A 144179-nucleotide genomic window follows, 5' to 3' on the forward strand; every position below is an offset into this window, starting at 1 on the left:
GTGTGCAGCTTCCTCCAGCTCCAACCCTGCACATAGTAGGTATGTTCCAGAAATTTCAGGAACCCCAGATGCAGGCAGGAAAATTAGGGGCAGTGACAAAGGTTTCTATCAGCGGTCACTCTGAGCAAGGATATTGAGGCCAACCTTGAAGTGCCCTCTGCTTCAAGAGGGGCAGCGAGTCACTCTGGAAAGTCAGTCCCATCACTACTCTAGCTGGCGCCCAAAATGCAGTCTTTGTTGCCTGCACCAGCCTGTGTGTTGTAGACAGCTTTGATTGAAAAGTTAATCAGCAGGCTTGAGTTTCTATCAATAAAGAGGAACGAGATTGATTTAAATACTTGATGAAAAAAAAATTTTTTTAAGCCCTAAACCCCAAACACCTTAAAATGTAGAGTTATCGAATTAAGAGATAGTGAAAGATGGGTTGTGGCAGGTTTTCATCAGAACAATAAAGTTTTCAAGAAGAAAGTGGTCTTGGGAGCGGGGATGCAGGCTTGATGGGGAACTCGAGCAGGAAGATGCGTGAGGGAAGGACGAGGGGTTGCAGACTGGCGGGGTGTTTGTGGGTCCAGGGTGGACCCGGGAAGGCTAGAGGCTTCCTCACACCCCACGCTTACCCCCACCTCCACCCCCAAGACAACCTGAGGGGCCGGCGGATGGAGACCAGCTGCCTTGTCTCCCACCACCTCACAAAAGAGTAAACAGCCCAAGGTGAACAACAGTTGGGCCATCAGTGGAAGGGTCGAGCTTTATGGGTTGAAGCTGTCCATCGAGGTGTCCTGGAAGAGGGTCATCTGAGCACGACATCAAAAAAAATGGGCATTTTGGAACTCAAGTACCATTCAGTCCATCAGGCCATCATCACCCTTTGGCTGATGATTTGGGAAAAGAATGAACATGCCAGGTGGTAGAAGGCAAACCCTGAAATGGAGTGGTTTTCCTCAGTCTCAGGATGCTTAGAGTGGCCTTCAGTGAACCAGGGGTAGAGTCCTAATGATCATTAGTATTTATGAAGTATTTAGCATGACCAGACCCCATCCTAACTACTTCGCCGGTCGTTTTTCATTTCCTCTTCCCGGCCACTTCGTGAAGACACTGATTCAACTGCATTTCATTTTCTAGATGAGAAAACTGGGCTTCCGGAGAAGAGGGTACCCCTCCTAGGGTCACAAAGCTAGCCAAGTGTGCCGCCGGCATGTAAAGCTCAGGCATTCACGCAAGGCACTGCATGAAAAATGTATCAGTATATTATAAATCTCCTCTGCTCAGAGGCAGAGCAGCAAAACAGAAGTCTCTAGCAGATAACAGGGCTGATTTACCTAGTGATGTAAATTCATGTCAAAGTCCCCAACACATCCTAACAGAGATATGTTTTTATTAATAAAGTGGCTACTGTAGAGTCTAGAAAAAATGGGTATTCAATCAATGGCGGCAGTTATTCTAATGACTGATACTATCAATGCGGGAGTGTTATCCCCCGTTGCCTTCTTCTGGAGAATCAATAGCCTTGCCGCCCTCCTCAATTTCCCTCCCATCCCTCGTGCCCAGTGTATCTTTGGCATTCTGTGCCTTGCGATCCCAGCTGCCTTAGCCAGGGATGCCATGTCTTCCTTTTTTGCCCATTGAAAAACCTGTTATTCTGCGATGTTCGGCTCAGGAATGGCTCCTACACGGTGTTTGTCCTGACCCCCATTTTACTTCCTCACCTGCCCCTGTAATCAGAATGCCTCATCCTCAGGGAAGGCTCCAAACTTTGATCACAACTCAGCCAGCCTTTACGAATTGTTCCTGCATCATTCTGAGGTAGAAATAGGGTTATGTCCCCCCACTCGACTCAGAGCTCTCTAAAATCCAGATGGTACTTGCTAATATTTATACCCTCTCTTTCATCCCTGTTCACTATGCTCAATCTCTAGACCTGTTCTTGGCATCCAGGAGGCCCTCAGCGATCAACATGAATTGTGGATGGTTTTTTTGGGGGGGTGGGAATCCCATTTTACAGTCTGCATGTTTTCTGTAGCGAGGTTGCTCAATCAACTGTTGTTGGGTATTGAGTCTTTACGAGGAGGATACTGATCAGAGAACTTGGTCTGCTTTTTGGAGGACAGAACCTTGGTGGCACGGGGTAGGGGTATGTCTTGCACAGGAATGATTGGCAGAAAGAGAAGGACAAGGGAAAGGCGTGCAGGTGGGGGACTGAGAGCGATGCTGTGGGTATCAAGACAGGATTGTTGGGATATTGGTTCCCCAGCAACATTCACCATAGAAAATAGAGTCTACCCAGCTTGCTGGATGGTTTTCCTGGGTAGGTTGGGGTCAGGGCACCTGTTTGGCATCCCCTGGGAACATCCCAAGGTAGATGCATCAAATCCCACTCCCCACCTCCCCAGGGAGCTGTCAGTGTCACACATTCCATCAGGCACTTCAGCAACCCCCAAATCACTGCATCACAAAAGCATCTTTTGATTGATTCATCAACTACCAAACAGGAAAGGCTGTCACAGCTCCTGGAGTAGCAATTAGCAATGGGAGGAAACTCAGAGGTTGGGAGTTTTGAAAGGGAGGATAAAGCCAAAAAAGAGCTCTTCATCCAAACACCCCAAACATCCTGGCCCACAACGTGGCTCACAGTTAAGAATGAGAGAGAGTGTGAGAAAAAAAATCTATTAGAATAGGAATATTAATACTGTAATTAACAGATATTTACTGAGCACTAATTAGCATTAGGTGTTGTGCCTATACCTAGAGTCCAGTTTAATTGGATTTGATTTGATCTTTTAAACTGCCCATGAATGAGAAATATTATTTCCATCTTCAGATGAGGAAATGGAGTGTTGGCCAAGGTAAGCATCTTGCTCAACGCCCAATAGCAAGGAAGAGGAGAAGCAGGGTTTTGAAAACAGGTCCTTCTGACCCCAGTGTGTGAGCCTCTGAACATTGAGATTTGCTCCGTGGGCAGAGCCACAGTCCGGAATCCGTGAAGATAGATGAAAATTGACCTAGTGAATCCTTGCTTTCAAAATACAATCTCTGCCTTTTTTCCCTTCACAGACCAAGTACCTGCTTCTCTTCCCTATAGTTAAGCACGGAAATGACCATCTGTATAACATTCTGTTTCAAACTGTTAGGCGCTAGGTAATTATAGTTTACCCACTGGCCATATTTAATGTTTCCAATGTGTTTTTATTTATTTCTCCCTTTCTGGGACCTCTCTGGGAGTATTTTTTTTCCAAAATAGGAAAATTCTTAGTCATTAATCTAGCACTGAAGTATTTAATTATTATTATAAAAATTATTTTTTTACCCAGAAAGAAGTTTTAGCAGCATCAAAGATTTTGGATAAAAAGGGAACAGGCCACTTACTCAACCACTCTAATATAATTCTACTCTATTCATTTCTTGCATTTTATCTTGGACAGTTTGACCAAAGAGGTTGATTTTTCATACAGGCATTATGTACGTAAATACTTTTTATGGTATGTTCCACAGATTTATGTAATTCTAATTTTTTAATGTCAAAAAGGAATATCATCACATTGACTTTTCCAATTTTCCAAATGACTCTTCATTTCTTTGGATGTTTAGGTTGGGTCTACTTTTCAGATATTGGAACTAACACAGTGATAAACATCGTTCACAAAACTCCTCGTTCAAATTCCTAAAGCAGTCATTTATTTCGCCAGATTACTTTGATGTATCCTTCCCACCTAATTTTATTTTATTTTATGTGTTTATTTTTTAAAGTAATCTCTACACTCAGTGGGGAGCTTGAACTCACAATCAAGAGTCCCATGCTCTACCAACTGAGCCAGCCAGGTGCCCCCACCCCACCTAATTTCAAAGAGTTGGCAAAGCTCACATTAATTAACTGACCAACTATTTACACCCATTCTTTGTTTCTTTTTACTAAGCCAGTTATCATTGGGTACCGAGATGGCATGAATCTCAAGACACCATTCCTTGGGGTGCCTGGGCGGCTCCATGGGTTAAAGCCTCTGCCTTTGGCTCGGGTCGTGATCCCAGGGTCCTGGGATCGAGCCCCGCATCGGGCTCTCTGCTCAGTGGGGAGCCTGCTTCTTTCTCTCTCTCTGCCTGCCTTTCTGCCTACTTGTGTTCTCTATCTGTCAAATAAATAAATAAAATCTTAAAAAAAAAAAAGACACCATTCCTCTATCAAGTGGTAACAAGGAAATACAAAAGCCAGGACTCCCTGATTGGAACCCAGCTCGACATAAGAGGGTCAGCACTGTGGCTGGTGCCAAGTTCTCCATGCCAGGCACCATGCCAAGTGGCTCACATGCATTAGTGTTAGTACAGGGTTCCACACACAGTAGGCCACGGTCAATATTTGTTGAAAGGTTGTGTGATCTCCTTTCTTTTTCAGAAGACCTTCCTGGTTTGTCCCAATGATTCGTCCCATTTGAAATCTTTTTTTAAAAGTTTTTTTTATTTATTTCAGGTAGGGGGAGGAGAGAGAGAGAGAGAGTAGCCGGAGGAACAGAGAGGGAAGGACAAGCAGACTCCATGCTGAGTGTGGAGCCCGATGTGGGGCTCAATCCCATGACCCTGAGATCATGAATTGAGCCAAAATCAAGAGTCAGATGCTCAACTGACTGAGCCACCCAGGTGCCCCAGTCCCATTTTAAAGATGAAAACACTAAGACTTGGAGCAGTTGAATAACTTACTAAAGTCACCTGGTTAGGAAGTAATGCTACTCTGTATCCAGTTCTGCCTGACTCCAGAGTCCATCATTTTTCCCCTTTTTCTTACAAAATCGAAGTACAAAAGCCAGCCGTCTCCACCATGCTGCTAGGCTGCTCATGGGCGGGAGTTCATCAGTATATTTTCTTCTCTTCTATCTCATCTCATTTCTGGGAATCCTTATGAGGTTCCAAACTCATGGTTTTATTCTATTTTTGTCTAAGTCTTTAAAAAGGGACAGAAGGACCAGAGGACAGGTATATTGCGTTGCCTGGTAAATCTCACTGATATCTACAAGGCAAGCCTGGCATAACTCTACTCATAGAACAAATATCATAGAAATGGAATCTGGACCAGGCGTGGGGCTAGGTATCAGGAGAACCTCTCCTCCCCAGACCTCCAAGGAAGGCAGAGCAGAATCAAACAAACCGTAAGTGAACAATAATTACTGAGCACAGAGGGTATTCCAAAGAAAAGAGAGGGTGGTGAGATACGAGGGACAGGATGGGGTGGGAAGGGTCCTAACCTTGGTAGGTTGATCAGTTACTACTTGCAGGGCTGAAATCCCCATAGAAACTTACTCCAATTTTGACATGGTTGAAGGGGGCAACTCTCTTTTGCTTTTCTAGTTTAAAAGCAGAAGTGACAAGTAACCCCCCCCAAGTGCTTAGAGAACCCCAAATGCTGTCCTTAACACCTGACAATTCAGTTTTTTGATGTCCTTACTTCTAGATCAGTTTTTCAATCTTAGCACTATTGAGATTTTTTGCATCAGATGATGCTTGCCAGGAAGGGGTCTTCTGTCTACTGTAGGGTGTTTAGCAACATCTGGTCTCTACACACTGTATGCCAGTAACCCCCTTCCCCCAAACAGGACAATCCAAACTCTCTCCCCACATTGCCAAGTCTCCCCTGGGGGTAGAGGCGAAATTGTCTCTGGCTGCGAACTGCTACTTTGGACGCTCGGATCCTTGTAATGCCTACATTGAGCTTCTCTTCCTGTAGCTCAAGGTCATCATCTCCATCCTTGCCCCTTGTAGAAAGAGGAAACCACTGCTTATCCTTCTCAGAGTGTGGGCCTCAGATCCAACCCCTCCCTGTCTTCTTTTGCCTCCTCTCAGAAAATCCCTCTCAAGTCCTGCAAGGCATCGTTCCATAACGATGCTCCCTTCCCACCCACTCCCCACCTCCATGAACAATTGTCTACGTAATGCATATGCCATGTGATACAGTTATCAGAAAGTGGTGTTAGCGGAACATACACATACAAAACAATACGGGAAGATACTTCTTCTAAAAGAGCCGATAACCTTAAACATTCATAAGTGGGAAATTTGTGAAATCAAAGCATTTTTTTCTTTTTTATATAATAGCCTTTCATTCTTCTTATGATTTTGTCTTTGAAAGCTCTTTCTACAGATGACAGAGGATATTGTTCTTCTATCCTGCTTCAGACAGAATTAAGGGAGGAAGGGGGGAACAAAACTATTGTGGAGCCTCTCTGCTCTGCGGCACGATTTTTATAATTAATATATACAACCAAGCAGAGAAAGGTACGTTATAATGAAATGCAATTAAGAGGTGTTTGTTCTTTTCCCACACATGATGACTATAATTTCCTTGGCTGTTTAGAAGTCAACCATTATCATTACATTTTGCACATATCTTTTCTATTTTTTTTTTTGCTCCCGAATTTGTTTATTTTCAATAAAAAAAAACAAACATAGATTTAGAACATTTGATATTCAGATAACATCATCTTTTAATTATAGTCCTTGGTAATCATTAAATCCAACACCTTTTATGGTATTTCTTGCATTGGCCTGGCTTCCAATCTTTAATTAATGGACCTTTAAAAATAGCTCCAAATAAAACTGTAATTTCAATTTACAAAAAAGCTTGGGTTGGACGACAACATTATGTTTTCCTTCCATGTGGAAAGCAACCAATCTGATTTTATAGTTATCTGTCATCTTGGACTTTAATTATAACTCTCCTGTATAACCTGACATTTAGCTATGCACGCTGGGCTGCCCTCTCTTCGTTGTTCCCCATTTTCATTCTCTTTTGTCCCAGTCCTCCCCAAATGGAATGGAAAAATAAGGATTGGGAGGAGGCAATGGTCGGTTGTTGGGGGTGCTGGTGCACGATGGGCTGCAAACAGGCACTCATTGGGATCTAGCTTTGGATTCTCCCCGGCCATTCCATCGCTGCAAGTTGGTTGGTAAGTCAGCACCAGCCTAAGCACAGAACCCTTTTGGAATTGCTGAGCCAACTGCTGAGAAGCCCACCTTGGACTGGAGGACCCAGCAACAGCCAGAGCGGAGAACGACCCTCTCACAGAACAGATGCTTGATAAAAACATGTGGCCTCAACGAAGCCCGTTAGCTTTCCTGGGAAGAACAGAAATAAAGGCAATTACAGAGCAGGGCCTCTGACCCGACATGTTAGGGCATAATTTTTACTCGACATCTTCTAAGTGTTCCAGGATCTAAAATTAAAGGAGGTGGTGCCATTTGGTCCTGCGGACCTTATTTCCTTTTGGGGGGTTGTTTAAGTCGTGCGTGTGGGAGGATAGACATTGTCTCTCAAGAGCCACGTTTCATATTTCAGAAGCTGCCTGCTACTGGGGAAATGGTGTTGCTGGTTAGTTCATGAATATGGTGTTTTTCTTTTTCTTTTTTTTTTCTCCAGGCATGGATAATCAGGAGACATGGAAAGAGTATACAGTGAGCAAATGTTTCTTTTTTATTCTATATCCGTACAATGTTTTATTAAAGTGACAGTAACAGTCACTTTAAAATCTCAAACAACTCTTTTCAGCCTACAAGAAGTCAAAATATATAGAGAGCAGGATTTAAAAAAAAAAAAAGCAGGAAATCATTGGATCCCCAATAATCCCCTTCTCCCATGACCCAACCATTTCCGGTTCGACTTTTGAAGCCTTCTACGTGGCAGGTGAGGCACAGAAGGATACCAAGATGAGTAAAACAGTAACGCCTGCCATCGAGAAAGTTCTTTGACGGAAATATCCAAGGCAGATGAAAGTTCAGCAAAACGGTGAGGAAGATTTCACACGTCTGCCAAGACCCTGAGCCCACAGGCATGTTTTCTTCTGTCAGACCCGCCCGGTGGAGGCTCCTTCTAGCTCCTATGTTAATTCTGAGTTGGTTCCCACTTGGTTCTCATTCATTATTGATAAAACAGTTCCTTTCAAATCTTAAAAAAAAAAAAAAAAAGGTCAGGGGCACCTGGGTGGCTCAGTGGGTTAAGCGTCTGCCTTCGGCTCCAGTCATGATCCCAGAGTCCTGGGATCAAGCCCCGCATCAGGTTCCCAGATCAGTAGGAAGCCTGCTTCGCCCTCTCCCACTCCCTCTGCTTGTGTTCCTGCTCTCGCTGTCTCTCTCTCTCTGTCAAATAAATAAATAAAATCTTTTTTTTTTTTTTTGAAAGAAGGAAAGTCAAACTCTTACAAACAGAGAGTCAAAAAGTGGCTACAAGGGAGTGGAAGAATTAAGGTACAACTTTCAGTTATAAGATGAACTGTCTTGAGGAACTAATGTATAACCTGATGACTGTGACTGATACGCTGTATTGTCTAACTGAAAATTGCTAACAGAGGAGAACTTCGGTGTTCTCACCAAAATAGTTTTTTTAGAAGATTTTATTTATTTATTGGAGAGACAGAGAGAGCACACACGAGAAGGGGGAGGGGCAGAGGGAGAAGCAGACTCCCCACTGAGCGTGGAACCCCACACAGGACACGGGGCTCCATCCCGGGACCCTGGGATCATGACCCGAGCAGAAATCAGACCCTTAACCCACTGAGCCACCCAGGTGCCCCTCACTGAAACAGTTTTTAAAAAGGTAAGTATGTGAGGGGATGGATGGGATATTTTCACAGTTGTCCCATACCTTAAATACTTTCTAACTGTATTTGTCAACCAGACTGTAAGAAAGAGGAAAAAACCAAAACGGTTCTGAATCTCAGACTCTTTTCCCTTCTATTCCTTGTTCCCTGATCTTTCCAGTCGACCTTGAAAATGAAAAGACGGAAAACTGAGCCGCACCGTGTTCCCCGGCTTAGGCTTCCAACCCAGCGTAATTTCCTTCCCACAAGAAGCAAAGTTTTCTCTGCGACTTAGTTATGACTTAATTAAACTTTCCCTCTATGCTTTTCTGCTTTTTATGAAAAGTTAGCTTGAAATTACTTCTCTGCTCCGCTCTGAACTTTTACAGTCTGCCTGGCTGGGGTCCCTACCCCCCAGCACAACCCCTGCCCACCCCTGAATTCTGGCTGTTGCAAAGCATAGTTTGAACCTAAAGGATTTTACAGGTATTTGTACGGTGGTCTCTTTCCCCCTAGGCTTTGCAATTTGTTTCTCTTGGTCTCTCTGCCTAGCTCCCATCCTACCCTGCCAAGAGGGTGTGGGTCATGTGACACAGGGAGGTCCCTGCCAGCTCTAGGTCCTCCTGGTAGCTATAGGAATATTCCAGAGTGTTTGGTGGCCACACCCCTTTATCTCCTCTTTGTTCAGTGACGGAGCCCAGAGCTCAGATACTGACTGGCCCACTAATTTCCCAGGTGAATTTCAGAGTGATTCTCCGCCCCTGATTGTCACCTGACATCGGGAGAGGAAAGTGAGCCCACGCTTGTCATAGGAGGGAGTGTGGCCCAGGCGTGAAGCACCCAGATCCAAACTCACTAGCTGCTCGATCTTTGAGCCACACGTTTCATCCCACGAGGACTCAGCCCCCTCATCTTTAAAATACAGATAATACTGCTTCCTACTTTACAGCGTTGTTATGAAGATCAAGATTTTAGTAACGAATCTATGATCTAGTTTCTTCCTATGTCAGTAGTCAGTAAATGTGGGCAAGTCTTAGGTTTGTTCTGCGTGTGCACTCGTGTGTGTGTGTGTGTGTGTGTGTGCGTGCGCATGTGAAATCTGAAGCTGAATGAGGATCAGGGGATTTCTGTATTCAATGCCACGTATTAAATATTGAAACTCAGGAGGCAACATAGGCATTTTGAAGCATAACCATCGGGCTCTCAGAGCCCCCTGCCTCAATGGATTTTTTTTTTTTCTCTTCTTGATCAACATGTTTTTATTTAAAAGTCCATTTGGACTTTTCCTTACCAGTTTTTCCAGCAACAGCTGGAGTCTCTGCGGTTTGGATTAGGCCGTGCATTTCCTGAAGCTCCCGATGTCAGGGACCACGGGGCAGGGGTTGGCACCTGCTCTCAGAAGGGCCTTGTCCTTGACTGACCGCCCCGCTATTGCCCTCCTGAAATTCACAACCATTTCTGAACGAGGGCTCCCATGTTTTCACGTGGCCCTGAGCCCTGCCCATGACAGAGCTGGTCCCGATTTTGGTTCGGGTAAACTGGGCTTCGACTTTGCATGGCTGCTGGGCCCTTGAGGGAGACCTTCCTGTGGGGTGCTCTGTCTCTTCCCTGAGCCTCCTTAAAGCCTGCCCCTGGAGTACGTTGTTTCCTTTCCCCTCAAGTTAAGTTTAGAAAATTGACCATTGGTCATCTCCTTTCTGGACCTTGTGGGCAAATGTTTTGCTATTTTTCTCCTGGGAAAAAGGTTCACTGTCTATTTAAACCAGCATTCAGCCCATCTACCCTTCGCCGTAGCTGCCTGCCCTTCGCTGTCCGCTGTCTGGACCCACCGGTGGCAGGGACGACCGTAATGTCGGAGGGAATTAGATCCATGTTGCTTCTCATGGACACGTGAGCTGTAAGGACCTAATTCCCTCTTGGACATCTGGGATCACTTGCCCTGCAGTTAGAACGTCAGCCCTTGAGATGGTTCTCCCTGAGCATCCAGAAAGCATCACCCTTAGGTCCCCTTTGTTGATGTGCCCCATAGTGAGATGGTCCCTCGCAGACTCAGACATCCCTTCTCCCAGCTCCTTTGCACGAGCAGAACATTTGCCTCTTGCCAGTTGCACATATCTGTCCAGCATCATTGTGGTTTCTCCTTTTAATGTCAGGCTATGCCCAGTGATTGACAATTATAATTATTCCTCAGAGAGCCTCATATTAATAACAGCCATTGATCTAACTCAGAGGATTCCAAGCATCTTTATTTCCTAACCTCAAATGTGAGACATTAGCTCCTCCAAGCTTGAATTCTACAGCTTGCAAGAGAGAACGAAGACCAGGTTTCAAAATAATAGGTAACCTTCCTCTCCATATCAGTCCAAACCCAGAGCCCCCTCTCCTCAATAGGTTTTCTTTTTCCCTCTTCTTGATCAACATCTTATTATTTTAAAAAATCCATTTTGACTTTCCCTTGCCAGAAAAGGCACAGCAGGAAGCTCTTTTCGACTCACTCAGATTGGTGGGTGGAGGAGACCACAATTATACCCCATTTCAATGACATGTCTGGGGTTGCAGTGACTCCAGACAAAGGAGCTGAAATGTATGAAAGTTTCTGTGTCTTCAAGACAGAACCTAAAAATACCTGCCTGAGATGCAGGTTGGGAGCTATTTCCAACAACAGGGCTCCAAGGTTTTCCCGCTGGGAGCTCGAGAGTGTCTGAATTCTTTTCAGCAGGCTGTCTAAGATACCTGGTGATCAGGGGTGATGCACAAAGACCAGTGTTGAGGGGTAGAAGGCTCCCCAAGGGGCACCTTAGCCTCCTGTTCCCACCCTGCTGGGCCAGGTGACAGGCTTTGATGGGTCTGCTCCAAGCTCTTCCAAACAGCCAAGGACACAGCCCGTCAGAGAGCAGGCTCTTTGGGGACCGGCGTTCTTCATCTTTGGTTTTATTTCAAGGAGACTGTTCTCTGTTCTTGCGATTTGGAAGAAGAGAGAAATGTGCCTGCGCAGAAGGGAATCTCAACATTTTCCAGTTACCCCTCCTGTTGCTTCCATTATTTTCCAAAATAGTGTCTCACCCAATGTTTGAATGGCTTCCTTCTCCCTAATTCATTTGATAGGGCCCTCACTTCCTACAGAGGCATCACCCCATTCCATCTTTGGCCACTTCCCTTTAAAAACACTCATCCTTGCTCTTGACTCAGAATTGACCTCTCTAATGTCTAGAGGGCCACAGAGAATTCATCTAGCTCATATTCTATGTTTTGGTATCGTAGATACTCAGAAACAGTGCTCATGTGTTCCACCAAGCTGATCTTCTTTAGGTCAAAGCCTCTGTTTCCTTTGACCTCTCCTTTGGTGACCTTGAGTCTAACCCAGCTGGTCTTATTCCTCTGGGAAATCTGTCTCAGGAGTTTCTCAACTGTGGCACGGAGGCCATTCCTTCCTATGTAAGCATCTAAGATGACGTTCTGGGAACATTTTCACAGTGTGGGGTTTTCGTATGGAAGTCAGTGATCCAACCTTTCAGCTTGAATTCTTTGAGCCACCCAGACACTGGCTGAGCGAACTCAATCTGCTTTTGAAATGTCGCATTCAAAATCTGTGCCTGGACCATGCTCAGGAGCGTTTCTTAACTCGTAACATGCAAGGTCAACCTCTTGCTTCCAGAAACAGTCTGGCAGAGCTCTTCAGAAAGGTAAGGGAGAGAGTCTTTGAATTCATTGAGCTAATTGAGAGAAGGGAAACATTTATCAGGGGAGAGCAGAGCCAGTCCTTTGGATCCTTTTTTTATTTCATAAAAAAGAAATGAAATACTAGCATGAACCACAGGGTAAAGAAAGAGAGATAATTTTTATCAGAAAACCCCGGGCTAAGGAAAGCCATACTGTTTCTGCACATGGATGGTTTTGTCAATTTATTTTCTTTCTTTTTGGTGAACTTCTTTTCTTTTTTTATTTTTTAAAAATTTGTTGATTTTTAAAGGTCTTATTTATTTGAGAGAGAGAGAGAGAGAGAGAGAGAGAACACAAGCAGAGGGAAGGGCAAAGGGAGAAGCAGGCTCGCCACTAAGCAAGGAGCCCGATGTGGGACTTGATCCCATGACCCTGGGATTATGACCTGAGCTAAAGGCAGATGCTTAACCGATTGAGCCACCCAGGCATCCTGAACTTCTTTTTAATCAAAAAATAGTATTTTTTTTTAATTCAAAAGTTTTCAAATTCCCAAGAAAATTGAAAACACAGTAGAAATGAATGACCATATATCTTCATCTAGATTCAACTGTTACCGTCTTGCCACATTCATGGCCTCTCTTTCTTTCCCTCTCTACACACACACACACCAAAAGAGTGCAGACATCATGATACATCTCCTCTTGTCACATTACTTTGTCTGGCATCACCCTAGAATAAGGACATTCTCTCCTTCAACCAGAATACCATTATCACATCTAAGAAAATTATTAATTCAGTAACAATTACCCAACATGCAGTCCACACTCAAGTTTTCTGAATATTGAAAAAAAAAAAGTTCATTCGAGTTAAAAAAAATTAATCTAGAATTCAAATTCCTTCCATTTCATTGGCTCTTATGTGTTTTTATCTTTCCGAATTCAGACAATCCCACCACTTCCCTCTGTTCTTCATGTCACTGTCCTTTGAAGAGTCCCAAATAGGAAGAATTCTACAGAATGGCCCACATTCTGGATTCATCTGACCATTTTCTTATAATCATATTCAGGTTTCTTACAAAACACAGTTCCCTCCCTTAGCATCACATCAGGATTGATTTTGGTTTTGTTTCTTAGACCTCTCTTAATGCCTACTCTCTGTCCCCCCAGAAAAACAGTAACAGTGACCATGATAGCCACAGACAGCATTCACTTAGGATGAGAGGATGAAAGAACATGGCTAATCATGGACAATTGCAATAGAATTAAGAGGATTTAAGAAAGAGAGTATATGAAGGGTTTTTTTTTTTTTAAGGATTTTATTTATTTATTTGACAGACAGAGATCACAAGTAGGCAGAGAGGCAGACAGAGAGAGAGCGAAGCAGACTCCCTGCTGAGCAGAGAGCCTGATGCAGGGCTTGATCCCAGGACCCTGAGATCACGACCTGAGCTGAAGGCAGAGGCTTAACCCACTGAGCCACCCAGGCGCCCCATATGAAGTGATTTTAAAGCGGTTGCACTAAGGGGCACTGGGTGGCTCAGTCATTAAGATTCTGCCTGTGTTCAGGTCATGATCCCAGGGTCCTGGGATCTAGCCCCACACTGGGGTCCCTGCTTAGCAGGAGGCCTGCTTCTGCCTCTCCCACTCCCCCTGCTTGTGTTCCCTCTCTTGTTGTGTCTCTCTCTGTCAAATAAATAAGTAAAATCTTTTTTTTTTTTTTTTCTAAAGGAAGAGGGGTTTCCACAAAGCGTGTATTTATAGAGTAACTCCAAATTATCTGGTCTGATTTTAGTCATGCTCAAGGGTTAAAAAAAAGAAGATTGGATTGAGATATTTTACATGTGAAATCGAAATGTCTTCTAAGAATCTAATAAGTCTGAGAGATTGCAAGCAAAACTAAAATGTCCTTGTGATTGAGCAACTCTGCTCATGTAACTTTGACAACTGGTTGTCATTGGGCTAATTCAGCTTTCTTCAGTCTCTCCCCAGCTCTTCTGGGGACCCTCAGGGATGGCTGTGTTGACCACATGCTCCAGAATTAGTCGCTCACGGGCTTCCCCTCTGACCTCCTGGTCAAGCCTTGGCCACAGCTGCCCGTGAGGACACTGCTCTCCTGAGCTTCCTCCTCTCAGCCCTGTGCTCTGTCACCTGGATACAGAGTCACCAAGTCCATGTCTGGACCTCACGGAGTTGCTCAGGAAGACTGCTTCTGGTTTTAAGCCTCTCTACCTCGGGGTTCAAAACCAACCCTTTGGAGCATGTAGGTATTAGCAGTAGGGAGCAGTGGAGCTGGTGGTGGTCACCCCAGATGCCTTGCCATCGTTCTTTCACTTTCCTCCAAGGTTCTCCTCTTTATGCTAGCACATGATTTTCTCCCCAGCCAAAGCCTCCCACAGGCATCAGATTGTGCACATAGCTACTTCGAGAGCAGAGTCTCACTCACCAGTGACTCGAATCAATTCAATCAAGTCCAGCATTTTATCATGTATATTTCATTAAAGATGACTTTTCAGGGGGACAGCTATCTCTCTACAAATACAGACCTAGGTAAGATAGAGAGGTATCCTCAAATATATATTTAACATATAAATATGTGAGAATATATATATATCTGTGTGTATATATATATAAAATTTAACACATAAATATATGTTTTAAAATTCTATGGCCAAACATGTTTGGAAAGCATGCATCAAATGCAGTCGAATGAATTTTTGTTGTCGTGGGTCCTTTAACATAATAACGTGAATCTCCAAGAAAAAATTATTGTTGTAAAAATTCCCCGCTGACTGAAACAAGTCCACTGAGGTCTTGGAGGAGTTTGGGAAATCACTTTTCCCAAGTGGTAAGCCCCACTTGGATTTGTAGAGGACCCCACGAATGAGCCCTAACCGGGGTTATGTTTTAGTGTCTTGTGCCAACTGACTGGTGTATTTCTAAAGCTGAGAGAAGAATGAGCAGGAGAATGAATTGCCCTGTATTTAGAGCTCCAGGAGACCTCCAACAGTGTTTATCCAATAGGTTCTGCTCTGCTTCCAAGTCATTAGTAAAGGAAACTGTTTGTACTTCATAAGTGTGTTTTTATTTTGGGATCTTTCACCAAAATGCCAAGGGAGATATCATAGATATCAAAGATATGACCAAATCCCACTCTGTCTTGTTCCTGGATTCACCATGGCTCTATGGGCATCAACTGTGTAAGGGTTATGAAATCAAGTTCTATGGAGGCCACAAAGGGACCCAAAGCTTCCGCTTTTCCTGCAAGAGCAGAGGTTTAGGTTTCAACGTTATAACGGAAGCGTAAATAGAAGCATCATTTGAGAATCACTCCTTGTCCCTTCTCATCAGTCAATATTCTTTAAGCGTGCCACCAGGATAATTTCCAAAGTGCTAAGTCCTTCCCCTCGAGTCTCTCCCTGGCTGATATCTGGAAGGATTTTAGGGAGGACAGTAATACCCGAGTTGTGTGCAGAATTCCATCTCCAGGAAAACATGGAGACGGTGGCGGGGTATCGGTTGCGCACAGTCTAAACATTCCCTACAGTCTTAATTAACCACATTTGCTTTCCTCCTGGCTTCGGGCTGAGTCAGACCAGCCGTGACCGAGCGTGGTCATGTGATCTGTGACTACATCTTGGGCTCTGATAAACGATCATGTATCCTGCCTGACCCACAAGAGTTTGTGGCACTTCTTTCTTTTCTTTTTTTTTTTTTTTTAGTCTATATTGAGTCATTACTATTGCATCAAACCAAAATAAATGAGTGTCTACACTATTGGTATAATGAGAGAGAGAGGGGAAGATAGGAAGGAGGGAAGGAAAGAAGGGAGGGAGGGAAGGAGGAAGGAAGAAGGAAGGGAGAGAGAGAGAGAGAGAGAGAGAGAGAGATCGTCTGCATCATGTAAACTTTCCAACCTTCCAGGCAGGACAGACGGATGTGTGCTCTCACAGTGATCTCCATAGACCTCTGGGTGTTTGCCATATTACATCCGTCACTCTAGTAAGCAGCAGAGAGCATGCCTGGGTTTAAATCATGATTCAGCTCTAATCACTTGTGTGAATCTGGGCAAGCTGTTTAAATGTCGTAAGTCTCCTTTGGCTGACTCCTTACTTTGTGCAGGCCCGGCCCTAGTCACTCTCTACACATGTTAACTCATTGAGACTTTTCCAACATTTTAGAGGTAGGCCTTCATTAAGCCCATTTTCCAACCAAGACCAGGTAACTAACTTAGGTTAATATGCTCATCTCCTTGTGAGGGTGGGATGAGGTCATGAGCATAAAGCCCTCAGCACTGTACTTGGTCCACAGTAAGCACATCAAAGTTTCATTTTCATTTGTTATTTTTTAAGGTCAAGTTTATGTACTATTGCTATGGGGCACACATTATTCTGGTCGCTTTGTACATATACTGACTCAATCAATGCTGTGACATTGGTATAGTTTTCATGCCCATTTAATAGACAAGGGAAGTGAGGCCCAGAGAAACTATGATCTGCCTTCTGTCACGTGGCTATTTAGTGGTGACACCTGGATTTGAATCCAGACTGGCTCAGAGAGACCATAATCTTGATCTTTTTTTTTTTTTTTTTAAGATTTTGTTTATTTATTTGACAGACAGAGATCACAAGTAGGCAGAGAGGCAGGCAGAGAGAGAGAGAGAGAGGGAAGCAGGCTCTCTGCTAAGCAGAGAGCCCGATGTGGGGCTCGATCCCAGGACCCTGAGATCATGACCTGAGCCGAAGGCAGAGGCTTTAACCCACTGAGCCGCCCAGGCGCCCCCATAATCTTGATCTTTATACCAAACTGTCACTTGTCTTGTTGTGTGCTTAAGCGTCTCCTGGCACCGATTTGCCTATGAGTTTCTCAAGGACAGGGACTGGTTCATATATTGCTGGGGGTCTCCCCCTTCCCCACCATCACTACAACCACTTTCCAGAACTGGGAGGTTCTGGGCGAATTTGTTCTTGAATAAATGTACATGCTAACAGGTCATGTACGATTTGACGAAGAAGTCGTTAAAAAAAGACTTTGCAGGGGTGAAAGGTGACTGCACTTGAGATGTGAAAGCAAGTCAAGGAAGTACCATTAAGCACAATTTTAGTGAAATGGAAATACTTCTAGCTCTACTTTGAAGATGCTCTGCATATAGGAGTTCTTGGTCAAGAAAGTCGCATTCTTCTAGTGAATCTTGGATAGAATGTTTACCTCCAACGAGTAGGAAGAGCTACTGGGTAGTTCGGCTCCTTTATTACTTGACCTGTTTATGTACACCAGCAAACACTTATGGAGCTCTTACCATTAGCTGGTTAATAAGCCCCTTAGAAGTATTATCTAACTGATACTTTTTAACCAACCACAGGAAGGAGGTTCTACCAATAGCTCCACTTTACAGATGTGCAAACTGAGTTTTGGGGCCAATAGGCTCAAGGTCACATGGTAGTGAGGATTTGAATCCATACCTGTAGAACTAGAGCTCATTTTGGGAGAAATGCCCCTGTTTCCAAGGGAGTCCTCCAGAGCATCAGTGAAGTAAGGTCTGATTTGTGATGGCTTTGGAGGGCCCTCAAACTACTGCCTGCCCCTGTCCCTTGGCATTTCTTACATGTTATAGAAGTCCAAGTTTTTGGTCCAAAGAGTGCAGCCAAGAAAAGGAATATAGGAATGTAAGGTAAAGAGATAGTCTGTCGGCCAGGTATTATTTCTTCCTTACAGTTGTTTCTATATACTTGTTGGTATATTATATACTATAATACCTGTTGAATGCACAAAACAACCTTAATGTAAGTACTGACATTGGCCAAGAGAGTTGAATACTTACTCTATATTTCCAGCACCCATATCCACTGCCTGACTTTCTTCTAAAATCCTGCATATTATAGTATTTTTTGGTTTCTCCTTACTTTTTAATGCTGAAATATTTACCGTCGTGTTGAGATACTGGTGTAGACTGTGCCATAAAAATTGTCTTTGATGCCAACAGCACACGAATATTACTGGTTTTTGTTTTTTGTTTTTATTGGAGAGGAAAGGAAAATTGGCAACGGCTTGGAAATCACTGTATGTTCAGTATCAATGATTGAAGTTTCCTCTGGTTGGCTACTTCACAAATCCCCAAGCTCCATGAAACAGCATCAGAGATAATAAAAGAAAAAAGAAAAGCATAGAACAATAAAAAGGCATCCAGAGAGATTTTCATAAATGCAACAGTACTTAAAAAAAAAAAAAAAAAGAAAAGAAAAAAAAGAAAGCAATTTCGTGTCTACTCCAGGTAGACACATAAAATCTTGTGAACAAGTTCAAAGTCTCATTCATGAGGCTTGCATGAAGATTCTTTTAAAATTTCTAAAAGAAAGGAATCAGATAGGAGGAAAGGGAGAGAAAACGAATATTTGGGCCCCGTGAGTTTGGCAATCAGGAGAGGGATTCCTTATGCCTTCCCTTGCTGGAAGTGTCATGAGTCTTGAAGCCCCAGTCTTAGTGGAGTCTAGCCTTGTCACAGGGCTCATTAGTATTCATCATTAATTCATATTTTCAAAGCAACAAAGGAGAAAACAGCAGTAGGAAGAATAAGGAAATGTCAAATCCTGGGAGTAACATTTCAGCACAGTGTTGCAACTAAGGTTAGTGGAGGTTGTGCTGTTTTAAAAGCCAATCCAAACAGTGAAGAAGAGGAAAGCACACTCTTTTCTTGCCACTGAATGTCAAATTCCCTCTGCCACATCCCAGCCTATCTCTTCGTGTCTGGAAAGTTCCTTTCACCCAAGCCCTATCAACCCAGCCTCTAAAGTCCCCTTTGAGATGCGTCCTTTGAGAGTAACACAGTGTGTATGTTATGCTGTGTTTAGAAAACTACTGAGGATTAACTCATTTTACTTCAGGACACCCTCAGGAGGCCATGCCCACATTATCGGTATTCTACAGATGACCTAACTGAAGACAAAAAGGTTCAGTGACTTGCCCAAGGGCTTCCAGGCTCATCAACTTTGTGTCTGGGATGCAAACCCAGAGCCTGAGCTTTAAGGGACCATAAACAGGACCGCAGAGCCCCACCGGGCCCTGCCCTTCTCAAGCCTCTCTCACACCCACGTTCTCCCCTGGCTTGACAGGGAGTGGTTTGGATTTCTGGCAATCCAAGTATCAATCAATAAAAAAACAAAACAAAACAAAACCCCAAAACAAAACAAAAAAGCCCCCAAACCCAACAACAACAACACCCATACATTTAACATCAGGTTTCGCTGAGCCTCCTATCATCACTGAGGGGGGTGAAAAAGAAATAAGCCCAGGGATGGTATTTCCCCTATACAAACCATCATCCTGTGCTTCTCATTTATGAATGACCCTATGTAAGGCTCATGTATACGGAACTATATTTTTAGCAGCCTTATATAAGTATGAAGGGGATACATGTGTTCTCTGTGTTGCGACCCTTCCAAGCCTTTCCTCTTTTTCTCTCCTTCTCCATTCTCTTATTCTTCATGTAACCAGACACTCAACAAACCTCAGCTAGGTGCCCACAGCATGTCAGGCTCCAGGCTAAGGAACTGGGAGTCCAAAGATGAGCAGAGAAAGGTCCGGTACTCTGTGGGTGGGTGCAGTGGTGGGGGGAGGGTGTTCCCAGACTTGGAAATGGAATATTCTGATAGAAAATAAAAGCTAACGTTTACGGACACTATCTGCCACTCTAAGCACATTGCCCGTGTTTGCCCACTTAATCTTCTGTTAGTTGCTATTATTCCCATTTTACAGATGGGAAAACCAAGGCATAGAGAGGTTGAATGACTCGCCTGTAGACTCGCAGCTAGCAAGTGCACGACGAGGTTTGCCGGCTCAAGAGTCTTGCTAGGGCCTGGGCTCACACCCACTCTGCTTCCCAGCTCAAGCATACCAGCTCTACTTAGGGAGGAGAACAACGGACTCAGGCACAGATGAGGCTGATATTCAAACTGGGGCTTGAGGGGTAAGTGGAGGTTAGAACACAGCATACGCTGGGCATGGAATATAGTCTAGGCAAGGACACAGGGCCTGAGAAAATAGGACAGGTCAGTAATTTACAGAGGTTGAATAATAGGGTAGAAGAGGGTGTGGAGGCACAAGACAGCATGAGACCAAGACTGACAAAGCATCTTGTCTTTTTAACAGAGAAATTCCTGGATACCTATTTTTGTGGGTAATAGGGAGCTACTGAAGTTCTTACGCAGGGTTGTGCCCTCACAGAACACTGATTAGAGCATTAGCTCTACCGTCCAAAATGCTAATACATTTCAGGGCTATGAATCCTCTCAGATAATTCTTTTGGTTTTAGTTTTTAATTCTCTCGGTGTACTCTTCCTGAAATGTCCAAGTCTACCGAGAGCGAGGTATAGTTGAGAGAAACAAATCTGGTTTAGGTTGTCGGTTGTCTGTCTAAACGTTTGGCACTGTCCGGGCCTGGGGTGAGGTGAGTGCGGATAGAGTAGAGGTTAATTGTGACCTCATCACAGGAAACAGCCTAGAAGGTTATAGGTCCTGATAATTCCTCCACATGTCCCGCTTTTCTCCCCATGTATCTCCTTCTCCCACAGAGAGAGAGCAGCCAAAAGAAAAACAAACCTGCCCAGTCGAAGGGGCTGGTCAGTTAGGATGCACTTAATTGAGGCCACACTGGACAAAGTGAGAGGGAGGCCTTGATTTAATCCCCATGTGGATCTGTTAGTTTCAGCTAACAGGTTTCATGTGTTGAGCCAACTCTGATTGATGTGTAGCGTGAGTATTGAGAAGCCTTCTGAGGCTGCGATCCGGGTCCAGGAGGACTGCTTCTGTAATCCACTAGCAAGGCCTGCCAACGGCACAGACAGGGCTATAGTTGCACATTTGCTAAGTGGCTTCCAAGTTCCTGATCAAGAGGAACTCTGATGCAAGATAATGGATATTGGGTTGAGGAATTTAATGGTATGCCTCAAACTGGAGCTAGGGGAGAGGGAAAAGGATTTGAGGTCCCATGGTTGGTTCCCCAGCCAGGCCCTGGTACAGGAGGGAACCAAACCGAAGTCCACTCTCAACCCCTAATAGCACACTATAGCCACACTCAGATAATTGCACAACAGATATCAGTGTTGTGAGTTAATATATATAAATGACACAAATCTCTGTGTATCAATCCAGAGGGACATGCCTAAAACAATTTTAACTGCTAAGTGAGGTTTGCTGAACTAGCTTTTTTTTCTTTTTTATCCCCCTTAATCTAATTTTAAACAGACCTGTGATACATTCTGTTTGTTCTATGTGGCTTAAAGTTCTTAAAATTTGTTTGCATCTAATACCAGTGAGGTTGCTACAGGAAATTTCCTTATGTCTGTTACACACTCAGGATCCTACTGTATAGAGTTAGCATGGCTGGTTTCTGCATAGCGGAGTTGAAATTAAACATGGCATTACTATTATTATTGCATACTTAATGACGAAGGCAGACACTTAGACTACACTTGGGTGTTATGGGGAAAATGGATTTTTTTCTTCCTGGTTCGTTTTGTTAATTCCTGAGGTCACTTGAAACTTTAGGTCTGAGTGAATGGAGGACAAATTCTCCAAACATCCCATTTGCATGCATGCTTGCTGCGGTTATTATGATGATTTTTTTCCAGCTAGACGTTTTCCTCCTGAGAAGTTGTAATTTACACCTCTGCCTGAAGTGTATCTCACATGATCACTACTATCTCTTTTTCTTAGGATTTCCTTTTGGGGGTGATGATAAGGAAATCAAACCTACAGACAGACAGAATTCCCTTTGCCTCCTGAGACATTTCAGGCAAGGTCAGTGGAGAGGAGAGATTGGGGAAATGAACCTCGCAAAATACATTTTAGCATCGAACACTCCAATAGGTAAATATATCAATTAATACTCACTTGGAGCTTCATTAATGTGTATTTGTGAAAACCCTGCCCATGGCCAAATAAGAAAGAAAGAGACAAAGAGGCAGAGAGGCACAGAGATCGAAAGAAAAAGAAGATAGTAAGTTTAAATGGGAGACATCAGGTTGAAAGACAAGAAGCTGTCCATATGTAACCGATTTTGATATACAAAGGAGATAGTTCCACGTGGTTCAGCCCCAGAGCTCTGAGTGCCTGCAACAGGGAGATTCAGGGCACGTGCAGGGATCCATCAGTTTCAACTGGCACCAGGTCCAAACTCGGTGTGACATCCACACTTCCATAATGGAGTAAAGATTCTTGTCCGGAGCCCCTCTGAAAGCTGCTCCATCTCCCCAAGGGGCATCCTGGTGCCTGTGACCTCGAGAGCCAGAAAAACAAAAATCCCAGGCTGAGAAGTAGCTGTTTAAACATCCTTTGATTTTCCCTCGTCACTTAGTAAATGCATTAAATGAAGCTGCAGATGTTTTTCTGTCAACACAACGCTGTATTATGGTGTGTTATTTTCCTGATAGAAACATTTTCTATACTGTAAATAAACACAGTTCTGTTAATTAGTTAATGAATTATTTTTTAATGCTCCATTAGGCTTTAGAAAAAAACAGAGCACAAGCTATTGAAAGTTCTCATTTTTAATAAACAGACCTTGTAGTAAATACAGAATGCCTAGTATCGGCCGAAATGGCAGTTCTTGCAGGAGGAATTATGACTGTAGCCCTCCGTTTTGAGTTTTTATGTGCTGCTCAGAGGATTTTAGGCTTGGAGATGAAGGTTTGCTAGAAATGCCCTGGATTTGGGATGGAATATGGGAACATAACGTCTCAGAGGAAGGGACGGGTATTGGGACCTGCTCACTTATTTCCCATTTTATCTTTTCCTGCAGGAGGGAGGTCCTTTAAACAAGTCGCAAAGACGCAGAAAGAATTCTGCGCCTGGGGTCCAAGTCGACCTGAGAAAAGCCAGAACTTGAGCAACGAAACAAACCCGTAAGCCTCCTCCTTCATTCTTGAGTCACGCCGTTTTCCCCCAAACAAGGACGGAGGCCCTTTGCTTGTGGAGTGTCTCAGTCCAGCAGTAGATTGGAAAAATGTCCAAGCAGGGGACGCGAGTTCTCTCCCGGCTGAGTTCATTTCAATAGTCACTGTGTTTCATCGGATGCAGCTGGTTACATTTTTAATAGGCAGATGGCTAATTTTACAGTTCCAAGCCAATCTCTCATTGGACACCATCCAGAAAGCCCGTGGTGGGGTAATGCCCGGCAGAAAGTTCAACAGGACACTTGGGGGGAACATATGCTAATGTCAGCCCTTTTACTTAGACGTCTTTAAAAAGAATATTCAGTGCTAAACTCAGAGATTTTCACGGGCTCCAGCCTAACACCAGATGGGTGGTCAGCTACGAAGCCTTTAGGGCCTAAGCAAATGCTCTTAATCAGGCTTGGATGGTCAGAGAATCAAATAGTATCAAACCAGTAATCACTGAGTGATTTTTTTTTTTTTTTTAATGACAAAGGTGCATGCATTTGCAGAAATGACCTGGCTAACTACAGATGCGATTTTCTCTGAACTGAAGCCCCTGGCGTTATTGGGTTATATTAAAGCTCTGTCTTGCTGTGATTACCTCTGCATCCCGGCCTCCCTATTGGACACGCCTCCCTATCTGACTCTTCTAGAGTTAACTAGCCTCCGTTTACCTCCCCCCTAGGTGACAGCCGCCTACCCACCACGGTCCCCCCCCCAACCCCGGGTCGGGGAGAGGTCGGAGTATCTGTTGCAGTTCTAAATGTTGCCTTATTTTTAAACTGTTTGGAAATCTCTCTCTCCAAAGCAATGGCTATTTAGACATCTTAATTAAAAGGGAATTTGGGAATATCTCCCATTTTGCAGTGCATGTAATCAAGCATTTCTTATTCTCCGAAGAAGGACTTTGGTGTCATCACAAAAGGCTTTGAAATGTCCTAAAACAATCCCCCCCACAGCTCGGGGTGGAGGTAGGGGTGGGAGGGAGTGGAAAAAAAAAAAAAAAACCCCAAAGCAAAAAACAACAAACATTTTCTAGGAGGTGATAAAAGTCTTGGATGCAAAGTATCCTTATTTTATCCCTTGTGATGAGTTGCCATAGGGTGACTGAAAAACTATTTAAGAACCACAATGGCAAATGTCTTTGTTTAAATGAGGCAAATGTTGTTTACCTCTAAGCAAAATAAAAGATGAGGATCAGAAGAAAGAGGGGATCAAAAGAGCTTTCTCCAAACAGATTTATAAAAGAGAGTGATTTTTAAGTGATTTCAACTCCTACTTTATAAGAATATTTTATAAGGCACTTTTCCGAAAATAATATGGTTCTGAAGAGTTTTCCTCCCCAAATGCTTCCTGAAAACGGTGACATTACTTTTATCCAGTGCAAACTGGACTTTATTTAAAACAATGCAGAGAAATCCAACAAAGCCAGTAACTCTGCACAAGGAAACCGGGCTTTATTTTTTTTCTTTTTCTTCTTTTTTTTTTTTTTTCCTTCTTTTGGCCAGGAAAATAACCTTCAAACCTCAAATTGAATCTATAAATGCTTCTATCAAATTTTTCTTTCAAGAACCTGGAAAGCCGTTCGTTTTGTTTTACAGAACAGGTTTGAAAAGAGTTTTCTTGCAGAGTTTTTGTTTTATAATCAAAATAATTCAAGGGAAGTGACATGACTTCTCTTTTGAGATTTTTTTTTTTTTTTTCTGGACAAAGTCTAGTAGAGGGAGAGAGAAGCGAGAAGGGGGTGGGGGGCTGGCGGGGGTAGAAACTCTAACCAATTCCAAGACTGGCAGACAAAAGTTACACACAAAGGGAAAACCCTCAAAGATAGTTATAAATTATTCTGTCACTAAATTAAAGTATCGGTAGAAGAAAAGTCTTCAAAATGTAAAATGAGTACTAGTTGAATACCTTCGCAGTTAATGGAATTATGGAAACTTTCTCTCTGGTGTGAATAACCCCCTCTCCACTGCCACCAGTACATTTTCGCCTTTTTTTTTTTTTTAATGTAGTTTAAAGAAACTTTATGCCATTTACCAAATAAATAAATAAATAAATAAATAACTTTGAAAAGGAAAAAAAAAAAAGCCAAAGGAAAAGCAGAAATTAGGGCAGTTTTTAAAATACAAGCCAACTGTTTGCTCTACTGGGTTTTATTTATTAGTTCTTAAGGTATTTAAAACTTGAGCATTAGAACTGCAGAATAATTTGCAAATGAATGCCGTTGGAGTTGTGAAATATAACTCAGAGCTGAATGTGGGTTATTCAGACAAATGGCCGCTTTGTTCGAGGAGGGGAAGTAAAGTTCTGTGTTAATTTATTACAAACTGCAGCATTTCATCCCTGATGTCCAGGCAACAATGTTTTTTATTTCGAGTAATTTATAAGCACTTCCCAGAGCACTTAGCAGTGATGTCCTGGGCTATTTTGCTCCCAGAAACCGAGTGTATATGTATTTACTGTGGGAATTTGTTTTTAATAAAACTGTTGTGAAGCATTTTTATTCCTTTGCTTTGTTACATTAAAAACATTCGCTGCATAAGTAATGTATTTTATTCCAAGTTGAAAGGCAGCAGATCACAGCCGGCAACTGTATTGGGGGGGGAGGATAATGACGGGAGGGATGCTGAGAGCGAACCCTGCTATTTTCCCTGAAGCTCTAGGTGTCTCCTCTGCTAGGTGTCTTAACCAGGCAGCTGGTGGATCATGACCAAGGGCCCCCCATGTATCTGGGAGATCCCAGGACGCGAGCACCCCGGACTACAACTCACCCTGGAGAACCAAATGGAAGAAGGGAAGATAATGTGTACTGAACGTGTGTGTCTACTGGCTGTTTGTGTGTGTGCGTGCACATACACATGTGTGTTCAAAGCCACAAATACTGAAATTTGCATGTAGTTCTCTATTATCTCCTAGAATCTGTTCACAATCCCAGAGATTCCAAAATTGGCCTTTATTTTGATTTCTAAGGAAAACACACAGGGAATCTGGTTTCTACATACACAATTAAAACAAAAACAAAAACAAAAACAATCAGAATGACCGGGATGCCCTTTGCTGGGTTAAAATTGGGGCAAGGAACCTCAGAACCATATTCGGGTCCCGGTTTTCAGCTTTGGTGAGAGAACTGTGGAGAATTCTAAAAGTCACCAAAGTCTTGCCCCAAAGGTTAGAAGCAGCTGTCTTGCTGATGGCAAGAGCCTTTCTGGAGATTCTGGTCTCCCTGTGCATCTTTGCTTGGTGGCTTAGGCTTCTGCCTTTGACTCAGGTCATGATCCTAGAGTCCTGGGATTGAGTCCCGCATTGAGGGGCGGTGTGGGGGAGGGGTGTTCCGGCTTAGTGGGGCGCCAGCTCCTCCCTCTCCTGCTGCCTGCTGCTCCCCCTGCTTGTGCTCTCTTGCTCTCTCTCAAATAAATAAATAAAATCTTTTTAAAAAATCATTTCACTTTCTCAAGAAGGGATGAGTTAGTTGAAGTCACAGCTTGCCCATCTCTCTGTCTATCTAGGTATCTCTCTATGTGTCTATGTATCTATCATCTACCCATCATGGAGTATTGTCCTTGGTACCTTGACTTCGGGAAAATACTTTGTGATAGTCCTACCAGCTGCTACGGTAGGAAGGTGATAGGTAATTTCCATAGGTACGTACTCGTGACCACAAAATTGCTGTCTATTTAACATGCATGCATCACGTGGTACTTTACACGCGAACACAGTCAATGCAAACTTGGGCTTCAAAGGCAAGGATTACACCAGGCCTTGCAGCCTACAGAGGTAGAGGAGCTAGATAAAATGCAGCCTCATAATTATCTAGACACATTTGAGAAGTTCTTTATAATTTGAAAATTGCTTTGACTTTTAAAAAAGAAATTTGATGAGCAATTACTCTATAATAATAGATTTTAAAACTTATTATTAAAAAAAATAATGAGGGAAGTGTTTGAACAAATTACCTTTAAGAGAATCTAGGGTGTGTGTGTGTGTGTGTGTGTGTTTCTCCCTCTGGTCACTCACTTTTCCAGAAGTGAGGAATAAATGAAAATACAGATTGCTGTGTTAATTAGCTGTAACAGTCATATTCATTCTTGGTAAAGGAGCCATGGAAATAAGCACTGGCCTGTAGGCCAGGTGACTGAAAGGCACTAGGAGACCGGTCTAAGAAGAAGCAGACCTAGGTGCTTAGTGCAAACAGATTTCTCTTTGTATCCAGTTACTAGCTCTACCGGAGAAGAATTGAGCAATTCGTTCTTCTGTTCCTTCTGTTTCTTGATTAAAAATTAACTTAATTTTTTAAAGACCAGCTCCAGGAAGCTTTCCTGACCTTAACCTGCATTCATCTATTCCACCTTCTGGCTCTAAGTCCCCCGAGGCTGGGGCGTGTAAAGGGTATACACACATATACATTGTCAGAACATTACAGAAACTCCTTCCCTCTGGGTCTCCAGGGTCTCACCCAGACCCAGGCCGCCTGGGAGGCTGGGGTGGGGGGAGAACGAGTGCTGGAAGTTCCCTCAGAACACGGGTGTACAGTAGAGCCTGGTTCAGGGGCTGGAAGCAGATGGTCACCTCCTCAAGTTCTTGTCCCCAAACTCCTTCCTCTGGGGTTTCTAACACCTTGGGTCCTTTGGAGGTAAAAAGGGTGCTGTGTATTTTTTTTTGTTTTTTCTCCTTCATGAAGACATCAACGTAAGAGCTGGTCATATGAAAAGCATGTTCGGGGTTTTTTAAAGAAGTGAGAGAGAAAGAAAGAAAACAGCGAAAGGTAACAACACATCAATTCGTGATGTGGCAATGACAGCTGAGTCTATTTAGCTGACGTGGGAAACAATTATCTATCAATCAAATGATCCTCGATTTAAAATTTGTCCAAACAAATATTTACCGTATATGATGAATCTCAGTGTTTCAGGAGGGAATATTAGTCTCCTACGTGAACGGATCTCAAATATTACTTTATGCTGAGATGATTTTTTTAACCCCATTTTAAGCATGTCCTCCACCAGTCAACAGCCATGATAGCTACTCAGCATACCAGAGATTCCTTGAGAAGGGATATTCTAGTCCCCAGGAGCTGAGGAGACCAGCGCACTGCCTCCCGGTTGAGTGGCCAGTTCCCAGCACTGGGATGTCCACCGAATACCAGTCAGCTGGGGAAAAAAAAAAAAAAAATCATGTAACACAATTAAGGGAGCTTTCTCTCCCAGGACCAAAGCCCTGACTCTCAACCGTGTGGGTCCTCTGCAGAGGGTGTGAAGTCTTCCTGTGTAGAGGGGCAGATTCTGGGGGCCCAGCACCTCCGCTCCATCCCCAGACCTGCCCCCCACCAGTCCTGCGAGCGCGGGCTGCTAGCTTTAATGATGGTGTGTTTTAGTTCACTCATTTGTAAAACAGAGAAGCAAATAATAGTACCTACTTCGAAGAGATGTGGTAAGGATTATTTTATATTGTATTATATATGTATATTATATTATGTGGTATTTTCTGTGTGTCAACAGAGCATGGCGTATACGAAATGCCTTAGCATTGTGGTTATGTTATGGCAGTGTCCAAGTTCATTATATATCTCTTAAATTGACCAGCAACCATATTGAAACTTGACTCGTAGTTTTGCTCAGTAGTAGCACATTTCCCTGCCCACGTTCAGCCTTTTGTGATGTGTTTTCTTCACCAAGCCAGGCAGGGCAGCTCTTTCTTCCTTTCTGTGCCTCCGTGGGTCTCTGGCTTTTTCACCTTGTCCCTGAGTTTCCCTCTTCCTGAGACTGTCTCTGTCTCCTTGAGTTATCGCTAGACGTCTTTCTGACAGCTGGCTCTGCCTTATTGGTATTCATTAATTAGTATCCATTCTGCATGTCCCTCCCTTAACAAGTCTTGGAATGCAGACTACAGGGTGCTAGGGAGGTCTTGAGGGCAGGAGCTGGGTGGGAGGTCTTGGACGGGGTCTCCCTGCAAGGACGGAGGCGTTCAGTCTTCTTCTAGTCACTCTGGAGGACATACAGACTTTCAAGATCAGGGCATAAAAGCAGGCCCTGTTGGCTTCTCAAGTTCAGGGAACTCAGCACTGCCCTAAGGGATGCAAGAGAAGCTTTCATTTAAGGGTTCCATGCTTCTCTCCCTCCATCCAGCTGTGTGGGGTAACCTGTGCTGGGGTGGAGGGTAAGTATGGACCAGAATCACATCTTTGGGCACCTGAGTCTCTGAGGTTTGCTCTTTTTGGGTCTCTGCTCTTAGTTTCTCTGGGTCATATTACAGTTTTCTCTCTTCTCCACCATTATCTCGACTTGTCAAATTCATACTTGTCAACTCTGATTAAAAGAGCTAATCCAATTTAATGCAATATCTCCTTGCAGGATTTGGGTTTTAACAAGGTGTAAAAGACTGTTTCTAGATTGTAAGACGGAGTGACAAACTGGTGGAACACAGGTCATATCTGGCCCTTAGAAGTCTTGGTTCCATGGTGTAACATTAAAAAACAAATAGATGTTAACAGTTAATAGAATTTCCATAAATGTCTGGCCAGAGGGCCCCCCTTCAAGGATCTAGGCTTGCCTTCCTCCATCTTCTTTCTCACTGAATGTCTAGAAACTCAAAGTTCCTTTTCAACAAGTGTTCATTCTCGAATATCTGTCATCGAAGCCCCAAGTTCCTAAGGCCCTCCACCATCCTAGATACTGGGGATTTTTTTAAGAAGAGACGGTCTGGCCCACAATGACCCACAGGCTAGGGTATAAATATGCTTGGAATTTTTACTTTCTATTTCTTGTTTATTAGGAAATGCGTATTTGCGTTTACTGTTTAACATAAATATGTACACGGAAACACATCTATATCGGGACGCATGTTCAAACATTTTTGACTGATGGTGTACGTGGTCAAACAGGAAGACCCTTGTTGCTACACTCTGGTGTACTTGGGAATAGTTGTCAAAAGGCAAATGCATGCAAAACACATGTTAATTCATGAATAACAAATAAGCCAGATGGAGCTGTGCAAGGATGCTGGGAGATAGATGGCTCAAGGAAACAGGGATAAGCACCAGGAGAGGGAGAGCAAGGAGAAAGAAGGAAAAAAAAAAAGAAAAAAGATGGGTGCTGGTGGATATGAGCCTTCGTCACCCTCTCCATAACCTCCTATGTTTTGTAACTGATTCTGCTTACTATGGCAGAGGTCCCACATGGGATATCGAAAACTCCCTTCTTGTGTCACATACAGAACTCTTGATACGTGGGCAGGGGGCTTGGAGGAAGCTTAGACATCTATTCTTTTAGGTCACTATACCCAGCGGGGAAGTCAGTCTTTGAGCACTTAAGCAATTAGCCCAGACTTATCTTCAAGGTTTCGTTGTAGATGCACCTGGTCATTTCAGGTTTCCGGGAAGTGACTACTTATCACTGCATCTAGAAAAAGTTCTTTTTTTTTTTTAAATTTTATTTATTTATTAGAGAGAGAATGAAAGAGAGAGAGAGAGAGCATGGGGAGGGCAGAGGAAGAAGGAGATTTCAACCAGATTCCACACTGAGTGCGGAGCCCACTGTGGGGCTCGATCTCACGACCCTGAGATCATGACCTGAGTCGAAACCAAGAGTCGGATGCTCAGCCGACCGAGGCACCCAGGCGTCCCGAGGGTACAGTTCTTAAGGACCACCAATTAGAAATGCACCTTTTATTAGGAATCTATTCATACCATTTCTAGAAATACACGATGGAGTTCCTTACTCTTTTGCACAGCGAATCCGGGCCATCTGTTGTCTTGTCAACTGCCTTCAGGAAAAGACATACCGAACACGGTGAAACTCAAAGAAGGGCTTGTGACACAGTGGGCAAGACAGGGCTTTGGGGTCAAATCCCAGGGTGTGAACTCAGTTTAAGAGGTCAGTACTCCTACCTGTAAAATGGACCTAAGTACAGAACCTACCCCTACAGGCTCTTGGCAAGACTAAATGAGGCGCTCCGGGTGACATACATAGCACAGAGTCTAGCATAGAAAAGGGGCCCAGAGAACTGGTAGATATTATCTGATGCAAAATTCATCTCATAATGTCAGTGCTCAGCTGCTCGTGTGTGGCTCACATGCTGGGAGTTGGTGGCAGCAGGATCGTCCCCCAGGGTGGTGCCTCCTTCAGTTTTTCGTACGTTAGAGTCGCCTGTCTTCGTTGCCAGGAGCAATTTCCTGGGGGCACCCCAAGTCTTCTGCACGTGAGCAAAATGACAGTTTGACCAGACTGATAGTCGAGGCCCAGGAGGAGTCCCGTCCCCTCCAAACGAGACCGATGAGCTGGAATTAACCGAGAAGGACCCTGCCCAGGGAAGTACCTAAGCTGAACAGAGTCTGTAGACCTTGAACTATCTGTGAGTTTCATCAAGAAGGAAGTCTTGCTTTCTTTTGCGATGTTTTATGGGACAGGGTATGCTCTTAGCTCTGGCTGGAGCCGCTAGCCTTTGGTTTAGGAGAACTTTGGAGAAGGGGTGGGTGGGTTGACCAGGAATTTGCTTGAATTTGGGTGTAGAAAGACCTCTTGCATTCCTTTTTTTCTCTTCTGTCTCCCCCACCCCCCTACCATGTCCCTTCCCTCAGTCCCCCTAGGTGGTTTGCTGGGCCAGGCCAAAGACTCCGGTGTGCCCAACAAAAAGATTGGCCAGAACCCCGCCTTCAGCTCTGGAAACTCCTTCCTCTGTGGCTCTTGCTTTGGGGGCCAACACCGGCCTGTAAGGGGCAGATCCAGAAGTGATCCCCTGACTCGCCCCTGCAACCATTTTGACCAACAGTGGCATCTTCCCTCCCTCTAGGTCGAATCTGGAGACTCCAAAGTTGCCTTCTCTGCCCTTTCCATGAAGAGTCACCCCTGGGATTTTGCTGGGCCCCTGAGTCTGGCTTTCTGTGTCCTTGCGCTTTGCAAAGGAACCAACCCGAAAGCCAGTGGGGAGGGAGGTCTGCTGGGGGAGGGCACTTTATCTTCCAGATAAAATATCCAGGCAGAGAAGGGGTCAGTATTGGGGTCCTGACGGGCTGGAGGGGCACCCAGCTCAAAAAGGCAACACTAGGCTTGGCGCACCCCTGCAGATTGGTGCAACCCTGTGCTTTCCCAGACTCCAGGCATCCCTCCCGGTGCCGTTCCGGGAAGGGTGCTGGCTCCTTTTCCTCAGCGTGGCTCCCTTTATCAGTCTGGAATAGGAACTTCTAAAACCCCATTAACTAGTAATCACTCAGGGCTAGTGAGGGCGCCTCTACCACCCCAGGGATATCCAATTAGCAAATCATGATCCGGCCCTCCAGTGAAAGAAGTCAGACCCATTATCTGTGATGTCCCCAATTAGAGTGTTTATTCATGAAAGACTGCACTGAGCTGGCCAGCCCAGCGGCTCCTTCCTCCCCAAAACCAGGCCAGATTCAACATCTCTTCCCACCCCCACCCCAGCCCCGTCACCCCTGCAGGCCCCCTCCACAGTCTGCCCAAATCACGAGGAGTTCGGCTAGCAGCGGGATGGAAGAGTCAAATTCTTCAGTTTTGGTCATGCCTGACTTGAGTTCCCTGTTTTGTGTTTCTTGGGGGGCGGGGGGTGAAGGGATGAGATGAGATGGGGGGGTGGGAAATAAATGAGCGGAGGCCTGAATGCGGCTGTGATTTCGTTACTATTTAATCCATCCCACTGTGGCATTAGACCCTGGCATTTTTCAGACACGGAGAAGGCCCCAGAGCTGGGGTCTCCCTCCTTCCCCTTCCTGCTTCTGTTTTAACTGCCTAGAAAACGTGGATTAAAACTCTGTCTGCTTTTAGAGCAAACACCGTCCTTCGGCGACTGAGTGGGTCCAGCCCCCCTTTCATTCCATTTTACAAACGAGGAAACATGGTATTATTAGCTTTGGTTGGTGTAGAAAACCTCTCCCTCTGAGAGAGCCAAGAATAGTACCCCACTTTTAGAATGTCCAAGTAAATATAGTGACGACGAAGTAAAAATTAAAAAAAAAAAAAAAAGTATTTGCTGGAAAGATGATCCTACTAAAGGATCTTGGTTCTGGAAAAACTGAATAAAGGGTAAAAAAAAAAAGATCCGGAAGCATGTTACAAGAACAGTGATTTGCATTCTGCTTGCTGGTTAGCTGAGAGATAAACCCAGCTAGGAGAGCCTTTCGAGGCAGGCCATTTTGGCATCTGACATAGGATGAATTTCCTTGCAATATCAGGTCTCCGAAGTCCAATCCTTTCCCCGCTAGAAGGGAAATTATATTTCTTCCTAGCTTTCCTGCTCAGACAAGTTGCTTGGGGGAATTAGGGAGCATTGCTCCCAACCAAAACTCTGTCAGGCCGCTGTGAAAACACAATCTGTCTGTTTATGTTTCTAGAGCCAAACACGGTGTTTTCTATAATTCTGATTAGCATCTACTTGGCCCCTTCCTTGAAGTATCCTCTGTGGAAATGTTCCAGATAGGAATCTGTGAGCTCCTTCTGTCCCTTGTGTGCCCGAGCGCGCCCCTACCGGCCTGAGGGCTGAGGGTCAATACTGTAGGGATTTTGCAACCTGGTTTTTAAATGCAACTGCTACAAAAATTGCAATGATAATGAACTTACAATTAAAGGCATCACGCGAAAAGCAAAGGGGATGATGCTCAAAAATTGGCTCTTCTTCATTATTTTCCTCCTTTTCATTGGTTATATACCAAGTTTTACCTTTAAGTAAATTGTATATTGTATCTGTATGTATAGTGTAGTTTGGTGTGCTAGTAAGTATCTTTTCCCAGCTCCTCGCCTTGCAGGCAGCCTGTTGGGGGGGATAATTTCACCATGGAAGTCAGAAACTACAAATCAGGGTGTCCCCTTCCTGCCTATCCCCAGAGCTAGTTGTTAAACATTTACAGCCCATCACTGGATAAAATACCATCTATTTAGTTGAGACTGTGACCTTGAGGAAAGCCCCAAGTGTGAAGTTCACACAGTAACCCCTCACTCCCCTGGCATTGTTGGGCAAATGTCTGGTCTCTATAAGTAAATTTTATTCGCAGCTGAACGCAGTCATTCAGTATCAAACCCTTTACTATTACACTTCGCCTATTTTTCTAAATGGACATCACGTAATCTGCTGTCTTTGAAACAGAAATTCTGACATTATTTCAATATTCCCTTGAGAGAGGAGTGTGTGTACAGTCATCGAGTTGTGCTCCATGGTAATGATTTCATGGGTCGGGGGGTGGGGGAACAGGAAGGTGTATGTCCATCTCCCCTGCACCAAATGATCTAGACACCTATGAGGTTTTAGTTGCTCTTTCTGCTTTGATTGCGCTTCTCTACATCTTCTGGATTAGTGAAAAGATGTCTACTCTCACTCATGTTTTTAATTACACAAATAGTACATGAATACATGTTCATCGTAAATAATTCCAACGCTACCTTGGTTAAAAAAGAAAGTCCCCCTCAAACCATTTTTTTCTCTCTGTCCATTACATTTTGATGTTTCCCTCCATGTTTTAGTATAGATCAATACTTATGTAAATATTATTCTATATAATAATATGTTATATATACATGGCTTTTACATAAATGGGAATCACAATGATGTATGATTCCACAGGATTTTTTCACTTGTATCTTAAAATGTTTCCATGTTAATATATGTAAATCTTTATCATTCTTTGCAACACCTGCAGGATCGTAAAGCCCTTCCCTATGAATGGCCATGCAGGCTCATTCCATTTTTTTTGTTACGAAGGAAGCAACACTTTATCTCTGTTCATGTATCTTTGTACCTGTGCCTATGTGTTTACACAGGAAAATTTCCAAGAAATAGAATTTCATTTTTTAGTTTAGTTTTTGTTTTAATTCCAGTTAGGTAATACACACTGTTGTATCAGTTTCAGGTGTGAAATACAGGGTCAACACTTCCATCACGACAAGCGCCCTCCTTCATCCACATCGCCTATTTCACTCATCCCCCTACCCAAGAAGCAGAATTTCTGTCCTGGGATAGCTGTCTTTTCTCGCTCCTTTTATTTCTCCTGATACTCTCCTACGTCGATGAAATGGATTAGTATCGTGCCTAGGAGAAAAGAGGCTCCAGGTAAAGATTCCTCATAACATGGTGTAAGGACTTCTTCAGATAATCGAGGCTGCTCACGGTGTTTGTTCCCACCCTCAGGATCTTCCTCTTTCAGCATGTTCCAGCTGTCTTCAAAGTATCCTCTGTTCTCCTGGCCTGGGGCTTTTTCCAACACCTCGGAGGGCCATTTGATCCTGGAGGTAGTCCCAAAGTGCTGGGGAATGAACAGCCCCCAGAAGCAGCTCTGAAACAATGAGCCGGTTGGGAGTGTAATACCCCGCCTTCCTCACTTCCAAGGTGGGATCTTTCCGACGTGTGTGCTTTACGCCATTTCTTGGAGTTTCTCATGGGGCTGCACTCCATTTGCTTAAAATGAGTGCAGGCTCCCTGAGACACGCTCCAACAGCCACCTTCCCTTCCCGGGTCCCCTTCCCCACTCCTCCACTAGGATTTTGCACCTCCTTGATAAATTACCTGCAACTGATCGCTTGTGTCTGGGTTGTTCCTGGGGGGACCCCAAACTAAGATAGCTTGTCTTCTTAGGTTGGTGGTCATGACAGTCCTCACCCCAGAAATACGATGTGGCGAAGCAAAGATAACGCTTCACATCACTCATTGCGAGGAATGAGTACCCTGTTTATGAATGAATCAAGTTATATTTGGCTGCTTTTATACAGAGCTTGGGGACTCATGACTTGAGCAGCAGGGTGTGCTGATTGGGTTAAAACTGTGTTGCATATTAATAGACATTATCCCATCGAGAAAATATGAACAGCTCCACACTGTTTTTCTGCTCAGTGGACTGGACAGAGAAAGCCCACACACGCTCGAGAGCCCCAGGCCTTCATCTGGACCTGGGGGCTTGTATGAAACAGAATCAGCTCCGCAGAAGAACGTGACGTCTTGGGGCCTTGTTGACCAGGAAGCCAAAATCCAGGGAGTGTGGGCTTCCTCATAAGGCAATGTTCCCCCATCTGAGGCTGAGGCCTGGCACAGAGAAGCCCATCACATCATCCCTGGGCCAAGGTCAAAATACCCCAGAGCTGGCTGTTCAAGGGAGAGCTTGGGAGTTGTTTCGGGATCATCAGAGAAGCTTGGAGCTTCTCTGAGCCAAAAAAGTCTTTGGTTAAAGCTGTCCCTTTTCTCCTCCTGAGCTGGGGTCAGCTGGTGATGACCCCATCCTCAAACCAGGAACTCTTTTTCTCATGAACACCCACTTACTTCTCTTTCTTTGAAGAGCTCTAAAAGGTCCCTGAAAAATGGACCCCAACTTAATAATAACAATAATAGTCAACTGTTATTGAACGTAGCACCATGCATCACACTTGGTGATTCATGGGTTCTCAAAACAGTTCTCAGAGAAGAACAGTTCTCAGGTTCTCAGAGAAGAAGGACTGGAGGATAATTATCCCCACCCAGGTAAGGAAACCGAAGCCCAGGAAGGCTTAGTCACTGGCCGGAGGCCACAGGATAGACACATGGGATAGCTGGAATTTTTGTCCTAGCATGTCTAGCTTCAGAGCCCATGTTCTTAACCTAAGTGCATGACCTTGGGGATCAGACTATTCTTGTTTTAAAGACTTCTTTAGCGCTGACCTCAAGCAAGTCATTTAAACTTGACTTGACCTTGAGCTTGAATTTCTCCAATGAAGGGGATGAAACTTACATCATGAGAATTGTAAGGCTGGTGGAGTCAGTATATGCACAGCCGTGGCAGCCAGCTGAGCAGGTGCCCTACACAATGGAGTGGCTATTATTATTGTCCTTGTTGTTGTTGTTGTTATTGCTGTCTGATATTCAATCTGCTCCCATGCACATTATACTCCATTTATGTCCAACTGTTTGCTCCTCCCTGAGCACACGGGCTGTTTCTCAGTCTCCCATCTGTCTGCAATGTTCTTTTCTTTCCTCTCTTTCTGGTGATCTCCTGCTGATCCTTTGAGGCCCAGCATGAATGCCATGTTCTCTAAGGAAATGCTGTGAATTCCCCTTGAGTCCTTTTCCATTAGTGATTCCATTTGGCCAGGGGTGGAGGGTGGGGGGGTAGTTTGCTGGGTAAGAGCATAAGGTATGGAGACTGTCCAGCTTCAAGGAGTGACCCCACCTCTTCCCAGATAGGGCATGTGGCACAAGTTCCTCCATGGGTAAAATGAGAGAAGTTCTAGTACCTATCTCATAGGACCATGGTGGGGCTTAACATGAGAGTAAGCTTAGCATGGGGCTACAGAAATAGGAAGGGTCCAGCAAATCTTATTTATATTATTTGAGCATTATGAACATAACCGTCATATCATTTAATGCTTGGCATTATTATTAACATGTTCATGATAGAGTAGGGTCTTTTCCTGCATTAGACCACAAACTGCTTTGAGACAAGAACAGAGTCTATTCCGTCTTGTGGGTTCTGTACCAATGCTAATGCCTGGTATATAGTAGGTAATTTGATGTTATATGGAAAGATGGGTGAGTGGGTAGATAGGTAGGTGGATGGTTCAGTGGCGGGATTTATAATTGTTTCCTGACCAGGTGGAAGGATCAAGAGCCTGGGTCATCTCTGCTAACAGTCTACACTGATTATCTCATCAGGGGTAGAAGAATAGGAAGGGTCAAGCAGCAGGCTTCCAGATTCTAAATTATTTTATTTTTTTTTAAGTTTTTATTTATTTATTTGGCAGAGAGAGAGAGATCACAAGTAGGCAGAGCAGCACACAGAGAGAGGGGGAGGGGAAGCAGGCTCCTGCTGAGCAGAGAGCCCTATGTGGGGCTCGATCCCAGGACCCTGAGATCATGACCTGAGCCAGAGTCAGACGCTTAACCCACTGAGCCACCCAGGAGCCCCCAGATTCTAATTTAAATGAGGGATGACAAAGGAGAAAACAAAACAACACAAAACCGATAACCAAGAAGGTAGTGATTCCATTTTTATCCACATTGGATGAAGAGTTGACTTATTTGCCTCCAAGACCTCTTTTACTTCCAAACATTTATATTTACCTTTCCCTAACCCCAATACATAAAAATGCCTAAGTGTCATTCAGAGAGCCACTCACCCATCCCGAGCAACCTGATTTGTCATCTGTACATCAAGAATGTTGCAGGCAGATCTGGCTATCCTAGGACCTGCGTGTAGGTAAGGGAAAAGATAAAACTAGGGTCTAGGCTTGGGACTCTCTTGCTGATTCCTCTTAGTGGGGAGGCTCCAGGTTGAGGATCCAATGCTTTTATATACAAGGCAAAGTCTTGCTGTGGTGTGAAATCATTGGATCAGCAGGTTCTTAGTCTTGATCTTTCTCCTTGAGGGCTGTTTCTTAGTCATCAAAGTCTGCTCACCAGGCTATGTCTAAGCTCTCAGTGGAGCCTGGATCCCTGGACTTAGAGTCAGTGGGGAAAACTCTTCAGAATTCACTCAGGTGAGAATCACCTCCAACTGGACCTCATGTGTACGCTGTGCCATCAATAATCCTCTCGCCCTTTGCCAGCTGTTAAGAACCCCCACTTACAAATCGTCCCCATCCTGTAAGTTGCCAGCCCCCAAAGGCACTATCTTCCCTAGCTTTTACTAGAGTGACCATAGTGAGCATCAACTGTAGAAACTTGGCCACTGATCAATGAACCAACCATGTATTCCATTCTAACTGGTCTTACTGGTTGGGCCTTGGCTCTTGGGTGAGATGATTTTAAAAAGTGGGGCAGGACTTTGTGCTGACCCAAAATAGGCCCTCAGTTAACCCTTACAGAGAAAAGAGGGAAGAAGGAGGAGGAGGAAATTTCAAGGACAAGGAGGAGGAAAGAAGATTCTCATCCTCCGAGATCTTACTCTCTGACCTGGTTGGCAAGACCAATGGTCACAGAACGAACAAAGAACTGAAGAGAGTAATGTGGTTGCTCTATCGGGGGACTCAGAGGAGACTATGCATGTTCTGGAAAAGGAGATACCAGGATTAGCTAAAAGGTGGGAGAGGCTCCTTGGGAAGGAGAACGTCTTGCTTCCCAAGTCTCTCTTTTTATGGTACACAGAAATGGAGATGTCTAGCAACTCTCCCCAGGTCCTTCAGCCTGTTGAGGGAGAGCAGTGACTAGAGCCCGCTGCACACCTACACTCAGGGCAAGGCACCTTTCACAAGCCACTCATTTGCTTCCTCCCTTCCTCCCTTCCCTTCTACATTCCTTCCTTCTTCCCTTCCATTAGTTCTTCAACAAATATTCCAGTTAACAGAGTTACCATGTCCTTTCTGTACGAACCAACCCTCTATAAGGAATCAGTGAGATGTTGGAGGTGCTTAGTCGTTAAGAGGTCTGGCTCTGGAGACCATGGGCTTCATTTCAAATCCTTGTTCTACCAGCAATGCACTGTGTGTCCTGGCTTAGTTATCAGACCCTATTACTCTGAAGGATCCTCCTGCATACAATGGGACCATCCAAGTACTCACCTTGGAAGATTTTGTGAAAACCAAAATGAGGCAATTAATATCAATCACATAAAAGAAACCAGCATTCTATAAGCTCTCAGTAAATATTCACTGCTATTTTTTTCTTTTTCATCACAAAATACCCAACAAAAACAAAACGGGCCAAACACATATTGGCCTTTGCTATTTCAGAGTGTGCAGGAGGATCAGCCTGACAAACTTCACTTATCTCTGGTTTTAAGAAGTTCGGGGGTGGGGGGCACCTGGGTGGCTCAGTGGGTTAAAGCCTCTGCCTTTGGCTCCAGTCATGATCTCAGGATCCTGAGATCAAGCCCTGCATCAGGCTCTCTGCTCAGCGGGGAGCCTGCTTCCCTCTCTCTCTGCCTGCCTCTCTGCCTACTTGTGATATCTCTCTCTCTGTCAAATGAATAAATAAAATCTTAAAAAAAAAAAAAAGAAAGAAAGAAAGAAAGAAAGAAAGAAAGAAAGAAAGAAAGAAAGAAGTTCAGAGGAACCAGGAGATCAAAATTTCTTTCAGACAAAGTGAAAGGAAAAACACCCCACTCAATACCAAGCTTTCCCTTTGTACAAAAGCCTGAGTAGAAGGGAATGAAGGAACATCAAAGGTGGGGATGTCTCCAGGCTCCAGTGCCTGGGTGAGGCCAGACTGATTCCACGATCTGGGTGATGGCGGACCCCTAGGGTTCCGGGATGCTGAGATCTCAAGTGGTGATACTTGGAGGGGAAACCCCTGTCAGAATGCTGAGAGGAGGCTTGTCTCTGGACCCATTCCCTAGCATCACTAAATGCTTATCATCCTTCCATGCTCTAGAAAGTCCTTCTACATCAATATATACAGTGAGGAGCACCTAGTCACTTTGATGATGCTCAGACCTTGTCCTTTTCTGCCCTGACTACCTGTGGTCTCATTTTTAAACGAAGACAGGAGAATCTGGCACTTGACTCATGGTCCGGAACCATCTTTCCTCTCTTAACTGGCTTTTTCTTCCCCCCACGCACACAGGGCTGATCTCGCCTTGGACACTGGGAAAGACCAAGCTTCTTTCTTTGTTTCTTCCTTGGGTCAAACAGCATCCAGCCATCCACCTGTGCCCTCCCTGTGGTCCCTGAGGACTCAGAGTTAGAAGTCCTGTACCCTTGGCCTTCGGGAACAAAAGACACACTTTACTGAAACGTCATATGTTAGCTTGAGTCCTTCCATTCTCTTAAAACCCCTTCTTTTTTTTTTTTTCTCTCTCTCTCTCTCTCTTAAACATTATGAAGAAAAAGGCAGAAAAGAATTGAGGAGAACAGTCCACAAAAAAAAAAAAAAAAAAAAAAAAAAAAAAAAAAAAAAAAAAAAAGAAAAGAAAGAAAAAAAAAAAAGAAAAGAAAAAAGAAAAAAAACAAAAAACCCAGCAAACCCAAGCCCACTTTGGGGAGTTGAAACACCTGCACTTTCTCAGCAGTTTGAAAGGAAACAAAAAATTGCCAAGTGGTATAAAATTTGAAGAAAAATTACCCAAAGGAGGAATGGACGTTAACCACGCTTCAATTCCCCACTATGGGCTGACATTTGAAGTACTTTCTTCTCTCCTCATTCTTTCTGATTCACAGTGTGTCTGAAGAGGTGAATTGGGCACACAAAACCCAACCTCCTCTTGCCAGGGTGGCTATGAAATATGAAGGCCAGACGATTGTCTGGGCTCAGTGCATTGGAATAACATTGGTTAAATTATGGATAGTTTTTGAATAGTGTCACTTTTTTTTTCTCTGCAGATGGTTGTTCACACAAGGAGCCGGGTCTGCATAATTGTATCACTAATCAGCAGTAAGGCAATTAGTTGTGTAAGTGTGCTATAATCATTCTAACAGAAGAGATGACGAAAAGACAAAAAAAAAGGGGGGGGCACCAAAATGTCTTTTCTGAATCCATCAACTGACAGCCATAATTAGATATATATAATTGAAAATTCCACAGTAGGGGGGCCAGCTTATACAAATGAATTTTCTCTGCTGCCCTTACGCATTTTTGTCTTGGCTGAACATCCCCCCTAGGAAAAGGCAGAAAACTCGTCATTCCAAGAGTGCATACTGTACTGGGTATTCTTCCAGACCAATGATGTCAGAATAACAATTTTGGGGGGGTGTGGGGGGTACGGGCCGGGGGACTGGAGGTTAGTGTGCTGGAAAGACAAGCGCCTAGCGCGGGCTCATAGGAATTGCGGGGCCGAGAATGATGTTGTTGTCACTGTTAGCTTGAACCCGTTTTTCGCTGGTACCCCAATGTCCCTCTTTTGGTTCATACTGGGAAATTCTGGGAAGGGCTGACTTTGCCATGAGGCACTGGGTGGAGGGCCCACCACACTTTTAGGGACCCAAGAGAATGTTTTGAGTCTAACTGCTTTTTAAATGAAATGAAAATAAAATGAATATTATAATAAGAGCATGTAAAAATGAACCCAGCCTGGATTATTACCATCTTCCAAGCAATGCAGTGGCAAAATGTAATTTCTACAAGCTTTTTATGAAGGAAGGGGCACACGAAGGCACAGGGCCCTCTGAAGTCATGATGTGACACGGATCTTAGGCTTGGTGGACTCTCGTACGGAAGTGAGAAAAAGTGGGGTTTGAGGGATCTTCTTCACGACAGAATATCCCATCCTCACCTTTTATAAGAAAGAAGGGACTTTATTTAACTAAAGACTGATTATCAAAACCTATAATTACATTTGGGTTAAAAATTCTTAAGTGCCTATGAGTTTGTGGAAACTGTGCGGGAAAGCTTAGCATGGAATTAATCAGACTCCTGGTCTCCCATCAGACTAAAAATCTTTTCAAATTGGAAGCGCATCCCCCCCACCCCAACCAACCTCTCTCTCTCTCTCTCTCTTTGAATTCACCAACTCTCCTATCATTTAATTGGACAAATCTTAACTGTGATTTTTTTTCCCCTCCCAAAGAGGGGGCACATTGTGGCCAAAGCTTGTTAATTAAGTTCTTTAAATACCCCCAGCTGTGCAATAAGTGTTCAAAGCAACACAACTGAAATTTTTTTTTTTTTAACATTTGGTGGCTAGTTTTCAATCATGCATTATTCCCCCCTCCTTGTTTTGAGGATGGGAAAAACAGGAATAATCTCTGGGAGAATTCCCATGCATTGTGGAATCTTGGACAGACAGTCAAATTAGAGGTGCCATTAAGGGGAGTCTAATTGGAGCCTGTTTCGGGAGGGGAGTCACAAGGGACGATTCTTCAGGCTCACAGGGAGCTTGGGCATGCACATGGTGGTGAAGAAATGACTAAGGAAAGTACCCAGGGCTGTAAACTTCCCCAATAGGGGCGAAGGGTGGGGTTCTTCCTCTCCAGCAGATGGGGTTTTAAGGGAAATGGACTGAGCCAGGCAGGCAGAGAGGGCCTGTGGGCAGGATAGATGGTCACCGAGTGTGTTTCTGGTTTCCCTTTCTCCCCTGAGTGTAGCAGCCAATCTCCCCTTCTTGACCATCTCCACTAGCAGAGGTGGGGTTGGGAATGGAAGGAAAAATGGGGAAGCGAGTTCGCAGCGAGGTGCGCCATACAGCATCCATGCTTTCAAGTAACATTGATTTTGAAACAAATGATGTTCAACTTAGTAGGGTGAGGACCTTTGATCAACAGAACTTTGTTCATTCATATTCGAGTTCTTCCATAGTTTAATTCTCTTTGGGGACATCTCATCCCCCAGGCCCCTCCCACAACGGGATGTGGCCATAGGACTTACTTTGGCCAATGGCAAATAGGTGTGCATGGAAACGATGCAGGTCAAGTGGCAGCTTTAAGAGCCAAGCATGATGGGTCTGCCTCTGTCCTCCCTGCAGGAGTGTTGAAGTAGGGACTCCTCTGCCATGGGTCCCTCGATTTCCAAGATGGACGGAGCCCTCCACGGGCATTGACTCCTCACACCACCCCACCAACCCATGTTAGACACGTAGCCTGAAGAAGAAATAAAGTTCTCCAAGGCAGACCAGGGAGATTTGAGTGTTGTTGGCTCCTGCACGATATCGTAGCCCGACAGACACAATGTCTTAGAGTATGTAGTGAAATAGTGGCCTGGGGACCAGATCGGGTCTGCAGAAATGTTTTGTGTGGCCATGGTTTTTTATTTTTATTATTTTTTAAAAAGATTTTACTTATTTATTTAAGAGAGAGAGAGAGCATAAGCAAGGGGTAGGGGTAGAGGGAGAAGCCGACTCCCCACTGAGTAGGGAGCCTGATCAGGACTAGATCCCAGAACCCTGGGATCATGACTTGAGCTGAAGACAGAGGCTTAACCAACTGGGCCATCCAGGCACCTTGGCCATGTTTTCTAAAAAACTAGTTGCCACCATTAAATATCAAGAGGGCACACATACACATCTGGCAACACTAGACTTAGATGCTTCCTGTGTAGCCGCCTGGGGTAGCAGCCCCCAGCACTCCCCAGGGCCTGGCACCAGGGGAACGTTTATATCACTTGCTATTCCCCCATGGGCCAAGATCTTCCTACGCCTGGAGGATGGGAAGAGTCTTGGGGTTTTCCCTCCTCTTTGCTTTTATCTGTATGCCACCAGAAGGTTAATGAGCAGGCTTGTTCTGGTTTCGCTTCATAGAAGGGCAATTCAGGGGTCAGTGGAGCACTCCTTGTGGGTCTAAGTGAGTACAGCAGATCTGTGATCTGGGTTTCTTGCACACTGTGTGTACATCTATGGTCCCATGTGTACATCTTCGGTGGACCCAGTGGATGGGACACATCTTGGAGGGGCTCAGGTAGACTCAGTGGAATGGTTCCTTGCCAACTTCACAACTATCACACCGGGGGCCAGGCAAAGAAGAGGAGATACCATTGGCTCTCATAAGTGCGGGGCACATCTGATCCCCCTCCCCGTTTCTTCTCTACCCACCTCCTTCAGCTCCGCCCACCTTTGCCTTACTTTTTGCCCATGCAGATAAAATGGCTGGTAGCCATTTGCCCTTAAAGCTCACCTTCTCCTACAGCTCTTAGATCCTTGGCTCAAGATCTATTTGTTGCTTTTCTCTCACTGTCTTGGCTTCACAGAAAGGCACCTTCCTTGCTATTTCTAAGAACCTCCGATGGGATGTCAAATACAAGCCTGGACCTTCTTCCTTGCCCCACTGCGGTGTTCCAAAGCCTGCCTTCCTTTGTTCTTTCCTTCTCCCCACCCTGCCGCTGGCGGAGTTTGCTCAGTCTGGCGCTTCACTGTAGACAAATTGTGCCTGCATGTTACCTCTCCCATGGCTGTCGGCCTTTTCAATCCTCCTGGAAGGTTCCAACCTTATTAAAAGTTATCCATCATGGTACCAGACACAGACTTCTTTGCATGGCAGAGCTCCTTCCAGGAGAGGGGAGATGATGCCTGGTCAGTGGAGACTGGTCTCATCTTTGGAGAGCTGAGGCTTCCTTTTCTGGGATGCAAGCTGACTTCTATCTGGGACACCTCCCCCACTCGAACACGCCCGCTCCTAGGCTGTTGAACTCACTACGGTGTTGGTTCTGATTCTCTGTATTTTCCACTTGGCCCTATCCTTCTGAGCCACCTTGCCAATGCTCCCACTTAGAAATTCTAGGACTGTCCCCATAAGAGGGACCGCCTGGAGGAGTGATGAACAGCGCAGGCTCTGAGACCACCGTGCAGGATTTTATCCTGGCCCTCTGGCTTACTAGCTGTGTGACCTTGGGTAAGTGACTTCAGTCCCAGCTGCCTCTGCTTTTTTTAGTTGTAAAATGGGGGTAATAACAGATTTAGCCTCAGAAGGGAGTTATGTTGTCCTAAATGTGTTAGTGCATGTAAAACACTTCAAAGTTACCTGGTGTAGCAGGAGAGTTCAATAAAAGTTAGCTCTTTATCTAAACCCATTAAGATTGCATTAACCTATTAATTGCATTAATATCAAAGGGGTAAACTCAGTCCAAAGGAATAACCCCAACCCAAAGGGGTAAACTCAATGCAAAGAGTTTCTACTTCCTTCACCCCTTTCCTCAAGAGCCAAGTTCTTAGACTTCTCACAGAATCTTCCTCTGACTGCATCCTGTTGAACCTGGGGTCACCTCTCTGACTTGGGTTTTCCCAGAGCCACTGTCATCGTGCATTGCTTCTCACCATCCTTCTCACCCCCTAAGGGTAGAAATCTCTTCTCTTCATCTCTGCCTCCTCAACATGTCTTGCACATGACTGTACTGAGGGTAACTACTCAAGAAGATTGTCCCTTTCTGCTTATTAATGGTGGCTCTAACCCTTTCCTAGAACAATGGGGCCTTCTTAACCCCTTTTATGCCCAAGATTCTATTAGTACTGGCTCCTGCCTTCTCATATTTATTTGGATTTTCTTCATGTGGTCTCCCAACCAAATGGAAACAATGGGTGAGCCATTGTCTACCACCTTGCAAGGCCAGGTGAACTTTACTTCGGTTTGGAGAATGACCAGAATGAAGCCTGCTTCAGCCTTCGGAGGTGGGGGGCTGACATCTCCAAATTTTGAAATGTGTGTTGGTTCCTCCCCCAATCTCCAGGCTTTTCTAAGTCATGCTGGCTATTTGGCAAAGTCAACCGTGTGCTTCTTTGGATTATTTTTAGAGCTTTCGTTAAGCCACACGCATTCCCATTTCTGTAATCATCCGAGAACTATATGAGCGAGCCTGAGAAACACCACTGATGTGCTGTTTGGTACTTATTAGCTTTATAACTGATGACCAGGCCTCAGGATAATGACAGCGTGGCTGCTCCATGGTTCCTCTTTAATAGAACTGATTTCTCAAGAAGCAAGTGTGTCTGCTGGCTTGGTCTATATAAGTCAGGGTTATGGAGGCAAACATGGGCTGAACAGTGGGGTCAAAAGAACCCAATGAGTTTTGAATACCCCATCTTGGGCCTCTTTGGCCAAAGGTCAAAATTTTGATCCCAGCAGGCAGAATTTGGCCTGCACAATGTTTTTAGAAGAAACTAAATTTTAGCACTTATTTAGCAACTCAGATGTTGTGCTCTTTGCCATTAATTTGTACCATTCCCTTTTGTTTGGCATCTGGCTCACTTCCTTCTCTTGTGCTCATGGACTTGGTCCCAGAAGATGACTAAAACAACTGAGAGCTTCCTCTGTAAATATGACAATGACTCCTAGGGACACAGAACCGTACAACCAAGAGCTGGAAGGAGTTCAGTCCCTTTTTAGCTATCATCCCACATTTCCAAGGGGAGAGATCGGAACCCAACCCTGGCCCACAAGTCACCGGTAACCAAGTCTTAGATGTTCAAGGTCACAGAATGAGACACTTTCTCTGGAACTCTTTCGAGAAGAATAAAAGCTACAGAACTGGAATCAGGGTCGTGGTCGCATCACTTACTGGTTAAGGATGTCAGATCCTGAAATGCAGAGCCCATACGTGAGGCGTCATCTGTCGCGGCCTCTGCTCCATTCCTTGCTGGACCTGAAGACCTCCTCACTCGTCTGGAAAAGCCCGCTGCCACCAGAGCATCAGTGAGCATCTCATAGCTTACTGAAGAACTTGGGATGGAGGCAGCAGGAGGGGTTTTTGTCACTGTGTACCCAGTGTTTCTCTGAGAAGCCTTCCCAGGCACCTGGTTCCCTCCACCTTACTCCTCAGCCCACAGGGGCCCGGGTTTCTCTCCCACGCCCCTAAGTGACAGTGAGCCTTTGAAACCCCTGACTCCAGCCCCTCTTCTGAACTTATCCGTCTTCTTTCCTTATGCTGAATGACACACAGCTCTCCTGCCGTTACTATCTCCTTCTGTCACTTACTGCTATTTTCAAGGGAGGCTAGAAATTGTGTTTGAGACCAGCAAACAAAAGATTTCTTCAGTCCCCATGACCTGCCTCCATACATAACAGGAGGATTATAAGTAATATTGATAAAATATTTTTGTTTCTCTAAAGACATATGGTCTCTAATCCCACTACAACTCCACAGTGGTATAGGTATTATTCGCAAACCTCTCCCCACCCCCGCAAAAAAAAAAAATAAAAGCAGAGATCAGAGAGGTCAAGTCATTTGCCCTAGGTCACACAGTTTGCAAGTGATACAGACAGCATTCACTCAGTCCTTGCTTAAACTCCTTCTTCTTTACTGTTTGGGGACATTGGATGGCAGGTAGTAGGACGGAGATAATTGATCTTGCTGACATCAATTCTAGATGAATCTCCCTTTTAATCCTTACTGGGATCTAATAGCTCAGAGATGACAATTTTGGTTAAACACCCTCTTTTTTTTTAACACCCTCATTTTAAATAGAATTTATCTGTAGGATGCTTTTCCATACTTAGAAAGAAATCCCTAATGATGATACCTCCCTAACTTTTCTTTCTCTTCCTCATCTGAGCCTTATTGTAATTCAAGCCTATACATTGCAACTGACAGTGGTCTCTTTTCTTTACTTCTTTAATTAGTATTGTCATTTTTAATCCACTGGAAAGACGAGAGGGAGATGGAATGTCCCAACAACAGACATGTTATTCTGAGCCTCCAATTGTGACAAATTCACAAACTCATAAAAAGATTTTTTTTTTTCTTCTGCTGACCCATTAGCTCAGAGCAGAGAGAGTTAGGAGTCTTTCCCTCTTTTGGAGGGAAAGAGCCATTTTTGGTTATTCAGATCCATTTTTGGTTATTATGCACAAGATGGTTTTCAACTGAGTTGTCAGGTTGTTAAATGTCTTCACCATGGAGTGTTCTAGTAATTCAATCCCTCTGGATTGCCCGGAGTGTCTTAAATGTTTTGATTGCAAATACAAGAGGAAAACTGCTGTCCTGAACAGTCTGCCCTTAAATCTTCTTATGGATTAATTTGCTGTGTGGCCTGAAATAGGTCAAAAGGTTTTGGCTCAGGAGTAGAATTCTAGAAATAATCACCCTATAGACACTCTAAATCAATCATAATTAATGCACTTGCCTAGTCCTGTCAGCTGATTGCTGCTAGAGGGTGAAATAAAGAGACCCTCTCTAATACAATTTGAAAAGAGATCAAATCTGTCATTTCATCTAATAATTGAGCCAAATGAGAAAAGAGAGAGGTCAAAGTTCACTGGGTGACCTTATGTAAACCCAATAATGCATAATTCATGTCCTTTTTATGGAATTTATAAGCCGCTATAAATGGACAGGACAGAATCATCTACCCTCCGTGGCTTCTACCAAACTGTTCTTGCTTATCCTGAAATGCCTGCAGAGCTGTCCAAACTTTTCAGTAGCCTCTTCTGGCTGAATAATCCCCAAGCCTTCAGTACAGGGCCGGCTTTTAATTCATTCTCCCAAGCGTGCGAAGTTAATAACTGAATAAATCACTGGCAGCTCTCTCTGAATGATATAAAACCTGTAATTTATTTATTGAGTGTTACAAATACAGTTAAAACATGTTTTCACGCAAAAATGCTTTCCCTCTTTTTAATATTATCGAAAGGCGCATATGGGTTTCGAGTTCTGGAAATGGAGGCTGGAAGACGGTGCATCTGTGACTTGTCCATCCCCTCCTGGTGTAGCGATGCTGGGAAATGGGGCCTCTTCCTAGCCTTGACACCCTTTGGGATGAGGAGGAGTGGGGACAAGGGGAAGGTGTGTCTAGAAAACCCACCAGCCGTGGCTCAGGGCTTCCCCAACCCGTGTGCTTGTGCTCACCATGCTTCCAGACTGTGCTGGAACAAAACGTTTGTTCTAAATGCACACAGATTGTTCAGAGTTTTTGTCTCAAGCCTCTTTGGTAGCAGCAAGCCAGGTACCTCCTCCTCCTCCTCCTTCTTCTTCTTCTTCTTCTTCTTCTCATCAGATAGCACATGGTCCATCTCATCAGATGGCACATGGTCCATCTCATCAGATGGCACAAAGTAGCTGTTCATTTCATTTCCATGGGTGACCCATGCTTCTGTATAGGTGAGGTTAGCCTGAGATGTCTTCAGACCTTCTAGGAGCTCTTATGTGTCCCTTTGGCAGTTGCTCCATCTGAGAGTAGCCCTCTGGTCTGGATCAAGAGATGCTCTTTGGGGCACCTGGGGGGCTCAGTCAGCCAAGCATCTGACTTCAGCTCAGGTCGTGATCCCCTGGGTCTTGGGATGGAGTCCTGCAACGGGTTCTGCACTCAGCGAGGAGTCTGCTTGGGATTCTCTCTCACCCTCTCCCTCCGTCCATCCCCCCACTTATGTGTGCACACACACACTCTCTCAAATAAATAAATAAAATCTAACCAAAAAAGAGAGATGCTTTTGGATCCAGATACTCAACATGCATGTTATTTGGCTCTGACTATATCCACAAAACGTTTACATGTTTGTTATCAGAGGCACACACCTTCCAGAACACCATCTGACAGTACCAGGCACCAGTGAGTATATGAAGGAACAGGAACGCTTAAACACCGCCCATGGGAATTGTTGCACATTATGTAGCAAGTTGGCAATAGTCACTGAAGATGAGGATGAGTACATACTATAACCCAGCGGTTCCACAAGTTGGCACGTATCTTAAGGAGATTCGTACATATCCACAAGGACACAACTTGAATATTCACAGCCAAAGAAAGTAAAAGATGGAGAACAATTTAAATGCTTACTATCAACAGTGTCCTAGATATCTAGCTATTGTGTTTATACCATGGAGGCACAGGCTCTGATTCAAATTCAGACTCTGCTATTTAGAGGAGGAGGACTTTGGGGCTCTATGCCTTGCTTTTCTCCTCTGTAAAATGGGAACAACAAATGTATAGGGTATATCTTAATAAGGATCAGAGGGTTAAGTACAGAAAGCATGTAAATAGTGATACATATGATTTACTATTAGCATTACAGCATAATCGAAATAAAAATAAAAACCGGAGATCCTCATGCATTATCATGGTTATATATAAAAAATTTAGTGTAAGAGCAAAAAGCAATTTGTAAAATGATATGTGTTGCATGATTCAGTAGGAAAACATCTATGCCATCTTTGGAAAAGCACATGAAACAGTATTATTTGTTGCTATGGTAATATTTATAAAATAAATGTATCAGAATACACATGGATAATCTCAGTGCTGTGCTCAGTTCTGGAGGGAAATGGGCTAAATCTGCTTTAAGTTTAACTGTATTGTTTATTTCCTTTGAAAATAAGAGAGATCTGAAGCAAAAAATAATTATTAAGAATTATAAAATTGGGGTAGCAAATACACTGGAGTCTGTCATTTTCTTTTCCAAAAATTTTTTAAGTTATTTTTTTGTTTTGTTTTGCTCTGAAATGATTATGGACTCAAATTCAGTTGTAAGAAGGGCAGGGAAGCTCTGTGCCCCTTCCCGCAAACCTTGCTCTGTGTGTCTCTTCCATTTGGATGTCCATCTGTATCCTTTATTGTACCTTGTATGATAAACTAGTAAATGGAAGTGAACTGTTTTCCTGAGTTCTGTGAGCTGCTCTAGCAAGTTACTCAAACCTGAGGAGAGAGTTGTGGGAACCTCTGATTTGTAACCTTGGTCAGAAGCATGAGTAACAATCTGGACTTCCAGTTGGCATCAGAAGTGGGGACAGTCTTGATTTTCTTATTTCTTTGATACTATTTTAAAACATTTGTTTCAAATACGTTCATAACTGTTTGTTAAAACATTTTTATCTCATCTGCTTTAAAATCTTTGTCAGGTTGGGGTGCCTGGGTGGCTCAGTCAGCTAAGCATCCGACTCTTGGTTTTGGCTTAGGACATGATCGTGGGGTCCTGGGATGGAGCTCTGAGTCAGGCTCTGCATTCAGTCAGGTGTCTGCTTGGGATTCTCTCTCCCTCTCCCTCTGCTCCTCCTCCCACTTGCTTGTACTCTCTCTTTCTCTAAAAGAAAGTAATAAATTAAAAAAAAAAAAAAAAAAACTTGGTCAGGTTATCTTGGTGTTGTCATCTATCTCTTGATGGGCCTTTTTCATTTAGTTTGAGATCTTACTGCTCTTTGGTATGATGAGTCATTTTTTATTAGAACCTAGACATCTGGGGCGTTATATTAGAAGACTTTGGATGATACTGAAATCTTCTGTTTTAGCCAGTTCCCTCCGGCACTGCTCTGGCAGAAGGCAGGATTCTGGCTTGTTATCAGCAGGTGGGAGTAGAAGGGCAGGTTTTCTACTTGGCCTCCATGGACCTCCGAGTGCATGTATGGAAGGGGACTCCTCCTTTTTGTTGGGTGGGAGTGGGAATTACAGACCACCAGACCCCCACCAGGCTTCACAGATACCTCTATGCCTGGGAGGGTAGGAGTGTCTTGTTACTGTGTCCTACATACTTCCCCCTGACATCATAATAGAACAAGTTGGCTTTGTTATGGCTGTGCAGAGGTGACTTCTTGGATCTTGTCCCAGAGGGGAGCAGGAAGAATGCCTTATCACTGCTGAATAAGGATATGAGTGCAGGTTCTCTGTGTGGTCCACTTATGTGGTCCACTGATGTTGCTGTGGGGCCTGGGGTGGTCTGCTCTTTACCATCGGACGAAGGTGAAAGTTCTAGCTCCCTACCTGATTACTCCGGTGTCACCCTTGCAAGAGTGTTGGGGTGCTTCATTCCCATTACCTAAGTTCCCCAATTGACCTTGCTTGGTGTGGGTGGGGTGGGACGACTGTGTCTTCTGTGGTGTTTCATTGGAGCAGAGCAGTTACTGTCTCAAAGTTTTTTCTGTCTTATAGGCTACCCCTTTCCTGGTCCCTTGGCTAGAAAGAGCAAGTTCGTTTCATCTGTACCCATCAATGATTCCAGTTTGCCAATTTCTTCAGCTTCAAGCCTGGGATTTATGAGGAAACAAGAAAGCCCCACGGAACTCACCGCCATGTTGTTTATTGGGTCTCAAAGTCTCCAACCGGTCTGCCTTCCTCTCTCATCTTTTATACTCTGCTGACGTTGGTTTTACATATAATGCCTGAGGACTTTTTAGTTGTACTTAGCAGGAGGACTAGAGAAAAACATGTCTATGCCATCTTCTCTGAAGGAAAACATTTCCAAATGCTACAAAAATAGTTTTCAAATATTATAGAATGAAAATAAGCACTTAAGAAAAAATGAACAGGAATTTAGGGGAGTGAGGGCTACTGAGTAGGTGAGGGAAGAGCCAGGAGTTTGATGGAGGCAGAGAGGAAGGCCCAGGAAGAGAGCCAGTGACAGGAAACCACACAGCAGAGAGAACTGGTGAGACGTTTTTCAGTAATGGAAACTGACAAGGTAAGAACCCTTACAAGCACAGTTGGCTTTTGAGCACTTTGAGAACATATGAAGAATGTTCTTTTACCGATCACCTCCATAAGAGAAACACGGCGTCCCCTTGCCCTTCGGGGTCTACTTTAACCTCTCGTATCACCCTTTTGGAGTAACAAAAAATGACAGTAATAGTTGAATTCATCGTATTATTGCAGAGTGACCCCGTGACCCAGAGGTCAAGCCCTTGCTTGCCCGTCTGATTAGGACATTCCAAAATTTTTGAAGGAACTTATCTCCGGGTCCTTTCCATTAATTAGTCCAGCACTAGCAGGTCCTTGAAGAGGAAAAACCAGTGCGGAGGGGCTCTCAAATCCCTCTTTGGAGATTAGGAAGTAAGATAAGGAAGGGAAGCTTTTAACAACATGACGGTCACCCCACGAGCCCCAGAAAGGCAGCTATCTGCAATCTGAGAAGAGCCAAGCCACATGAGAAAAGCAAACAAACGCTGTGACCCTCGGGTTTTATAAAGCGCTAATATCTGGTGTTTAATCTGCCTGGCCGGGCCAGAGAGGACAGGGCTAAATTGCCTTCTCTTCTTGGGCCAACTTAATCTGTCATTGTTAAGTCCGCCTGCATGGGAGCCTTTGAAATCAGATACGGATGTACCACAAGGGTGTCCTGGCCCAGGCTTGGTCCAATGCAAGTGGTCTGAGGTTCAGTAGATCAACCCCAAGCTGGGTGAGTTTTAGAGAAACCGCGGGTTGCCACAGGATGGTACAGTGAGAAGACTATTCAAAATTTGTGGAGGGCAAGTAGGCAACCTGTCTCAGACCTGAGCCCCTTCTGCTTTCCATAGATTCGAGGGGATGGCATGGGACAAAAGTGAAGCACGTGACACTGGACGCCCTCAGCTTACACCCTTGATTGGCTGGGTGGCAATGGGGAGTGACTTCACCCCTCCAACTTCAAGTTCCTTTGTCCATACAACGGAAATAATAGTGGAAACTGTACCAGGTTTGTGGTAACGATGAAATGCAAGCACATTACAGGGGAAGTGTTCAGTGAACAGTATTTACATTATTTTTAGCACAACGGTCTAATGGAATATTCATAGAGAGAGCCGGAAAGAATCTTTTAGAACTGAGTCTAATCATCTCATTTTACAGAAGGCTAGCTGAGATCCAAAGATGTTGCCTATGACCCTCTCATGCTCATCGACTGGTTAGAAGCAGAGCCCCCAGGGGACCCTGTAGTCACTTCCTCGGGGTTCAATGTCCCCATCAAATCTAGGTTATAGTTTGACCCGATGAACATGTTATCTGACTTTTTAAGAATAATTTTTTTTTTAAATACATGTCTCAAGAAAGTTGCCCTAAATGAAAAAGAAAAAAGCCAAAATTGGTAGCCATGAATGAAAGTGACTGTTAAAGGAGATCCGGGGGCAAACACCTGCGGAGAGGGACATGTGTCCTGTCATAATCGTACTGTGTATAAGGCCAGAGTCGTTTCCGCCTCATGGGGTGAGTGATCCCAAGTGCATTTTAATGCATGTTTTATTTCTCCATTGATTTTAATTAAAAGGATATTGTCAAGGTTGCTAGGCATAAATATTGACTGATTTTGACACTACGGTGGTCCCAGAGGGTCAGGCTTGCTTTTTCAAGGTTCTCGTATCTGTTTTTGACTCCTCACACTTCCTTTTTGGTGTGTGGGAAATATCAGAAATAGAGCTATTCCAACATGTTTGAGATACGACGCAGATTGGGGAAAAAAATTAAAGATCTTTCTGATTGCAAATCATAGCTCACAAATGAAATCTTGGGCCTCGTCTATGCCAGAATTCCATAATTTTTATATGCCTGGTAAAATTTCCTAAGTAATCCTCTGATTCTTGCATCAGTTTGGCTAGCATATACACATGTTTCCATATCTCCAGACACCCATATGGACATTAGACATGCTTTGAATGGAGGGAACCAGTGTGCTCCTTCAAAAGATGATTTTACTGTAGGAGAGTCCTGTAGCCCATCAACCCTGACCCCCTTCCCCCAACCTCTACCCCAGACTGAGTTCTTTTGTGATTTTCTTTTAAGATTTTATTTGTTTATTTGACAGAGAGAGAGAGGGAGAGAAGGCACAAGCCGGCGGAGCGGCAGAGGGAAAGGGAGAAGCAGACCCTCCCCCTCAACTGAGCAGGGAGCTCCGATGCGGGGCTCGATCCCAGGACCCTGGGATCATGACCTGAGCAGAAGGCAGATGCTTAACCCACTGAGCCACCCAGGGGCCTCCCTTTGTGATTTTTAAATGATTACAACTCCCAAAGCGAGCAGTTTGTCTGGTCAGGTATATGATTCACTCTCGTTGCTGTCTAGGGCCCAGGAGGCCTCGAGATGGGGCCTGGCATTTCAGCATTAATTCTGGCAGAAGCCAAAGCAGCAGGGGGTTACAGAGGCCCAGCCCTATTATCAGGAGGAGGGGGACTTCGGGAATAAGCGGTGTGAAATGCGTTATGAACATTCTCGGCAAAGAGCAATTGTCTTTTTCTTGTTGATAGTAGAAAATCAACACGGTTGCTTTCTGTTCAGTTTTCAAGGGCACAAGTCGCTGCTCCTTCGGCCTGGAGAAGTTCATAGGGCGGTTAACAAAATGTCAGCCGTGATAGAACAGTGCAAGCAAAATTGACATCCCTCTGCTCTAAGTCTCCCCAAAAGGAACTGGGAGCCCCAGTGGGAGGCAGAGCATCCTGGGCTCTGGGGAGCAGGTGGAATGACCGCCAGGCGCCAGAGGGAACAGATGGACAGGGGAGACCCACGGTCCCGTCCATGGTTCAGGCACCTGGCGTCAGGAAGGGAGAGAGACTCTGATCAGCGGAGGGGCTGCCCAGAATCGGACAAACACCGTAGGACCCAGCGATGTTCCCCTTTGCTGCTCTGATTGTACTCTCGGGGCCCTGTCTGGCTTGTCCTATATATTATTTTGCCTTCTCCCTTCCAGATGACCCTCCTTTTCCCCACTTCTCCACGCACTTCTCTAGTGTCCTCTTCGAAGTAGCTGAAGATCAGGATTCAGCATCTCCTGGTGGTTAAGAGGCAGGATCTGGGATTCAAATCCAGGGTTTAAATCCTGGATTGGGCATTACTTGGGAAAGTTAACTTGAACTTCTCCCAAGCCTCGGTTTCTTCAACTGTAGAAGTGGGCAATAGTTGCACTGACCTCCTGAGAGTGTTGTATCATGAGATTACAAACGAGGACAGCCTCGTGGATCAAAAGCTCTCGGACCTCCTCTTTTGCTCATCTTGGGCCTCCCTGTTTCCATGAACAGCCCCCCGTCTGCAGGCACACGTCTCATCTGTAGGCCAAGGAGCAGATGTCTTAACTTGGAATGGTTGAGAATGTACCCTTCCCCAAGTACTCTTCTTACATCACAAAATGCTGTCAGCTCGTCATATCATGCAACTTCCTGTAAATCCCCAAGAGGAAGGCAAGGACAGAGCATGCTGGTCCTCTGAGGTGTTTTCCTAGCAACCTCTCTTTACGCCAAAGTGACAACTCTAATTACGGGGTCTTGGTGGGTGTGGCAGTCAACTTGGGGAGATGCCTGGGACACAAGAAGGATTTCTTAGACCCCTGAAATCACATTATGTAGAAATGTCTACACTGCCTACAATAAGTCAGGCTGATTCTCATGGGAAAAACCAGATTTCCCATGGTAAGCTATAGGTTTAGTCCATCGTCATATACAAGGCCAGTCTGGGTAGATTAAAAGCTACATACTGACCTATCCCCCAATACCTGTGGCTTAAGACATAATTGTAGGCATCTTGCTTATGTCACAGTCCCAGGAGGGTGGGGCTGGGGGCACGGCTCTCCCTTTCAGGGACCCGGATCCCTTCCCTCTCAAGGCTCCCCTCTTGCCTATAGACTTGGAGTCCTCTCCATATATGGAAGAAGGGGACAAGAATGAAAGAAAGGGTTCAGAAAGCAGTGTTATGGGCCAGAAATGGACGTGTGGCATATTCCCTTCTGCCCCCATTCCATTGGCCAGAGCTCAGTCACTAGGCTGCATCAAACTGCAAAGGAGGCTGGGAAAGCAATCTCTCTGGGTGCCTGGGTGGACAAAGGAAATAGTTTGATGATTAACTAGCCAGCATCCGCCATAAACAAGCAATGCAATTCCTGCTTTTCAGTGGAGGAGGGGCTGATCCTATCCTTTAAAGGAGGAGCTGGAAAAGGCCAAAGAGTCCTAGTTCACATGGAGGGATGGGGCTAGGGTGAAGGGAGTGAGGCACCAGGATACAAAATTTAAGGAGGCTCCCCCTCTCAGGTTCCTGCAAGTGCACAGTGGATACCTGTGAGGGGTGCTCCCTTAAACAGCACACCCCAGGCACCTCACTCTCCTTACACTCTCACGGGATCTGCTTTCCATAACATTTTCAGGTTAGTCTATTGGTCTTTTTTCTTTTTAACATTTTTTTTCACATTGAGTGATCCTGACCCTTCACTTGTATAAATTTTCACAATTTTGCCAAAATATCTTCCCCCAGACAGTCTTCTGACTCTTGTGGGATTAATCACTCCACAAGTTGTCCCCTCCGCTCGTGCAGCGGGACGACAAAAACCAATGTCTCTCACTCCCCATGCATCTCAGCAGTCAGCGCAAAACCGGCCATGCACGAGGTACCCACACAAGAGACTTGGGCTAAGAGAAGGAGCGACAAATCATCTTTACATCTCCGGATAGCTCCACAGTTATATCAGTCTTTTTCTGTGACTCTCATTCCCACCCATTTCTATAAGCAGCAGGGTCAACAGAATTTGCATGAGCAGCAGAAGAAAGTCCATCTGGAGTAACCCTGTGATGGGCTAGGGGTCCCAACACAGGATTTTCTTCCTCTCCATGCATGATGACTGGCTGTCCATTGGAAGGCAATGTTGTGGAGCCGTGTGTCTGCACGGGCATGTACACACACACGAACATCCTCAAGCCTGTGTTTTTACACAGCGGTATGGCTAGGATTCTGCACCTGTTGTATAACGAAGTGATGGCCAAGGTTTAATTCTGCATAGGCTCTGGGGTTTCTGAGTGCCCTCAAATCCAACAAGAAGAAGAGAAGTGCCCTCAAATCCAACAAGAGAAGAACATGGAAGGCCTCCAGAAATAAAATACAGTGAGAAGCAGAAGTTCAAAAATCACCCGGATGTAACAGTTTCTTCCTTCCTTAAAAATGTTCCTAGGCATGTGAATTTCTCCCTTACCCTCTGACTCTCTCCACCATAACATTCTGGAAAAGGAGAAACAGACTGAAGAGGCCAGCTTCAAATGAAAATGAGGACATCCTCTTAAAAAGGAACCTAAAGCAGAACCCCACAGCTAAAGCCCTTCTCCTGTCTCTTTTTCTTTATCAAGACATTGTAATTTGAGTCCGTTAGACAAACTGCTGAACCGTTGCCCTAACTTTTCTGTGGCTTGGAAGCATTTCCATTTTTTTTTTTTTCTTGTTGGGTGGGAGGAATGAGAGGGTATCCCTGTCTTTTCTGCAAACCCAGTTTTCTATGACTAAGGAAAGGGACATCAAAGGGCTCATTGAAACAGATAAAATGCCCCATCAAGTAGCTCTAATAAAACAGTATCTTGATGGTCCTTGAAAAGGTGGATCAGAAGCAGATGGACTCAATTTCCCTTGGAAAAATCAACTGAGAAAGAGAAAACCAAGTGGTGGGGGTAAAGTGTTTCAAGTATTTTATTCCGTTTCCAGTTCTGAAATATAACTCTAACTCTTTGTCCATTAAGAAAAGTCCAGTGGAGTTGATCCTAGCTCTGGATCCAGGTTAAATGTTGACTCCCAAGGAGTCCAGAAAAATTAATTGGGGAAACCCAAAGGGTGTTAGTTTAGCTAGAGTGTATCTTTAAATATAGCTCTCTGCCTTTTTATTGGCAAATGCAAGACCTTCATCTTGGGTGGGGGGAGGGGAAAAGGAAGGGGATAGGACTCAGATTCTCCAGTTTGTAACCTCTTGTTCCAGGCCTTCCATCTTCAAATGTCATCAGCTCTGAAATGAGCACCAAATCGTCACTATATCTCTTGCAATTGTCAAAGGCTCCTTTGTTTGGTGTCAATTAGATAGGAAAGAACTTTCGATAATTCAATAGTTCTGTATTAAAGGGCAGTTCAACTGCACATAACTTATCTCTACAGTTATCAATTGTTTTTATGGACCAGCCTAGTGAGGATCACTTGGCTATCTCACCAGTCATCCATCAGGGCTCAGATTCATCTGAGTAAATGTAGAGTTATGATTTAATTACTGAAAGGTTGGGTTCAAATACAAGGGAATGAGACTTGTTTATAGAACGATGGCTTGTTTTTCTCAGTTACTAATCATGAGCTTAATTTTTAATGGAAGAGCATTGCTAGCATAATTAACACCCAATTTACATGTGCATCCATAGAACCAATTAATTAAATTTTATTGATGTCTAGTTGCTCTTTAAAATGCTTTCCAAATGCCTCCAAATTGATTTTAAACTGTTGATAGTGGCAGTCAGTTTACACTTTTCTTGGGTTTATGAAATACTATCCTCTTCATTCATTAAAATATGCTTTATCTACTAGAGACAGGCCATCATTTGCTAAGGATATCTTGCATGGGGTACACAGTGTGATCTGATGGCTGTGTAAGTTCGAATAGTCTTAGAAAAAACGCTACAGTACCTGGGGGTGATGGTTAGGTGACCCCAAGGATCTGAAAAGGAAGAAAGGAAGAGTGCCTTCCAAAAACCAGAGCAGAGATAGGCAAAGTCAACTGAGAGAGACAAAAAGCCTCCAGAATAGCAGAATAAGATTGTGACCAGAAAGGGGATGTTAACACATCTAAAGAAACAGCGTTTCTGGTTGATCCCAGTTGAAGCTTGAAAAAACTTGTAATTTAATGCTGCAGAGACATAAACACACTGTGGGAAAGACTTTGGGCATTTTGACTTCTCAGTTCCTTTGGGATGACAAGCATTACTGCAAGTTGAAAATCTCTAGCTGATATCTTAATCTGATGCCAGTCAATCTTAACTTCATAAAAGCCCCCTTCTTCTACTCACTAAGAGGTCTTCTATCACATAGTTCCCCCCCACACACATATACATTAACACACACACGTTAAGAGGGAAGGAATGAGATGTTCATAAGTGTTCTTGATTTCCGTGATGGTAGCTTTGCATGGTACACCAGTCAAAACACATTTGGATCACATTAAGCTCAATGAGATGGAAAGAATGGCCAAAGATCCCGATAGCCTCTCTACCTTATGCACCCTCCAGAAACAGAGCTCTCTCAGATCTGGCCATTTTCCTCATCCCCTCGACCTTTATCAGATTGCCTTGATGTCTTGCCTGGGCTAGTGCAGTAGCATCCTTACAGTTGAATTCACCTCTGGGGCCTTCCAATCTGTTCTTTATACTCTGGGTGAAATGATACGATCATGTGAACTGTCAACACACCTCCCCACCTCCCTCAACACACACACACACACACACACACACACACACACCATGACCCTTTCTGAATGGCACACGGTCATTGTGACAGCCCTGTTTATGGGACTATTAGAGTCCTATCTTTCTCGCCATAAGCATATCAACTCCATGAAGGTAATGACAATGTCTCTTTTATTTTCTGTCGTGTCTCCCGTACCCAGTAGGGTGCCTGGCTTTGGGAGGCAGGTATTCAACATGTGTTAAATAAATGAAGAAACATGTCCCATTTCCATGGACCGAGTTAGCGTCCTGGTGCACACCTCAACTGCAGTCATGTGTTTTAGTATGAATCAGTTTCTCACTCACAGAACCCTGAAACACAAGTCAGTGTGATTCTATTGGAATGGAAGATCAGAAGCAAGACAAACTGGGAAAGAATCATGATATTCCCCCAATGATCCTCGTCCAATCCCAGCCATTGCCACTTAGGCTTACATGATGACTTTTCTCCTGGAAACTACTGATCGCCATAAATGGGTGAAGGCATGAGTGGGGCTGGGATCCTATCAAGGGACATTTTATAATATGATCACTGCTGACATCCAGTAAAAGGGGAGGAACACTCTGTATTAAGTTGTGACTACTGAGTATTGTCTAGAATATTAAGGGGTATTGGGAATAAAATAAAGACAGCACCTATGGATATGGAGACTTCTCTGAGTTGCTCACCAATAGGGGCAAGTTTGTGTGAGCTTTCTGGTCTCACCGAGTATAAAGCAAATGCTTCTTAAAAAGGTATTACTTCCCTTACAAGATTATTTGGCATTTAGCGTAAAGCTACAGGAATATAAATAGGTTTGCTTTGGCTCAGCACCGGATACAGATATGAACTTCATTTGTATTTGGAGACTAAAGAGTTTCATTTAAACTTCCTTTGGAGACGTCAAAAATCAATGAAAGATGGTAGGTGTATGGGATTTGCAGGTACAAAGCCTCCAAAGAAATTCTGCATCTTAAATAGTCCGCTTTTCCTGGAGGCTGGAGGCAGATGGCATTGTCTGAAGGGGAGAAACTGGGATACAGGTTCCAGATCCCCAAGCCCCTGAAAACTACCCTTGAGGAATGATTTCAGCTGCTTCCTTGAGTTGATGGTCAAACACCAAATAGGAAACTTACATGACTCAGTGATAGGCATTAACTCCAAAATGGGAGGCTAAAGTGAAAATACAATGGGCAAAGCATACAATTTGTAACACGGCAGATGCGGGTTTTATTCCCGCTTGTTACACTATTTGAACAAGATACTTCCATTCTGCGCTGTGGCTTTATTATTCATAAAATAGAGAGGACAGTACCATTGCTAACATTTATGGGGAAAATGTTGGTAAGACGCCTAGTCTTGGCGGATATTCACCGAGGTGGCAACTTTTTGTTAGGCTCTTATTCTATATTTAACCTTAATCTGCTACTTACTTGACTTGAAATGCAAAATAAATTGAAATATGAGATGAGAATCATAATTTGACAAGAAAACTAGGCCAGCGGGTCTCATGGATAGTATAATTGTGAGTTGAAATTTATTTATTTATGTTTTAGAGATTTTATTTATTTATTTTTCAGAGAGAGAGAGAGAGAGAGAGCGCGAGCACAAGCAGGGAGAGCAACATTCAGAGGGAGAGGCAGGCTCCCCACTGATCTAGGAGCTCGATGTAGGACTCGATCCCAGGGTCAGGGGTTCATGACCTAAGCCAAAAGCAGAGACTTAACTGACTGAGCCACTTTGGTGTTCCCAGAGTTGAAATTTAAACACAAGTTTTCAGACCATGCTTTTCCCCCTGTACCAGGCAGCTTCTGAAAAAAATATCAGTTCTCTTGTTTTCCCTCTGGCTTAAAGAGCAGTGTTTTCTGAGATTGCAGTTCTGGAGCTGGTAGGTTCACCAGCCAGAGTATCTGAAGCCTTCCCAGGGACCACTCTTGAAGAAGCTTTGCCCTAAGGTAATGCAGAACAATGAGGTGGGAGAAAACTGGACCCCTGAATAACTTCATGAAATAGAGTCGCCCATGATACACAGGTGGTCAGCTCTCCTGAGGACATTTTTAAAAAGAACCTTTTGGGGGGGGGGTCTTTTTTTTTTTTTTTTAACAAACTCTGTGCCTGGGGCTTGAACTCAGGACCCCAAGATTAAGACTTGTGTGCGCTACTGACTGAGCCAGCCAGGCACTCGCCAAAAAGAAGCTCTTAATAATATATTTTTATATTATATAAATATAATATGCTAGAGATCTATAATGTGCTAGAGATCTAGAGATTACATAAATATAAAATAAAAATGTAGACTATTTTATTGAAACATATATGAAGTTTGAATAATAAAATATTTGTTATTAATGAGATGTAAAATTTACATCCTTTTTAAATTTAAATTTTTTTTTTTTATTAAGTAAACTCTCTGCCCACCATGGGGCTCAAACTCATGACCCCAAGACCAAGAGTCATGTGCTTTACTAGCGAAACCAGCCAGGTGTCCCTACAACCTTTTTCTTATACTAAGCTTTCAAAATCTAGTTTTTTCTGCTAACAGCATCTCTCAATCGGGATGATAAATTTTCATTGGATATACTCCATCTGTGTTTACATTTCATAACATGTACAGCTGAAGATGAAGATTTTATATTTCCAAGTTTTTCAAAAGTTACTTCAGATTTTGTTTCTGCATTGACCCTACTTTATTACTTAAAATCAATTTTTTGACATATAAAAGACTATGCATAATTTATGTACACAACTTGATGAGTTTGGAGATAACTGTACACTCATGAAACCATTACCACAATTTCTGACATAAACTATCCATCACCTCCAAAAGTTTCCTCCAACCCTCTTCATTTATTATTTTTTATGATAGGAACACTTAACATAAGATCTACTCTCTTAATTATATTTAAATGTACGATACAGTGTCCTTAGCGATAGGCTCTACCCTGCATGGTAGATCTCTAACATTTATTCATCTTTCATAACTGAATCTTTGTACCCTCTAATTGCCATCTTTCTGCTTCCCCAGGTTCTGGCAGCTACCATGTAACTCTCCACTTCTGTGAGTTTGACGATTTGTATCAATTTGTATCGTGTAGTAGTTGTCCTTCCTTCATTGTCGGGTTTATTTCACTTAGCATGATGTCCTCCAGGTTTACCTATGCTCACACAAATGGAAGGATTTCCTTCTTCTTTAAGGTTGAATAATATTCCTCTGTATTTACATGGACCACATTTTCTGTGTCTACTCATCTGTCAATGAATATTTGATAGTTCCATGTCTTGGCCATTGTGAATTATGCTACGATGAACACAGGAAGGCAGATATCCCATGGAGACTCTGATTTCAGTTTCTTTGTTTCTTCAGTTTTCTTTCAACACCCAGAAGTGATGTTGCCGGATTATATGGTAGTTCTATTTTTAATTTTTTTAGAAAACTTCATATTGTTTTTCAGGGTAGCTGTGCCAATTCATATTCTATCAACTGTGTAGAAGTGTTCCTTTTTTTTAAAATCACATCCTCACCAATATGCTATTTTTTTCTGCCTTTTCTTTGTTTTAACTTTTTTTTTTTTTAAATAAAAGCCATCTTAACAAGTGTGAGATGACATCTCATTGTGGTTTTGATTTGCATTTCCCTGATGATGAGTGATGTGGAGCACCTTTGCTTGTGCTTTTTGGCCAGCTGTTAGTCTTTTCCAGAGAAATACTCCTTTGCCATCTAAGACAATTTTTTTGGTCTCTTTTTGCCATTGAGTTACAGAAGTTCCTTATATGTTTTGGGTATTAACCCGTTATCAGATACATGGTTTGAAAATATTCTCTCCCAGTCTGTAGGCTGCCTTTTTTTGTTTGTTTGTTTTCTTTGTTGTGTAGAAGCTTTTTAGTTTGATGTAATTCCGCTCGTTTATTTTTGCTTTTGTTACTTCTAGTGTCATAGCCAAGAAATCATTGCCAAGGCCAATGTCAAAAATAAAAAAAGATTTTTCCCTATGTTTTTTTCTAGAAGTTTTACAGTTTCAGTCTGACATTTAAGTCTTTAATCCATGTTGTGTTTATTTTTGTATGTGGTTTAAAACCTGTATTTCATTTTTTGCCCGGGATAGCCAGTTTTCTCTATGCCATTTATTACAGAGACTATCCTTTCTCCGTTGTAGATTCTTGGCATACTTGTCAAAGACCAGGTGATAATATGAGAGTGGGTTCATTTCCAGACCCTCTCTTCTGTTCTATTAGCCTATGAATGGGTTTTGATGACTGTAGCTTCATAACATATTTGGAAATCAGGAAGTATGATGCCTCTGGCGTTGTTCTTCTTGCTCAAAATTGCTTTGGCTGTTTGGGATCTTCTGTGGTTCTACATGAACTTTAGGATTTTTATCTATTTCTGTAAAAAACGTCAAGATGTTCATCAGGGTTGCATTGAATCTGTAGATAATGTGGGGCGGTATAGACTTTTAATGAAATTAATCACTAATTCATGAAGTTGGGATGCCTTTCCACTTATCTATGCCTGCTTTACTCTCTTTCTACTTTCTTTCATAGGTGTTATGTTTTCAGTGGGTACAATTTTTTTTTTTTTTTTTTTTTTTTACCTGCTTGGCTGTTTATTCATATGTACTTTTTTTTTGTTTTTTTTTGTTTTTTTTTTGGATAATATTGTAAGTAGGATTGTCTCCTTAATTTCCTGAATTTCAGACAATTCATTGTTCTGAAGGTTTTTACGTGAGAGAATGAATTACTGTCTTCTACTGAATCTGGGCTCTTGCTTGTGTTGTTCTTCCTGGTCTTTCATCCTCAATCGATCTCAGATTTAAGACCCAGATTAAGTGCCACCTTCCCCAGTTTGCTTTATCACACTGGGATTTTCTCTTTGTTGAATCCCAAGGGTGAAAAACGGTACTCAGAGTCTGTGTCAAAACTTACCACTTTGTTCTCCAACCTTTCTAAGAATCCCTTTCCCTAAATATCCTTTTCCTGGATCCTTGACTCTGTCCAGCACAATTCTGAGCATATGGTAGATGCCCAGGAAATACCTGTCAATTGATTATTTTGGCAAGCTGAGAGTTCCTATATACACTATAATCAATTCTCAAAATAAACAACAACAAAAAAGAAATTCATAAAACACGTGTACTAAAATTGCCTTGAATCATACTGTGAGCTTCCTTTAATGATCCAGAAGGCAATGAAAAAAAAAAAAAAAAAAAAAAAAAAAAAAAAAGAAATGAACTCAGAAGTCCTCCTTTGCATATTCTTGGATAAAGCATTCCCACCTTCCCATTTAAGCACAGATTAGTTAAGATTTGTGGTTGCTTGGCCCTCTCTCTATACTGTGGTGTAGGTGAATCTGATAGAAAGGGAGAGAAATAAAGTTGCATTATTATTATTTTACATGGCACCTAATTTCTTATGCATTGCACTTATAATCCATGGACTAATGATGAAAGCCTACCCAAAGTGTACATACAATATGCCAATGTGAGTATTCAGAAGATAAATTAGCTTGAAATAAACAAAGAAATCCAACTCTTATTAGTGTGGGCATACCTCTGCTAATATTTGCTGTACATGGTTAAATGCTAAAGCAGTCACACATAGATCTTCTATTCAACTACACTTAACTTCAAAGCATCAAATTGTTAAAAATGGAAAAGAAATATCAAGCTCTTATTTGAATTGTCCCCGATTTTAATCTAGAGAACATCCGCATTAACATAATGAGAGTCCCAGTTAGTAGAATACCCGTCCCTCCCTCTGGGAGAGTTATCCTTGGAGTCAGGTATCATTCCAAATATGAGGCTGGGACAAATCGCACATTACTTTTTATGGTACAAGATACAAATATCATTTCTTAATAAATTAAGAGTTTCTTAGGTTAGTTTACATTCTCTTAAATATGTCACAAACTATGAGATTGTCAAAAGCAAAAATAAGAGAAATTGTCCCCCTACTCAATTAGGCATTTGGTAATTGAAGAATTGAAAAAAGTTTGAAGTTTGTTTAATATTTAAGCTTTTTATTAGATCCTAAGTGAAATGAGGTAATTTCTTTGGGTAGGTATACAATAGCTTGTACCTAAGTACATTTATATTTCCTTATACCTTTTCTTTTTGTAGTGTAGATAGATAGGGTAAAATTATATTCAACAGGAGATTTGTATCCAGAATAAATAAACAACACACACATATCAATAAGAAGACAACTCAATAGAACATAAAATTTGTAAAATAACCAATAGTCATATTGGACATCAGAGAAATGCAGATTAAAACCATAATGAAATATGAACATATATCCACCAGAATGGCTGATTAAATAATAATAATAATAATAATACCAATCAACTGACATTGCTGATGATATGTGATATTGGGAGCCAAGGCAGCCAACCTGTGATACATGAGAACTAAAAGTTGATAGGCAAAAGATAAACTTTCAGAAGAACAGAAAAAACTGGTGTTCTGAGATCATTGTTGACAGTATTGTTGAGCCTCTATACCAACACAAGCCCTCACCTACCCTGAACCTCCTGTTATGGAAAAACAGATAGATGATGGATGTATAGATAGATAGATAGATAGATGGAAGATAGATGATAGATAGAAAGAAGATAGATAGATGACAGATGGAAAGAAGATAGATAAGTAGATAGATAGATAGATGATAGAAGACAGAAAGAAGATAGATGATAGGTAGATGGAAAGATAGATGATAGATGATATACACATACATAGACATATAACCTTCTGTTTAAGCCACTGTTGTGTCAGATTTTCCATTATATTCCTAGCTTCAGAAATGTTACTAACTGATAATGGAACTGCTGTATCCTGGAAAGCCAAATCAAAGTTTTGGCTTTAGATTCCTTCTACATGAAGCATCATTTCTTTTTTTTTTTTTTTATTTTTTTTTTTTTATTTATTTGACAGATCACGAGTAGGCAGAGAGGCAGGCAGAGAGAGAGGAGGAGGCAGGCTCCCTGCTGAGCAGAGAGCCCGATGCGGGACTCGATCCCAGGACCCTGAGATCATGACCTGAGCTGAAGGCAGAGGCTTTAACCACTGAGCCACCCAGGCGCCCCTGAAGCATCATTTCTTAACAGTTCCTTGGACAACTGTAGCTCTTTTCTGCCTCTTGGACTTAATGGCTATTTAAATTTAATGCACTTACCTCCCTTATTGCTTTACAGTTATTTGCAGATTTTCTGGACAACCTGTATTACCTTACAAACAAAATTGTGGGAAGGGTAGGAAACACGGACAAAAAAAAAAGAAAGAAAGAAAAGAAAAAAGAAAAAAAAGAAAAGAAAAAGAAAAAGACCTAAGACCTAAATTCCTATCACCCAGAGATAAAAGCTCTAACTTTGGGTTTTAGATGAACTTCCCCATCATTTCTCAATGTGTAAAAGTACCTGTGGAAGAGTGAGCACACACATTAAGTCATCACCATACTCTCAGTACCTGGTATTGCAAGATACGTTATGGGAATTGGTTGGGGGCAAGTACAGACTTGCCACTTGATTGCCAGGGTTTAGATCTTGTCTGTGTGATCCTGGACAAGTTATGGCCCCAGTTTGTTCATTTGATGGATATGAGGCAGCATAATAATCAGGCCTCCCTTGTGGAGTGGTTGAGAGAAATAAATGTGTTTATACATATAAAACTTTAAAAATAGTGCTTGGCACACATAAGTGTAACCTCGGAGTAAATTTACCCAGCAATCAATATTTGTTGAATGAAATATTCATCACCATCCTTTTCATAAGAAAGCAGAAATGAGTGGACAGAGAGAGTAAGGGAGAAAATTCTGTCATCAGAGTTTTTATGGATGGGCAGCTGAAACTCCTTCTTTAAGGAAAATCCTAGGATTACCTATATGTGTTCTATACATTTTTATATAGCTATGGTGGTGGATGAACCGGAAAGAACGAGAAGTGTACGTGTGTAAATAAATTAGACCCTAAAAATAATTGCCAAAATACCAAAGAAGGTCATTATTTTCTTAGACACATGGATGTGACCTGGGCAATGGTCAAAGCCTTGGAATAACCAGCTGGGTGAAAATAAGATTTGAGTGTCCTGAATGCCTTATGAGGCAAAGTGCTGATGAGAGGGCGTTGCTCCCCTGGCAGCCAACTTGCGAGCTGGCTTTTTCCTCAGGAGAACCTAAGGTGGGGAGCATATGGATGGTACAGGGAACGTATTGACCAATCAACCATGGGAAAAATATCAAGATTTATCATCTCTTGGAGTAAAAATTGACCCCAATTTAACCTCTATTAATATTTATTTCTCAGGTCAATAAATTTAGAATTTGTCTTAGTAAAAGTCAATATCAGTTGAATTCTGTCTACTCTTCTTAGGGGGCAAAGCAAAAAAGAGAACTGTAATTTAAATATGTTAAAAATACAATAATGAAGTCACACACAAAGTCCCCAGGGGGAAAAATAAAAACACTTCTGACTTCAAAACAAATGGGAATTCAACCCCAAACATAGACTGCCTTGATTCCTCAGTTAGGATCTCTGGTGGAATGGAAATTCACCAACTGGAAGGAACAGCATGGGACCATTTTTCCAGGCTCCAGGCGACCTTGAGCCCATCATTTCCCTCCACTGAGCCTGTGTTCTCTGATCTGGAAAAAAAATCCCTCCCTATTTCTATCTCTATTGTTTTATCTATTCTACCTTCTACCCAAGAATTTCAGCTCGGTTATAGTAGGTAGTTACCTTGCCTTCTTTGCATGCATCTTGCTGATCTTACTGAAAGGAGAAATTAAATGATATCATTATATTGTGTTTTAAGGAAAACATAAAATTTGATATTAAGGGCTGATTATGAAGCTAGCAAATCCTTCTCCCATTTTTTCTCAATGTTGCCTTGTACTCTCAGAAGGCCTCATGTGGGAGGAGCAGCTAGATGTCAAGAACCATGTGGTTGGGTCATTAGTTTTCAGACTTCTTGCCCAACCACAGAATCCTCCTCTATCTTCTATCCCTTACCTCATTCTGACTATTTTCCTTTTCTTGTGGAAAGTAAATTTCAGTCCCCTTGGGAACACTCTTCCATGCATTGCAGGGTCCTATGTTACCCCTGTTTTGCTATCTCATTTCTACCTTGCTGATGCCAACGAATGCTGGGAGGTTTCAGTGATGCTGTCATTAGAGAAACACACTGTAACATGTAAAGCATCAGATAATTATAAGGACTCCTACTGTTCTTAATTCTCTTGGGCTAATCTGTATATTTCAAACTGACATCAAGTAGGATGGTATAGAGCAGGCAGTAAAGTTTGATTTTCATGACTTGACTATATGCGTGATTCAGGTAGATGAATGGGGTTGGGGGGAATGGGCTTCCTGGACTACTTTTTCTAAAGTAGCTTTCTTCCCACTCCCATCATCGCATCATTCTTTATCAGAGCACTCACTCTCCTTCATAGTACTTATAACAACTTCCTATTGTTTTATTCATTTACTTGTCTGTGTGTTATCCTTTTTATGAAAATTCAAGTTCAATGAGGATAGGAATCTTGTCTGTCTTGCATTTTTGGATTCCCTGTGTCCAAGACATGACTGATGCTTAGTAAGTATTGATTGATTGAATAAACAAATAAAGACACATATTAATGGATATTAAAAAATAATAAATGTGGTAGATTAAATTAGTAGCTCCAATTCTTCCCCTTTCCCTCTCTACATGCCCTTTGCTGTGCAACTTTGAAGTTCCTTCCATGAAAGGGGAGAAGTACATTTCCTTGCCCTTGGCTTTTGCTTTAGTTATGGGACTTATTTTGGTCGATAAAATGAGACAGAAATGATGGTGTGTGAGGCCCAGGCCTTTTTGCTTGCCTCCTTTCACCTCTACCTATATCATGAGAAGGACATGTCAGGGACAGCCAGTTGGTCTCAGGAGAGGATGAGGGACTCATGGAGCAGAGCTGCCCATAGCCCAGTAGCTTAGATCAGCTGACAGTTTATATTGTCTTAAATCAGCTGTATGCGGGTAATAGGCTTGGCTGCTGGAATGGAGATGAAGCAGTTTTAGAATGGCCATTTTGGGGGGGTACCTGGGTGGCTCAAGTGGTTAAACATCCCACTCTTGATTTTGGTTCAGGTCATGATCTCAGGGTCCTGGAATAGAGCACACCCCCCTCCGCCATCAGGATCCACACAGGACATGGAACCTGCTTAAGAGTCTCCCTTTCCAGGCACCTGGGTGGCTCAGAAGGTTAAGCCTCTGCCTGTGGCTCAGGTCATGATCTCAGGGTCCTGGGATTGAGCCCCGCATCATCGGGCTCTCTGCTCCACAGGGGCCCTGCTTCCGCCTCTCTGCCTGCCTCTCTGTTGTGATCTTTGTCTGTCAAATAAATAAATAAAATCTTAAAAAAAAAAAAAAGTCTCTCTTTCCCTGTCCCTGTATCCCTCTCCCTGTTTGCTTTCTTTCAAATAATAATACATAATAATAATAAATACATTTTCAAAAAAAAAAAAAAAAAAGAATGGCAGTTTTTGGATACCGAACTTTCAGGGTCATGTCATGATGGCATGGAATTAGAAGGTGCCAAGGGCAAGTGTAAAGAGTTGTCCCCACTGCTTTTCTTCTTTTTCACCTTCTACTTCTTCTATAAAGGTATAGGGAACTCACATCTAAATGTCTTTTTTTTTTTTTTTTTAACATTTACTAATATATTCTAGAGAGAAAAAGTAAGCACAGGGATGGGGTTAGGGGAAGGGGAGAGGGAGGGAGAGTCTTAAGCCCTACCACGCTGAGATCATGACCTGAGTTGAAATCAAGAGTCAGAGGCTTAACCACTGAGCCACCCAGGCATTGCCGCATCTAGATGTCTTATGGATGAATACTATGTTAGCTGGATCCAGAGACTAAGATTTTTGATGAAAGCCTATATTACATATAGCAGAAACCAAACCCTTTCCCATCAAGTGACTGAAGGAAAATAAACTGTGCTTTGGTATTTGCATTTGTTCTTGCATTTCCCGCCATTTATGAGACCGAGCAAAGTTAATTTGACAGACATTTATTCATCTTCTGTAATGAAATTGTAAAGAAGGGTGTGAATTTCTTCCCGCAGGCCTTCAAGAATATCATCTTCTAAATGTGTTTTTTTTTAATCACCTAAAATGGTTATCTGCCCTGAGGTTTTGAGACCAAAGACTTGGCATTCCATAGCATCACACAGAAACCCATAATAAATTTACTATTAATTGGAAAGGCAGGGGAAGTAGATTATAGAAAAATAATCTTTTTATCAACCTTGTAAATTATATCTACTCATATTTCATATTATCCTACCTACCATATTTGTTTTTCAAGCACTAATAATATCAACAGTTATGCATTTGATTTACTTTTTGAAATTTCTTTTTTTCTTTGTTCTTAGTGAATTTGTAAAAATATCTCTGGCTTCCATTTAAACTGGTGACACTTTAAAATATTAGAACATGTTAAGTTAACTAATGTTGCTAGGATGATGGTGATGTTTTTGAACAAAATGATTTGTTTTTCCAGTTCAAGAGGCAAGACTTTCGGAATGGAATTAACTATGCAAGGATTGGGAATTAGGGCAAAGCCCAGGCTGGTAGTTATCAGCTGAAGCTTCTGTCAGGAAGTGATGTGTATGTAGATGAAGAGGTTGGCAAGACATGGAGAAACTGGGCAGAGCATGGTGAAAAAAACGTCCTTTCTGAGGTAACATATGAGGGAAATAGCTACCAAACTTGAACGTGCTATGCCCTGCACAGAGGTTTTTTCTGACACTAACAAAAAGTCCTTGGCTTGGCTTTTATAGGCTTGTCTAAGGTCACATGACCATTCTGGAACCAATCAGATTTGGCAAGAGGATGAGTTATTCCGATTGGCCAATCCTAGGGTCTTCTGTTCTTTCCTAGAGGCAGGATGAGATTAGCCTCCTCTGGATTAAGGAGAGAATGTGGGGAGGAGGAATTGGGGAGCTGGGCAGGGAAGAACTCCTGCTAATATATATGTATACATATAAATATATCTGTGTGTATATATACACACACACACGTATAAATTTCTGTGTATATATATAAATATCTGTATATCCATTTCTATGTATACATATGTAAATACCTGTATTTATACAAATTTATGAGTCTATAGAAAAAACTGTATAATGATTTGGATAATTCAGACCCTCTGTGACAGATTCGACTCTTCATCTCACTTCTTCCTTTCTCTGTTAACAGGTTAGTGTATCTAGGATCTTGCTTTGTCCTCATGATGGGTCTTTGCCCGTTGACCTTGGACTTGACCATGGGATTTACTTTGGCCAGTGGGACATTGGCAGGTGAGACACAGGGCAGAGGTTTGAATTGTGCCAGTGTGTGTGCATTTGCTCTTTTGCACTACTACCACGGCTATGATGACTGGGTAGCTATGACTGGGAAGCTGTTGCCCTAAGAGAGTAATAGACGTGGGTGTGTGTCTGATTGGCTCCCTGGAGCCAAACTAAACTAGGTTTAGACAAGATGAACTAAACTCTAATGCAGCCACAGACACAGCAAGAAATAAAGCTTATTGTTATATGCCATTGAGATTTTGTGGCTGTTACCTTTATAAAGATTTAGTTTAATTTATTTGAGAGAACAAGACAGGGGGAGAGAAAACATGACATGAGCAGGGGTAGGAGCAGAGGGAGAGGGACAAGCAGACTTCAGTGCTGAGCCTGGAACCTGACACAAGCTCCATCCCAGGACCCCGAGATCATGACCTGAGCTGAAACCAAGAGTCAGTCACTCAACCAACGGAGCTACCCAGGTGCTCCTGGGGCTGTTTCTTAAATAGCTGACAAAGACATCTTCTCTCTCATCTCTAGCTGTAAGGAAGAATAAGAATGGGAACAGATTATTTTTGACCACTGGTTGTGTTCACTGGAAAATTATTCATCTTCTTTCTTGCTTGTCAGTAGGTAAAAATGATTTCTACTTTGATCAAGTAAGTTCTTACAGTAATGTCCCCCATGTTAGAGTTTACTTCTACCGTTCTTTCTATAAACTTCTCCCACACTCTAAGAGTTTATAATTCGTGTCCTGAAATTTTCAACATTGCGCATGATGCTATAAATAATCCACTGCTCTGAGCATGTTCAGTAAAAATTATAATACTATTATTAGGACTCTACTTAGGCATTCCCAAACTTGCCTTCCAATGGAGATTTATTGAGGGTCTCAGCTGCTTAGTGATGGGACAGTATCAATGTCTTTATAAGAACAAGTGAGTTAATACAGTCTCTCTATATGCTTGGAGACTCTTAGACAATGTCAGTGTGGACAGTTGGTTTCCTGCATACGGTAACTTCTCTGTTATATGGAAGGGTTGGGGAGATGGACTGTTTTTGTGTTTCTTTTCCTTTTTTTTAAAAAAATATTATACAGGCCATGAGGTGGCAGGAAAATAATCATTAATATAGGCTCCCCATTTAGTGTGACTAAGTGTTCAAAGAAGGCACAAAAGAGGCAGAGGCATGGTCCCTAAAGAAACATGGTCTGGCCCCTGGTCTGACAAGGTGGTATTTGCTTTGGTGAATGCATGAGAGAAAGCAGCATAGTGGTTAGAGAGTGGACTTTGGAGTCAAACCCAAGCTGTAAGGGCTTGGGGGATTTAAATATTTTATTTACATGCTGGAGCCCCTGAGTGCTCAGTCGATTAGGCGTCTGACTCCTGATTTCCAGATCATGATTCTGGCCTCCTGGGATTGATCCCGCATTGGACTCTGGGCTCAGCACTGAGTCTGTCTCTCTTTCCCCCTAAGCACCTCCCCCATGTTCTTTCTCTCTAAGTAAATATTTTTTTAAAAATTTATTTACGTGCCTAATTAATTAATTAATACTTCCTTCATTGTTTTAGGTCAAGTTCCATAGAAGCAGAGCCTGAGACAGGGACAAAGATAGCCTTGATGTTCAGAGGGAGTGCTTTTAGGTGAAAACTGTAAGGCAGTGAGGGACAGACTTAGAAACAGGAAGATGGGGACCAGGGATGTCATCCTAGGTAAAATCTAAAGTTGGCCCGATCTGAGAGACACCCTGGAGCACACATTACACCACAGAGACATCCCAGTCCTTTTTTAAAGTGGTGGTAAAATACACATAACATGAAATTTATGGGTTTTCTTTTTTAAGGTTTTATTTATTTGAGAGTAGAGCATGAGTGGGGGGAGGGGCAGAGAGAAAGGAAGAAGCCCCACTGAGCACGGAGCCCATCACAGGACTCCATCCCAGGACCCAGAGATCATGACCTGAGCTGAAGGCAGACCCTTAACAGGCTGAGCCACCCAGGTGCCCCTAAAATTTACCGTTTTATCTATTTTAAAATGTACACACTTTAGTAGCATCAAGTACATTCACAATGTTGTACAATCTTTACCACTAACTAATTTCAAAATTTCTCTTCTTCTCCAAAGGAAATCCTGTACCTATAAGCAATCACTTTCAATTCTCCCTCCTGTCAGCCCCTAGACACCACTAATCTGTGTTCTGTCCCATGAATTTGCCTAGATGGGACATTTAATATAAATAGGCCCATACAATATATGAGGTTTTTTGTCTGCCTTCTTTCACTTAACATATGTTTTCGAGGTTCACCCGCATTGTAGCATGTCAGCACCTCAACCCTTTGTAAGGCTGAATGCTATTCTTCCATACAGATATACTCCATGTTGTTTATCCATTTATTGACCGACAGACATTTGGCTTTTAGACAGCCTTTTGGCTCTTGTGTTTCTGTGAATGTACATGTACAAGGTTTTTTTTTGTTTTTTTTTTTTTTTTTTAATTGTCTTCCCTCAAGTTCTATCATGGGAGTGGGATTGCTGGATCATTTGGTATTGCTAGTGGCTGACTTTTTGAGAAACTTCGCAAGAGTTTTGTACCCTGTTTGCCCCAATGTATATGCTCACCAGCAATGTCAGAGGGTCTCAGTTTCTCTCCATTCTTGCCAAAATTTGTTACTGTCTATGGTTTTTATTATAGGTATGCTAGAGGCTGTGAAGTGGAACCTCATTATGGGGTACCATCCTTTTTCACCCTCAAACCATTCAGCCTTTTGCTGCTGGCTGCCCTGGGGTGGTGTGGGTGGGGGGGCGGTTGATCTCCCAACTATCAGCCAAAGGCAATTCTTCAGGGAAGGGAAGGCAACAGTGAGCAGTTAGCACAGACTCCAGCCTCACAGAGCTAATAATGTTCTACTAGAGAATTCCAACAATGATCAAATTAACCCACAAAAGTAAAAATGTAACTCGGACAAATGTAGAGAAGAAGAGGGAAGTGGTGTTACAATCTGCACTAAGACTTGACCTAGATAGGATAGTCAGAGACTTCCATGAGGAATTAATGATTGAGTTGAGTTCTAGAGAGTAAGTAGGAGGGGAATGAATAACTAAAGAAGGATCAGGATAGCACTCCAGGATGAAGGAACAGTGTGGACAAAAGTCTTGTGTTGGGAAAGAACAAAATGTGTTCTGGAATCTGAAAGACTCTGTAGGCTTTCAGGCTATAGTGGGTGATGAAGGGGTCAGGGGCTCTTAAATGAAGATGGTGAGAGGTAGAGGCCACACCTGTAGGATTACCTAAAATGTGCATGTTTATTCAAGAGCAATTTCAGGAGATTATGCAGAGGTAGGAGTAGCTGAAATCTGATTTGTATGTTTTGATCACATCCCCCTGTCTATGATGTGAAGAATGGATTGGGATTATAGCAAAACATGAATCCTCAGAAGGAGGAGGACACATGCCATACTGAGGTTTTTCCATTGTCTCTGACATTAGGAGAATGAATTCTCCCATTTGTGGGCCAGGCTGACTCTCCCTCATGGTGACTTGTTTCCTCATCTGTGCGCAGTTCTGTACTGTGAAGTCTTTTCAGCAGGGGCTCTTATCCATGACCACGCTGAATGTCTTGGACTGTGGAAGTGTTCCTACAAGTACCAATGTGTAAGCATGAACCTTCTGCATCGGATAAGTAGGAGGTGAGAGGGGTATGACAAAGAGCACCCTCTTTCCTGCCTGAGCTCAGAACCAGTTGGCATAAGCAGAGATGCCCACGGATCAGTATTGACTTGATTGCAGATAAGGTTGAGATTGGACAGCATGGTGCAGATGTGTGGAAACGAGAGGCTCCCTAATAACTGCACCTAAAAATTAGCATTTCCCATCTAGTGCAAATCATGGTGGACAACCGCTGAATGTATTCCCAGGTCCTGGCCAGATCTTTACTGATAAGTTGACGGTGGGCCGGCACAGACAGTTCAGCTGTCAACAAGAAGAGACGAAGAGCATAAGAGATTTCACTGATGTACAGAATATCGTGGGACCAAAGGAGGGATTTACGAGGGTTTCTTGAAGGAAGGGAGACTTGGACTAAACCTTGATAGACACGTGCCTTACTTACTAATAAATAATGGTTGGGGCACCTGGGTGGCTCAATCAGTTGAGCATCTGCCTTTGTCTCAGGTCATGATCTCAGGGTCCTGGGATCAAGCTCCCTGCTCAGCAGGGGGTCTGCTTCTTCCTCTCCCTCTGCTCCCCCCCACCGCCCATGCTCTCTCTTTCTCTCTGAAATCAATAAATAACGTCTTTAAAAAAATAATGGTTGATTATCCGCTCTGTGGTAACTGCATTAGCTGTGATGACTAGAAACTGACAAAGGGGAATGATAGGGTAAGCAAAAAGGAAAGAGGCATTTCTGATGTGGATAGCAAAAGAAGTAGTAAGTAACTTACTTGCTATGCTCACCCATAACAGATACTGTTGGTGCCTCACCCATTTAACCTTGACACTCATAATCCCTGCAGAAGACTTCTTGCTGGTAGCATCTGAGACTCCTTACTAAAGTCTTCCTTTGGCAGTAGGAGGAGCTGGGCCAGAAGCCAGGCATATTGTTAGTGCCTACAGGAGCAGCCCTTAGCCAGAGATGAATGGGAGTTGGTAGATAACCCAGCTTCCTTGCCCCTTGGACAATTTTCCCATGCGGACATTGATTCCAGTCACCCACGGTGGAAACTGAGTCATCAATGCACTGGGTTGGCTCCTTTGCCACCCTTATTCCCCTCTTTTCTACTATGGTTCTTGAGATAACTCCTTAAATCAAATATACTCATATCTTTATCTCAAGATCTTCTGGACAAGTTAAGATATTTATCCTTACTTGAAGAAAAAGTCTGTATTTGTGCTGTTTAGATAACAACACATGAGTTAATTACGATGTACAAACACAATTATATATCAAGTTAAAAGGATCCCCAAAAGCATAGTCAATAGATCATTCATCCTGCAAATATCATTGAGCATTATTTTTGAGCAATGTAGGGCGTGATTTTAAGCAAAAATAAATAATATCAAATTTTGCACATAGAAAGTGCTCACTGACTATTACTTCAGTCTGAATAGCATTCCTATCAGTTGGCTGGAAGAAGCTCGAGTTTTCTGGTTTTTTTTTAAATAGGTTTATCTTGCTTCTCTTGCAACAGTTCTGATTGTTTGTAACAGCCAGATGCAATGTTGACACAGCTGTCCTTTAAATGACAAACACGTCCCCTGCGGCCATCACGGGACACTTACCTTGAGCCCAAACTGCAATGTTGACCCAGTTATGGAAACCCTATTGACTTGGTGTTGACCACCATTGTCATTGCGAGGTTAGGACTTGGGCAGTCGCCAAGACAATCTAATCACAGAGCAACCTGCTTTTGAGTAAAGGATGACTTGATACCGAAGGCAAAGTTCCCTCTGAAGGTACGATCGTTGTTTCCATAACCTATTATCCTTCGCCTGTGTGCACATGTGAGCAAGCCCTCACACATACACACAATCACAGCAACAACTATTAATCAGTATTTTTTAGAAGTCCAAACCCCCATACCCTAAATCATAAGCCATTTAAAATTTTTTCATAGTCCCTTCTAGCCTTGGGCCATAGACCGACTCGATTTTTACAATGTGATTATAATAAGATTTCTGTGTTTTGTTCATTTCTTCTAACATTATTTTGCCAGCATTTTCCCCCCCAGAGTGGTTTTTGCCCAATACATTTTATTTATTTATTTATTTATTTAATTTTTAAAAATGGACATATAATGCATTATTTGCGCCCAGTAAATTTTAGAAAGATGTCAAGGGTAGAACCCTTCCAGCTGGCATGAGTTGGTCCTGTCTACCCTGAAATCAGCAACGGTTTCTTAGGGGACTCAAAGAAAGAGCTACTTTTTTTTTTTTTTTAATTTATTTATTTGACAGACAGAGATCACAAGTAGGCAGAGAGGCAGAGAGAGAGAGAGGAGGAAGCGGGCTCCCCGCTGAGCAGAGAGCCCGATGCAGGACTCGATCCCGGGACCCTGAGATCATGACCTGAGCTGAAGGCAGAGGCTTTAACCACTGAGCCACCCAGGCGCCCCGAAAGAGCTACTTTTAATGACGTGTTTCCTACTCTAAGTAATGGCGTAGCCTCTGCTTCTTTCAGCGATTAATATGCTCGGACAACGGCCGCAAGTGGGAGGATGCCAAAGGAGACGAGGTGTAGGGTCTTGGCACTTGGCAGGGGCCTAGTTTGTTTGTCATTTTTTTCACTTATGCATTCATGTCACAAGCATTCACTGAGTATCTGGTACCCACCAGACAGTGATTATGGGCAGACAGATGGTGGAGGCTGGGGACCGTAATGGAGCAGGAGCAGGAAGGGGCCAGAGACAGGGAGCAGAAGTGCTTAGCTCACAGTGTTGTCATGAGGCCTAAATAAGTTAATACTTGCAAAATACTGAGAACGGTGCCTGAGTGGGGCACCTGGGTGGCTCAGTCGGTCAGGCATCCGACTCTTGATTTTAGCTCAGGTCATGATCTCAGAGTCCTGAGACTGAGCCCCCTCATTGAGCTCCATGCTCAGCATGGAGTCTGCTTGTCCCTCTCCCTCTGTTCCTCCACTGGTCATGCTCTTTCTCTTAAATAAGTAAATAAAATCTTTAAAAAAATATATATTTATATGTATATAAAACATAAAAAATATAACATGTATTTTATATCAATATAAAATATATATTTTTATATAAATATATTAACATTAATTTAAATATTTTATATATTTGTATATACTTTATAATTATAATATAATATATGATATATTTTTATATTTTAATTTTTATTATATATATTATATATTACACACATATAATATATATTTTATGTATTTTAAAGGCCTTAAAAAAAGAATTGTGCCTGGCATAAAGTAAGTACTTATATACGAGTTATCGAATAAAATTAATACGCAGTAAAGGAATGCGTCCCTTGACAATAATTGAATTCTTTTCAGTATCCATAACCACCCTCGTTTTTAGAGATTTAGAAATCCAAATGACATCACAGCCGCCTTCTTTTTTAATGACCTATTTCTCTTCCTAATTATCTACATGTGGTTCCAAGCATGGCTTCCTGCCCCACTTTCTTCCAGCAACTGGTGTCTTCACCGCTGTGTCCTAGCTGGTAAGTCCAGCTGAAGCATTTTCTAGATGCTGTGCCAGGCATTCAAACTCACATGTTTGAGAGCCTCCCCTTCTTGCCTGCTCTGTGCCCTGGAGCACTGGCGCTGAACGGTACCTCCCAGCCTCTCAAACCTCCAGACTTCTAAGCTGGTTATACACCGCCACGGCTTCGCTGGGGCCCAGGTTCCCCTTAGGAAGGTGTTCTTGAGTCCACTCTGGCGGTATGTGGCTGTTTAGATGCAGGAATCCTCGCAGCTGGGCTTCATGGCTCAGCAAGGGGACTTCCTCCCTTCCTTGCCGGAAGATCATCCTGTACTTTGTAGCTGGACAGGAAGCTTTTCTTTGAAAGAGCAATCAGGATGCCTTAAGTCTTGGGCCTTTTCCCTGATCCCAAGCCTGGGAGGCATTGCCAAGGACCGCCCAGCCCTTGGCCTGAAGGCCTGACTCCAGGAATGGTGCCATCATGTCCGAGGTTAATAACGAACGAACGGAAGGATAGATTGCCTGTCTCCCGAACACTGCCGCCCGCTGAGGCCCAGGAGCAAGGATTCCGTGGGGACGGAGGAGGACGAGTGTACAGAATCGACTTTCTTCCCTCTTTTTTTCTTTTACAGAAAGACTCTTTGTTTTTGTCATTCTATGCACGAGCTAAGCAGATTACAGTATGGAGAAATGGGGACAGGCCCAGGTATCTAGGAGATGGGAGAGAATTTGCATTCCAATTGGGGAACACATCAAAAGGCTATTCTTCCCGCCTGGACTGGAAGGTACAGAGCGGTTTGGGGGCTATTTAAACTGGACCATACCTTTTCCCACAAACTCTAGCTTGTGGGGGAAAGGCTCCGGTGTTGACCCAGGGAACCTTGAAGAGAAAAGGCAGCCGGACGTCCCCATTGGACTTTGAAGGTTCAAAGCTGCTTATGCTACTTCCATTTTTTTTTAGGCTGCGAGTATATTCAAAAAGAAAAAAAAAATGTCATAAAACCGTTCCAAAAAAAAAAAAAAGGCTATGTCAAATATCAACGTTTGGCAAAATACCCCATTTACGTTAAACACACACACATACACACACACAATATGATGATTGTGTATGTGACTCCATTTGTGGATAATGTCAAAAGTTTGAATTTGAAGAACCGGATGAAAATTGAGGTTTCTGCCAGATGCTTCTGGTGCCCTCCTCCCCACCCCAGATGGCTCTGTCTGAGGAGAGAATGCCTCCTCTCTCCTCCATGACATAAACAGCCCCCTCCCCTGGAAGACCTCATCCCTAGTTTGCCCACCTCCCCAAGAAACATTATCCTTCTCCTCCCCGCCCCCTTCTCCTTTTAAAAACCATAGACCTCCAAGAGAGACCTCCCCTAAAAGCAAAGTATTCTCTGTTGGTTTGGAATAAACCTGAAAAATCAAAGCACTTTTCTCTTGTCCTCCCCTCTCCTCTCGCTCCCCTCAAACACCCCCTCCCCCCACACACATCCACACACTGAAACCCAGCTCCAGTCCTCTGCCTGCTTCGTCCCCTTTCTGCCCCTTCCACACAGACTTATTTCATAAAAATGTCAGCTATTAAGTTAACATTATTTAAGGGGCTTTGGGTTTTAGTTCCTGAATGCAACCTTAGCTGGATGGGTAGAGGCCTTCCAGGAAGCCTTGCTGTATAAAACATGACCCATAGAGGTACTAAATAAATAACCTGGCTGTGGGCTTCCTTGCCTCTCTATTTATCACAGCAGTAATGATAACGATCTGATTTAGAGTGAACCGTTCCGAGGGTCGAACCCCAGCACAAGCTGTAATATGATCGGCGGGGGAGGGCTGATAACCCCAAACAATGTGAAGAAACCCTGTCCGATAAATAAAACAAACTGTTTGTCCTTTAAATAGCGCTGTCAGGAAGAGGACAGGGAAGCCAAACAGAGCTGAATCCAATTCTTTTACAGAGACTCAGAGCCGGGAACACCTGAACTGAGCTGGGGAAAAGACACTCGCTCAGAACTGGGTGGAGGGTGTATTAGGGGAAGGGGAGAGAGGTCAGACTGATTGAGGTCACTGAGGTCTCTGATCTTGGGAAAAATCCTTTACCCTCCCAGGATCTGGTCTCCCTGTCTGTGAAATGGGACACCCACTGCTGGGTTCCGCCTGCCCCACCAGGGCGTTGGGGGGGTCCCCGCCAGAAATCCAAAATCTGCCAAGGCCAAGCTGGTTACAGAAGTGTTTGAACCAAAGGGTGCAGGGCTCATCTAAGGGGCAGTAAAGACCCAGCCCCAGCACCTTGGCTGCACAGAAACACATCCCATGGCTGCGAAGTCCCTGAATGTTTTCAACAGAAGCTCAAGATTATCATGGGAAACCTCAAGGATTCTATGTGTTGGCAGCTCAACTAAGAACTGTTGAGAAGTCTGTGTGTGTTTAGTTTAAAAACTATATGTACACAGTTGAAAAACTCTGGGGTTAGAAGCAGCCTATAGTCTGTAACTTCCAGACTAAAGCAAAGCAAGGCGGATCCTTTCCATGATGATCACCGTTGCTCCTGTCTTTCTGCTGGACGGAACTCCAGAGCATTAAAGAGGCAGGAACAGCAGTGTCCGTTCTCAAATCCACTGGTAGACCACACATTTGTGTTAGCTCTTTCAACTTTTTGGTGTACTTTTACCCAGTTCTAATCTATACCATATTTTCTTGAATACTGCGCTGAATCTTCAGAAAACAAAGATTGTCTTCAATTGAGTGTAACCGTCCTCCAAGGTTTTCATTTCCAGAGAGGGAACACTGGTCTGGTCCCCTGGCCAGTGTTTCTCAATGGGAGCACTGTTGGCATTTTGTAATCGCTAAATGTCAGTAGTCCCTCCCTTCCGTGATTCCCCAGGCCTAACACAACCAAAAGATGCCCCTTCACTTTAAGAACAAAATGCAAAGAACAACCTTCTGCTACTTCACATTTGTGGAAATGAGAGTAATTCAGTGTTCTTGAAGAAGACCAAGCATATCAATTTGGCCCTGCAGATGGTCAACGTGACCAGACCAGGCCTCTGGGATGGATTTCCTGAGGCAGCCCAGAGTGTCTCTACTCTGTGAGGTCTGAGATTCTTAGAATAGTGAAGGCCACATCAGCAAATAGGAATAGAGGGTGATCTAGAGCCATCTATGGCTCTGGTTCCCAACCCAGGCTCTGAGTCCCCAAAGTTACTTGTCAGATAGGTAGTTTCCTGGGCCTCATCTTGACAGGCCTGGAGTTATGACCCAGGAACATTTATTTTTATATACAGTTTGAAGCTGGACCATTTTGAGAGCCACTGCTTTCATAAAGCATTAATGCCTCCTCTCCTCTAAAGCAGTGGTACTCTGACTCGCTTATTCTTTAGAATTACCTGGAAAGCTTTACAAAATATGGCTCCATTGGCATGTTGTAAAGACTCAACCAAGTAGTTATGTGTTTGCATGTCTATCTGCTGAGTAGTGTTCTATTGTACAGACAAACCTTTGTTCATTGCCTGTCGATAGAAATTTGGGTTTCCAGATTTGGCTTTTATGAATAAAACTGCTATGAACATTTGTGTAAAAGTAAAAGAAAGAAAAAGAAAGAAAGAAAGAAAGAAAGAAAATGGCTCCTTGGGAGCCAGTCTAGGAGACTGATTTGATTTGGGTGTTGGATCAGTTTCTTACATAACTGTGCTGGCCCTGGAAGTAGATAGGGGCTCTTGTATCTTTGCTATGTTTTCGAAGATGTAGGTGTGATTATCCCCACATTACACATGGCAAAGTTGAGACCCAGAAATGGAAAATGGCCATTACAGTCTTGTGCCCAACAATAGAATAAGATTCAATTATTTTATCTTTTTCCTAATGGTATTACCATCATTTTTTTCTGCAGAATCTGCAGCCAACCTGCTGCATTCAAGTGGTTCATGGTTGGGCTAAAATTAATTTTCTGAGGCTGTAGCAGCAAAATCTTTCTTTGCATTGATTTTTTTTTCCCCTGTGTGCTTAGTGTTTATTGTTGAATAACTGTCTCCACTCATCAGGCAAGAAGCATGTTCTGTGGCTTCTTGGTTGTGGGGTAGTTCAAAGCAGAGCTTCCTGGTTTTTATTTCCTAAATCTCATGTTCATTGAGGAATCTTTGGTATTGGGATCAAGGGACCACCCTAATCAAGGGACAAAAAAGCAGTTTCCATAGACTAAGAGAGGAAGAGAATCAAAATTAAAATGATGGAAAATACACATGTGAACTATTTCGCTTAACTAAGTTTTTGGATCAAAAGTCAGATGGGTAGTCTTTAGCTCTGACATAAATGAACTATTGGTCTTTTCAAGTTGAACCATCTTAGAGGAAGTTAGTCTTGTGCTAAGGAGAAAAAATTACACACATGGAAATTTTGTTAAGGGATTCCATAAGTGAAAAAACCTCTCCTGTATTTGTTCATGTGAATAAAAACACAGCCTGAACAGGGGCAAGAAAAAAGAAAATAAAAAAGTAATAATTAGTTCATGTAAGTGGGACACCCAGGGGAACAAATGACTTCGGGCACTATCTACACCAAAGCTTCAAGTAACATTATCAGGAGTCTCCCTACCTCTCTGTCTCCACAGCTCTATTGGCTTTGCTCTTTAGGCAAGTCCTTCCATGAGGTGGCCCTTGAGCTGACATCACCCCAGCTTAGAAATTCTAGCGCAACCAGCACGTCTTCTCATTGGCCTCTCTGAGACCTGTGCCCATCCTGGATCCATCCTTATGAAAAAGGTATAGAGCATGGTGATTGGCCAGCCTTGCGTCATATTTGCATCCTGCATCCTGGAAAGTGAGGCTCAAGCAATCTAATCTACATGGACAGACAGTTAACATATGGTGATTCCCAAAAGAAAAAAAAAATAATGACTCCAAAAACAAACAAACAAACAAAACTGTTAAAGAAAGGGGGGTGGGCGAATGGATCTTGAGCAATAACGAACAGATGTTTTCTACAAAGGGAGATAAGATGGATGGAGGGAAAGAAACCAAGTCCATTTTCTTTCTGTCTGTCTCATGTTAGCATTCATTAAATAAAAACAGGAAGTCAAAACAGTGAAACAAACACCAAACGGAGAATAAAATTAAAGAAAAGGCCCTTCTCAAGCAGTGAAAAATTCTGACTTGATATTGTTTTCAAGAAAGCTTCTTTCTTTCTTTTAAGAACCTACAGTAACTCTGCTTGGCTAATAAAGTGTTTGCCTAGTACATTATGAAAGTCCTTGTGGAGACTATTGAATCAATTAGAATGATTTGTAATTAGCACACCAACCTAATGACGGGGTGTCTCTAAATTGCTTAAAATAGTTTGCTTTCTTAAGGGACTTGTATGCCCCTCTTATGAACATATTTATACTCGTGATATGCTTATGAGCCTTTAAAAATTTTTCAGGAAAATAAACTTGCTCCAATTCTTTAAGAAATACCACCAGTTCCAAATTAAGCCATTTTGAATAATTGGACAATTACTCTATTAATTAGAAAGGCATCCCCCCTACCATAGAAAATCATTCACAAAGCCCCATGGAAGAGACAGTCACAAATGAGCATTTTTCGAAAATTCTGATTGATATTAAGAAGTCATATCTGAACCCCAAAGCAATTCGAACTGGATAGAAGCTAGAAACAGAGCTGTCATCACAAGGTTTCATTGCTATAATCCTCAGGATACTCACAAATACAGAGTAGTATCAAAAATGCTTTACTTTGGGAGCCTGGGTGGCTCAGTGGGTTAAAGCCTCTGCCTTTGGCTCAGGTCATGATCTCAGGGTCCTGGGATGGAGCCTCCCATCCGGCTTTCTGCTTGGCAGGGAGCCTGCTTCCTCCTCTCTCTCTCTCTGCCTGCCTCTCTGCCTGCCTCTCTGCCCATTTGTGATCTCTGTCTGTCAAATAAATAAATAAAATCTTAAAAAAAATGCTTTACTTTTCTCCCCCCAGAATTTGAAAATAAGCTTGGGAATTAGTGGATCTGTATTGAAATGTCCTCAGATTTGTATAGTCAGATGCTCCTGTATATAACATAACTTCAGTTTTTCAAGTTTCTAGAACCTGATTTGAGAGCAGTGCCAACCCACAGACTTATGATGTTTGGGTCAACAGCATAGATTCTGAAGTGAGGCAAAACATGGATGCATATCCTAGCTCCTTTCTTACTATAACAAGAAATCCTGGGCAAGTTACTTAGTCTTTCTTGATTTCTACTTTGTCAGAAAAATGGAGATCACAGTAATAATGCGCTTCTTGATGTTAAAATGTGCATCTCATACATAGGGAGCCTATATTGATTTCAGAAAGATTTCTGGGCTAATAAGGATTTGGTCGTAAGGAATTTTATCTTATTCTAGTGAAGAAACTGGAAGGTAGAGAATGTCTCTATAACGGGCTAAAGCAAAGGTTGAATAGTGTGGAATGTTCAATATAGTACATGCAATAGTATGTTTTCAGTCAAATCGTACTTCCAACACTTCTGAAAAGTCAGCAGTTGTCCTTCATTCACTCATCATTCACTTACCATTCATTCACAGACGCCTGAGAAATTAACTGAGCTTCTACTGTGTGCTGGGTGTTGGACCAAACATTAGGGATACAGTGGAGATCCAAACCAATAACGAAGTTGTAAACTTTCAGCAACTCAACCACTTTGGTTAATTCCAACTTGTCGTCACTCCTCTTGAGCAATAAAACCTGTGCTACTTTGTCATAGCCACTCGCCAAGAATGGAGAGAATAAAACAGCTTCCTACCTCACGATTGCTGTTCAGAGAACGAAAACATGGGCTGTAATTAACATCCGGCTTTGCTATTAAGGGGAGGAATAGCTCAATACAGATAATGGTTTTCACTGCTATTAAAATGGTCACTTTGTGATTTTTAATATTTGTAAGCACTGTGATGTTGTTGGAAACAGAAAACAGAGCTGGCTTTAGATCTGGGTCTGCCCTTCAACAGCTGATGATCTTGGGCATATTATATAATTCAAGTTTCAGTTTCTTCCTCGTAAAATGGACAATTTTCAGTGTCTTCTCACAGGGTAAGTGAGATGGTGCCTATAAAGTGGTTAGCGTGGTATGCAGAGGGTAGTAAATACTTGCTGGTTACCCTAGTCATCAGAATATCTAAAACTTGTGGACGCCTGGGTGGCTCAGTCATTGAGCGTCTGCCTTCCGCTGAGGTTATGATCCCAGGGTCCTGGGGCCAAGCCCCGCATTGGCCTCCCTGCTTATTGGGGAGTTGTCTATTCCTTCTAACTCCTGCTCCTGCTGTGATCTCTCTCTCTCTCTCTCTGTCTCTCAAATAAATAAATAAAATCTTTTTTTTTTTTTTTTTTTTTTTAATGAGCATCTAAAGCTTGTGTTGCCATTTTGGGTCGACAGCGACCAACTTAGACATTCTCACTGAATGCTCAGAACAGACAGGGAAAGAAGTGTCATTCACATTAACGTCATCATTATCATCGCACATATTTATAAAATGAGGACTCAGTCAAGATCAGAGGGCAGGTAAGTGGCAAAGGTAGCCCTTTGTCCTAGAGAGCGTCGCTGGGTCTACAAGTGATTTTTCAAACTAACCTTTAAGACTGCAGAGCATGTCCCCCCTCTGACCCACTTGTATTAGGGATTCCGCAGTGACCAGGGTGGGTGGGAGCTGGTGCTTCTGGAGGTGCTTTGTGATGGGAAGCCGAACTCCCCTCCCTGTGCCAATAAGAGCCCAGGCCTCCCTGTCCTGAGGGAAATCCCTATTCCTTTGCTTCCTCTTCCATCACAACGGAGACCTATGGCCATCTGACTGATAAAAGCAGAGATTCTTTTAGCCTTGTTTCCAGTATCATTTAAATCATAGTCATGCTACCGTATTTTCTTTAAGAAGTTGTAAAAAAAAAAAAAATGTTACTTTTGGAGAATATTTCCTGAAATGGCCGGGGAGACCATCGCTTTCCCCCATCCCTCCTGCCAAACTTCTGGGGGTGGTGGATTGTTCAACATTAGGAGATCTTCTGATTTAAAAAACAACAGAAACAAAAAAACTGGCCATCTGGATTTTTATTTGAAATATCCACATTTGAAAAACAGAGACTCAGTTAAAAAGAAAACAGCACAAGACTGTCGACTGCATCTGCACTCTTGTAACCGGAGTCCTGATTCATTTCCGAAGTTAGGGGAGATTTCCAGAAGTAAGTGGCTTTTAGAAGAAAGAGGAGGCATTGTTAGGGGAAGAAGGCAGAGAGGAGCTTCCTCGGGCTGGAGTATAGGCCCTGCACTATATGCTCTCAGGGAGGGGACAAGTGCAGAGCAATTGTGAGGCTGGTATGGCAGGAAGGGGCTAGATCATGGCAGGCATGATGGGCCCCATGACGATGATCAGTGGGCGTGGTGGTGTGGTTGATCCAATGAGCCCATGAAAAAACATGGCGCCATGATGAGATTGACCGGAAGGGGCACGAAGGGAGCTGGGCCACCTTGAGAGCAGCTGCTCTCGCCACTTGAGTACATACTTCTTATCCTCATCCCCACAGTGCCAACCCTGCACCAAGCCAACTTCATTTTCTCCAGAGTTTTACTAGATTAAAGATGACTATCTTTTGACTTCACTCTCTCTAAGGACATAAAGAAAGATTTCTGGCTGCTTTCACAGGGACACCTCTCACCAGCTCTGGTCCCATTTTGGTTCTAATTTACTTTTCTCTCTACTTCTTTCCCCCTTGTATTTTCTTTTTACACCTAAATGCCCAATTTTCAACTGTCAGTGAATAAGAATTAGGAACATGCTACTTTAAAAAAAATAGCTTATCCGTAAATCAAACCTTCTGGCAAACATTAGGGTTTAGGTACCTAGTGTCATTTTCTTTTATATCCACCTAAGGAAACACTTTTTTCCCCCTCCTTACTGCTGACATATTTTTTGAGAAATGCAGCCCTCAGGTTATTGTTCTGCACTCTTCAGAGTCACTGTGAATTGAATAAATTTGATGTTTGATGGCAAACTGCCACGAGAATTTAAACAACTTGTGAGAGAGGATATTATTATTTTTTCCTGTCATTTTAAATTCCCCGAGGCCATGGTATGGAATGGCGGGGACAGGTATCGGTTCCTGGTGACTGTCCCTCACACCTCTAAATCCCCATGTAAAACTTTTGGGCACTAAGACAGTTCTCCTGTCCCTAGAGTCAAAACTTCAAGGTCATCCTATTGACTTGATGACCCTGAAAATGACAGGATCGGGATAAGGGAAGAATAGTGTTGGTGAAACTGTCCTTAAATGATTTCAGCCAAGTCGTGCTTTAATTAGAACAGATAATGTGCCATATTTCAGATGGATTCTTGGGAAGGCATTCTGTTCTTTGTTGACCATGTTGTGAAATTATTTATTTGTTCTTTTTAAGATGCTCTCGATTTTCTTCCTTCTTCTTTGTCCTTTACTTCTTACTTCGGAAAACGGAACAGACATCCACTTTTAAGGAGGCTAAATGCCCAAACTTCTGTGTCCTGGGCACATGAGAGTGGGACTTGTGTTTGGACCAGTCTCTTCGTGCAGCGCAGGGCGATGCCGGTCTGCCTGGGGGCACGGTGCATTTTTCTGGTGAATCAGGGCTTGCATCTGTCCCTTTCTGCCATGCACTGACTTTTGCGGGAGTCTTTCGACGGCAGATAAATCATTTCTTTCAGACTGGATAAAAAATGGGCCATGCTCTTTGGAAGCCGAAGTTTTCCAGATAATTCTATGTTTGCACTATAAACTATAGCAGTCAATTGCACATTCAGGTTTAGATTTGGGCCAGATTTATGCCCCTGAGAAAATCCTATTTTTGCATGATTTAGACAAAAAAATGTGTCTGAACCGCGTTACCCAGCCTAATTTATATGAAACTGGGATCCTGCCACCTGGGGTTTTGGGTCTGCTCTGTGAGACGTGTCTGGTATGTGACTGAAAGACCAAGCGAAGAGCGGGCGGCCGTGGAGGGGGACCAGAGCTCGCTTGAAAGGGAGGTGGCCATCCCCGCCAACTGAATGGGGCGTGCACAACCAGCTGGGGAGTGAGGCCTCTGCATTGTGCTTTTATTACTGGCTCTTGTGTACAACCAGAAAGGCGCCCCCCCCAGGGCATGCTTGGTTGACACGATCTGTTCCCGGGGGTCTGGTGTGCCTCCCAAATGACAGCCCCCTCCTCCCAGGTGGACTTGGGTCAATGACCGAAGCCGCAAACATTCGGGTCCCATGTCCTTCTGAGTCCCACCTGCACCCAAGAGTATCTTTGGAAAAGGAGGACAGGACAGAAGAGCTGTCCCGGTCACCACATTTGGGGAATCCCTGTAGGGCTTTCATCCCCGACTGGATGGGTATTGCTCATCCCCTACCCAAGCAAGAGATGTCCAAGGTGTCTGGGGTTTGCCTTGTTTTGAACGGCCAAAGCCCTCTCTGAAAGCTCTGGAGGGACCTTTGATTGACCTTCTCAGGGGCCAAGGTTATGAATCCCTTTATGGCACAGAAGCTGACTGCATGTGATCTGCGCAATTCACGGCTGTTGGAGCCCCTACAAACTATCGACAGATATATTTTGGAGCACTTTCTTCATATCAGGCACTGTTCTGGGGGTACTGGATACAGATAGATAAGACAGATATGATCCTTACTCCAAAGGGGCTTATCGCCCAGTGTGAAAAGGAACCATGAATCCAATAATCACAAATAAACTCAAGAGAAAGGTGGGGGATCTGAGTTAGGGAGTGGCCACGGTGGGGGCTGGCTGGAGAACTGTGGGGTGAGCAGAAGCCTGAAATGCCACTCCTGGAAAAACCAAGGACTCCCTGAGCGCAGGAGGAGTTAAGTACCTTGTGACCAGATTGGGCCAATGACTTGCCCAAGGGCATTCAGCAAGCTAGACCTCAGACCCTCCATGCATGTAAAAAAATTCTAAATAGAAGGACTCTGTAGCTGACAAGGGTTGAGCCTGACATCCGAATCTTCTACTTAAGTCTCCTCACTTGATCTTTCTGGGTCTTGTTTACCCGCTCCACGGAGTAAGGATTTTAAGAGCTGATTCTGGAAAGGGATATTTTGAGATATCATCCGGAAAAGTACGTGATGTGTTTGAGCACAAAACATGTGGGCATTACTATTATTTATCCTTATCTAGTCTTTCAAAGCAACTCTACAGGATTGAAAGATGAAGAAGGAACCCCCCCCCATACCCACCCACAAATACTTTGTTTTCAACCAAGAGCCACAGCAGTGGCCCCATCGTGCATACATAAATCCATTCAATGGATTTATTTACTGAAAGCATTAGTCACAGTGGTAGAAAAGAGAAAGGGGACTGTGAGATAGGATCCCTGCACTCAAGGTTGGATTAGCTCTTTGAGGAGCATCCAGGTTTCAGAGAATCAGTGATGAGTCCTGGAGCTGCGTTGGACGCCATCTTGATGACCCCCTCATTTCACTGGAGGCCTGGGGCCCACATCAGAAGGCTGGCGGCCACTACCAGCACTCCAGCCCTGGGTCATTTTCCCTATAGTTACTAGCTGGAGGTCCTTTGGACTGAGAATCTGCTTCCTGTGTGTCTCCAGGGAGCTGTCCTAGCAGACAGCCCTGAGGATTTGCAGGGTTGGGAAAGGCTCCCCACCCCTATCCTTGGGCTGTTTCTGAGGAACAGCCAAGGAGGCTGTGCTCTTTCAGGATCCTGCGACCAAAGGCATCGGTTCCTAGAAAACATCCACTCCTTGGGAGCTAGTGGGTGGGTGGAGATTTCTCTTCACCGACATTTCTAAGCACTTCCCAGTCTCTACAGTCTATGCTGGGCCCTGTCCCCATGACAAGGCTCCCCAGAATGGGGTGAGTTTCCGGGCTTCATGATCGCAAGTTGTTATAATGCATGCAAGCATTCATCTCTGAAACCAGGCGCAGGATGCAAAGACACAGCTACTTTTTTTGGTACATCCTGGTGAAACCTGCTCCTTCTAAAAAAACCTTGAGAGGGATCAGTCCTGGTTCTGCACAGTCAGACTGGACTTAGCTGATGGTGTAGGGGTGCTTCTTACCTTTCCTTAAGCCAAGGTTGTTAACTTCCTAACAGTGTAGGAAACAGCTTTTATTTTTTATTTTATTTTATTTTTTAAAAGATTTTATTTATTTATTTGTCAGAGATCACAAGTAGGCAGAGAGGCAGGCAGAGAGAGAGAAGGAAGCAGGCTCCCTGCCAAGCAGAGAGCCTGATGCGAGGTTCCATCCCAGGACCCTGGGAACATGACCTGAGCCGAAGGCAGAGGCTTTAACCCACTGAGCCACCCAGGTGTCCCCAAACATCTTTTATTTTATATATATATATATATATATTTTTTTTTTCTTTTTCTTTTTACAAATGGATTTTCAGGGGTTGATCTGAAGGGGGAGCCATCTTGGAATGAGACAGTGGGGATACTGGGTCAGCCCAAGAGATGAGGGGGCCTCTGAGGTGGCCATCTGGGGAGTCATCCAGCCCCTGCCTGTGGAACAGTGTTTGGGAATCCTGCTCAGATCACAGAGAGCAGGCTTCCAAGCCTGTGGAGCTGGATTCTGCTCCTAGTGTTGTTTATTGTCAATTACCCCTGGAAGTCCTTCCTGTAATTACCCCAGCTTCACTACGCTGCTATTTGCACATCACTTCCCTCCTAAACACTGCCTCTTTGCCATTATTCCCCGAGAAGATGAGTCACCGAAGGAGATGGCTTATCTCCACTTGGTTTTTAACTAGCTTTTGTCTCCCAGAGAGATTTGTTGATGATACAATATTTCAAACTAGGCACTTTTTCTCCCCTTCCTCCAACTTCTTGTTCTGGTTCTTTTTTCTTTCTTTCTTTCTTCTTCTTCTTTTTTTTTTTTAATAACATTTTCTCCTTTCTGCTTTTATATTTCTTCCTCTCCCTCCCATAGCCTTTCATGCATTCAGGATGTAAGAGAGCCAGCATCAAAGCCCAGAGCCCTACTGAATTCTCCTCCCCTATGGTAAGCGTGCCCTTTCCCTGTCTGATCATTGACTCATAACCACAGAACATCTCAGGCACAGGATGGGGGGAGAGGGAGGGCTGAATAAGCAGGGACCACGGTCTGCAGCCCCAGAGGAGACAAAAGTGAAGGATTTGTTCAACAGGGTCTCCCCCCGCACCCCCAGCCCCTTGAGGGATAATTGTTTAGGACAATCTGAGCCGGCCCAGGCCAGGGAAGCCAGTACCCCCACCCCCACCCCACCCCCTGGCAACTCCAACCAAGTGAAACTCATCTGGTCAGCCTCCAACTCCCAAGGCCAGGCCAGGCCTAAACCCACTCCCTGGGCACTACCAAGATTCTGATCGCATTATTTAATTCTAATTCAGTTGAACATACATGTATCGATCGCATACTTTGTGCCAGGCTTTGAGTCGACAGGTGACAGCCATAGGCTTAAACCCTGTGGAAGTTAATATCCCTGTTCTTTAAGACTGAATTTGCAGGCCAAAGACAGCCCTGAACCTCCTTCCCCCCACCCCTCCCTGCAGCCCTCAGTTCCTCCCTCCCCTTCTGTCTCCATTAGGCATGAATGGGCATCACATCTGTTTCTTTTCTTGCTGGAAAGCAAGAGGCAAAGACCCTAAAATGGGGACAGACCAGCACACACCTGGGTGGTCTTTAAATTAGAAAAAGTTTTCGCCAGAGTTCCTCATTTGGGCCTGCAGTCACAATACTTTCCATGCTCTCTGCCCCTGTAGGTTGGGAGAAATGGGGTGGGGTGGGGGTGGGGGGACTCTGGCAGCATACCCCAGGGGCCATCCATTGTCCTGTTCTTTTCTGAGGCTCACACATGTTCCTCCACACCCCTGTTTCCTTCCCTGGATTCCTCACTGGGCAGGCCAAGCACGGTCTGGGGCACAAACAAAGCAGGGGCAGAGGCGGGGATGGGGCTGGGGATGGGCGGGGAATGAGAACGCAGCCATTTTCATTTTAGCATATGCCGAGTTGAGAGCCTTTTGAAAATTAAATTGTTTATGTTATAGTTTTGTATCATTTTATTTTAAGCACAGAATCTGGAGCCAGACTGTCTCAGTCGAAATCTCTGTTCCCCAGCACACAGCTTTGAAACTGTACCTTGATTTCCTCATCTGTAAAATGGGCATCATGAAAGTTTTACCATATTGGGCTGTTGCCAGGAATAGTGAATTAATAGGTTAGACTGTGTGTTCTCCCTGGTTAGCTGCTAGTGACAGCTTCTGATGGTGTGTGTCTGCCCTCCTGTCCTGCACTGAGACACTACCCTCTGAGAGCTGTTTTGTGTCATTGAGAAACCTGGCCATTTGTGACCTCACTCAGCACCCTCTTTCTTATTTAAAATCATTAAGAGGGGCACCTGGGTGGCTCAGTCATTAAGTATCTGCCTTAGGCTCAGGTCATGATCAGGCTTCTTGCTTCTCCCTCTCCCACTCACCCTGCTTGTGTTCCCTCTCTCACTGTGTCTCTCCCTGTCAAATAAAGAAATAAAATATTTTTTAAAAGTAAATAAAATAAAATCATTAAGAAGTAAGACACCAGGAATCAGTCATGAGGTTCTAGGCCTCTTCCTAGGTCTAGGTGTTCTATATCTGGTCTCAAGTTCTCCTGAGGTAGGTTTGGGGTGGTTTACCCATTTAAGTATAAGAACATCTCAAATGTTGCATGGGGACATACTTGCACTAAAAAAATTTTGTGGATTATTTGAAATTCAAATTTAACTGAACAACCTGTATTTGATTTTTTTCAATCTGACAGCCCTCCTTGGGGATTTTCCTCACTAGTGTTCTGTTTGCCCCACATCCCTACAGTGGACAGAGGTCAGCGGGGCCTCTGGAGCTGGTTCTTCATAGGAATAGCCAAAAGCTCCAGAGTAGGTGGAAGGAGAGAGAGGGCGTCACTGAGAACATGTCTCGCTGTTGCTTATAAAGGTAGTGAGGGCCCTTCTCAAAGTAGCTGTCCACGGCAATCTAAAGAACAGAAGAATAGGTCTCCTAGAGGGTTTTTGTTCTTTTCAGGCTTCAGTATAGTATTTTAGGGTATGTGTGTGTGTGTGTGCGTGTGTGTGTGTGTGTGTGTGTGTGTGTGTGTGTGTGTTAGGAGAGCAAGGGCACAGGACGCATACAACTAGTGGCTTCTGTACATCTGGGCTGTGTTGATGGGTCCTATGAACTATGTGATGTATAACATACATGCCTTTCATTTTTGTATAAACATGTGGAATGTTTAGCCAAATGGTTAAACTGTTCGGAACAATGGCTTGAAACTTTCCAAGCTCTTTTTTGGTTTGTTAACTCCCCCCCACCCCCAAGTTCCTGAAAGTTCTTATTTGTTCATGAATGGGTGAGATTCAATGGAGAGAGAATCAAACGCAGGGCGGTGTGCGTGTACATTTTGGAATTTGCCAAGGGAACCATGGAGTGAGCCCAGCCAGACTTTGGTGATTGTTATGTAGGGGCAGGCCAGTAAGAATCGTTAGTATTACTTGTGATCGGGAATACAAAGTAAAATTCTACTGTCTTACGGGAGGTTTATTAAGAGTCTCCTGCTTATAGACGATGCTTCCCAGTGTGCCAAACCATCATCCTCTGGGTCTCCAAGAGAGTAGAATAGCCTGAGTGGGAAAGCTGTTTAGAAAATTGTGTGTGTGTGTGTGTGTGTGTGTGTGTGTGTGTGTCTTTTCTTTCTTTTTTTTTTTCTCCAAAGACAGTGATGAGAGAAATTATTTAGTCTGTATCTACAACAGTGGTGTGATTCAGATCCCAGTATTTACAGAGGCAAATTAGTTGGTGCACCAGCATACTAATGTGGTAGACACCGGCCTGATTGGTGTGTGTGTGTGTGTGTGTGTGTGTGATAAATTTCTCCAGGAGGTAGTGAAAAAAGACCCAAGGAGAGAGCAGCCCCTTGTTCACGAATCCGAGGAGGAAGTTTGTTGGGTTCTTAGTGTTTCCCAAAAGTTTTTCTCTTTTATTTTTTAAATTAATTAATTCATTAATATTTATATTTTTTATAATTTTATATTTTATTTTTATTGAAGAGACATAGAATCTTCTATTTGTTCCATCAAGAAGTTTTCGTCCCAGTCCCCCCAATAAATGAGTAACTAACTAAATAAATGGGGGCTCACAATTTCTTAATTAAGTCCTAGAGGAGGCGGCTAGGAAATATTTTGCCAAAATTCGAACTCTAACCCGTTTTTAGTGTGGCTCCAGGCTTTCAGCCACTGGGAGCCTGACCCTTTCAAACGCAAGCATGAGCTCCTTTGCCTTCTAATTCTACAGCTTCCAGACAGCGAGGCACAGAGTTGCAGGCATAGTTTGTGTCATGACAGGAAATCAGTGACAAACTCTGGGAAATTGAAGGAGCGGGGATCCAAGAGTAAAAACACAATGGAAGCCACTTTTTGTCAGAAACCATTCCCCACACGTGCAGCCACTGTGGGCCAACAATAATATAATTTACATTTACCCCCTTTACCTGCAAGAAAAGTTACTTTGTTTCCTTCCATTAATTGGATTGACAATGTATCCTATTACAAATTATAAATAGTTTGGCTGAAAAAGATCCCCCCTTTCTTAAACCTAACTGGTGCCCCGAATTTGGGGTCAGACTTTTGGGAGTGAGGCAGCCCAGGTAGGGAACAGGTCATCTGCAACCCAGGTCCCCCCAATCCCAACCCCCCCCCATTGTAAGATGTTTTACTTAATTACCAGGAGATGGGAATCTCCCTCTCTCCACAAGGTCTTGGTACCTGCTGGCTCGCTCTTTCCTCTCTTTCCCAGAAGGGCCCATCCTCTTTCTTCTCCAATCCTATTTAATTTTTGCATTTCCTGATTTTTATCTTGGGAAAACAAAAGCCAGCTGCAGTCCGTTAAGAAAACAGCTGAAGGATGCTGGCAGGTAGAGAGGCCTTGCAGGTTTTCAGTCTCAGATTGTTAGAACTGAAATGCCTCTTGTCAGGGTGCAGGGACTTCTGCACTTCTCAGCTCCCTTTCTTCTGCCTGCACACACACGCGTGCACACGCAGGAGCCCACGCGCGTCCTTTTCTCACCTCCTGCCCAGGGTCCCCCTCACTTTCCACAGCTGTATTTCTAATCAGCAGAAGATACATCTTGCTTGGAGCTAACACTCCTTTTCTCTGCGTTCTTAACCTCCTATCTTATGCATGGATCACTGGTTAGCTTAGAAATGCGCAGACACAAAGGAGAAGCTGACATTCGAGGGTTGACGGCCATAATGGCTGTTTATAAACCTAATCCATCACGTTTAGTGGACACCTCCATTTTTGTCCCTCTGAAAAGGTATAAATAATAAAATGGGATAGCTCCAGCTCCGAGGTGCCTTGGTAAATATTTTAACTATTTACAAGATCGCACCAATAACAAAAGAAACATCTGTACCATCCACAGAGGGGCCCCTAGCCATTAAAAGAGACCCAGATGGTTCCTACCATTCAACCAACAATAACATTTCTTGATGGCGGAGCTTTCGTAACATGGTTTACATTTTTTTTCCCCCAAATCACGTTGTGATTTTTCCTATCACATTCTGAACTTGTCCCCTCCTTTTTCTCCACACCCACCCAGCAACCTCTCCAAAGAAATTCTCCCTAAATAACCTCCCCCGACAAAAAGAATGAAGCCTTGAAGGGACACGGCAAATGGGTATTTCAAAGCCCAATTCAGAGGCAAGTCTGAACAATTATAAACCAGGCCGTCTCCAAGTCCAAATATTGACATGGGCCACTGGTTCTGTGGATAAACAGCCCCGTGGAGCCCCAAACGCACCGCGCCACCTCGGACCCCGTGCACAACCCTGCCTCAATCAGTTTGAATTTACCCTTTCTGGCCAGGCTTAGAGAGAGTGCAAGAGGGCCCAAGGAACCCCCCAACGATGACCTTTGGAGTTCAAGGTACTTCTTCCTTTAGGACCCTGTGCCTGGCTATGGGGCTGCAGACCCGCGGTGCGGATAGCAAGTGGCGCTTGAAATCTTTCCGTCAGTCGGATTTCTTTTTTGTTCTGAGCATGGAGCAAACGGGGAGAATCTGCGAGCCTGTAGCTGCTTAGTAACCGCTGGAAACTTTAGCTCTTCCTAAGGCACCAGGAAACTCCATTTTTTAGTTACACAAAGATGGCAAAGAGAGCAGGAGAGCTGTGTGGAGGAGGGACCCAGGTTCTAGAATCGGGCAGATCTGACTTTGAGTGGCAGTTCCGGGGGCCCCAGGCAAACACCTTCTGCACTTTGAGCATCAGCTTCCCGGCTGTAACATGGGGGCACTAATAACACGAACTTCGGAGGGTGACTGTGTGAATTACACAAGATGATATATTTAAAGCAGGGAGCTAAGCGCTCAAGAAAGGTTGCTATAATTAATACTGACAAACCTATCACGGAGAGATCAAATCTTTTGAAACTAGAAGATGAGGCAGACAGCAATTTCATTTCAAGCCTCCTGCAAACAGCACTGGTATTTGAAGTTTCCTTCCGGGGTGGGGGTGGGGCTGGGGAGGTGGGAGACCAAAAAAAAAAAAAAAACCCAACAACAAAAAAAACCCAACCACCAAACCCCCAAGCCACGTGACCCCCTTCTGCCGGTCTTTGAGAAACCTAAATGTTCATTTCTTTTCCAAAGGCTCTATTTAATTTTGGAGCTCCCACTTTCCAAATTTGGTCAATAAAATTAACAGCCTCCTTTTGACTGGGACATCACACCTCCAAATGAGCTCAAGCTGGCGCAGGGATTGTCCTGCTGGAATGTGAGATTTACATTTCACAGCTCCTCGCCAAGTAATGAATGAATCAGAGCTCGTAAACAAACGATCCTCGCTTCCCTTGTTCCGTGGCCCCCAACGTGGGGTGTGTGCTGCGAAGAAAAATATTTATCCTGTTTGTGTGGTGCTGGGTCCCTGAATGGCCCACCAATAAAACAACATCATAAAGGGCATTTCACAGCTGAGCTCGCAATTTAATAAACAGATGCAAACAGAAGGGCTTGGAGGTCAACAATTAAAAATAAACCAGCCCAAGGTTCTCCTTGGAATTCCCCTTCTCTATAAAGTGGAGAGGACCAGGCCCCACAGCTGTGGCGGCGGTGGGGGAGGGGTGGGAAAGGCGGGCAGGAGGGCTGTACCTGCTCTCAAGGATTCCTGCCAAGACCCTCTTTTGAGCAAGGAGGGGCAGCTTTGATAGCAGATGCAGTACAACTCATCGGCCCAAACTGGCCAGAAGATGGTATGGTAACCTTGGTTGACAGCAAATGCTGCATGTCAATTTCTCTATTTTCTGCCCCTAAGACAGTAAATATTGGAGCAAATGATCTGAAACTGTGGAGAATCAAAGACTCGCTTCTGCGTATTTGGTGTTGGAATGGGTTTTCTACTTAAATTTGAAAGAGAGTGTGTGTGTGGGGGGGGTGGAGGAGAGATGTCTGGGAAACAACAAAGCCACTAAACAAAGGTCTGGAAAGTTGGTCACGGGCACCATTCTGTACACACTTGTCCCCGTACCCTCTCTAGCCACGGCTCCGTTCAAGGCTGATCACCACGCGGGCACATCTGTCATTTCCATCTTACTGGGCTCTACCTGTCACTTAAGACTCCTGTGCCATTGCCTCCTGCCTCACTTTCTTTTAAGTTAAAAAAGGGGTGGGGGTTAAGAATGGTACCTGGTTGCTGGCTCAAAGTGTTGGCTGAGGTTGATCATGTAAAACTCTTAAGACGATGTTCACAAACAGCAAGAACCCACCCAAAACCCTCGTTCTTTTTAATAGTATCTGGGTAGTCTCGGAGGCTCACGCTTTGCTCTGGTCCAGGGAATCCCACTGTGGCTGGTCACACTCACCTAATCTGAGAATGTGTTGAAGGCCAGTAAGCCACTATTCTGACATGCTCAACCTCACAAAATCCCAAATGCCTACACAGCTAATGCCTACAGCCTCCCCACATTCCTCTGCTGATAAGAGGGGAAATGAAGGATGGGTTTAAAGATAAACCATTTGCTCTGGGGACAGACCTCCCATGAGGACCCATCTGGCTATCCAGCAGGAGCACTGCGTCAAGATGGCCAGCGACACCAAGCTCCCAGATCAGCTTCAGGACCTCAGAGCCACCCAGAAGGTCCTTAGGGTAGATGACCACCGTCTGAGGGGTCAGATTTACGCACCGAGAAGTTCATTTTCTTTACACACGAAGAGTAGGGGCGGTGAGCTTGAGAAATCTTTTAAGCATTTAGTGCTAGGTGAGGCTCCCACACTGCCTTGTGGCTTCTCTTGGGATATTTTATGGTTATTGGGATCCTCCTTCCATTGGGTCATGTCAATTTGAGTATAAGTCCCTCTCCTGCCTTTTGTTTTTGTTTTTGTTTTTCCTTTGTAAAGAAATGAGAACATACACAAAACACAGTTAAGGAACATTTATAGTCCTCCTCTCCTTTTCCTGATGTCAAAGGCTTAGAGTTTTCTCCTCAGCAACTGTTTCTTACTAATAAGAGAAAAAAGTCCCCCGCATACTGTCTCTCATCCAGTCCTCAGGACAGGCCTGAGTGGGAGCTACTGTCCTCCTGATGTCACCAAAGATAAAATGGAGGTTCTGATGGAGACCATCGTATCACAGGCAAAATCACATGTTTTTCATCCATAACTTCTGGTTCAGTAGAACTGGACTCTAACAGGCATACATAAAAAGCTCTCAATATAAAGCTACAGTTTGACAAATAAGTACGAAGCAGCTGCCTGAGGAAGGACAGTCCAGATTGAGAGAGAGAGATCACCAGCTTTCTTTTTGGTCCTTTCTGATTGGGACACCCAGAAGAGAAAGAGCCACAATTCTGACTTTTCGGATACTCATTTTCTTCCTTTATTGTATGGTTTTGCCACCTATGTGACTATCTATAAACAATATATTTGCGGGGCGCCTGGGTGGCTCAGTGGGTTAAGCCTCTGCCTTCGGTTCAGGTCGTGATCTCAGGGTCCTGGGATCGAGCCCCGCATTGGGCTCTCTGCTCAGCAGAGAGCCTGCTTCCCCCTTTCTCTGCCTGCCTCTCTGCCTACTTGTGATCTCTCTCTCTCTCTCTGTCAAATAAATAAATAAAATCCTTTTTAAAAAACCCTATATAGTTGAGTTCTGCTTCTTTCTGAACTTTATAGGAATAGGTGCCCACTGCCTTCATTCATTTCTGGTTTTCTCCTTTTCTTCAGTATGAGGTTGTTAAGATTCATCCCTATCACCGAGGGAAGCCAGGGTCCGGTCTTCAGTGCTGCAATCTAGCTAGCCCATTTTGGTACTGTCTCTGGATTTATTTGTTCACTCTGAGTTGGTTGACATCTGAGCTGTTTCTGGTCTGAGGATGTGTTGTAGAGCGCGAATATTCCTTCGCCTCTCTATAGCCATGCCCTCTGCCAAGACTGACTTGGGCTCATAAAAAGAGGTGATGGTATGCCAGGTGTGAGCCAAAGTTTCAAGAGGCCTTGCATAGTTCTATCTTACTCTCCCGCACGTCTGTCATCACCACGAGAAGGTCGTGGGCATGGGAGCCTGGTCACGGAAGGAGGGGGATGAGAGATGCGTGGAACAGAGCAAACTTAAAAAAGTGTGAGCCTGGCCAAGCTCCGTGGAACACTGTGCGTGTACAAGCAGTAAATGCTTGCTGTTGCAGGAGGCTGATAGTCTGTGGTTGTTTGTCCTGTAGTGGTCCCCGGCAAAGCTGACATGATACAAGCTACTAGAGGTAGCACTTAAAAGCTTCTAACTGTTCTTGTCAAAATTTGTCATTTTCTTTTTAAGATTTTATTTATTTATTTGTAGAGAGAGTGAGCACAGGCAGACAGAGAGGCAAGCAGAGGCAGAGGGAGAAGCAGGCTCCCTGCTGAGCAAGGAGCCCGATGTGGGACTCGATCCCAGGACACTGGGATCATGACCTGAGCCGAAGGCAGTGGCTTAACCCACTGAGCCACCCAGGCATCCCAAAATTCATTATTTTTAATTCAGATTTCTCAAACTCAAGAGGCCAAGTTCTTTCCATGTTCCTCGACCTCAGTCTATTTTTTCTTTCTTTCTTTCTTTCTTTTTTTTTTTTTAGTAACATCGGTGAAAAGTGTCATCCTAGCTTATGGGTCAAAACGTGAACATCTGTGGTCACCTCGATGTGGGCGGAGCTAGAGACTTAACCTCAGAGCTAAGAAAGTCAGTATGTTCTCGCTCTTATGTAGAATTTAAGAAACAAAACAAATAAGCAAAGAGAAAAAAATAAGAAAGAGAGAAATCAAGAAACAGATTCTTAACTACAGAGAACAAGCTGATGGTTACCGGAGGGTGGGTGGGTGGGGGGATGGGGGAAGTAGGCAATGCCACTTAAGGAGGGCACGTGTCCTGATGGGCACCAGGTGACACATGGAAGTGTTGAATCACTATATTGTACACCTGAAACTACTATCATACTGTCTGTTAACTAACTGGAATTAAAATAAAGCTCAAGAAACAAGAAAAATTGGGAAATTTAGGAGCTTCCTATATATCTGTTTGTTTTGATTCTGATTATTTAATTTTGCATTTGAAACTTACAGCTCTTCAAACCCCCTATCTGGCTTATTGAGAATATTTCCTGTGCATGGCCTTCTCCTTCCTTGTTTTTATTTCTGAACCCTTTAGTGGAAATTATGGAATGGTCATACAGTAAAAGTATTCAGATATCCAGATCAATATTGATTCTGGGTCAGTGTGAATCCGGGGGTCTCAAACTGATGGCCCTTAGGAGAAATTTGGTCCACAGACACGTTTCACTTAGCCAATAGAACTTTTAAAAAATGTGACCAATTTGGAAAAAAAAAAAAACCACACACACACACACACACACACAAAACAGGGATGTTATATAAAAATCTAGATTTTAAGCTTTTCTTTTTTAATAGATTTTATTTATTTATTTATTTGAGAGAGAATGTTTGAGCGAGCTCAGGGGGTGGGATGGGCAGAGAGAGAGAGAGAAATAGACTCCCTGCTGAACGTGTTGCCTGACACACGGGGCTCAATCTCAGGACCCTGAGACCCTAACCTGAGTGGAGATGCTTAACCAACTGAGTCACCCAGGCGACCCTAGACTTTAAGCTTTTCTAGATTAATATTTTTAATATTTTGAAAATAATTACTAATGTCAGGCCTGAGAAGTGGTTGTCCCCCCACATGTCTCTAATTTGCCACAGTCCTCACTATTCCTTACCGTTCCCCAACACTGAGACTGAGTGTTTGGTGCTAGAGTCATAGTCATTATGATACTGTTTTCTTTTCTTTTTTTTGAGATTTTATTTATTTATTTGACAGAGAGAGGGAGCACACAAGCAGGGGGAGCAGCAGGCAGAGGGAGAAGCAGGCTTCTCACTGAACAGGGAGTCCAATGTGGGGCTCGATCCCAGGGCCCTGGGATCATAACTTGAGCCAAAAGCAGATGCTTAACAGACTGAGCCACCCAGGCCCCCCTGTTTTCTAATGATAGAGAAATATTTTTCTGTACCCATGTCTAACAAAAATGGAACAGTGAAAGACACAGAGTTCTAACTTATTCTTCTAGCCATTAAGGCTCTTTGAAAAGTCTTTATTCAATGACAAATGTTCAATTAGATCTTGTCATTTAGTTCCCAGCTCCAAGACCTTCAGTGACTCCCCATTATCTATGGAATAAAGTCCAAACCCTTTAGCTTGGCATTTCATTCCATCATAGCTTCAATCCAATACTTGCTTTATAACCATCTCTCCAGGACTATCTATTGTGAACCTTAGGCTCTAGAAATCCTCTTCAAACAAAAACTTCAGGATCTTCTGGATCTTGATTTCACATCCTCTTAGTCGAGCCCACGGTTTTTCTTCCTCCTGAATTGTGCATCTTTCTGGAATGCCATTTATGTCCTGTCCCTTCTGTTAAAGTGCTGCTCACCACTAAGGGTTTAACCAAATGCTTCTTCCTTTCTGATGCCTTCTCTGGGCCCCATTGTCAATATTAATTTCTGGGTTCTGTTGGATCTTCAGCTCTACATTTTGTCATTTCAAAACATCATGCTGTCTGTCCTGCCTTACAATCACGCACAAGTAATACCTAGCATTGATCGAGTATTGACTCCGTGTAAGGCACTATGCTCCATGTGTCACGTGGGGTTCACTAAACCTCACAGATCTTCCCTGAGATAAATGTGCTTGTTATCCCCATTTTCCAGATGAACTGAAGTCAGAGACCCTCAAGGTCACAGTCATGCAAATTGTGTAGTCAGGATTTTCCTCCTGGCATTTTGGCCTTAGATCCCAAGTTCTTAACTACCAGGCTTCTCCACCCTGTCCCCCCAGAGGATCAGTTAGGAATTGCATAACTTTTGTTTCTTTTCCCCAGCACGTCTTAGCACAATGCCTTAAACATAACAAGTGTACAAAGAACGCTGAACAAATGACACAATCAGTGGCTTAGAGAACTGGGCCCTTCTGCTTACCATCTCTCTTTTCTCTTGGGAAGCTGAACTACTTCATCCCTTCACCCTTAGTCGGTTGTTTTGGATTGGACATCAGAAGCAGCCTCACCAATTACAGTCCTCTGATATCCTGATAGTGCCAGGTAGCTCCTGGATTGGCCACGTGGTCAGGCCTGAGCCAATCAGAATCCTTCCCTGGGACTTTTCACTGTATAACTAAGAAAGATCAGCGATCTGTCATCAGTGGTGAAAGCTGTAAGATACCAAATCTGGGAGATCTCGGTGGTTATGCTTCTCACCATCCAAAGAAGGCAGTCTACAAATCATGAAAATTAAAAGAACAGGTAAAGAGAAGCTCAAATGTAGACAGAGAAGGATTCTGAGTAGCATTCAAATCACTATTTGCTGTTTTTATTGTTCCAAAAATTAGGTCCCAAGGTCCCAATTCATCACTTTGGGGAGCTGGTGACTGTGGCCTTTTTAAAAACCCGTATCTGAGTGTTAAACATAAACTCAAACACATAGAGTGGTTTAGAAATGATTTAATGGAAAAATAGGACATTCTAAAAAAGTGACATAGAGTTCAACTGAAGACGATGGAAATTTTTATTTCAAGCTGTTGGAGATGGATCTTAAAACTAAATGAAATGATTTTACTAGGAGGAAAAAAAAAAACCCCCCCCCCCGCTTGGATGGCCAAACTTTCCTGGAATCCATGCGCCAGTGTATCCCCTTTTGTGACTAACCTAGTTGAATTGCATTTCTGTCACTTCCCAAACAGTCCTGATGCATAGAAGCAGACTGTGGACACAGATATAAAGAGAACACATTGTGTATTTATTTAAGCCTACACATTCATGACGCTTGAAAGTTAAAAAATGAATAAGATACTTGTTGTCAGTGAACTCACAAATAATTATAATTTCTTATTCACCTCTGTATACTCAGCACCTAGCCCCATGACTGGCACAAAGTAAGATTTCATAAATGTTTATTAAATAAATAGATGTAAGACTTGGGATTATGGAATGTTAGCAAGGTGTAATGGTGCAAAGAGGAGGAAACTAAAAATTCTATGGGCATGGGGAGTTGTAGAGGGTGCAGGCAAGGCTTTCAGAAGGGGGAACGTATTCAAGCTGAGTCTTGAAGGATGTGCAGTTGCTTGGCGGGTAGAAAGGGAATGCAAACCGGGAGTAAAGATCCTAAAAGATCATGGTGAGTTCCAGCAATCCAAGTTGTTCTCTGAGGCTGTGTCGGCATTAGAGAAGGCTGGGACAAGAGGCCTGGGAGGTAGGCTGGGCCGGGTAATGCAAATAGAGAAGATTAAATATTTACATAAGCTCATTAGTGACACTGTGTGCATGTGACAAGTATGATGTAGTTGAAACCTCCAAGGTTTAAGTACCCTGAGTGCAACTGTATCTTTTTGAAATTGATTACATGACATTAATAGGCTCTTTCTCAGCTCCACTGGTGATCACATTGATGATTTACTTCCATCTCTCATCCCTGGAGCCAGGAACAGTCCACCCTGACCCCCATCCTTCCTCTCACACCTTCCTCAGGAACTAAACATTAGTGGTTAGAAACCACCTGGGTTTTTTGTTTTGTTTTGTTTTGTTTTGGTCTTCTATAAAGGCAAGCAGTTTTGCTTCCAAAATTTTAACAGGCAAATTCCTATTATTATGAGGGACAGTAAAAAAAAAAAAAAAAGAGAGAGAGAGAGAGAGAGAGAGAGGTGAGGGTTCACTATCACAAAGCTATTTTCTTGATCATCACCCATTAAATGTCATTCAAGAAGAAATCTTCAAGAACTTGTAAGGTACCCTATAATAAGTTGCCCTCAAAGTACTCAAGGACAGAATGCCTTCCTCTAAAGACCATACAGCCTTCTTAAGGGGGCAAGATTGACATTGTGAACCTTGACAATATCACTTGTGTTTATAAGACATTTATAAAATGATCAGATCGCAGAGTGTGTTTATCTATATTCTTACATTTGGCTGTATCTGTGCAGTGATGATATTTATGATTGTTGAATATGAGGCAGTGGCTAAGGGCACTGGAACAAGGCAACGCTGGGTTCAAACCCTTAATTTATTAACTATGAACCAGTCAGGATAGGGTAAGTTTTGCTGCACTAATAAAGAAAACCAGGATCTCTGTGAATGAAATCAGCAAGTTTATTTCCTACATATGCCTGTGTTCCCTGAGAGGGACTGGAGGGTCTGGTTCTCCCATTTACACTCCCGGACTCAGCACTGTGGAGCAACTGTCTTCCCAAGTGTTGTTTTAGCACAGGAAAGAGAGCTCTGGGGGGGGTCTCAGCCAGCAATGAAATGCCTTAGCCCAGAGGTAGCAGACTTCTCAGGACTCCATGGACAGAACTAGGCTTAGGTTCTCCACCCAACTACTACTAGGTGAGTTACTTTCTAAGGCAAGTCATAATCTTTATTCCTAGGTTTCTAGCAGTTAATGCAAAGAGGTTTATAAGCATTATGATATCTGCATGACTTTGGATGTCTATCAGATTTGAAAACAGAATCTCAGGGCTCATGATAAGTACAACTACTTCTGGGGTTAAAGACAAAGAAAATGTATTATTTTAACTATTTTTTTTTCCCTAAAGTAGATGCCATGGGATGAAGTAAACAAATATTCAGCAATATCCTTACAGCAAACACATGATCTTCACTGGGTTTCTTTTAATGTTGTCCTTGAACATTTGCTGGTGGTAAAATACCAAAGTGCGGTCCAATGAAAGCAAATTTGCAGGGGTTCAGGACACAGAGGACCTAGCACATAGCACTCTGTGATGTTGTCCTATTCAAGGGAGAGATTTGGGAGCCTACAATGGAGAAGTTGCAAAATGGCGGTTCTCCCACTGAATCCAACCTGCTGAGGAGTCTTATTGGTCTCTACATGTTTTAGAACTTCTAGTTGTTGTTAGTTGCCAATACTTTATGTCATGAGATACCATATAAAAATTTAAATTTCAAACTTTTATGAAAAAAAAAAAAAAATAGAATATCTGGGAACTTTTGACCAGATTTAGGCAGCACCTGCCTTCTGTAAATGAGCTGTGAGTTGTCTAGCAACCCGCCATATTTTCGGACCTTTCCGCACTGGGAGATGTTACCGACCCTGTCCCTCTTGGTATTTGTGTCTATAGGATTTAGTTTATAGGGCTGGATGCACTGTATTTTCTTTAGGTAACACTTCAGACACATTTCTCCAGTCAGTTTTTGAGTAGCAATGACTTGGAAGTATTTCCCAATCCAGAATTCAGTATCATTATCCCCATTTTACAGATGATGAAATTGGAGCTTAAGTTAGCAACTCACCCAAAGCCACATAACCAAATGATGGCACTTCTAAGGGACAGTGCTGGGATTTGCTATCTGAACACAACTGACAAGGCTCTAGGAGATCTAGTCCCTTAGTACTGTTCCATTCACGTCTCACACTGCTCTCCCTCCAGCGTGCTTTCAAAGCTCCAGTCTCACTGTCCATTCAGTCTGGTCCCTGTTCAATCCTTAAACCTGTCATGCTCATTTCCACCTTATGACCTTTCTCTTTATATAGATTTCTTCTTTATTTCTTCTGGCTCCTCTTCCTCCCATTTGCCTGACCCCAAGAAAGCTCATTCAATCTCAGCCATCTTGACAGGTGTGACCTAGTTTTGAAGGATGAGCCCAACACTCCCCTGGAAATTGGCATTGAGAAAATGGAGAAAGTAGCCAGTTACATGTATTAAATTAAACCTAAAAGTCAGTGTCACATCAGGGCGAGCCAGCCATGATGGACTCTCCTATGAGAACTCATGCATGGACTAGAACAGCCATGTGCTAGCCCGTGTATAGGAATTCAGACACGAAAGACATAACCTCCATCTCTCTGGAGCTGACCCACAAGTTCATCACCTTGAGAATTTTATTGTGCACCTAAAGCTCTTGTGAAGCTTATAAAAATGTAGACTCCTGAGCCTTCCCCCAGAAACTAAGACTTATAAGACTTGGGTGATAGGTCTGGTTCAAGAGGAACACACCAGCATGGTTAAACTGATTGTCAAAATATTAAAATATTAAATACAAAATTCACCACCGTCCTGGGAAACAATGTACCCACTCTAACTGCCTTGACTCTATCCTGAGCCCCTTGGATGTCCCCATAATTGGCAAACCAAAGAGTCATGCCTTGCAGAGTTGGGTACTCGGAAAGCCCCTTGCTGGTGTTACATGTAGGTAACATCTGCCTTATTGGTACCATTCCCTATTATTTGTTAAACATTTTGTATTTGACACCTGATTATGGGGCATGGGAATGTGCATTTTGTAAGGCACCTACAGAATTCTTCTCTAAAGGACATACTAGCCACATCTTTGGAAAAACGAATCTCACAGACTGATGAACCAAGGGTGATAAATGCATGAATCAAGGCCTAGAAAAGGCGGGGCAGGGACATAGAAGAGGGACCTGATTTTCTGGCAGTTGGGCATGGGGCTATTGGAATCATCCAAGAAGAGCTGAAATGGGCAATGTCTTGAAAGGCACTCAGGAGCTCTCCAAGAAGCAAAAGTATTAGAAGCCTCAGTTGCTGTCAAGTGATATTCTCAATTTAGCAAGAGATGAGAAGTGCCCATATACACTAAGGCAAATTATTAAGCAGCTGCGTAGAGACTGAAGACAAGATAGCAATGCTGAGGTATAGAGAAAGAATTCTTCCAGTGGCTGAGGGACAAAGAAGGACCAATTCTCCCCTTTCTGTATTCACCGCACAGAGCATCCTCCATGAGCACCCCAGAGAGATGTGTAGGGGTTGATGGAATTTGGAGTATGTTGATGGATTAATTTCTTTTCAGAAATAGTCTCTTTCTCTCCCATGCTTTCATGAGAAGACCATACTTCCTCACCTTTGGCCTTGGGCATCATCACCCGGCTTGTTTTGGCCAATGAGATTTGATTGGATAGTATATGTCAGAGACAGGATGTGTTTGTTGGGTTGAGTGTCCACCATCATGCTCTGAATAGCTCCCTGGTGCCAGGAGGAAGATGAGATCAGCCAGCTTATAGGTACATGAGCTGCGTAAGTGTTCATTGCTCTACGCAACTATGATGTTGTGGTTGTGGGTTACACAGCTACAGGGAACCGATGGAATTTTATAGGCAAAGCCATATCAAGGGCTAGAGAAGCCCACCCAAATCAGACTGAACTGCCTTTCCTATTTTGCTCCAAGGTATCCAAAGGATTGGCCATGGTTCCAGAATGTTCTCTTGAGAATAGAAAAAAGCCAAAGGATTTAGTATCTAAATATAATCATCATATTGTATTTTGACCTGCTAGGTTCCGTGGTGCATGCTTTAGGTGGATTATTTCATTGAATTGAGGTTCCTCTCAATCAGTCCCACATCCCTATGCTCTTTTTGGATAATTGTGAAGCCCAGAGGGGGACCAGTATGCAGACTGTGCATTTTTTGGTTCCTGTCTAGACCAGTCAACCCAAAACTGAAATAGCTGAGCTGAATAAGGAGCTGGGCGGTAGGGGGTTGAAGTAGGGGAAGGGTGAGTTTGGGGAGGGGAAGGGGACAGAAGACTTAAAAATAGTGGGAAAAATATTGCATAAGGGCTTGGAGATAAACAAAGTCGTTTGAGTGTCTCTTCCCATGACTCAAATCACGGGTCTTAAGAGTGAGTACTGGTGTTTCTGAGTCAGGGAAAGGTGTTTGCTTTTCAGCAAAAGCAAGGGGCCCATACCAAACAGCCTCTGACTGTCTTACTTGGAGGGCATGGTGGGGTCAGCGTGGAACTCTGTTAGAATCAGAAGAAGAATGTAATGTTGGCTGACATGCACTGAGCATCACTGTTACGGGAATAAGGGTTTTGCACAAATTATCTCCCTTAACAAGCTTCTAAGGCATATGTCTGAATATCCCCATTGCGTGTACTTGGAAACTGAGGCCCAGGGAGACAAAAATCACTTTCCAAAGTCAAAGGACTCAAGGGGCTTGTGTTAGGGTCTGAGATGAGAATCTACACTTGTCTAAATTTCATTTAGACAAGTGTAAACTTAACATTTACACTCCTAGAAATGGTGCTTGGGAATCTCGAAACATTCCTTTCTGTTCATGTCTAAGGAATAAGGGGAAATGGCAGATTCTCAGCGGGAAGGGCTGCACGAACTGTATTTTATCTCATTTCAGCTCATGTCATCAGTGCCTGAAATAAATGGCATCTGAGCCGACTGTTTTAGGACAAGGCAAGTAGTCAGAGGAGCCTTTAGAAATCAGACGAGTGTCCAAGTTCTTACATACCCTACAGGGTCCGATCCAGATGAACCCAGGCTTTGAGAGGGTTCTGAGGCACAGACAGACAGTTGAGAGAAAGCAGTCCCTCATTTCAGGCAGGGAGAAGCTGAAATCAGAGAGGGGAAGTGATTGGCCCAAGGTTCCACAGTGACACGGTGGGGACCCCTACCCACAAGTCAGGTGGCCCCACACCCAGACCCATGCTTTTTCTGCTGTGTCATGCTGCCCCTCCCTTGTCACTTCCGGGGTGTGACTCATGGTGGGAGCTAATCCTGGGACCCTGCCTTCCCAGGGGCTCTCTCCAACCAATGTCACTTTCTGGTTTTGAGGAATGAGAGAAGGATTCCAAGAAATGAAATGTTTGTAAACCAGAGCACTTTGTGTTGTCTCCTAGGGTTAAACCCTTTCTGGTTGTTTTGGTTTTTGGCGCGGGGGTGGGAGGGTGGGTTGGAAGAGGAAGCTCCCTCCGCCATTCCATTTACACAAATACCAGAGTCAAAGCTCATGGTATTTTGGCATTTAGAGCTCATAGGCATTTAGAGGTGCATCAGCTAGAGTGAGCAAGGAAAAACCCCTTACAGCCATAGTACTTGTGGTGGGGAAAACTCTCCGTAGGCTCTTGCAAGCTTTGCCTTATTCCACCTTTGTGAGCACACCCATGCGTGATGGTGCCGTGTCTGCCATTCATGGAAGGACTGCTCGCTGGGCAGCTAGAATGTCTTCTAGGCGCTTAAGAGATGACAACGCAGTCCTACCCAACACATTCATACTGAAAACTGGCTTCCTCCAGAATCTCTACTTACAAAGACTAGAAATTGACTTAGACCAGCTCAAGCACAAAGGAGATCCTATCGAAAGGATTCAAGGGCATCTCCCAGAACAAGAAATGGATGAGAATCAGGACTTGGCAAGGCAGACAGAAACGTTTCAGTCTTTTCTTCCTGGGTGCCCTGATGCCTAATTGGGCTTCTCTCTATGATGTCTCCACCTCTCTCCCCTTGGCATAGATTCCATGGGTCAGTATCCTCAGTTGCAAATGAGAGGAACGTTAGCTGCAACAGGAAGGCATGATGGCCTCACCGTGTTTTCATCCAGACCAGGTTGCGATTATATTTGCGTTTATGTTTGGGTCACCCCGGCTGTAAAGCAATGAATGGGGTAAGCTGCAGCGTATTCCTCGACATTTCTCAGCGTTTCATTCTGTGCCGTTGCCCATCCTTCTTTCCGGATGCCCAGGCAAGCTGCCTTCACAGGAGGAGGAAGTACTGGAGGGATTAGAATGATGTGTATGGTTCATTTCAAGAGAAAAGTTAATTTTATTATGAGCAGGTTATTTAGAAAGTGACAGCTTTGCAGCTGGGAACTCTTTTTTACTACTCCTCTATAATCTTAATAGCTAACACTTTTTTGATTGCTTATTATGTGCTAGGCATGGCTCTCAGCATTTCCCAGATATTGGCTCATTTCATTCTCAAGATGATTCAGCGTAGAGATGCAATTATGGGTTCCCTTTGACAATTCAGGAAACTGAGGCACAGAGCACTTATCCAATTTGACCAAGAGACAGCTGGGAATGAAACCCTGGGTAGTCTAGCCTCAGAGACCAAGTCTCAGACCACTCTACCGGTGAGCATTTTGTGATGACTATGAGTGTATGAATTACTTGCCTGACACCTTGTAGACCTTTGTCCATATTATGTCATTAAGTCTACACAAAAGCCATGGCTGGTGGTCAGAACCATCCTACAGATGAAGAGATTAAGGTGCAGTGAGGTTAAATGGCTGGTCTCCAGTCCAAGAAATCAGTGGCAGAACAGCCTTTGGACTCAGATCTAGCTGAACACAGAATCTGGGCTCTTGGCCACCGGGCTTCAGCTTCTAGCTTTAACATGGGCCTACGGAGCCTGGAGTCTTAGCTGGGAATGTACTAGAGCACGGTCAGAAAAGAAAAAAAAAAAAATGTGTTGAGGCCTTTAAAAGAGCAAAGCAAAAATAGTAAGTTTGAAGCAATTTTCTGGTTGAAGAAGGAGGATTTAAAAAAAATAAAAGGTAACTCCAATTCCCTTTCAACATATCTGAAACGGATGCATCAGAGAGAGAAAATATGGTAGATATTGAGCAGGTTACAAGTTCCCAACAGCTTAAAGGAGCCGAGCTGCAGACTGATCATTGTCAGAAAAGCAAATACAAATTTGCCCCAGAGCAAAATAACTTTCGGAAAATCAGGAAGAGGCAAGATGGACAGTAAGTTATGAACATAAACCCCTTTGTACCCGACCCAATTAACCCTAACCCAAGGCAACCCTGTGCCTCTAAGCTATTCATTTAAGGGTTTTACGATTTATAGGCAGCCTTTCTCAGGGGAGGTCCTGCCTGGTTCTGATTTCACCTTTCCCAGCAGCACATGTGTAATCCCTCCGCGTCACAGCTACACTATTAAGCCAAGACCAGAAAATGCACGTTTCACAGGATGGAAAGAGACCAGAGGAGCCCACGGCCGGCCCTGCTTCGCTCCAAGTGGCTGGTGAGACCTCGGGGGGGGAAGGTTACGTCCGGAAGCCTGCCTGCTTCCACTCCTGGGAGGGAGTTGGGGGGCTGATCTGCTCCACTTCTGTTCTCGAAATTCAGCCTTCATATTGGGTGGGTGGTATCTTGGGGCCACTGGGTGCAGAAACAAGGTGAACTCAAAGTCAGGATTGCTACCTTCTGGGAGGGAAAAGACACAACCAGCACACAAGAGTGTTGGGTAGACAATGGATAGAGACCAGAAGGCAGAGACCTTAGCATGTCCTGCTAGTTCTTTCATTAAAATGTCACCATAGGGGCGCCTGGGTGGCTCAGTGGGTTAAGCATCTGTCTTTGGTTCAGGTCATGATCTCAGGGTCCTGGGATCGAGCCCCGCATCGGGATCAGTGGGGGGGGCTCTCAAGGGGGGGGGCTGCTTCTCTCTCTCCCCTCCTTGTGCTCTCTTCCTTTCTCTCAAATAAGTAAATAAAATCTTTTTTAAAAAATAAAAATAAAATAAAATGTCACTATTGATGAAGTGGATTTGGTTCTGTGGAGGAGTGGAGGGCAGGGATTCCCAAAAATGGTTGTAATTGAGGGCCTCGAGGTGAGACTGGGCCTGGCAGGGGAGACAGCAGACAAACCCTCTGCCATGACTCGGAGAAATAAACCTGTGAGGGGAGCCCCAGCGTCCTCGAAGAGCTCTGTGGTCATTCTCCTCCAAGGGCCAGGACTTGCGGTGGGAGCCGTGGTCACTGAATTGGGAAACCTAAATGCAGTCGGGGGTAATTGAGTCCTCCAGTGTGCACGCCAAGTGGCGACACTCAGCCACCAAGACGACACTCGTCATGATGGATGGCAGAGGTAGACAATAGCAGTCAGAGCAGTGTGCCACTTGCAGACCTGTGGTGCTGGCTTGGTGACCAGAGTGTTCCTAGATAGGAAATAGGAAGCCCACTAAATTCTTCCTTGATCTGTATAAGCAGGAAAGTTCTAGATCAAGTAGGCAAACATCTAACTTAATCATAAAAACATGAAGTCAGGGCCCCTCAGTAAATCCCCACCTGAGCCACTTACAGGTCCTGAACCCTTCAAATGGAGGGGAGGCTGAGGCCTTGGAGGAAGGATCCCAATACTGTCAAAATTTATACCATTACTCTTTCTCCCTGCTTTTTCCTAAGTGGCCTGAGACCCTTCACTAGGCTACCTGTGTATTGGGGACGAGGAAGTAACCAGCCCTTTTGGGGACAGCTGGACCCCGTCTCCCAACCGACACTAATTCCAGGAGATGCAGAGGTCACTGTGGCCCTCCAAGCAGAGTGGGGGCTTAGGGAGGCCAGGTTCCAATGAAGTTTTATCTCAGGTCACTCTTGTGGTGGTCTGGGGGAGTCCCTGGACCCATCCTGTGGTTGTTTCCCTAGTTCCAGAATATGTGATTGGAAGTGCAGTGGGCAGAATCCCCACATCGGTTCCCCGACCTGTGGAGTGAGGGCTTTTCTGGTGGGACAGGTCAAGCGGAAGCCACTAGAACTGCCTTGACCTAGGCTAAGAGTGAACCAGAAGCCCCACCGCGTTCCTGGAGGGATCACAGAGATCAGTGCTACCACTGAAGACTTGGAAGGATTTTGTGGCAGGGTCAGCAATCCCATCACAGCCCTGTTCAATGTGTCCATCTGAAATGTGCAGAAGATGCTTGGAGAACGCCATGGATCATCACGAGATCATTGCCTCTGTTGTGCGGATGTGGTTCCCTGGCTTGATTAAATTAGCACACAACCTGGTATTGAGATGCAACTATGGGCTCCGGCAAATAATTTTTCCTCCCTCCCTGTCCGCAGCACCCACCAGAAGCACTCAGCTTTTAACCTGCAAGGCCGGCAATGCGTTTTCACCGTCCTACCTCAGGGGCGTATCCGCTCTTCAGCCCTGTGGTATAATTTAGTCCAGAGGGAGCTTGGTGGCCTTCGCCCTTCCACAGGGTATCACACTGGTCCGTTACAGCGAGGATACTCTGCCAATCGGATCTTGAGAGCGAGAAGTAGCAACTACTCAACACTTCTTGGTCCGACATTTGAGTGATGGAAGGTGGGAAAGAAATCTGAGGAGAATTCAGATGCCTTCAGCCTCAGTGACATTTCTCAGGGTCCAGTGTTGTGGTGCGTGTCAAGATACCTCTTGGAAGGAGGAGGGTAGGTTGCTGCATCTGGCTTTCCCTGAGCCAGAGAGGCTCTTCAAGAGGCCCAGGACGCCATGCCGGCTGCTCTGCGACTTGGGCCCCAGGATGACCCAGCAGAGCCAGCGGTGCCTCCCGGTCACCAGTGGATGGGGAAGCTGTGTGGAGACTTTGGCAGGCCCCTCTCAGTGAGTCACAGCACAGGCCCTAAGGATTTGGGGAGCAAAGCCCTGCCCTCCTCTGTGAGGAACTCCCCCTTCACGAAACAGCTCTTAGCCTGCTGTTGGGCCTTAGTAGTGACTGAACTTAACCATGTACCGCTGTGTTACTACGCGACCTGAGATGCCCATCATGAGCCAGGTGTTGTGTGACCCATAGACCCATAAACCTGAGTGTGTAGAGTAACACTCCATCATCAGGTGGAAGCTTCCAGCTTGCTGACTGTATCTCATAGGACCTGTTAGCCTCCCAGATGGCGTGAGGTGGTTCTCTCTATATGTCTGTCTCTTGTGGGTTCTGCTTCTCTGGAGAACACTGAAGAGAACATTCAGGGTAGAGGTGACAGGACAATCATGGTGAGATTAAAGATTTGGAACCAAGAAGTGGAGGGGACTTGAAAGGAACAGACTTCCCAACAGAGGGACTAGTCTGTGCGAAGGCCTCACGAGAGGAGGGTACCTGGTGGATGGAGGAACGTGAGGTCCATGTGGCCCGGTGAGGAGAAGAGAACAGTGGCATGAGATTGGTCAGAGACTCCTCAGGTGCTAGACCACATAAGGTCCTAGAGAGGCCAACCATACGGTTGGTCACCTTCCCAGAACACATCCAAGGAAAGAGGGTGCTATCGAAAACCAGGACAGTGTGCCCACATCAGGGCTCTCCGGGACAATTTGTGGCCTAATCTTTCAGGCCACGTGTAGGGGCTTGGAATTTATTCTGCGAGTCATGGGGGATGATGGAGGTGTTGTAAGGAGAGGTGTGATATAATCCTGTTTGTGTCTTAATACTCACTGGGCCTGTTGTGTGGAGGATGGAGCAGGGAAGGGAAAGAGTGGGCAAGGGCAGATCACTTAGAAGGAATGCTCTTCAGGACTGGGCACAGAAACCCTGCATGAGATTCTAGTTGCTTCCTGGTGGAATTCAGACTCAGAACTGCAGCATCAACTCTTGCTGGAGTCCCCTGCCTGCCCTCTTGCCCTACAAATGTCAGACTTGCCAGCCCTCACAACCATTCCTTAGAATCCCATTCTCTCTCTCTCTCACTCTCTCTTTCTATATCCACATGTGTGCGTGTACGCATATAGCGTAGTAGTCATATATATATATATATATATATATATATTTCTCCACATAAATGGCCTCCACAGAGCTCCACAGAGCTCCTGTGGCTGTGGGTTCTTTTTCTTTTCTTTTTTTTAAAGATTTTATTTATTTATTTGACAGAGATCACAAGCAGGCAGAGAGGCAGGCAGAGAGAGAGAAGGAGGAAGCAGGATCCCCACTGAGCAGAGAGCCCCACGTGGGGCTTGATCCCAGGACCCTGGGACCATGACCCGAGCCGAAGGCAGAGGCTTTAACCCACTGAGCCACCCAGGCTCCCCGGCTGTGGGTTCTTTTTCTCTGGAGAACCCTAACACATTGGTGTGTTGCCACATGGGCAGAATACCATGTGACGATCGGAGCTTCTTTGCCACAAACCAAAAAGACACCAGGAGGAGGACAGAGGCTGGGAACAAATTCTACCCTAGATCCTTCAGAGACAGCACAGCCCTGTTAACACTTTGATTTTGGACTCCTGTCTTCCAGGACCATGAGACAATAAATGGCTGTGGTTGTAAGCCACCCAGTTTCTGGTGCTGTGTTATGGGACCATATAGATTCTCGTGAATTACCAGAATGGTAGCTTGGACCAGAGGGTTTACAGAGGGTATTGGGAAGCAGGAGGCGGATTTAAGGTGTATTGTAAGCCAAATCTGGGGGACCCAGGGAAAGCTGGGATATAGATAGAAGGAGGGAGATGCATCCAGAAGAATGATGAGGTTTTTTTTGTTTCCCCTGTTGTGCCACTTCTGAACCCTGCCTCTTTCCACTCTTAGTGCTAACCTGCATGCTATATCCTGAGGCCGTTGTCTGTCCCATGCAGCATTCTTGACCTTGTTCTCTGCTCAAGGGGCTGGAGTTCGTGTCTGTGCTGCCTGCAGTTACTGGAGAACATAGGATATTTAGTCCTGATGTGGTGGTGGCTGAAGGAGAGCTGGGTCTTTTCCCTGGAGTTTCCATGTGCTGGCAGTCCCATCTCCTTGGAAGCTTCCAGAGGGAGAAAGAAAAGTGCAGCCTCCTTGAACTGTGATGCCAGGCCTGCTGCTCCTGCTTCTGCTCCCAAGATGACCAGCAAATGACTTTCCACATTTGCTGTTGAGAACTGCAGCCAAAACCCCTATGGAAGGTTTGTTCGAGGCAATCATGGAATAGTTTAAATCTAAAATATTAAGCTATGTAACTACTAGAAGGACAACATAGAAGGAAACTTGTGTGATCCTGAGACAGATAAAGAGATTTTAAGATATGACACTGAATGCGCGTGGCACAGGAGAAATAACTCAGTGAACGTCAGCTAGTAAGCGGGTCAACACACTGTGATACCTCGTTCAACGGAATATTACCAAGCAGTGAAAGGGGAACGAGTTCTGGACTGGCGCAAAGACAGATGGATCTTTTTTTTTTTTTTTTTTTTAAGATTTTATTTATTTTTTGACAGACAGAGATCACAAGTAGGCAGAGAGGCAGAGAGAGAGAGGGGGAAGCAGGCTCCCTGCTGAGCAGAAAGCCCGATGTGGGGCTCGATCCCAGGACCCTGAGATCATGACCTGAGCTGAAGGCAAAGGCTTTAACCCACTGAGCCACCGCCACCCAGGTGCCCCATGAGACATAGATGGACCGTAAATGCATCTTGCGATGAGAAAGAAGCTAGACCCTGAAGGCTATATCCTGGATGATTCCATTTAACGCTGTTCTGAAAAATAACAAAATCCGTAGAAACCAAGAACAGATTGGAGATGGCCAGGGCTGTGGAGATGGGTTGGAGACAAACGCACAGCTTGAGGGCATTTGGAAGGTGGTGGAATTGTTCTGTAAGTGGTGGGTGTGCAATGCCAGGCCTTTGCCAAAATCCGTTGAACTCTATACCACAAGGAGCAAATATTGCTTGATATAAATGTAAGGGAAAACTCAGCCAGGTCTTGGAGAGAACCCAAGATGGAATGAAGTCTGGCAAATGAATCAAACTTTGCTGTAAATGAGTAAGGGCCCCCAGGGGCAGTGGGCCAATGGGGAGCTCTCTCTGGATAACAGTGTTCTCACTGGACACCAGGAGGCTCAAGGCCAAAAAGAACTATCTGCAAACACTGTCCTCTAGTTGGTAAAGTCTTTCTTTACAGGGGAAGGGTCAGCAACTCTGCAACCACTTTCTGTCTATACATTAACCAATACATTGTAGATAATGAGAAACAAAGTTTCTCGTTGTCTGAAGAAGTTACAAATGAAGAAGCTTCGAGTCAGAAGTATCAGTATAAACTCAGGGTTTTAAACATGTCCATGCAGATAGGTAGATACAAAAATAATCACAGATAAAAGTGGGCACATGGCTTATTATACACATGTAGACATACTAGACATATCCCAGCTCTGTCTCCTGAGAAGGCATGAAAAAACTCCTTTATCAATAAGTACTCCTAGTACATACTCTTGTTCTCTAGTAAAAGGAACTACGGCTCCTTGGAGAAAATAGGTTGATTGTAGGGCTGAGGCAGGGAAAATCCAAGAGCTTGGAGCATATTGTGGTGCCAGATACTAAGGGGGTGTCTTTAGGGAGAAAAGGAATAAAAAAGGAAGAGGTATATTGTAAAAGACCACAGCCCAACTTTTCAGAAATTCCCAATGGCCAAAGCACTGGGGGAAATTTAAGCCATAAAATAAATAATGATTTGATGGCTGTAACCTAAAGAGTACATCAGCATCCTTGAATTCATACTGACAAATACATAATTAAGTAAATAAAGAATGGGGTAGAAAGGGCACCTCTTTCTTCCAAGAGAGTTTCAGTGAGTAGATAGAAAGAAGAAAGAGCATCAAAGGCTGCCATCAGAATCCCGCAGGAAAAACTGCTGCAGGCAAGATCCCCTGAGACATGTTAAAATTTTAGTGGGCAAAAATTTCAGGAGCCATAGGTTATTTGCATAGTCTTGAAACATCTCCTGCAATATAAATACTTATTAATTGCAAAGGAAAAAATTCAGAGTGGAGAAACTGGGCAGTCACAACCTTATCCATGAGGTCAAGGTTAACATCACCTGGGATAAGATCACATCATCATGTGTTCCTTGATTGGGATTCTTCCCAGTAAAGTATAACCTTACTCTAATGATAGAAAATACATCATACAAATGCAAACTGGGAACCATTATACAAGGTAACTGGCCAGTACTCTTCAAAAGCTTCCAAATCAGTAAAAGACAAAGAAAGACAAAGTAGCTGTCATAGATTGGAGATTAAGAAGACATGAAAATTAAATGCAGCATGAGATCCTGGACTGAATCCTGGAGCAGAAAAAGACATCAGTGGGAAAACTTGGAAAACCCACAAGGAGTCTGTAGATTAGTCAGTAGCATTGTAACCATGTGAATTTCTTATATTGGATGAATGTATCATGTTATGTAAGTGTCAGCGTTAGAGGTTGCTGGGGGAGGGGTATATGGGAACTCTCTGTGCTAGCCTGCCAATGTTCCTCCAATTATTTTTTTAGAAAATAATTTACAACGATATTATTTATTTATTTGTCAGAGAGAGAGAGGAAAAGAAGGAGTATAGCAGGGCAAGGGGCAGAGGCAGAGGGAGAAGTCAGCTCCCCACCGAGCAGGGATCCTGATGTGGGACTTGATTCCAGGACCCTGGGATCATGACCTGAGCTGAAGGCAAATGCTTAACCCACTGAGCCACCCGCATGTCCCAATGCTCCTCTGATTCTACACGTATCTCCAGAGGCACTGGAGTGGCTCACCTGGCTAGGTGTCTGACTCGATTTCGGCTCAGGTCATGATCTCAGGGTCATGGGATGGAGACCCACCTCGGGCTCCATGCTCAGTGAGGAGTCTGCTTGAAATTCTCTCTTCCTCTCCTTCTGCCCCTCCCCCTGCACACTCTCTCTCTTTCTCTCTCTAAAAATAAATTAGTTACAAAAAAAAGTATTCCCAAGAGTTTTGTTTTCTTAAGCAACTGTTAGTCAATGTTTGCTGCTTGCAAAAAGCGTTCTGATGTTAACACAGAGATCTAACTTGGAATATGGCAGTGGTGACACATACAGCCATATCATATTGTTGCACATTTGGGGTACATTAAAGGGACGGGAACTTGTGGGGAATCCTCTACCTAACGATCAACAAAAACTCCTCATCGTGGGAATTCAAGGAGAACCCACTCATTTTTATAGCCAACACCGACGACTAATTTTTAAAAAATGGACTGGAATTTATTCTTTGGGGGGGGGGGTTGGAGAGAATGGTAAACAGTGGACCATAAAATGCAAACGAATTTATAGTTTTCAAAGGGCCTCGAGAGGCTGCCAAGAATAAGGTTGGCAGAAACGAGTTTACTACATCTCTAAAGAAGAAGAAAAAAAAAAAGGTTATATTGCAAATCCCATAAATATTCTGAGAGTGGTAGGTAAGGCGTGTTTAATACTGATGAACAAAGTTTTAGCATGTATTGGAAAAACAGTTTCTAATATAAAATTACCGACGACTGGAAGTTATCTGCAAAATTTTATACCTAAGTACTTGCAGATGTGATTTATTTTTCTGACAGCACCCCCTATGTAATGAAAGTTGCTTTTAATAAAACATGAATGCAGTTAGGTTTTGCCAATTAGGTTCAGAGGAGTTGTAATCAGTCTGATTCAAGTTGATGTGTGGCTCCTTAAATTCAGCACTGACCCATAGAATGGCTTCAGTATTTCTAGCGTGTTTGTGAAAGATGAACTCCCCAAGCTTTGAGTGCACAGGCAGAAGGGAGGTGACTTCAGCTAATGGGACAAAACCCTCCCACAGGGGTACCACTGGTGGCTGCAGATTATGTGATCTGAGTGAACATTAACACTTTGCTACAATTACAACTGATACGAACATGAGTGTATTTTCCATGTCAGTTACTTATGAAAACGTCGGCCTCCATCTCGTGTGTGCAAACATCTAATATCCATACATCGACAATCATTTACAAATCAATCAGCCGGAAAAAAAAAATCAAGTCAGGGGACTGTGTTAGCATACTTCTTGGTGTCTAGGGGGATTCCAAGATACATAAAGACAAATTCTTTCACCTTGAACACCTGTCCTCAGGGAAAAACAAACAAACAAACAATTTAACACTGTGCTTTTTTTCTGGTTGTAGGATAAGAGCATCTGTATTTTGGATCTTTCATTGGGTTTCCTGAAATTGTATATTCAACTATTGAGTCCCTACTATTTGCAAAATAGAGAGGGCAGAGGAGTGGAAATATTATTGTACTAGAAGCCAGAAGGCCTGTCTTCTACCAGTTGTTCCAGTTTTTACATTTAAAAAATACCGATGAAAATTCTTGCCTTGCCTAACTCACTGGAATGCTGGAAGGACAACATAATGGTTTTAAAACACATGTAAGGGTTTTGAAACTTTAAGCCTACCAGGCAAATATAAGCTACTGCTGAGGGGCGCCTGGGTGGCTCAGTGGTTACGTGTCTGCCTTCAGTTTCAGTCATGATCCCGGGGTCCTGGGATTGAGCCCCGCCTCGGCTCCCTGCTCAGCGGGAAGCCTGCTTCTCCCTCTCCCACTTCCCCTGCTTGTGTTCCTTCTCTAGCTGTCTCTCTCCATCAAACAAATAAATAAAATCTTTAAAAGAAAAATAAGGTATTACTGAATGCCATGGTACAATAGAAGGAAACCTGGTTTTGGGTTTGTTTTTTGTTTGTTTTGTTTTGTTTTTGGGTTTATTTTGTTTTGTTTTTGGAATCTTATAGGTGTTTGGGAAGGATGGTTGCTGCCTCCTCTTAGGTTTCAGGTTCCATGCTAGGTCACAGATGAAAGAATTTCATAGGCCTGATCTCATCCTTGTTCTGCAACGGTGGGTAAATTAAGGCTACATGATACTGGCACTCAGCTAAGATCACTTAGCTTGCACCGGTGGAGGCAGGCTCTGATCCCAAGCCCAGGTGATTCATCCCCTAGCCCACAGGCTTGCTCGTGAACCCAGTTCACAATGGGAGCTCCAGGAAGACATCCTCGTGAGTGCAACAGACACAAATGCCATGGGAATATTGAGGAATTGCCTCCCCAGAGCCGTGGTTCAGGGCACAATCCGTCAGCTCTCCCTTCCAGGTTCCAGCCTGCACAGTCGGTAAGAAAAGTTCGTCCTTTCTCGCTCTCTGCGGCTGCTGCTTCCCAGACAGGAACTGAAACACGCCTAGCGGTCATTCATTCATTCCCAACTCTGAGTTTCGTCTTTCCTGTACCTCGGGGCACTTCCAGATTCTGGACCTGAAAGGGAAGTCCCTGTGTGAAATAGACACACAGGGCAGCTTCCCAGCTATTTTGGTCTACGCCGGCTTGCCCTGGCCTCACCTCTAGCCTGTTTCCCCCTCTAAAGTTACTGGAATGTCAAGGCAGAAGAACAAAGCAAAATTTCCTGCCTTCATGGTAGCTCCAGGTCCTGGGGGCAAGGGATGGAGGCTGGTAAACAGTTTGCTACACCACAGATAAGACCAGTAAATATATTTTATATTGCTGAACAGGGAGCCTGATGTGGGGCTGGATCCCAGGACCCTGGGATCATGACCTGAGCTGAAGGCAGACGCTTAACCTATTGAGCCACCTAGGCACCCCTGGATTCTAGAAATATTAAAAATGGCATGTAACCAGAAGCAGAGCTGAAGTAGGTGGAAGTCAGTTGAAAAATTTGATGTTTTGTTCATCGTAGGATTTGGGGTTTGGGGCACTAATATTGATTTAAGAAAAATATTTCAGTAAAGCATGATTTTATTCATAATTAAAAATTGGTAATTAACATAACAATGCATTAAAGCATATTGTATCATTTCCTTAATTACAGAGTGTTTCAAGTGCCCCTTAAAGTTTGAACTTGAGACAAGTGTCTCCCTGGCCTTGAGCTAGAGCTGGCCCTGCAGAAGACATGTCTACCATTCCACCAGGGACATGTGGACTTGAGAAGAAATCTTGGGTCGCTTTTCTGGAATCAACTCTGAGCAGCCCTGTTGGGAACGCCATCCACCCTCTCTCATCTCCAAAAAGCAACCTGGGTGCTGCTTCAGTAACAGAAGGGTTTCCGCATGTCTGCTCTGGTGATGGGGGAGAAATTCCACAGTCTAGACGCCCGAGGTCAAGACCCGTACTGCTCAGACTTGAATGTGGACACAATCGCCAGGGACTTTCTAGAAGTGTAGATTCGGATGGAACAAATCTAGAATGGAGCTTGAGATTCTGCATTCTAGCAGTCTCTCGGGGGATGCTGATGGCACTGGCCCCTGAACCACACTTTGAACAGCCAGGTCCGCGAACGGAGGATTCATGGGCTGTGTGTACCTTACAAATGTGGTTTGGTTGGTCCTGCAGTTTAAAAAATATTAGCCAACTTTTCACCTACGTTTAGGAGACTCCTAATACCCTGTGACCTTGGACAGCTATTTCTGCACAGTAACAGAGGACCAGAGAGGGGTAGGAGCTGCCTCTTGGAGACACGTGTTCTCCATTTCCCTGTGGTCCTCACCGCGCATAGGCACACCGCACACACCCCTAAACCCATTCCACTTCACTGGCTAGTGTGGGCGTTTGCATCCGTCACCCCGGACTACTGTTTAGTTTGTCAAGGGCATTGCCTGACATTTACCATAATCGGAAACGTGTCTATTGTCTCTCTGTTGTCTCTTTTATCCTTAAGCTATTGATCTATGTATGTTTGTGGCATTAATAACAACTTACGACATATCAAAAGGCCATGTTTAAAATTAGCCTTGTGAGCAAGAGGAAACAGCAGTAATTCTAACTCTCTAAAAGGCTCAGACCTTAACGACTCTTGGATTTTGAAACTACTGGAAAATTTTATGTGTGATTAAGTTAAGGACTAAAGAATTAATAGGAGCAACCATCGACTAACTTGTGTTTAAATTTGGCCAAGGTATTTTGTAGCACTTGGAGCTGAAAATGTGGGATTATTAGTTGGATTTGCAGTCTAAATATAAAAATTACGCTCTAGCTCGTACGATCTGAACGATGATTACCAAGGAAGTGACTTTGGGGGCACAGGTATTTCAACTGCCTAGTTTTTGTCAATCACCAGCAGTATCTAACTGCTTCTCAGGTTCTGCTGATTTTATTTCCTAAATATATCTCGTTCCATTCCCTTATCTTCCCTTCCGGCCACTGCTCAGGCATCATTTCTCATCCAGACCTTTGCAAGAGCCTCTTAAAAACCTTTCTGGCTCCCCGTATTACCACTCTGCAAGTGTTTCTCTACTGTCCCGTGGAGGTAAAAAGCAAAAATGTACCAATTTTCCTCATAGACCTCGGTGGTTCCACCACTCATAAGACAAAATATAAAATCCTCAGCTGTCGTGCAAGACTGTGCTCTCTCCATCTGGTCACTGAGTTATCCACTCCCCACGCCACATCTAACCCATGATCCATCCATGCAGAAATCCCTAGAGCTCTGGGAATTTCCCACGAGGTAATTGTACCTTACAGTAGAACATACTTTGCTGGTCCTTGGGTATATTCTTTGGCTCATCAAGATGTTCTGCTGTAGAACTTATTATATACAATGGGGTTCCATATTATGTGGGCATTAAGTCCTAATTAGAGTAGGGTAAAAGTCAAGTGTAGTTAAAATTGCCTTGGGAAATTCTTTATATCACACATAACAGAATATATATATATATATATATATATATATATATATATATACACACACACACACACACACGCACACACACATATATATGTATATATATATACATATATAGAGTTATAGAGTTTGGGGTATAAACAAAGCTATTTCTTCAGTTAATCACTGCTTGCAGTAGTTGACTTATATTTAGGAATTCCAGAGGAATTTAATTTTGTTGGGCTTCAATTTCCCCAGCTATGAAATGAGGGACTTGGACCAAATAATCACCGAGGTTTAATATTCTAGACTAAGAATCACACTAAAGTACCAGGCAGAGAAAATATATAGATGCTATGCCCAGGGTACCAGGTACTTTGGAAGGCTTAAAGAAAGTATTTACGTGTAACGAGATAAAGATTTTGCTTGCTAGAACTCCAGGGAGGTGGAAATTCTAGGCAGGCCAGTTGGGAGGGTCCGTTCCCCCAACATGAAGCAGGTGAGGGAGAAACTCAATGCAACTCTTCTCAGATCTGTGACAGAGAGAGATGTGGGTGGGAACATGGGCTTTTGAAGACTTTGGGGCCTGAAAGGAGTCAGGGGGCAGCACGATGGCAAAAGTTTGTGTGGTACAATATGGCGCCTCTCCAAACTTCCTCAGGCTTCGGGAGAGTTACTGAACTCATTAGCCATCAAATGATTGGGCTTGTTTTTTTGTTTTTATTTTGGTTTTGTTTCCTCAGGAAAATGACACAGAGGCTGTCATGTGGCGTACCTCTAAACCAAGAAGGCAAGTGGTTTGCAGAAATAATTCAGGAAAAATCCCCTTAAAACAATTATGCCAGGGAAATTGCAAAAAATTAAAGCAAGAACGGAGGCTTACTCAAACTCTGGGTGAGTCACATCAATCTCAGACCCCTCCCCCGCCAAAACCCTTCCTGAAACAAAGCGGAGCCCAGAGTGGGAGGGAGGTCTCATGTAGAAAGCTGTGACTTTCTCTCATCTTGATGAATCAATTTTCCACAGTAGTGAGTTTCAATTCCCTCCAGACTCTGTCCAAAGGGCTCCTTCTGTTCATGAGAAATCGCAGTACTGGAGGAAACTCATTTTTGACTCCTTTTCCCCCAGAATTGTTACGACACTTCCCATTTGTGAACTGTGGTTACTTCTCTTGCCTGTGGAATGCAGCTCCCACTCTTCCCAACATCACTAATGGCTTGATTTTTCATTTTTTTCTTTCTGGTTAGATGGATGTCTGTGGTCTGCATTAGGTTCTCCTTGTTGTGAACACGGTTCTGACTTTGAGCTTTGGAGAGCGGTTGTTTAATCAATCGATGTGCATACAAGGCATATTGCCCATTTTGCACTAGGAAGAGTTATGAAGAAATGTCTGATACAATCTGTGTTCTCATATGTTTACTTTGGGAAACTTAACTGTACAGCTCAATAGGCAAATGGATCATAGATCTTCTTTTTTTAAAAAATATTTTATTTATTTGTTTGACAGACAGAGATCACAAGTAGGCAGAGAGGCAGTCAGAGAGAGAGGGAGAAGCAGGCTCCCCACTGAGCAGAGAGCCCGATGCGAGACTCGATCCTAGGACCCCGAGATCATGACCTGAGCTAAAGGCAGAGGCTTAACCCACTGAGCCACCCAGGCACCCCAGATCATAGATCTTCTGAGTTTACAGCTGGACAGAATCTTAGAGTGCTTCTTAGTACAGGGCACATTTTACATAGTGTCTGAGATTGGTCAGGTTTCGGGGTTTCTCCCTAGGACCATATCATGGCAGATACAGAACCAGCCTCCTTTCATACACTTTTCCTGTGCCCTCCAAATCTGGGGCTACTTCTGCTAGAGCTGACTGATGATATCATTCCTTTACCTTATTCCTAGACCAGGGCGACCCAAACTTTAATTTCCATAGGTACTGGGGCGCCTGGGTGGCTCAGTCGTTAACTGTCTGCCTTCAGCTGAGGTCATGATCCCAGGGTCCTGGGACTGATCCTGCATCAGGCTCCCTATTCCGTGGGGAGTCTGCTTCTCTCTCTCCCTCTGCCTTCCCCCCTGCCCCCTGTCTACTTACTCTCTCACGCACGCTCTCTCTCAAATAAATAAATAAAATCTTTAAAAAAAAAAAAACAAAAAAAACCCTGTTATAATTTTTGTAGGTACCAGAAGACAATGAGGTGGCCGATGTAAGACAGATTTTTGTAACTCATCCTTTCTGTTCATACATGAAAGAGGTAGAATTAAGCTTTGCTCTCCTCCTCCTTCCCCAGAACTTTGCCCCATTCTTCTCTCAAAATATATGATCTTCTATTTTTTATTATTTTTCTATTTTTTTTTTTGTTAGGGACACACATATAGAGAACTAGTTCTCCACAAAAGGAATAAAAATCAACATGATATGATAAATGGCAAATGACAATTGTCTCCAGGCTCTGCATCAAGGATTGCTTGGGGTGGTGCAGACAACAGCAAGTGCAAAGTGTCTACAGGGACCGCCACTACCCAACCCAGGCATTACACTCCTTTGGCAAAGTACGCTTAATATGATATCTGCTCTTTTTCAAGAGAAGTAGGAAAATCCTCTTTCTCTCTCTCTGCGTGCGAGAGAAATCTGCTGAATTTTAAAATGCTGACCACCCCCCCTTTTTAGGACAACACAGGACAAACAAAACACCTCCATGTGCCAAATATACGTGCTCACACCCCCTCCCAGAGACCATGCTTTGCCTCGCTTTCTTCTCATGGGGTGTGTACGCATCCTGGCGCCTGGAGCCCATCTGGAATGGGGAAGATGGGTGGTCTTCAGATGGAGAAGGAGCAGCAAAGAAAAATGAACACGGTCTTTGAAAGAGAGTTGTGTTTAAATCCTGCATCTATCATTCACTTGGTCTTTATCTGGGTCAAGGGAAACAACCTTTTCTCTCCAGATGGTTTTCCGAGGAAGCAGACTCTGAGACCGAGGTTGTGGGTGGGAGTTTTATCGGGGAGGGCTCTCAGAAGTACCAGCAGGGAGGGCTGCGGGAAGCAGGACTGGGCAGAAGGAGAAGCCAAGCCATGAGACAGGTATACGAGAAGGCCCTAGCTGACCCCACGGGGAGCTCTGTACAGTGACGGTCTTTTGGAAATGTCCCAAATTAAGACAAGGGCTCCAGACATTCATATTCCTGTAGCAAGAAATCACAGGGTGCAGGCTGCCTCCAGAAGAAAATAGCAACAGCCTTCCAATTTGGGGGGAGGAGCAACGATGGGAACTGTCTGTAGTCAACACCCTCAACAGCAGAGAGAACCCGTGTCTTTGTCTCCCAAATGACGGTAGCTCTCCGGAAGGCACTTCAGCATCCGCTATGGTCTCTGAGCCTCAGTGTCCCGTTTGGTGTAATAGGGATAACTATACTTATCTTCCTTGGGCATTATACAGGTCAGATAATACACCATAGGCAAAGTGATCAACACAGTAATTGGCATGTATCCAGCACTTGATAAACTATTATCAGCGGCTATGAGCATGAATTCATTTGAAATCAAGGGTCAGAAACAACAGACACAAAACCATGGAGGTATGCACAAGTAGGACAAGTTTAGGATATTAAGAATAGCAAAGAGACAGAGGCAGTGGGTTTAAAGTAATTGATCAATGAGGATATATAGCACAGATTAGACAGTTTGTGGCCGGATGATAGAGAGTCTTTAAAATTAAAAGAATTAGGACTGGTGCAGTAGGCAGTGAGGGTTGGATATGGCTATAACCTGCTGAAGGCAGTCTGTGCTCCCATTCAAGGTATGCTTCTAGTGTGGCAGAAGATGACCAGTGAGCAACCAGCTTTCCAGGCTGTTTGTATAATGAGGCAATTTAGGGTAGACATAAAGAAAGCCTTTCTTTTCTGTTTGTTTGTTTTTTAATTTTTGAAGATTTTATTTATTTATTTGACAGAGGGAGACACAGCGAGAGAGGGAACACAAGCAGGGGGAGTGGGAGAAGGAGAAGCAGGGGGAGTGGGAGAAGGAGAAGCAGGCTTCCTGCTGAGCAGAGAGCCCGAGGTGGGGCTCAATCCCAGGACCCTGAGATGAGGGCCTAAGCTGAAGGCAGACACTTAATGACTGAGCCACCCAGGCACTCCAAGAAAGGCTTTCTTAAAAGGGAGAAGAGGAAGATGGTGATACTACTTCTCAGGATAAGACACCAATTGACTCGGAATCTGCTTTTTTATTCAGCAATGTAGAAAAGTAACTCAAAATTTTGGAAATTTGCCTGGAGCTTCTTGGAATATACGTGGATGCTTGGGGGAGATCACCACTCCACCGTCTCTGCCAAACAGTATAGAAGTCTGGGAGACAGAGTTGCTGTCTGTAGCAAAACATAGGGACTCTGAGCAGAAAGAGAGCAGCTCAGGGCAGCTCAGAAAGAGAGAAAAGTTCCAGAGCATCATCCGACAGGAAGTGGTCAGCTTAAAGGGTGGACATCAAAAGTCAGCTTACGTCCTGCGAATAAAGGCCACTTTCCTATCTCCACCCCAGGACAGAAACGCACTCGGAGCCAGCGGAGACGAAAGCAAGATGGGCCACATCTCCTTTAACAGTGGCCACAGATATTTCCTGGCAAAGAATTCAGCTCAGAGTCCCAGATGAGCACCAGGGCATACACGGAACTCACTCACATCCGAATCGATGGGACCGTAGAATTTCTCAACTGTAGCAGTTCTTTTTCTTCATTCTCTTTATTGGCCTCTTTTTTTAAAAATGTCACTTTTGATCTTAGGTTGAAAAATGACTGGCTTGGAAGAGTTGCACTACTTGATCCTCGAAGAACATTTTTCTAAATGTTGAGGATATGCCTGTTGAAAATATTCCCTCTGTAAAACCCGGGAGAGCCCTTTCTGTGGATTTCCACCCCCTCAAGCAGCCCCTTCCTCTCGTAATGAAGAAATCATTTTTTACAATGTTCATTATGAAATAGGGAATGGCTTGAATTATCTCTCTCTGCAGGGACTTCCATTTATCTGGAATATTCAACCTAATTAGCTACACCTACCGGTCAGGAGTAAAGAAGATAGCCAGGGGCAATCTTAATACATTAAAAAAAATGCTTATAGCTCTTTTAACCAAATCCTTAGTGACTATCTGGATACTTAATATATTTACAGGAGCAAAAAAAGAAAATACTGATAAAGTGAGCAAAAAAAAAAAAAAAAGAAAGAAAGAAAATATTGAAGAGAAAGTTTCTAAAGTCATTATCTGGGGATTGCTAGGGATGATATTTTAAATTAGTCTGGATGCACCTAGAAAATTAGGTAAGGCATTTCAATGTAGAATAGTATTTCCCCTTACATGTTACACTGTGCGCGTGTCTGTGTGTGTATACGTATGCTCGCGTGTGTTTTAAGTGGACATGCTAATGTTTGTGCAGTCTCATGGTCAGCAAACACAAACCCGAGTGTTACCTGGTGATCACAAGTGTGCAAACTCACAGGCGGGTCTGGAACTGAGCCTCAGGGAGCTGGGAGTGTCTCAGCTCACCAGCTTGGGAGGGACACAGAAGCAAATGTTTTCACTCCCTTCACCGGATAGCCTGGAAAGATAACTCTGCATCAGGTAGTTACTTAAGTGGAACTGCTGGTGTAGGGTTACAGGAGTCTTTCCCCTTTAGTGCCCAAGGGCAAAGAGCATTGTTAATGACGCCTACACCGGAAAGCGGGTTAAGAGGGTTGACACCAACTGTTGGCGTATTGTAGTTTAACACTTGGTGTCCTCTGACTCAATGCCACGATGTCAGTTCATGCTTTGCAGTTTCTCAGAAAACTGAAATTTACACGTCTGGAGGCGGAGGGAGTGGAATTGATGAATCATCGGTAGGGGAAAAAAAAAATGAAATACATCTTTGTTTCTTTGAACTCCATAATACCCAGTGCCTGAAATGCGAATGTGTTAATTACAGAGATTTCAAAGCCAAACTATAGCCTGCGGAGGGTAAGTGTGTTTTTACTAGGCGTTTTAACAATACCTTTACCGTAGGTGCGACAGTACCCTGAACGGCAGGGGGTGTTTACAGAATTCAGTGACAACAGTGAGCACCCAAACCATGACAGGACATCAAAGGTCTCACGTGATTGCTCTGATCAAATTTAACAGCGTCTTCTCTTAGCTCCCCTTATCAAAAAGATGCCTCTTTCCCATGGGGTCCAAAACACTCAGCCTCCGAAAAATATAAAACACAACAGTTACTGAAAGGCATGTTTAATTTTAGACAGAAACAAAGAGAAGCTTGAGTCTTGTTCTTTTCTACAATTAAGCTCAAACGTTGTTTCCAGTACTGCTCGAAGCATGCCAAATTCCTTATGGGTGGCTGGATTACCGGTGTGATGGCAAAGTGGTCGGGTTTTAGAATCTGAGCTCTCTCTTCTCGCTTCTGTGAGTCTGGCACTGTCCCTAAATCCCTTCGGACCGGCTTCCTTCTTTGCAAAATGGGAGTTTTGACGTTCGCTTCTCTCTAGGATCAAATGAGCTAATCCATGGGAGCTGTTCAGTCCAGTGCCTTCCACAGAGTAGGTGCTCAGTAAACATTGACATTTCAAATATTATTTTTTTCAGGTGTACAGATGGAAGACTGGGCATCTTCTAACAGAAGAAAAGGGCTTTTTTCTTTTCTTTTTCTTTTTCTTTTTCCCTGTTTGCCTAAATTCCCATAAGGGGAATCTGGAAGCAGTATGGAGCATTTAATATCATCTGGTCCAATTCATCCTTTTATACCACAGAAAAGCTAAGGCCTGGAGAGGGGAAGGGGCTTGCTCCAAATCAGAGTGAATTTTTGGCAGAAAGAGGATGAGCTAGGTCCAAAGTCCTGATATCCAGGGCCATATTCCTTTCCCACATCCCCAGTGGTGTTTGAGCACAGAATAAATACGTCCATGTTGTCAGTGAGTGGGAACATTGAGTCTAGGTCATTCTTGCTAGGAACTGGGGTGAATGCTAACATGGCATATTTTACTAAAATCTTGAGGTGGTTTATCATTTTAAAAGTTCCTTTGTTGATGTACTTCAGTTCAGATTACGTATGAGTTTTGGGGTATGTGTGTCTGTTTGTAACCTTATGAGTGTAATTCAAACTGGATATACACACTGAGAGAAGGAAGGGGTAGTCTTTTTCATGGACAGCAGAGGTGTTTTTTTTTTTCTTTCTTTTGTTGTTGTTGTTGTTGTTGTTTTTTAAATTTTAAGACACCTGGCTGAAAATTCTGCTGTTAGATGAAGTCTGATGGGCTAAGGTAGACATTCACTAAGAAGCCCATCACTCTGTACCAACAGATATGTTTTAAAATAAGAGTAAATCTCCCATTGGTTTGTTTGTCAACTGTGCTAGCTGTAACGATACAAACTAAGGAATTAAGGAAATAAAATAGGAATATTTGTAAGCAGCATGGGGAGATGTTTCTAAATATAGCCCTTCTCCCAAAGAGTAGAGCTGGGGAACAAAATTAGAACATTGGACACGAGCCAGATTAGTTGAAGATGATAAACACCAGGGCAAGTGGAATCACAAAGGTCTCAAGCATCACTGAATTTGGAAGATTTAATGAAAACATGCCTGATCTCACAGGTGACCATTGGTTGGCAAGGCCTTCTTTACTCATTGTGTTAGTTTGCAAGAACACATACAAATGTTTAGGGAACCCCACTGCAGTTGTCACAAACAGCCATAAAAATCCCATACTTGGGAAGTTAGAACAAGATTGTGAGCCAATCAGGCCATCTCTGAAGTCTCATTATATCTAATTAAAGGCATTTAGCTGCAAGTCAGAAAAACCAGGCATCAAAGTCTTAATAACTCAAGAACTTAATAGACATTGACACTTCAAAGCTGGTTCAGCAGCTGAACAATGTCAGAGCATTGGATGATATATGGAATAGAATATCTATTGGCTATTCTATTGGAATTCTTCAAAGTTCTCTTAAATTTTCTCTTATTGTCCCAACATGGCTGCAGTGGCTCCAGGCATCATGGCTGCCTTTGAATGCGAGAGTGAGGCAGAGGCAAAGTCCTTTCCCTTGTAAACCTTTGTCTTTTTATCTTAGAGGAGCTTTCCCTGAAAAACTAGACTTCTCCTTGTGTCAGTCTGCTTCCAGCTGAAAGGAAGGAGGGAAAGAAAGTATTTGCCAGGGAGAAGTGAGATGGCCAGCAAGAATTGAACAGCCATGTTTTAGTCCCTAGAGCTGGACCTCAAGCGCACTCAGGAGGCTGCCAGGAAGGGAGTGAAGACGGGCTCTTGGGCAGGCGGTCTGCCTTCATCAGTCTTCTCTTGCAACCTCAGGTCAGGGGAAGGCTGGGGGCGCATTGGAGGGGCTCCCAGCGGAGGCAGAAAAAGATATTCTTGCAAGTTAACTGCCCGTGATGATGGGTGATTTCTACCTGACCAGATGATACATTTTCTCCTGCAAGACAAACAAAATCCAGCCAGCTTTTCTGTTCTCTCTTCACCTATAGTGTTTCAGAGGCTGTGTTGAGTTTCAAGATGCCCTTGTAAATCACGTTGGTGAGCTGTTGTGTAATGGCTGGCTCAGAGGTGACTCAGTGACTTACAACCCAACATGCTCTTTCTGCAGAGCCCTGCCCTGGAGCCTAGGTAACAGATTTGATTCGGGGGAGAGAACCAGGGCTCCTCACCATTTTATGAGTTTGGCAAGAGCGGAGTTTCTCCCAAAGGCCCCAAAGATAATGGCTTTGGAGCAGAAGGCCGTCCTCTGACTGTGCTTAAGATACAACCTTTGTTGCTTTCCTATTTGTATTACTAACATTGATTATGAATTAACTATAACAATCATAATTTAATAGTAATTACTTAAAATTGGATAATGCTGAGCTAGAAAAAATAAAAGTCATCCAGTGATAATCACTATTATTATTTTCATATTTTTATGCATTTTTATCTAGACATATTCCATATAAATACATTCCACATAAATATATTTAAAAAGAGGATCAAGTTATATCCTATCAAGTTTTTTATTCTGGATTACTATTGAACATCAATTGTGATCATTACTTTAACAAAATATTCCTAGAGAGTTTGCTGTTTAATGGATACTTATAGTTCTAGTGTTAAAAAGTTATATTTAAAAAATCCCTTTTCCTATTTTTCAGTACAGTTGATGCTTGAACGACATAGGGAATTGGGGGCGCCAACTCCCCACCCTGTACCACACAGTAGAAAATCAATGGATAACTTTTGACTCTTTAGAAACTAGCCTACGGCTGACCAGAAGCCTTACTGATAACATAAACAGTCAATTAACACATATTTGATGTGTGTTATGTATTCTATACTGTAACCCATATTGTAGTCTTACAATATAAGGTAAGCTAAAGAGAAGAAAATGTTGTGAGAAAAATCGTAAGAGGGAGAAAATACATTCACAGTCCGGCTCTGTATTTATTGAAAAAAATCCACATATAAGTGGACCCACGCAGTTCAAACCCCTGTTGTTCAAGGGTCAATGGTATATTGTCGATTTTTCGGTTTCACTCTTAGATGTCATGCTTTTGTAAGTTACACTGTAGTGAGCATCTTTACATACAATTTTAAATATATATATTTTATTTTGTTTTAGGATAACCCATGACAGGGGAACTGATGGGTTAAAGGCATGAACTTTTGAAAAAAATTTTAGGCAGAATATAAAAATCACAAACATCCCCCTTTCTTTTAAGTCGATGTTATAATTTATATGGAGCAAAGTATAGCTCCTGTGTGGATCATTAATATTAACACATGTATCCACCAGATACAGAATACTGTCATGGGGATGCCTGGGTGGCTCAGTGGGTTAAGGGTCTGACTCCTCTGCTTTCAGCTCAGGTCATGAATCAGTCTCATGGGTCATGAGATTGAGCCCCGCCTAGGGCTCTGTACTCAGTGGGGAGTCTGCTTGAGATTCTCTTCCTCCCCCTGTACTCCTCCCCCATGTTTGCGTGTGTGTGCCTGCGCACGCGCGCGCATGAGCTCTCTCTCTCTCTCTCTCTCTCTCAAATAATTTTCTTTTTTTTTTTTTTTTTAAGAATGTTGGCATGAGGGGCGCCTGGGTGGCTCAGTGGGTTAAAGCCTCAGCCTTCCGCTCAGGTCAGGATCCCAGGGTCCTGGGATCGAGCCCCCCATCGGGCTCTCTGCCCAGCAGGGGGCCTGCTTCCATCTCTCTCTCTCTTTGCCTGCCTCTCTGCCTACTTGTGATCCCTGCCTGTCAAAAAAAAAAAAAAAAAAGAATGTTGGCATGAACATTTTAACATCTCAGTATTGATTAGATATTACAAAGTGCTTTCTAGGAAGGTTAAACAAATTCGCACTTCTTCTAGCAGGATACCATCATTCTTACCATCTTTCTTATTAAAAGCTTGCCAGCACTGACTCTTAACACCTTAAAATATCTGGCGCTTGGTGAGCAAAAAAATGATTTTAAGTTGCACACTATTGTCTTTCTTAGCTACTTGTATGTCTGTGCACGTTATCTTTTTTTAATCTTTTGCGGTTAAAATTTGGCATGTTGGTGGTATCACAATTTTGGAAGAGTTGTTTAAACTAAGATTGCTAACACTTTGTCTGACATTTATTTAAATATCCTTTCCAGTCTGGCATATGCCCTTTAATTTTGTTTGTATTCCCTGCCAGTGAAAAAAATTGTAAAAAAAAGTTCTCAGAGGTACCAGGGCTCTTTCATGATTTCTTCTTCTGATTTTATCCTCAGGAATTCCTTGCCCATTTTGAAATAACTGAAATAAACACATTTTCTTACAAGAAAAGGAAAACACAAGTCACTATTTAAATGATCTCGAGATCATTTTTGAAATTTCCATTAAAATTCACCTGTAATTTATTTTAGTAATGGTGGAAAGAGTGTTACAGGTGTCCCATGAGGTTCTTTTCATCATACATTAAGAGTTTATATATACCAATGTCTATTTCAGGGCTTTCTTTTCTGTTCTTTTGAAAGTGCCTATTGTAATTACTTTAGATTTATAATACATTTCAATATTTGGTTGGGCAAGGTCTTTCTCAAGGTCTCTCAAAATACACATTCCTGTATTTTTCTACACTGGTCTTACCTTTCGTTCTTTGTCTATCTTTCTTTCTTCCTTTTTTTTTTTTTTTTTTTTCTTTTTGGAGTGGGTGAGAGGTGGGGGAGGGGCATAGGGAGAGAGAGAATCTTAAGCAGGCTCCACACTGAGCGCGGTGGGGCTCAATCCCACGACCCTGAGATCATGACCTGACCTGAAATTGACTCGATGCTTAACTGAGTCACCCAGACGCCCTGCCTGTTTATTCCTCTAGATGAAAACTATTATCTTTTCTCTAAAACTCTAGTTTGCAATGAACCTATAAATAGATTCCCTTCCCAATCAGAAACCTCATTCATCTGGTTTCACATGCCAGAACCTAGTGGGATTGAAACAGCACTCAAGATGCTCCTGTGGTCTTCCACATTCCAGCCTCTTATGCCATAGGCTTGGGACTAGGTGACTAGCTTGGGCCAATAGACTATAAGCAAAAGTGACTGCAGTCCATTCCAGGACAAGGAAATCAGAGCCTGGGACACCTCTCTTCTTCCCTTCTGCAGAACCCTTTTGCAGAGCCCAGTATTGACTTGACAGCATCATGTCTTGGAGAAATCTTGGATCTCAGAGGCAGTCTAACCCACAGCAGGATTTGCCTGAATAATAGACAAATATTTATCTCTCAAACCACTGAGATTACAAAGTTAATTTGTGATTATGTATCAGGCTCCCTTATGCCGACCTCTCTTCCCAAGGCATTGGGGTGGCGTCTGGGAATCCCTCTGTCTACTCACACCCCATGGCCAGTCCATCAGCGAGTGCGAAGCCTTAAACTTTCATATTTACTCCAACTCCGGTAGTTCCCACCATGCACTCATTGCTAAAACCACAGACCAGTGGACTTGAAATGAGGATTTTTCACATCTGTGGGGTTGCATAAATGTTCTCCCCAGATGTATGAGAAAGAGCTAGTATAAGGCAATTGATTCCTTTGTTCTCCTTCCCCAAGTACACGTGCCTGAGAAGGATGCTGAGTGCATTCATATCTTGGTGCTTCTCCGTTCCCATTGACCTTCTCCACTTTTTACAATAGAAGAGCTTGTCCAGAATCCACTCCTTAAGTTGTTCTGGCATCTTGCCATGGGATGGAAGCCCCTTTGGCTCCTTGGTGAAAGGAATGAAGAGGGAGGCACTAAGGACGGGTAAACACCCTTGGTCAAGCATCAGTTCTTGGTGCTCACAACAAACAAAGGAAGAACTACCTGGGCTGATAGATCATTTGAACACATTTTGAAAACACGTTAGCTTGTCATTGGGCATACAACTCAAGACTTCACATCACTGATAAATCTTGCTATAATAAAATTCCTTTCATTTCTATTTGTATATTTTGGGGAATAACTTCTCTCAGCACTTGCATCAGTAAGAATTACAACTGGGATAGAATAGATGTTGAGCCCTATCTCATCCTAGCAGTAAGTAAAAACCATCCAAGGAAACAAGAGCCCTGTGAACCCCATGAAAAAGATGTGTTTATAATAAACTTGAGTTTTTTTATGTCTAATCATTATTCAATAGCATTTGAAATGTCTTTATGTTATTGCAATCAATTGTGCGTTAATAACGCATTTATGGTATTGTAATCAATTGCATATAATTTGGGATAATTCAATCAGAAAAAAAATTGCCAGGAACTTACAGCCATAAGAATTTTTAAAAAAACAACAAATCTTAGTTGTTACAAATACTTTTGATGAAGAGCAGTATGTTAGGATAAACAACAAAAGACTTCAAACATTAAAAGATATTACATCAGGATGAAAATCTATATGGAAATGTAATGAAAAGCAAAATGAAAATATGAGAGTTAATAGATTAAAAAAGAATAAACAATTAAGTGTCATGGAAAAGCTTGTTATTGTACTTTTAAAATGAATGCAAGCATTAAGTGGTATTTAATAAGTCATGGTATTTAGAGTCAATTGAATATACTGAAAGCTGTGACATATAAAAATTTTATTTGAAACTGAACATTTACAATAAGCAGAAACTACATTTTTTGTAACTATGTACTCTTAGGTGGGAACATTTAAGACGTTAACTTAAAAATGTGGGAAGGAGCTCAGTTTGTCAAAATCCTTTCTGGGGGAACAAGAGAAAAATGTTTAGAGTCTATTGTCCTAGAAGAAACAACCCTTGTCTCTTACACATGCTTCTGCAATGGCCCCTCACAGCTCCCTCTGCTGCTAGGCTGGCCCTTCCCACTGTCAATTCTCCACTCAGCAGCCAGACTAGGTTGGTGTTTTTCTGTTTTGTTTTGTTTTTAAGTGAAATCAGATGTTGTTATTCCTCTGCTTGCAAACTCTCCAGTGTCCTCCCACCACGCACAGATTCCTCGTCGTCTATAATGCCCTTTGTAGCTTGGCACCTGCTGTCTCTTACCTCCTTTATCCTTATTCATTTGACTCTTGTCACTTTGGACTTTCTGGTTCTAGAACATGCCAAGATCATTTTGGCCTCAGTGCCTATGAACTTGGTCTTCCATAGGACTGTCAGGCTTGGTCCCACCCATCATCCAGGTGGCACTTATTCAGAGATGGTCCCTAATACTCCTGTTTGAAACTGCTTCCCTGTATGCCCCCTTTATTATCCTCCCAGTACATAGGACTATCTGAAATTATGATATACAGTTCTTCCTAAGTTATTCGGGTGTCTCCCTCCATTGAGTGTGTATTCCATGAAGGCAGAGACAAAAATCTTGTTGTCATTCTGTTCCCAGCTAGCATAGAGCCTGGTACATACTAGGTGCTCAGTGAATAACTGTTGATGAATAAATGAAAAGAACTATTTGGGAACTACCTGTCTACAAATAAGATAACTATTTCTTCAACATAATAATGTATAGACTTTAAAATGATGTTTAAGAGAATTTATAATGAGAGAAAAATTCAAAGACTTAATGTTTAGTGGAAAAGAGACAGGCTTAAGATATCTGTGTCTTTGTCCATATCTAAATCTGTATATCAACCCACAGGAAAAGATGAGATGGAATCCCATAAAAAGAATAATAATAGTTTCATGGTTATGGGTGGCTTTGTGCCGTGTTTTAAAAGAGTACTTGCAGGGGTGCCTGGGTGGCTCAGTGGGTTAAGCCTCTGCCTTCGGCTCAGGTCATGATCCCAGTGTCCTGGGATGGAGCCTTGCCTCCGGCTCTCTGCCCAGCGAGGAGACTTCTTCACCCTCTCTCTCTACCTGCCTTTCTGCCTACTTGTGATCTCTGTCTGTCAAATAAATAAATAAACCCTTAAAAAAAAAAAGAGTACTTACATTATGTAGGAAGTTTGGAAGTCAGATTAAGAAAGGTCAAGGACACCAAGTGGCATAACTTAAAAAGAATCATATTAATATACAGATTCTGTCTTAGGAGTTCTAGTCTCTGCTGAATCTAGTTCTCAGGAAAGGGTATGAAATCCGTGTGTACCAGCCAAGACAGGCTACAGTAACAGATAATCCCCAAATATCAGCATCTTAAAATGAATCAGCCAATTATGGCCCATGGAGCAGATCTGGCCTGGAGCCTATATTGGTATGGCCCACAAACTAAGAATAATTTTCATGTTTCAACATTGCTTAAAAAGAAGAAGGATATGCGGCGCCTGGGTGGCTCAGTGGGTTAAACCTCTGCCTTTGGCTCAGGTCACGATCCCAGAGTCCTGGGATCGAGCCTTGCATCAGGCTCTCTGCTTGGCCAGGAGCCTGCTTCCCACTCCCTCTCTCTGCCTGCCTCTTTGCCTACTTGTGATCTCTGTCTGTCAAATAAATAAATAAAATCTTTAAAAAAAAAAAAGAAGGATATGTAATGGAGATATGCCAGAAAAAGTCTAAAATTTTACTATCTGGCTCTTTACAGAAAAAAAAAAAAAAAAATGTGTTGACCCCTGGCTTAAAGTAACACAGATTTAATTCTTGCTCATTATGTGTGTCCATTATAGGCTGGGAGAGAGGGCTGTTCTCATCCTTGCCCCTCCTGGACCCAGGCGGATGAAGCCACTGCCATCTTGAATGTTGCTGGTTACCCTGCCAGCGGGAAAGAGGGAGCCTTGGGAGTCACATACCTATAATGAACCCTCAAACCCAGAAGTGGCACATGTCATTTCTACCCACAGTTCAGGGACTTTGAGGAATCATGTGGCTCTCCAGATCCTAAGAGGCCAGGAAGTGGGGCCCAGAAGGCAGGAAATGATGTCTCTAGCATGAGAGGAGCCATAAGACTAAGGGCCACAGGAATTCAGTGAATCTGAAAGGCCCACAGCCCGTTTCAGAGGAAGAGAGTAACTCTAAGTCTTACTCTAGTGGTTTCTGGAGAACATGACTTCATCTCAGATCTGGAACCAGGCAATACTGGAAATCACTTACAGTTCCACTGTTTCTTTAAGTATTTGGGAGCCAGAGGTTTAAATTAAAAAAAAAAAAATGACAAACGGGAATCAAAACAAAAGTCATAAATGCTGATGTCTACAGAGGCCAGTCAGGTAGGGGAGGGACAGGAATATATACAACACGGAGTAGTGGCGACTGTGGTGAACTAGAGGGTGTGTGCCCATCTGAAGAGGGGGGGTTACTACTCAGCTCCCTCTGGTTCTGGCCAGTGCTGGGCTATTTTTACTTTATTTTATTTTGAAGAAGAAAATAGTAACCTGGGTTTTTAATGTGAGACCATCTGAATTTTTAAATTGGCAACAAATTTAGAAAATTTACAAAAATGTTTTATTCTCTCTCTCTTTTTTACCTCCTTCTGTTCATCTGTTTTGTTTTTACTATAGAGAACCCACGGGAGTTGCTGGAGGGGAGGTGGGCAGGGGGATGGATTAAATGCGTGATGGGGATTAAGGATGGAAGTTGCTGTGATGAGCACTGCGTGTTCCTCGTAAGTGATGAGTCACTGAATTCTTCTTCTTCTTCTTTTTTTTTTAAAGATTTTATTTATTTATTTGACAGAGATCACAAGTAGGTGGAGAGGCAGGCAGAGAGAGAGAAGGGGAATCAGGCTCCCCGCTGAGCAGAGAGCCCGATGCGGGGCTCGATCCCAGGACCCTGGGATCATGACCTGAGCTGAAGGCAGAGGCTTTAACCCAATGAGCCACCCAGGCGCCCCTAAATTCTACTTCTGAAACTAATATTACACATTATATGTCCTTTGGCTGGGATTTAAACAAAAACAAAAAAGTAAATTCACAAAAATGAAAGAATGGACCCAATAAATCATGTCTGTGGTGAACCTTTGCCTGAAGGCTTCTCGTTTGAAAAGCCAGAGCAGGGGAACTTGGTTTTTCGTGTACAAAAGGCTCTACCTGTTTGGCGTTGCTGCCTTTGGATGGCCGCCCCTGGATTTTCCTGCAGGTTACCTTCTGGTACAGGGCAATGAGTGTCCCGCCTCTTCACACGCCCATTCCTCCCTCTTCACCTCTTCCCATGGTGACAGAGGAGGCTTGTAACACTACCCCAGTCCCTGAAGGAAGTCTGGAGGGTGACTCCCCCAAGCTGGGCTCACCGTGGTTCAGCCCTGCAATCTTGGGTTCTCTGAGGAGGAAGCAGCCTGTCCCTGGGCTTTCCCTGGAACAACCAAGTGATGTGCTGTCATAGGCAACGTGCCACGTGACTAGCTATGGAGGTTGTAACCTCCTTCCTGGGAGCAGGAAATCTGACCGTGCCCCGCCCAGCGCCCTGGGTATAGGGCACACGGTGTATCCCATTTTCTGCTTCGGTGCTGCCTACAGGAATCCACTGGGCACTCACACATGTTCAGGAACATTCCACAAACTCCTCAGAGTCTCCTAGAGGAATCAAGTCCAAGGGAGTAACCATCCTGATAAGATATCCTCCTATCAGCTTCCTTTTCCTGTGTCACTTCCCAGCCCCTTACTGAGGGTTCCTGAGCTCATGTCCCAGCGTAAGTCAGCTGCACAGAAGCCCTTGTCTTAAGCTTTTGCTACTTGGCGAAACCAAGTCAAGACAAAAGGAACTCAATAAATGTTGAATAATTAAAAGATCCATACATAGAAATGAGGGCTTGCAATTTGCAGCAGTGGGGCCGTTTGTAGGCACCTGCTGATTCCAGTGGAGGAAGCTGCCATCAAATACTGCAGAAAAAATCTGTGGATTGTCATTCCAAACTGCTTGAAGAGTAACAGGCCTCTCTGGGATCATTCCGCGCCCAGAGAGATTCTCTGCTTTTTCGGCAACATGCCCTTCTGCCTCTTAGTTCCCTCCATCTAGGCATCACTATCCCACTTTCCTAACAGATTAAATCTTTCCCCTTCCTCCAACAACAGCCCTTATTTGTGGAAATCCACTAGTCTAGAGATAAAAACAACCACAGTTGCCAATCCCAGGGGGCTGGCTGCCTGGAGAGCTGGCTGGAGAGATCTGAGGCTCGCCGTCGGGGGCTGGTCTGATCGCTTAACCGTGTCTGGTACCCAAGGACCCAGGAGAGGAGGGTGTGACAGACGTAGCACACGTTTGCCCTCCATGCCCAAGACTGTCTGCTGAGTTTCTGAACTGTTGCTCATGCTGGTTATAAACACACTCGTAGGAAGCAGAGTTTACGATTATTTTTATCAAATCATATATTTTGAGTTCACTAACGACAACTTTAGACCTGGTGTGTCCTAGCATTTTGCCCTTCCCCACTATCATTTCGACATCTGCCCCCAGTTCTGTATCACCCAGTGAACTAGGTTTTTTTTTTTTCCCCCCATCATTCTTAAAACAGTGTGCTGAGCTTAAAGAATTACAGTATTTGGTCCAAATAACCCAGGAAGACGCCACATGCATTTATGTGTTATAAAAACAGAGGCTCCTAGAATAGCATGTTTAGAAATTAGAGATGACAGGTCATCGGCAGTCCAGTACGATTTGGTTTAAAGTCTGGTATTTCTACAGGATTTCTTTTAACCATCCTTATTTTACCAACTATTTCCGTCACGCCTACGAGAAAACATGATTCACATATTCCTTTTTTTTTTTTTTTAAAGACTTATTTATTTTAGAGAGAGAGAACAGGGGGAAGGCAGAGGGAGAGAGAGAATCTCAAGTAGACTCCCCGCCAAGCGCAGAGCCCGTCGAGGGGCTCGATCCCACGATGCTGAGATCATGACTGGCGCCAAAACCAAGAGTCAGTTGCTCAACCGACTGGACCACCCAGGCGCCCCTGATTCACATCTTGTCTTCAGGCATATTTAGAAGGCCACTGCCTCATGGAACTTATGTCAGCTCCTTGCCCAGATTTTAGCTCTCAAAAAATTTTCTAAAGCATCATCAAGTTATTCTGTTTGCACAACAAGCACAATAACACTTAAACGCAAATATTTACCCAGGAGGTGGTTCACCAAAGCAGTTTACAACACACACACACACACACACACACACAAAAGCTGCAAAGCAGTCTGAACATTTAAAAACAAAGGATTGATTAAATAAGCTTTTGTACATCTATGACATATACTCCTAGGCCGTCATTACAAATGATGTAGATGCAAATTTATCAATTTCAAATAATGGTTACAATAAAGACTCGAAAGTGACAAAAGTAGATTACAAACTAGTATGTACGCTCTGCCCTGATTTTTGCTGGAAATCGCAGATTTATTTCTCAAGTTGGCAATGTCATATATTATATACCAAGTAACATCAGCTCAGGCTGGATGCTGAGATGATGAGTGTTGTTAATTTTCCTATTTGTATTATAAATCCCTCCTAATTCATCTATACGGAACATGGAAGGCTTTTTATAGACAGAGAAGAGATCATTTTAACAAGAAAAAATGGGCCCCTTTTTCTTTCATTTGAATGAAATGGCTAAGAGGGGTCAGTTCCTTGAGAGTTTACTCCAAGACAACCACTGAGATAGGAACTCGCTGATCAATATTTACCCTCCTGCTCACTGGCAGCGTGTGCTAATGGGAAGCCTCTCCGAAGAATTTTCTGGACTTGAATTGTCAAGGCCCCCACT

General features: G+C 43.5%; 1 pseudogene; it reads left to right on the plus strand.

Moving 5' to 3' along the window:
• The first annotated feature begins 114809 nt into the window (after positions 1-114809).
• On the plus strand, positions 114810-115599 carry LOC111157332 (annotated as a pseudogene).
• The last annotated feature ends 28580 nt before the right edge of the window (positions 115600-144179 follow it).

This window comes from Enhydra lutris, unplaced genomic scaffold (assembly GCF_002288905.1).
Source record: "Enhydra lutris kenyoni isolate GAN:26980312 unplaced genomic scaffold, ASM228890v2 scaffoldscaffold54, whole genome shotgun sequence".
Taxonomy (NCBI): Eukaryota; Metazoa; Chordata; class Mammalia; order Carnivora; family Mustelidae; genus Enhydra; species Enhydra lutris.